The sequence below is a fragment of the Rhipicephalus microplus genome, unplaced genomic scaffold (assembly GCF_043290135.1).
Source record: "Rhipicephalus microplus isolate Deutch F79 unplaced genomic scaffold, USDA_Rmic scaffold_123, whole genome shotgun sequence".
Lineage (NCBI taxonomy): Eukaryota > Metazoa > Arthropoda > Arachnida > Ixodida > Ixodidae > Rhipicephalus > Rhipicephalus microplus.
Window position 1 is genome coordinate 513,989 of NW_027464695.1, and position 142,687 is coordinate 656,675.

Consider the following 142,687-nt stretch of genomic DNA (forward strand, 5'->3'; position numbering starts at 1 on the left):
AACCTTGTCAAAGTAATCGGTCATCATGGTACAATATCTCAGCTAATTCTAAGAAGTAGAAACGGGCAGACAGTGAAGGTGTTAGCATGCGAGTGCAGGTGAGGGTAAATAAGCCAGCTTAGTCTAATTCACGACCTCATTATAATCATTTCAAGCATCCTGAACATGATCATCACCATTTTGTTGTATTTATTCACTCGACCTATCGGTCATATGACCTGTGTGATGCCAGACAGGCATAGAGACTGGCAGACGCTTGACTTACAGGTCCGCTGCTGAAAAGTAGGTTAGCAATACAGGTGTTGTCTCTTGCTCACCATAACGGGTCCCTGATGTCCCCCGAGTGAAGGTGTAGGCAAAGGCGTGCCCACGGCCACCACCTGCTGTCGAGGAGCGTCGTGGGGGTCGCACCCGGGACCTCCGAGGAAGGGACCCAGGTTGGGGCCCTGCTGTGGGAGAGGTACAGGAGAAGAGCCGCCCTGACCTGTGGACCCTGGCCTCTCAGAGGAGCCGTCGCCCCGCGGATGCGGAGACGCCGACGCCTTGGGGAATGTGGCGTTTAGCACCTGAAAGGGAGCAAGATGACATTGACTAAGCCTTGGGCGGTAAGTAAGCACTGTGACAATCTAACTGTTTGGTGCGAGATTCACCCCCAAAACTGAGAATCAAACATGTCGATCAACTCTGCAAGTCGGCCATGACCATTGGAGTACAGCACTCGGGAACTAAAAGGCGGCGTAATTTATCTCTTTTTTTTTTTAGTAATATAATAGCTGCCGCGTACAATTGCTCGTGATAACCATGTCATTCTGTCGCGAGTATAACTGCTGAAAAATTTGCTGCGTTTCCAAGTTACCAGGATGCAAAAATAATGCACTACATTACTCATTATAGCAAAAATTATTCAAGTCACTGCAATTTTCTTACTGTCAAGTTTGGTCTGCACATTGCTTTAAATGCATGTTGACCTTACAAGTCATTCACTTCAGGGTCCAAACTTCCCGGTCAGGACTGCATGGGCTGAACAAACTCACTGTTAATGTGTAGTGGGGTGGCAGGGAGCCCTTGCACATGGCTGTGATGAAGGCATCCCGGGGCGTCGACATCTGAAGCTGGCCGCACAGGCTGGCGTACGCTTGCATCGTCTTTAAGATCTCCTCCGTGGCCGCTTCATCAGTGCTGCAATCATTTCAAACACAACATCGAAATATAATGACTAGAAGCTTTGCAATGGCAACAAAAAAAATTATCAGGTTTGAAACGGCAAAAAAGACTCACGCGAGAACAACGGAAAGACGACTGCTTGTCTTGCTATAGTCCTCCGTTAAGTTATGCACTCATGTTTGCAAGTTGCATGAATCAACTCATCCAATCAGCCATTTGGTCTCAAGTGACACGTAAAGTTGTATGTGAACATGTGAGAACAACAACGTTCAAACAGTTTATCAATTACTGATGATGCCGTCATTTCGGAATGTACCAAGAACGGCAGAATAGATTCTACTGTTGAAGAAAAAAGCCCTGTTTAGAATATTTGATACAACTGCTGCTCTCAAAATATGTACACCCAGTCAAATGACGTTACATGAGAGACAAAAAAATGGTTAACACTAACGCTTCATCGCTGTCTTCCACAAGTTCTTAGCACTGCAAAAGTGCTCTAAGATTAGGCTTGTGTGAATATTCGGATGCTTCGAATAATCGAACGAATATCTTTGTATTTGAATTCACTTTGATTCGAATTTAAATTGTTGAAAATTTCGAAGTATTCGAAATGAATGAATAGGTTTTATTGAGCCGCATATAACCACTTTTGCAAAGGTTGTTTCACTGCAGTAAAAAAGGGCTAAGCCGTGAAAGCACCTATTCAGGTGTACATTATTAACTCGCACGTAATCTTTTGTAAAGGTGATTAAATGAACATATTACCTTTGCACCGATTCATAATTTTCAAAGTTCTTATGCTGGCTTATTTTCTCAAAGTATGGTAAATTTTAAAACATGACATAGTTTACAGGTTAACATTTGCATTCTACCGAAAGTCAAAACCAGCTACTATTGAAAGTCGTTTTTACTTTTCTTGAACCAAAAAGAATAGCATTTGCACAGGCCTTAGTTCAATTTTTAAAAAAATTATTGTGTGGGTTATTTGGTAATCAAGACAAATATACCAATTTTTCTTTATATTATGTGGTATATACAATTCGAATTCGACTTGAAATTATTCTGCCAGAATTTCGCTTCAACCTTCGAACAAGCCTATTTAAGATGACAAGTTGGATATATCATCATTTCAAATTGAAACTTAATATATTCAATCAATATTCAGGCTCACAGGCAGTACTGCCTATGAGCCAAGGCTAAAGCTTATGAGCATATTTGGTGCACCATACGACCAGTCATTGCTCTCGCTTGTCATGACCGATACTATTAACAATATTTTCTGTCGATTTAGCATCATACGACATATGCCGTGTGTAAGACTTTTGTCTCGATAAGCATTTGGTGAGGCACCCAGCCGCTATGAAAGGCGAACAATGACCACCTGGCATCGAGGAGGAGTGAGAGGGCTGCCAGCAGCCCACACCAAGAGGAGGACACCAGCTGACGGTGCAGGCGCAGGTTGGCGGCAGAGTCGTTCGCCATGACACCCTTGGACTGGTTCACCACGGTGGCGATGCTCTGCACAACGTCCAGGAGGCACACGTATCCCAGGGACACCCCGTAGCCCTCGGCGACCACGGGAGGCTCCACACGATCCAGCATCTCCATGCTGAGGAACGCGTCAGAGAGCGAGACATTCCCTTTCAGAGGAAACTGGACCCATTGCCGCGAGCCAGTGGCTATGGAATCACAATAGAACCTCGTAGGTACGTTCTCATTCCGTACGATGTCCCCGGTGCCAGCGCTTGCGATGTCATCATCAAGCGAAACTGTGCGATGTTCCCGTGAATCTGGATACACTCGAACTTCAATCTAACAAAGTTGCATTGTACGCAAAAATAAGTTCGTTATATCCAAAAACTTGTTATGAAGTTGATTTTTTACACTATATTGCAAGACTATTTTGTATTTACATTGTTGTAACTGATATTTCGTTATATCTATGTTTGTTATATCGACGTCAGAGTAGTATGTTTTCCCACACAGTACCAGTGCTGTTCCTGCGTGCGTTTTTTTTTTTTTTTTATAAACATATGCATGCGGCTCTATAGTGCACATTGAAACTGACATGGTCTTATTCATTGTATTTTCTCTCTGAAACACCACCTCCATTTCAGGCTGGCATCAGGCAACTACTACAGGATGTTGCGTTATAGATAGAACTAATGGAGATGCACACTTCAGACTTAACTGAGAAGGTGTATGCAATACAAATGCCAGAGAAAACACCCCCAGCAAACGGCATATGTCTTGTATTTACATCGCTCCATCTTATCTCGATTTGGCACTGGCAAATTATGTTCTTGGTGGAAATAAAAGCAGTGCAAACACAGGGACAAAAGAAATTAACAACACGAGCATTACTGTCCCCATGTTTATACTGGTTTCCTTCCCGCCATGAACCCAATTTAACTAGCCCGATTTGCAGTCTCAATTGTGCTCTGTGACACCAGGAGCTGCTCTCATATTTCTCTGCGACGGCAGTCATTTCCTTCCATGAATGTCATCATCTCGTCAGGTGGGAAGTGGTACCAAATGCCGACTTTCGCCACAGCAGACTTTTCTAATAGCAATCGGCACACACCAGACCAACGGGGAGACGAAACTTCGACGCGCACTCACTATGTGGCCTTGCAGATGCCGGGAGTGGCAACGTGCGGAAGCAGGGGCATCCAGACGCCGCGGTACAGAAAGGCCGCCTGGGGCGGCTGGGCCATCGAGGACGCGTTGCCGCTTCCAGGTGCGCTGGAGGGGAGTGGTACTGCAGGGGGTGGCACGTTACCACTGGAGCCACCGCCCCCTCCGCCGTGATGATAATGGTGGTGGCACGGGGCACTCACGAAGAGTGCTTGCACGTACGCACCCAAGGCGTTGACCATGTCCTGGAAGATCTTGGTGCTGTGGTCCTTCATGTCGTAGCTCTCGACAAAGCTCCTGCAGGAATGAGGCCAAAAGGGAAAGCATGCTGCAGCCGCTGACAATATTAAAAAGTTCAGTGCAAGCTCTAATCAACCCTTATACATTCAACACCTACACAGTAACCCTGACACAGTCAACACCTGCGGAAAGGGCTGAATGGGTTCCGAAACATCGGGTCCATCTAAATGCTAGGGTCAGCGTTGTTTCAGCACCTAGACAGTGTCACCCACTAAACTGTGTGGGAATTGAGGCTAGCCCGCTGCCTTTGCGCGGGCTTTGCCGCCTTTTCTGCCGTTCTCATGTCCCGACATGTCTGCCCTCCTTTGCTGTCTGCCGTGGTGGGAGAGCGGAGTGACGTTTAACTCCCTCACCCGGAAGCGGATGTTGACTGTGGCGCCGCGCGCGGAGACCCCCGAGAGGTTTTTGCTCGCTGCGTCAGGAGCGGTCAGAGTACTCTCCGGGACAGCAAACGGTGAGCCACGCGATCTTTCATGTCCGTCGTCTCCCGTCGCTCGGCGGCTCGTCGGACTTCGCTGACGGCGCCTCGCGCCCGAGGCGAACGCTCACCTTTTGTTGCCCCACTGCGTACTCACGGCCGAAGGGCGGTACGGTGTCCTAGTGCGTGGCCTCGCTACGCCGACCCGTCTTCCTTCGAAGCCAACGCGAGCGCCTTTGCCCTCGCTCGAGCAACCAGGCCTTTGTTCCGGTGTCTCCGTGGATCACCTTTACCGCGGAGACGTGCTCGTGGCACCCTGTGTAGTACTTTGTGCCCGTGGCGTGGATAAGCCTACTTGCTTTCCCGCCGCGCCTTTTTGCAACGGGCTGTACTGCGTTTGGTGTTGCCACAATAAAGTGTTGCGACTTGAGCAGTATCGTGTTTCCCGCCACGGCGAAGGTTAACGCGTGCCCTGCGGCTCGCTAAGACCGGACCCACGCTGGTGGCCGTACTCCTTCGGGATACGTGTACACCACACTGGCGCCCAACGCGGTATCAAAAGCTCTAGCTTTCGACTGCTCTTAGCGAGTCAGTTCGCCTGCGCGATTCGGGCTCGTCGCAACATGTCTGCTTCGTGGCATGCCGCGTTGCACAAAGAGGCCACCGCCTCTATCGACGGGCGCCCTTTGGCGCTCGCCTGTGTCGTCACCCCTTTTTGTGGTGTATGCACTCCTACGTGGTAGCTGACGCGCTATCTCGTGCCCCCTGTTGTCTGCCGAGAACCTGGATTTCGGTGCGACAGCCGCTCGCGGTGCCTTAGCACATGCAAGCGTCGGGGGCGAAACAGCAGCTTCGCCGCCATTCCGCGAGAAGGGTGAGTCCCCATGCGGACAAACCTTGGCTGCTAACCAGGTAAGCGGCGCACCGCGAAGCGGCCGAGCGGGGGAGCTTTCCGAAGGCCACGAGGCCGAGAGCGAACCCGTAACGCCGACTCACGCGGCGGTTGCTGCGGTCCTGGGTGGGCGCGATACCAGACTCCCCCATTTGGGAGAATGGGAATTGCTTTCGGCAGCGAAGAGCTACTGAAGGCTCAGCAAAGTGATCCGTTTCGAGTCTCGGAGGGACGGAGCGCCGTATACGCTGCTTGCTCTGCGGCGGGCGCCGTTAAACCGTCTTGACGAGGCCCGGAGCGCCGTTACGCTGCTTGTTCTGCGGCGGGCGCGATTAGGGGGCTGAAACAGCGTGTGTCGCTGAGTCCCCGGCGGATTCATTTTGCTGGACCATGACGGGCTCCTGCTGAAGTCTATAGCCACTGACAACGAGTCCATAGACCCGTTTAAGGTGGTTATGCCCAAAAGTCTGAGAGCCGCACTATTGCGATCCTCTCACGACGAACCCATGGCCGGTCACCTGAGTGGCTCGAAAGGTTTTGCAAAACTGAGCCATGTTGTGACCTGGCCCGGCACGAAGCGTGGCTTTTATCGCTATTCCGTGCCTGTCACGTCTGACAAACGGTTGAGCCAAGGGTTGGAAAGCCGCCCGGTCTTATGAACCGATTGTCAGTGAGCGTCCGTGGCGCGTACTAGCTGAAAGATCCCCCTTGGGAAAACTCAGCCGTGCCCACATCGCAGACCTGAATCCCTTTGTCACGGTCTGACGAGCTCGCGCCAGTGCCCTGCGGCACTTCGCGCAAGCAACGGGCACACCCGGAGCGACGGACCGCATTCGGACCCCGCACCGGTATAATCTGAGGAAGCGGTCACCTTTGTGATTTCGCGCCGGACGGCGGACTTCTCCGCAACCGAAGGCCCTCAGTTTACTGTCTAGCCTCAGTATAGGTTAGCTTCTTTACGGCCTTTTCTCGTAAAGAAGTTGACCCCGCCCTGTCTGCTGCCAGTGTTTCTTTTTTTTAAGTGTTCATGTGTATTTTATATTTCTTTTGTCTAATATTAAGTGTTATTTGTGTTTTATGTTTTTTTTGCCATATGTTGAGTGTCATTTTGCTCTGTGTTTACTTTTTTTTCCCGTGTTCGTTTCGTCTACCGCGAAGGGAGCTGTGTGTGACCTTGAGTGACGGTGCTTGCCGGGAGGGAAAGAGACGAAGGACGCTTTGCGCCTACGCTCGCGCAGCCGTCGGCGGTGTGTGTGCGTGTGTAAGAGCGTGACGCTTCAGTGCGAGCCCGCGAAGAGTGCGTCATGGCTTCCCCCCCATCGACGCGGGCACTGGAGGTGCTGGGGGGCATTGACACACTGACGTCAGACCATCTGGCTGTGCTCTGCTCTCGGCTGTCGCCGAAGAAGCCGTGCTGCCTTTCCCACCATAGCTCCTGCGCGAGGCCAGCTGAAAGCAGCTATATGCTGCCGGCCAACGCCAGGGCGCCTCGCAGCCAATTCGGGTTCGGCCTCCCTGACCACTGGAGAGGCCCGGCTTCCCGCAACGTCCAAGCTCCGTCATCGAGCCAGAAATGCGGGGCCTCCGAACAACAACCGAAGCGGCTTTCGTCGGACTCGCGGCTTATCAAGAGCAGCAACAAGCCATCAGTGAGCCCCCTCCTGTACCTCTGACCTCGCCTCGGGCATCGCACCCAGCGGACACTGTCACGCCCTTCCGCCCCTCCGCGAAGTGGACGCTATCCCGCTTCGGCACCACGAACACTAGTGCCACTTTTCTGTGCTCCCTTCCGCAGTTATTGGTATAGTGTCGTGTGTTTATTGTATTATTTATGTTTTTGTTTCTCCTTTGTAATCATTTTTTTAGCAGCAGTAGCAGGGCTGGACTGAGGTTAGCTGTCGCTCATAGCAGTGTCATTTTAACTGCATGGGTGACGTCCGGCTGCCTTTTGCAGACCGGTAAAGGGCAAATTTAGGAGAGGGGGATGTGGGAATTGAGGCTAGCCCGCTGCCTTTGCGCGGGCTTTGCCGCCTTTTCTGCCGTTCTCATGTCCCGACATGTCTGCCCTCCTTTGCTGTCTGTCGTGGTGGGAGAGCGGAGTGACGTTTAACTCCCTCACCCGGAAGCGGATGTTGACTGTGGCGCCGCGCGCGGGGACCCCCGAGAGGTTTTTGCGCGCTGCGTCGGGAGCGGTCAGAGTACTCTCCGGGACAGCAAACGGTGAGCCACGCGATCTTTTCCGTCCATCGACTCCCGTCGCTCGGGGGCTCGTCGGACTTCGCTGACAGCGCCTCGCGCCCGAGGCGAACGCTCACCTTTTGTTGCCCCACTGCATACTCACGGCCGAAGGGCGGTACGGTGTCCTAGTGCGTGGCCTAACTGCGCCGACCCGTCTCCCTTCGAAGCCAACGCGAGCGCCTTTGCCCTCGCTCGAGCAACCGGGCCTTTGTTCCGGTGTCTCCGTGGATCCCCTTTACCGCGGAGACGTGCTTGTGGCACCCCTGTGTAGTACTTTGTGCCCGTGGCGTGGATAAGCCTACTTGCTTTCTCGCCGCGCCTTTTTGCAACGGGCTGTACTGCGTTTGGTGTTGCCACAATAAAGTGTTGCGACTTGAGCAGTATCGTGTTTCCCGCCACGGCGACGGTTAACGCGTGCCCTGCGGCTCGCTAAGACCGGACCCACGCTGGTGGCCGTACTCTTATGGGATACGTGTACACCACAACTGCTACTCTTGCCCTCTGTGCTTCAAACGAAATTCTAAAGAGATATTGATCGGCATCACAGAATACAATGGTATCCACCGGGATGTCACGGTATAAACAAACAGAACTGACACCGACAGACATTGAACACAAATCGTAACCACTGTTACAAGATGCCACGGGGTGAAAAAACAAAACTGACACCGACAGACACTGTACACAGATCGTAACCACTGTTACAAACTCTGAGGACACAGACATTCATGTAAGGCAATTCATGTACCCCCTCCTCTGTAACTTATTTACACTAACAAGAGTAGTCTCCGGCTTTCAACTATGCACCTTTGCATCAGTCAGATTCTGGAGTCTATCCATTCCAAATCCCATCTCCACATCACATTTCAATTTCCCTTTACAAAAGCAAACATTTATAAACAAAAGTACTGTTAGACATTTTTTTATGAATGGGGGAAGGGTTCTATATCCTTTAATGTATGTTCGTATGTGTGTTGGTATATATGCACCTATCTATGCACACACAAAACTTAAAATATTTAGGAAGTTCAAACCCTACAAACTCCCCTTCCTAGGCTATGCCACTGTCCGTGAAATTAGCATGATGTTTTATTTTACATATGTAACGTAAAGACAAATCTTGTTTCCTAGGTTTAAGCTGTCAATCACAGTAAAAAAACTGCTTTCAACTGCACTTGTAATAAAAAAATGGTGCGAGTCGGCAGAGCGCTTACTTGAGAAGTTCGGGCTGCGAGCACAGCTTGTGCAAGACCTCCAAAGCTAGTGTGCGTTGCCAGTTTGGCTTTTCGTGGTCTAGGAACTTGACAACCAGTGAGAGAAAGATTTCGCACTCGGTCACCTGCAAGCAGAAGACCAAACAAGAAGCTGACAAGTAGCACATATCATGGGACGGATAAAGAAGTCTTGTAACACTTTTTCAAGTAGTGATCATCGAATGACTTCATGAAGAAAGTTAAAATTTTCATGAAACAACTGCGACAAACTTTTTTAGAAGTTTTCAAGTATGAGCAATGTTATGGGGATTCGCCGCACATCATGACCTTGAGAACTTTGTTCCACACCTTAGCCCATTGATAATAACCAATGGTCATTAAGACTGGGCTAAGAGTGGGACTAGATTCCAAGAGAAGGCAAGCGCACAAGCGTAAGGCACGAAGTTAGGTGAACAGATGAGATCAAGAAAACAAACGAATCTCTACGAGGGAGGCAGGGAAAAAGGAAACATCCGTTGTGTTATGATTATTTTCGACTACGAGGGGGGAGGGGCAGAGAGGGGCAGGAGAAAACTGTGGGAGCTACTGCCCCCTCATTCCCCCACGCTGCCGCTGTTTCACAAGCATGCACCCAATGTCCAAGACATTGCAGTCAAAACAAACCACAAACCACCATTCAGTTGTTACACATGCCACCCACGCCCTCATTTTCATTAATGATATGGTTCCCTTTCCTGTAAGTGCAGCCACCATGAATATTTTGTTGATTACGTACCAAAACCAAAACTTTCATCGCCCACGACTACCGAAAAAGCAACAAACGCTGATTAGGCTTAGCCTGCGGGTTGGCGTGTTGTTGCAAGCAATTGGTTGAAGACAATTTGAAGGTCAGGTGTGAAAAAGATCGCACTCAAGCACTGATCCACGAGCAGCACGCACGATACGAAAGGCAACGACAACTGCGAGAAAACTCCGAAGCAATGGAAGGCTTATGCTAATGATGATGTGCCCATACATTTATCAGAGGTGGCTAGCACAAAAACAAAAAGGGAGAGAAAGAAATAGAGCAAGAAAGGAATGAAAGAGGAAGAGAAAAACAGAGAGAGAGAGAAAGAGAGAGAGAAACTTAGAAATACAAATAAATCATGTTCAGAGAGTCATGGGACGCCCGACGAAAGTGCCAACTCTCGAGGAGGAAGCTACACGTGTTGGTCGACGTGGAGTACGAGTGGCAAAGGGCCTATGCTTCATCGTGCCAAACTTTGCACAACTTAATGCAAACTGCTTACATTTTTTTTTTTCCTTTCTCCTCGCTCTGCCCTTCATTAATTCACTCCCAAGTCCCGTCGTCTTTCATCACAGCCTCATCGCTCTTTCTATTCAGCGGCGCATCTTTTTTGAGAATTGCACCCGCTACTGCGTTTGTCAGAAAGATTTTCTAGCAAACGCGTTATAATCGGCCATTCACTTTGAGGGACTGCACAATAAGCAGTATGCTTATACAAGGGTTTCTATGGGAGGGTGAACGAGATTTAAAAAAAAGACTGCGTCATAACAAGCCATGCACTATAAGTGGTTACATTGTAAGCGGTCTGAACTGTACAGTAATAATCATAAGTATGACAATACCATTCTCAAGGAGTAATTTATCCATCTAAACTGATCTAATGTGGCTCTTTAGCATGTAACACAACAAAAATCAAATACGGCCTCGCCATAATGTGAAAGGCAGCTCACCAGGGTCCCGTAAAATCGGTGAATGAGGACGGAGACGACTCGCACCAGACGCATGGAGATGGGAAAGAAGGGCCGGTCGGGTGCCTGCCGGGCATTGGGCGAGAACAACTTGATGACCAGGGGACAAACACGCTCCTTGAGCAGAAATCGGAACTCCGGGTGTCGCAGGAACGCTTCCGGAAACGACGCCAGGATGGATTCGACCAGCTCCAGGCCCAGCGTGCGGGTCATCTCGGTCAGACCCACCAGCCACAGCGGCTGGTCGGCATTCACCATCTGCACCAGGTCCTGGTGACGGAGAAGAGAGCGAAAACAGAGTCGGAAGCTATGACAATCGACCGATAGCCAACACGTTCATCTCAAACATTCTATTTGAAGTGGAAGCACACGATGCCAAGTGACGAGCGGCAATTTGTTGTCGGCACCAACACGAGCGATGCAAAAAATAACCATCATATGATAGCATCATCTAATAACATCATTGTGACATCACAGTAACGTCACAGTAACGTCACAAAATGTGACACCACATGATGTCGTCACCATGTGGCATTGTCACTTGGTCATAGGTGGGCCGATTCCGGAAGCAAGTGGGGTACGGAAAACTTGCATTGGCTTCAATATTGTGGGCAGTGCAAAACCACACTACGTGCAGAAATATTTTCGGTGCCGGGGAAATAAATACAATCCAGTGAGAAGAAAAGGATGAAAACTACTATCTCCTTTGAGTCATCGTAGGTGAATGCATAAGGAACCCTGTGAGTTCTTTTTCTCAACCCTACGTGGAACTCTGTTCATCACCCCTCTACGCTTGTTGCATGCACACGCACGTATTGTTCCCCTCCTTCACCAGCACACTTGCGTCATCTCGTAATCCTTAAAATGAGTGTAGTTAATTGTGCACTTTGTCTTCTGTGAACCCCAACCTGCCCGAGCTCTTGGACCACTTAAACCGTCACTCTTTCCTTGCAAAGCCAATCCTCAAAATATCTATTTAAGTTGTGGTGTTTCCATGAGAAATGAAACTTCCTCGCTACCACCTTACTAACTACCAAATTACCTATACGAACCTGATCGGCCCACCACGAACAATGGCTGGCTGGCTGGCTTTGACAATTTGCACCACTTCCGGGCGAAGGAAAAGAAAAAGTGGGCAAGATTTCAAGCCGCAATGATCGACCACAGCCCGACTGTTCATTTGGAGTGTACCTTTTTTTTTTTTTTTTTTCACAACACTTTGTGAAACTCTGTTCATCACTGCTCTACACTTGTTGCACACGTGCACACCCAGTGTTCTCGCAGGTGAGCTGAACAATGTATACTGTACACTGTTGTTCCCAATATACTCTATAAAGAATTTTCTTTTGATTACGTTAATCCGTTTCTGTTTGAAACACCATTGTAACTGTACAGCATATTTTGTGCACCGCTCCCGTTCAAATTAAAAAGGTCTGCAAAATATTGAAAACAATAATTATATTCAATGTGTGTGTGCTATATCTATGAGAAGCACACCCTGCCTGAGCTTACGAACCATTTACATGGTCCCTCTTTACTTACAAAGCGAATTCTGAAAATACGCTCTTCTGCCATAGTGTATGTGAAAAGCAGCTTTATTTGGTTAATAATTTAGTTACTTATCCATACATCTGTATTAAGTTTTATCGTAATAGCACTCATATGAACAGTCTGGGCTGAATTTTGCCGTCGTAGTCGTCGCCGCCATAATTCACATATATGTATGTATATACAAATACGTGGAAGGATGCGCTAACCTTCTCTTTCTGCGGAGCGAACATCACTTTTTCGGTCGGGGTCGTCTGCACGTGCGCTTACCTCGTGAGCGAACAAGGAAGGGGGGGGGGGGGGGCACTTACATTTGCCGCGCTATCGCGGCTTGTGCCCCCACAGCAGGAGGGAGCTTCTACGGGCTGCGCTCTCAACTAGAAAAAAACGGTGCCAAAAGTATACATGAAGTGGCAGTTTCCTCTTACCCCAGCATTTTGTAGAGTTACGTGAGATCGGATCTAAATGAGTTGACTGCCAGCCTCACTTCGTATAACATTGCAATTTGTCACTGTGTCCGCACCTTAGGAAGCTTGGTTACTTAGCAGGCGCATGTTTACTACAATTACATTGCTCCTACAAATGCTGGCCTTGCTTCGTAAAAACATTCGAATATGTTGCTATTGCATTCATTGCTTTGCCCTTTTGGCAAAACTGTGACTTCTTTCAATAAAGCGCTACGCACTAGGTCATTCAAGAGGGAAGAGGGTAGCGTGCTAATAAACACAATACAACAGCGACAATGTGACTGCAATGGAATGCATCATTCTTATCCAAATAAAGAGAAAGACTTGTCTTACTTGGAACAGAAGAAAGGCATCCGCTGCACATGGTTGCAAGGACTTTGGAGGGCAACGGCTACCAGTCTTCAGTTCTTCCAAGTTGACTTCCTCCGTTTTCACCACTGCAAGATCACAGCATAAAAAACCTTGGGTCACGTCATGCTCAGTGTGTTTTCTGAATGCTGAAAAAAAAAGAAGAAATTCTACAGAGCTAAGGATTACAATCTTGAGAAGCACATTATGTGACATCAAAAGATTCTTATCTAAGTTAAACCCATGATTCTTATCTAAGCTAAACTCATGAAAAACAAATATGGGTAACCTAAGTTGATTGATTGATTGTACCAACTAAAATTTCAAGATCAAATCAATGAGCCCCAATTCCGAAATTTGTGGAGAGCAAGTACCATGAGTAACCAAAACTGATTGATTGATTGATTGTACCAGCTAAATTTTCAAGATCAGATCAATGAGCCTCAATTCTGAAATTTGCAGAATACAAGTAACCAAAGTTGGTTGGTTGGTTGGTTGGTTGTTTGATTGATTGATTGACTGATTAATTAATCGATCGATCCATCAATCGATCGAGTGTGCCAACTACAATTTCGGGCAATCAATGCATGATGTTACCAGGATATTCACTGACCATCTGCCAATGCTGCATCTTCGGCCTGGACACGCTCGAAAACAGCGGAGACCAATTGGCGGACGGTCGCCGATGCAGTGTTGTTGGTGGTGCTGTTCTTAGTGAAGTGCAACCTAAAGCACAGCACGATGGCCTGGACGAAGTAAGTACAAGAAACAGAAAACTCAGGCATTCAGTTTATGGCAACACGCGTGGGATGAGCATTCAAGTTTTACAGATCACTAAAAGTGTCATCCAGATGAGCATTCATGTTTTACAGATAGCTGAAAGTGTCATCCAGCCCCACTGTGGTGGTCTAGTGGCTAAGGTACTCGGCTGCTGACCCGCAGGTCACGAGATCGAATTCTGGCTGTGGCAGCTGCATTTTCAATAGAGGCGAAAATGTTGTAGGCTCGTGTGCTCAGATTTGGGTGCACGTTAAAGAACCCCAGGTGGTCAAAATTTCCGGAGCCCTCCACTACGGCGTCTCTCATAATTATATCGTGGTTTTAGGACGTAAACCCCACATATCAATCAAAAGTGTCATCCAGCGCATTGGCAGTGAGAGGTTTGTGGTACTTTCAAACTGTAAATACAGAGTGTTACTACAGTGGAAGGTGAAACCAGATTTTACGAATTATCTGATTTCACAAACAAATCTGGATTCCTATCGCAGTTGCCCGTAGGCTTAACGCTTTCACAAACTCGAAATAACCACACAAACCTCGCTGTCAAACCTGACTTAATCAAGCATACAGGAAAAAAATATGCACAAGAAAAGAAGGTTTTAAAAGTTTATCATGTCTACACAATCTGGCAGTGTGCTGCCAGCGTAGGAGGGGTGCAATCGACACAGCGGAAGCATTCTCGTTTCGGTTCTTATGAAACTAAACACCGAACTGCGCAGAACAACAGAATGCACATTTCTTTCCGGACTTTGGGCCTGTTTCACCAGACGGGGAGAGCATGCATTAACTCTAACCTGCTCACTATTTAAGCACGCAGGTGAGTTAATAGCAAATACGCTGACGTGGTAGCTTTTGCAACTTGATGCAACATAATTTTAAACCTGGAAGGATCGACAAATGCCATTCTCAATCATGAAAGTTCCCGATTTAACAAACTCATTTGTGGGATTTCGTTAAATCAAGGTTCAATAATGTTTTCCCACAACTAGAAATAAAACTGCGAAATCGATGAAGTGGTAATAGTCTTGAAGTCTATTATAAGTGAACATGACTTAACTAGTGCTTGGTTTCACTTTAAAATTACAACATTTGCCCTCAAAACAAATAAGTAGACGTGTATCCAGTCAGTCTTTCTAATTAATTGCAGAGACAAGTGGTTCTCCGAGAAAGTAACTAATAAATCTCTAACAAGTGCCCTCTAAAAGGTCAAACCATGTTATATGTACTTCACAAGCAATAACTTTAGAATCTGTTCACACCTACATAAAAGAGGCATTTTGAAAAGCCGTAAAGGTTCAGCGCACTTGTTGGAAACTATGCGAAATGATTCTTTTACAGGAAACCTCCTGCTACAAGACACAACACAAACGTGCGTCTAGAAACACTGCTTGCCATTGGCACAAGAGAAATGCGCCCACCTTCATTGCCTAATGATTACAGAAGCTGTCACAACAGGAGACCATGACTGTTACAAGCTGCCACTCTAGCGTCGCCAGCGCGAAGTCGGCGACGGGAATGACAGCAGGTTGGTTCGTTCCGTACGCAAGCAGAGACAGTGAAGAGATCAGAGACGTGAGAAAACAAAACAACTTTACTCTAGTAATATTGCAGCACACGGAATCTAATACAACACTTCAATACAACTAACAAAATACATCAACACTTGATACAACTAAAGAAATATATAACAGAAACAATAGATCAGCTTACGAGAGAGAACTATTACAAACTACACAAACTAACAACAATAGAACTACGGATGAGAAAGTTCGAAGATATAAACAGGTGAAGGCATACGTGTGATGACCGGCAGCATTGTGTCCCCGACGATCAGATGCGAGAAGTCGAAGAGAGTTCTGGCACGACTGCGATGTCGGCGGTGTTGCAACGCTGGTGGCTCCGGGAGGCTAGTGCTTGCAGGTGACTTCGAGCAGGTTGAGCTAACTCGAGGCGAAGTCCCGATGTCTACGTTGCAGACGTTAATATCGCGTCACAACTAGACGAACGGCTAAGTTTAGGTGGCCAGCCGATACAGAGCCACACTAAAAACTTCTAGAAGAGATGCTTGTTGATCTGTTTCTACACCATCTTGGTCAGCGACTAGTCTGCCTAGCAGGGCAAAATCCTGCGCTTAAATCCCCCTCGTGTCTCCTCGCTCTCTTCCTTGGGGACAAGAGACCTCTACATGGGTCCAATCATGTGCGTTTAGTTGACGGAAACTCCACCCCAAAAATATTTTGACCCCACTCCTTTTTAATTGAGAGAGGGCCCGCAACTAGCGAGAGTGACAACCTGTCGGGTTGTTGTCATACGGCTTGGCCACCAGAGCGTTTCCCACGCTTTTCCCCGTGGGAACGGTGAAACGTTTGGCTCCCAGCCGGTGTGTCTCGTAGTCTAATCCTTGTTCGGGGTATACCGCGGCCTTCTACGACCTTGCAGACGCCGCCACAGTTACAAAGGGATTAACCGTCGGCGGCGACGTTCTAAGAAGAGCACCCCATTTTGCACTTCTCGGCTCCCTTTCATGCGCCGCCGTTTCTCACGGTCAGTCGGGGAGTACGGCGCCCGTTAATTGCCGTGACGCGGTGTCGCCAAAAATGGCCGTCCGTGACATTGCCCCCCACTTTCAGAATGTTATTCATAACATTTGTTGACACGGAGGGGAATTTTTCGACAACAAGGAACAAAACACCACCAATAAGGGAGACATGAGGGCTGTCCCTCTCATACACAACATAAATAGGCAGAGTGCATCAAAGTACCAACAAAAGGAAAAACAAACAATCGTTAGAGTACCAGCTTCAGTTACACGCAACAATATCAATGCGCCATACAAACAAGAAGAGAAAATAGCCGTGTACGGCAGCCATCAATACAGAATACACTGCACGAATGTATACTACGAAACAAAACGGAACAGATGCACTCCTCTACTGTAGTGCAATCCTTCAATGTGCATTACAGCAAGTAAAAACAACCAACGCACCACGCAATAAGAAAATAACTTAAAATACACTTCTTATACAATGAAATACGTACATACAAACAGAAAACAACCGACGGAAGGAAAAAAAACATGCTCATAGACCTCAAGTCTCAATGCGCGCAACGACAACTGTACCGGGTCACGCCAATCTTAATCAATTTACGAGATCATTCGGTTTATGCTAACATCTTCCTCAAAAGCTCATTCATGCCACATCCCCATGGCAGTGGAGGCATACGATGCCACACTAAACCTTTGAAACAACTAGAAAAATGACACATTTTCTCGGTTTTTACCTTAGGCAAATTTTCGCACTCATGATTAAACTAATTCGAGGCTACTTTCAGCCTTTGGCTCGGCGGTTTCCCTTCTGAACAACTTACACCGCATCACGTAACTTGCAAAAATTATGACTGAAGTCTGCATCTGCAAAGCAACCATACTTAGCACGCACGTGCAACAATTCTTCAAACTGACCACCCCCTTTTCTCAATTAGATTCGCTTGAATCGCACACGATGGGGTTGCGTTCCCGGCGGCTTTCGAGCACGCCAGAGGTTACAAAAAGCACGAACGCCAGGCTGTGTCCTGCTGTCACGCCTCATTCTGAATTTCGGTCGGCTCCCCTCAGAAATGTGCAAGGGACGCCAGAAACAGGGGGGAAGCCTGGGTAATAATGTCTTTGTGGTCGCCCCCACGCAGTACTTAGCCGTTGTGCCTTTTCGACTTTGAACCTTCGGGCAAGGCCGCTTTCCCGAAGTCGTCGAAATGAACCGCGCGTTTCGTTCGGGTGACGCACCTCCTTTTCCCCCTCTACACCTGGCTCGCCGCTTGTGCCCCCATGAACGCCACCATTGACGTTTCTTGAAACGGATTAACGGCCTAGCCTTTCGTCTCTGTCGGGACGGAGTGGGACCAGCCCTAGGCTCACGCAGTGTGGTACGCTTCCTCTTCTTTCATTTTCGGCGATGTTTGCGTACCTCCTTTCCCTCCATGTCATCATCATGTCGCTTCGCGACCTCAAAAGTTGGGAAGCTCGTTGGAGCTGGTGCTAGGTCTTCCCTCCCGATGACGCTTATTGAACTCTGCATCACGATGGACTGTAGGGCCAAATTAGCTTTGTCAACATTGATGAAGCCATTAACTGGGCCCTCTCCGACGGCATCGCTGCATTCCTGAACCGTCGTGTCCTCGCTCTGATTCGCCACTGTGCTAATCATGCCTACATTTGACGATGTCGAAACGTACTCTTGAGGCACGAAGGAGGTTTCCAGCATCTTGCTGGGCCCATTAGGGCTGCTGGCACTCTTCTCATCCATGCAAGAAGCGTCTTTCGACATTGTCTCTACCTCCAAACCGGCCAAGGCCTTGTTCTCAGCATACTCTACCTTGATGCATTCTAGAATACGCGGGCACTTTTCTGGCACGATCTCTGGTTCTAGCACTTCCTGCCACACTTTAACGTTCATCGCTTTCCGACGCGCCTCGCTTTCAGACTGTTGTCTTTCTGTTTCGCGCTTTCTTTCAGACTCTTGTCTGAGCTGCTCTTCTTTTGTCCAGACAGACGTTCCGAATATCCGGAGCATCTCTGCCTTAACTACCTCGTTGTTCGCGTTCTGCTGACTGAGTCGCGCAACAGCTTCATTTGCCTCGCAAGGCAGAACCGTGAGTAGCCCTTGACACCATGTGTCTCGCTCAAATGACAGTTTCTCGCCGGCATCGCCGTGCTCACTGCTGGATCGGCTAACCCTGCTACCCTCACTGAGGCGAATCTTTAATTGCAGTAACTGCACTTCCCGTTCTCCGGCTTCCCTTGCCGCTTCACTTGCCGCTTCTCGTTCTTTCGCCCTTTCTTTGCGCTCTCTTTCCTTTTTTTCGCGTTCTCTCTCCCTTTCTTTTTCCTCTCGGGCCAGTGCCCGCTTTTCTCTGGCCTGCGCCTGTTCCTGCTGCTCCTTAATCCATTGTCTCAGTTCGGCGCCCTCGAGGCCTAACTGTTTACCGTACGCGATCCACTTATCAAAATCCCTACACTCCATACTGCAAACTGTCACTATAATGCCACTATAAAAACAGCGCAATTATTGCAGGATGCAACCGCTTCAACTGTGCGGCTCTATCACCACGCTGTCCACACGGTTCTCGTTCACCCCTCACTGTCTTACTCTTGTACGGAACGTCCTGTCTCGCGGCCGCCAGTTTTGTTACAAGCTGCCACTCTAGCGTCGCCAGCGCGAAGTCGGCGACGGGAATGACAGCAGGTTGGTTCGTTCCGTACGCAAGCAGAGACAGTGAAGAGATCAGAGACGTGAGAAAACAAAACAACTTTACTCTAGTAATATTGCAGCACACGGAATCTAATACAACACTTCAATACAACTAACAAAATACATCAACACTTGATACAACTAAGGAAATATATAACAGAAACAATAGATCAGCTTACGAGAGAGAACTATTACAAACTACACAAACTAACAACAATAGAACTACGGATGAGAAAGTTCGAAGATATAAACAGGTGAAGGCATACGTGTGATGACCGGCAGCGTTGTGTCCCCGACGATCGGATGCGAGAAGTCGAAGAGAGTTCTGGCACGACTGCGATGTCGGCGGTGTTGCAACGCTGGTGGCTCCGGGAGGCTAGTGCTTGCAAGTGACTTCGAGCAGGTTGAGCTAACTCGAGGCGAAGTCCCGATGTCTACGTTGCAGACGTTAATATCGCGTCACAACTAGACGAACGGCTAAGTTTAGGTGGCCAGCCGATACAGAGCCACACTAAAAACTTCTAGAAGAGATGCTTGTTGATCTGTTTCTACACCATCTTGGTCAGCGACTAGTCTGCCTAGCAGGGCAAAATCCTGCGCTTAAATCCCCCTCGTGTCTCCTTGCTCTCTTCCTTGGGGACAAGAGACCTCTACATGGGTCCAATCATGTGCGTTTAGTTGACGGAAACTCCGCCCCAAAAATATTTTGACCCCACCCCTTTTTAATTGAGAGAGGGCCCGCAACTAGCGAGAGTGACAACCTGTCGGGTTGTTGTCATACGGCTTGGCCACCAGAGCGTTTCCCACGCTTTTCCCCGTGGGATTGGTCAAACGTTTGGCTCCCAGCCGGTGTGTCTCGTAGTCTAATCCTTGTTCGGGGTATACCGCGGCCTTCTACGACCTTGCAGACGCCGCCACAGTTACAAAAGGATTAACCGTCCGCGGCGACGTTCTAAGAAGAGCACCCCATTTTGCACTTCTCGGCTCCCTTTCATGCGCCGCCGTTTCTCACGGTCAGTCGGGGAGTACGGCGCCCGTTAATTGCCGTGACGTGGTGTCGCCAAAAATGGCCGTCCGTGACAATGACTTATCCCAACACTGTCATCATCAGTAGCAACTGCATCACCAGCCTATTCTACACTCGAACCTGGATATAACAAAATATCGGTTTGAGTGTAGAGCTATAGGGCTAGGAATACACATTTAAAACGAATTTCCAGATATAACGAACTCATTTTCGTGTGAGATGCAACTTTGTTACAATGAGGTCCGAGTGTATGCCCACGAAAGGATGAAGGCCTTTTCCAATGATCTACAACTTACCCCGTCTTGCGCATGCAAGACGGGGTAAGACGGGGTCTGATTTCATCATCATCAGGCACACAAATTTGTTGTTACCCAAAAGCAAGCCACACGGCAGGGCATTGGCAGTGCTGAGCATCAGTCGTGGACAACAATGTCCAAAAACGGTTTGTAAGAAAGCTCTGTCTCAATGCAGTAACAAAACATGCCACGCAACTTTAACCACACTAATGCTGATACAACTAAGGCCTCACCTTGGCTAGTGCGTCACCCTGTACGACTGTGTTGGCCGTGAGCAAGAGTGTGACAGTCTGCAGGAGTTTCAGTTCCTCGATCCCGCTCTCCATGAGATTCCAGAGGCAGGTGATGATGTTCACAGCTGCCGTCTGTAAAAGGGTTGCCACTTGAGACCACAACAGCCTTTAAAAACTACAGCAGAACCTCGTCCATACATACTTCAAGAACAAGCCCCGCCGCGGTGGTCTAGTGGCTAAGCTACTCGGCTGCTGACTCGCAGGTCACGGGATCGAATCCCGGCTGCGGCGGCTGCATTTCTGATGGAGGCAGAAATGTTGCAGGCCCGTGTGCTCAGATTTGGGCGCACGTTAAAGAACCCCAGGTGGTTGAAGTTTCCGGAGACCTCTACTACAGCGCCTCTCATAATCATATGGTGGTTTTGGGACGTTGCACCCCACATATCATTATCATCATTATTTAAAAACAAGGAAAAAAAAGCATACCATCCCGGAAAATATACAATCGGAATTCACTTTTAAAGCCTTGCCTAGATTCACTTGATAATGATATTTCGAATGCTGAAAACCAAGAAATCATACAAAACAGGAATGTTTCAACGAGGTTTCGTTGTAGATCACGGAAGAACAATAAACAAGCTGAAAAAAACACATGAACGCATGACAAAGAGATCACACTTTGCACGAATCAAAACCATAATAATAATGGGGGTTTAACGTCCCAAAACCAATACACGTAGGCTTGTGCGAATAGCCAATTTTAGGTTCGAAGCTAATAGTGTATTTGGTCAAATAACTAGCAATAGAATTCTAATGGTATATATATCACATATTATAAAGAAAATGGACATATTTGTGATGACCGAACTAACCTGCACACTACTTTATTAAAATTGAAGAAAGGCTTGTGTTAAAGCCATTCTTTTTGCATTGAAGAAAGTGAAAACAATTTTTAATAGTAGCAGGATTTGACTTTCGGTAGAACACAAGTGATGCCTGTAAAATACATCAAGTTTTAAAAAGTGTTAAAATGTGCATTTTAAATTAGCTTTTAAACTTGTAAAGTAAAGCAATGTGAGAACAGTATGTTCATTTAACCTTGAAGTAGGGTTTCGCGGCAGTGCGAATTTTTACTGGGTGCATGTTTCCACGTCTCGGCACCACTTTCCCACAGTGAAACCACTTTTACAAAAGGTTACATGCAAACTACATACCCTTAAACAAGTGCTTTCATGGCATAGCACAACTCCACTGCAGTGAAACCACCTTTACAAGATGTTACATTCACATTAATATGCATCTATTCGTTCCGTCTCGAATACTTCAATATCTTAAATAATTTAAATTTTCTGCATTGTTGGTTCGAATATTCAAATAATTCGAATATCGGCGCAAGTTTAAACACATTGTTGAGAGGGACACTGTAGCGGAAAGCTCCGGAAATTTCGAACACCTGCTGGTGTTCCTTACTGACATTGCACAGTACACAAGTCTCTAGCGATTCAGTTCCACTTAAATCCCGATCAATGGTTCCAGGATTCGAACCCACGACCTTCTGTTCAGCAGTCGAGCGCCGCAACTGCTACAGCACCACGGCTCACAGAGCATGGAACAACTACAAGGCACGCGGGTTCTCAAAAGTGCCCCTAAATCCCGATACACGGGCACTTTGACATTCCGCCTCCACGTGGGCACCATAGCCGCCCATTCACCACTGCAGTTCTTGCAATGTTATCTCTTTAATTAATACCCCAGATGTTATGGCACAGTCTATAACCACTACTTTCATTCAGTTAGATTTCCTTGGTATCAAACATCCCAATTCACAAGACTCAACTCACCAATGAGACTGCTTCAAAAGTGATCAATTTCTGGATGGCAGACAGGCAGATCTGAACAATTTTCGGGTTCCTCGTATCACAGCCAAGGAAGAAGGGCTCCAAGATCTCCGGGCTCTCGGAAAGCAGGGCTGCACGAAATTCAGTGGAAATGTAGCAGTAAATGAAAAACTCATTCCCATTACCTTTGACTATGCCTAGTTACTTTCAATTACTTTGACAGCAAATGCTACCCAATGTTAAGGAACACTAAGGAGTTATGCAAGTGCATACGGTACAATTCACAGAAACTCGAATATTTTACTGTCCTTCAGCGTTCCTCCAAATGCTAATGCATTAAAAGACTCAACAGTTTCGACACTTATATCAACAAATACGTCCACAATGAACAGCTACATTAGTGAAATTGAGAGTTCATCGCAGATAACTCTGGCAACATTAGTTGGAGAGATCAGTGTTTCTGGTTCCATTCTTAGATAGTTTTAATAAAAAAACTATTATTGTCACTGAACAAGAACAATTGGTTGCATTTAAAGGCACTACTGTTTTTATATATATCGTAAAACCATAGTCAAAGAAAACAGATACTCATAAAGGCAACTAAATTTGTTAAAATTACATTTAGAATTATATTATTCATGAAGACTGAATAGGCAATAGCCTTTCCCACAGACGACGGCCAAATTCATGTGTGTGAGGTGTGCATCATGCTATCATTTAAGCTAGAAGAGTGGTCGTAGCGTAATTGATGGTACCGTGTACTTGACACTATCTGTAAAAAGCAACCATATACGACGATCTATACATTGTCCACTTGAGATACATGCAATTAACTAAGCTAATGATACAGATGACTCGTTGTGACAAAGTTATGAATTTCACTTTCACATCACTGTTTTCACTAGCAACTGTTCAAAGTTCTATCTTGTGTCAATCCTTCCAGACTTCATAGTCATGACAGTCACTGAAAATTTAATGACAGCTCAGGTATACCCTGAAGCTCGGTTGAAAGGCTGCGTGATCACATACCAAGCCTGAGGTCATGGTGCTTGGATGCCGCATTCCGAACTTTGATGATTCCAGACTCCGCCGCCTGTAAAAGAAACCAGTTTTGCAGGTAAATGGCTTGCTGATGAGAACGAGGTAAAACTTTAAAATTTATATGTAGCTGAAATATTGGATTTGAACTGAACAAAGAAAATGCTACTGCTATTATTACAGATGTTGGTTGGTGCTGGTGTGCCATTTGCATATGGCGTGCCATTCATCAGCCACGCTATCAAACAGTGAAGCAATGCATAAATTGTGTCAGCACTAGATACAGCAATTGGTGCAATGCGTCGCCACTTGGTATCATTGCAGCACGCAACCCAGTCTATCCCTAGTGCATACGTTTGCGCAATTTCTTTTCTCTTTGTGCATGCGTCTTAGAAATCTGGGTGTTCTCTATTTTTCAACAAAAATGCAGACGCGTTGTCAAGCTAGCGGGGCCCATGCATTTGGAGCAGAATAGAAACGCAACCTGCATCTCAACGAGCGAGCCTGCACACAAGACATCCTAGAGGTTGTTCTATTCCCTCCATCGACAGGCATGCATGGCACAATGGCAACAGCAATTAAAGGAGTACTCAGACGAATTTTAAATATTTTCAGGTCATTGCTCCAAATAAAAACATGGGTGTCGAGAACCCTAAAGAGAGTGTCAATAGAGCTTGACACATCGACTACATTTTTAATACTGCTACTTTAAAACAGCAATGTTCGACTCAGTGTAAAGGGAGCGGTTTCACAGTGACGAGTCCACACAAGCCTTGTGCCGCAGGTACACTGCAGCTCACAAAATACAAGCAACAGCTCACGGTTTCCTGCCACTCACACGCCGTTCACGTAAACGACGACTAGCGAATTGTCATCCAAAGACTACAACAGTGATGACTGCGATGTAGGCTGCGAGCAGGACACAGATTTTGCAAACCCAGCGAAGTGTGTTCACTTGTCATGATAATGTTCATTGCGGTGGGGTTGGCTTGGAGATGCTGGGAGACGAAAACTTTGAAATCAAATTAAAATATTTTATACGTGCAGCCTGGCTCTGGTATGGGGAGAGCGTTTATAGTGTACACCATGGAAATGAAAAATGTCTCTTTTGTGATACCTAAAATTGTGTCAGTACTACTTTCTCCTTTAAATATGGCTCTAGGCCGCTAGTCGAGACAGACATGAGGAATAATTCACACACTGCACAGAGCTTACTTCCTTATATCTAGTCTCCACTACCACATTAAGTATTACAAGGTTATAGCAACATCAGGTCTCAGTGGTCAAGGCCATACATTTGAAACCTGCACAAACCTTGCTTTGCTGTTTGTGTTGTTTTCTTTCTTTGTTTTTTCTATGTTAGGCGTTTCTGTTTTCACAGAAGGAATGCTCAATAAAGCTTTTTTCTGCCCTTTTCTCTCATAACAGCGTTACTAATGCTGGCACGCTAACGACCGACTATCCTGTTTGATTGGCACATCAAATAACAGTGGAAGGCACGCTATTACCTCCTTCAAGGGCGGGTGCTTCTTCTTCGCCTCATTGGAGAGCAGCCGCAGATCATTTTGCAGGTTTTCTAGAAGGCGTTTCTCCGCCAGACTTCGCTCGCCCATCGCCATGGCCCCGTTCTTCTCAACCAAGGCTGCCCCTGGGCCGACTGCATCAACAATTAAAGAGGTTCTCAACTAGCACTGACACGAAATTTCGTAAGGAAGATCACATCTGATACAGAATCATGTGGACGCACGGCTGTCATGGTGAATAGGGGAAAATGCAGCCGGTAATGAAGAAAGTTTCAAATGGCGAACTTGAAGGTAGTTAAAGAAGTAACATTGAAGCGCAGTGAAAGCCGCAAGCATGGACGTCAGTCATCAATAACCTGATTGCCAACGAAACGTGTCATTTTTATACATGAACTTTCGAAAATTCCAGTGTTATCAATGAGGTTCATGTTAGCTTGCAAAATAAACTTTACTAATCATGACATGGACGCAATTTTACCAGCATGCTCTAAAATAATACAGAAGTTTTCCTAACATTGTGGCACGTCCTGCAGCGAGAGGTGGTTACAGTTTGTGCGGGTGAAGCCTGATCACATCAGTATAACAAAATGAACAAGTGTGGCAATACCAAAGGTAAATACAAGCTATAACATGTTTAACTTCTGAAGTCTGTCATGCACAATCGAGTGAAAAAAAAATCAGCACCTTTAGATATCTTTATTAACTCGGCTGTAATGTAAACAACCAATAACCAGCTATGCCATGAGTTTGTGTTGACTGCCATGCTGCTTGCGCGTACTCTCTCACAGTCGTGGTGCACACTGCTACGCACGGCACTGTTTTGTGTGGTCAAGTGGCAAAGTGTACTTATAAAACACAAACCTGGTCCTGCCTCCATCAGTCCTCCCTGAAAGTGACACTGCAACTGGGCTCTCTAAAAAACATCCCTATATAATAAAACGTAGTGCACTCAAGCAGACAGTTATTCGAGCTGACAGGTGAGGTTTCCAGCCATGATGAGTGGGTCATTAGCTACTTGCTGCCACAGAAAAAAAAAAAGATACGAAATTTTTGTGTCGGCACTGTCTTAAAGCAGTAAACTAATCACAGAAGCCAAGCCAAGGAGCTTTTACCCTAAATGCACTAAGTAAAGGTCGAGCCACGTCAGCCCATAAATTTCAAGATGCCATTTATTACACTTGTGCATTGTCTCTAAGACGTTCTGTGACAAATCATTGACCCCATACCTTTATTAAGGTTGCAAAACATTTGTACACTTCTGCAACACACAGAACAGAACACTACCTGAAAAACTATTAAAAAAAAGTGAAATTTTGGTATGTGTTACCTTCGTGACCGTTTGACGGATTCTCTTTTACAACAGTGAACTTTGACATATAGTACTAAATTCAATTCAAGGAAGTTAGCCAATGGAGATTCTTTTTTAAAAATAATGTCAGCACGAGAATTAACAAACGAAAAATAGAGTAGTGGCTCCTTTGTCTGCTCCGGAAAACGTAGAAACTTCAAACGAAGCCGTCTTCACTCTGCCGTATGTAGCAGATGTGCTGCTGACAGATTACTAGACACGACTTTTCTAATTTCCTATCATTGCATTCTCACTTGACTGCCGATAAGCCTTTTATGCACTGGACATTCTTCTCACTCTACCTTTTTTCCCCCCATCATCTCATGATTACTGCATCAATAGTTAGGTACCACTATCGAAAAACATCTGTTTGTATCGTACCAGCCCCAACTTGCATTCGTGATGTGACTAAATGCATATAATTCCACGTAGAACAAATTCACATTACACTATAGTAGCGTATCAGTAACATTTAGGAGGAAAGAAACCTGGTGTTGGCAGGTCAAGCAATGCACAAAACAAATAAGTGGTGGAAAAGAAACGAGCATTTAGTGGTGGCAAACCTACGGGTGTTGAGCCTCTGACTGGATACAGCCGACACAAAACACACAAAGTTGAACATTGCTTCAAGAGACCGTTGTCATACAGTGGACATACGCAAAAATTTTAATAGTGACACGAATTTCCCATTGTAACACTGAAAAGGAGCACAAGCTAAGTGGAGCAGAAAATAATAGCGCTGTAGATAGAGTTCTAGGTAACACAATAGAGTTGTAGATAACAAAAACAGCTTTGATCAAGATAAGCAGAGCTAGTTTATTGCCTTGAAGGACACCTAGTAAGACATGCTAGGTACAAAGGACAAAGTTTACAGCAGGTAAATGAATGCTTACAATTTACCTAGTTTATTATTATTGTTGTTGTTATTACTATTGTATAAACCCCATGGGAAATTGTTTCTTGGCAACTTGCTCACATCACGATGCCCTCATGTGCAAAGGCATCCAAGCTTGAACGACACAAATCTGTACAGCGGGCGAGTGCTACAGAATTGTCAAGTTCTACTGAATATATCTGCATTGGTATCAGCTGTTCAATTAAACACTCGTATTTCCGAAACTGGAAGCAACACTCGCCGGCTTCGATGGCAGTTATTAATAGGCAAGCTGTAGCTGGGTAACTTAAATCTGACACTCGAAAACTTGACGCAGTGCCTTGCCCGGCCGTCACATTGTCAAGGGCGTCGAATGTAAGAATCGATGAAACTGCCGCTGCCTTCGAATTGGATCGTAAAGCGTGCAGCGTTCATCAATCTTTGTAAATGAAAAATGTTTCACGTACGCAGATCAACGCCGAAACCTTGAAACCGGAGTGGATGAGTCATGAATGTACTTTTTTTTTCACTGTGCAAGCCGCTAATGAAGTGCTAAATTCTTATGAAAGCTTAATGAGAACGGATCCGATACGAGAGCTAGAACAACGATACAGTCGGGCGCTGCCGACTTTCGAAAAGCACGGTGGATCATCTGGAGGCGCTGATAGCGGCGTTATCAAAAACACGCCCCTTTTCTACGGTTCGACACGTTTGCAAAGCCACGGCGTGCGAATCCGAGAAAAACCAAAACCACCGCTCTCGGTCGGTCGGTCACACTGCACCGAAGTTCGTAAATCGCAGCAATTTTTTTTTTCAATAGTTTCGGCGAAAATTAGCGCCCGACAACAAGAAAGGAGGTCGTTTTATTTCGCAGGGCGATGCGCGGCCGTGCACTAGCGAAGATGCGCTGCCACACGGGGCAAGGAGGATCGGCTGTCGTCTCACCTGTTCCTTGAAGTTTACACAGCCGGCGGCAAAGCCCACGTACGCCGGAAAACGCAGCTTTTGATAGCGATCGGGCCGATCTTTGGACCACGATGCAATGTACACCTGCGCCACGTTCAGCGGACAGGTAGCAGCGCCTAGGACAGATTACAACACCGGAACTGCAGGCCAGTTCAGAGCAAGACGAAACCGAAGTTCGCTGCAATAAGGCCTCCGGGCTATAAGCAGTGCCAACGCGCAGACAGCGCTACGATCAAACGCACGCTCGCACTGATCAGCACTTTATAGAGCGGAAAAAAGTTCATGTACGGCTGGCGTGGCGGTCCAGTAACGTGTATTCACTCTTGTGTGTCTTTCGCTAACGAGATTAACGTAAGACAGGTGTAATTACCTTGACCGCTCAACTAGGAACTGGTCGTCAATCACGTTGGGCGTTCCCGCATTGCTTGTAGACTTCAGTGCTTAATCCGCGCACACTAAGGTGCACTCATCCAGCGATCGACGAGCATCGGTGCGCAGTGCATTTAAAAGGTCAATCAGGAAAGCAAAAAAAACCGGCGGGCACTCAGATCAGCGTAGCTGCAGGCATTATTTACAAAATCCAGTTGGCACCTCTGTGCACGGCGAACATGCGCTCGGAATGCCGCCATGCGGGGGCCTTAAAAAACTAAAACTTTTCAAACACGGCAGCTGTGACGTGCATAAAAATTTTTTTTTTTTGCATAAAAGCATAGCATATGACACCTGTAATAAACGTAGTATCAAAGACTTTGAGATAACAGTCACTTAAGATGTGTTGGGCAATTTTTTATCTGGCACGAATAATGAAACGAATAAAGTTACACCTGCGCTCGTCTTTCTGTAAATTAGAGGCCAAGTAAATTTTCAGTGGGCATAATTAGATTATTTTTGCTTCAGTTACACGTGCAAACACTGGTGAAAGCAACGTTTAGAGATACTTTTCAGCTTCGGAACTCTCCGCTTCGCCTTCGGGGAGCAGGCGACAGGCTGCAGATCCCGCCACCGCGGCGCTGCAATCCAACTTTGCGCCAAGCAAACGAGGGTCGTCTGCTACAGCTAGCCGCAGCGTAGCCGGTGAGCAGCGTTTACACAACAATGCGAATTCTTTGTTTGGGAACGAGGTGTATAACGTAAAGCCCAGATGTGTGTGCGGCGTCTTTCCTGGCCATTGGTAAAAATAATAGCTCGCATAAGCGCGGTGCTAGGCGAGCATTTGTCGATTAAAGAGCCGCATTGCCACCCGGTAACTTCTTGTTCTTTCCAGGTAGTAAAAACAAAATTTAGAGCCAAATTGTATCAGTCACGTCTCACAGAAGCAATGGTAAAAGCCGTGGCTCATCTCGCTCAAGCTTAGTCGTTTAGAAGCTACTTTTGTGAGGCTTAGCGCAGGGATCTTCGGCCTTGTGCACATTAACTTTGCGCAGCCATAAGCACCTCGGCGGGCCGTACCCTAAAGGAAGTTGAAAGCAAGCCATTGCTGTAAGGCACTAGCCACGTTTCAAAACCTACTGAAACAGCTCTACTTTTCTTTATTTCGAAAAACACGCGTCTGCCGACGCTATTTCTCTGTTCAGCTACTATATGAACCAGTGCACTTTTTTTCTCCTGAAGTATTCAGGTTTATGGGTGTGTATGAGTGGATAATACTTGGGATCATTAAAAAGGCAAATTTTGTAAAAATCGGGAAACATAAGTGCATTGACAGAACACTTGTCACTGTCGCACATTAGTAAAGAGCGCTAGAATTTCAAACAAGCGCATCGTTGAATTGCTGCAGCGATTCGGCCTTGTGAGCAGCAAACAAAGCATTAGCCGATCTGTTGTGTACCTATACCGATTCGGTGATTTTGCTTGTTGCGTGATGAATGTACGATGGACACTTTAGGTAAATCTTCAACTAGATCAACGAGAGTCACTGGGGATGCAGTCTTCAATTTTATTGATTTTTTTCACTCAGCCGGCATACTTCGTTTTTTCTGTTCTCTATCAGTGCGGTAGCACAGATCAAGCGTTTCCTTGATTCGCTGGTTGCAATTTTCACCTTGTTCTTGGTTGTTCTTGCCATTCAGTTTTTTTTTTTTTTTTTTTTGAAGCTGGGGGGGGGGGGGGCGTTCTCTTTAAATAAACGACACAAGACACACATACCTCTATTAACACCAGTCGTATGTCCATACAGCCCTTGTAAATATTTCTTAGCAACGCGATCCTTTCTCTGTGCCAGTAGGTATATTTCTTGAATTCTGCATTGTAGAAACTATTACCGGACATTTTTCTGCCTATAAAGAACCGCCGAACTCTAGTTTGTAGGGAAGTTGAAGCACACTTTTTTTTTTTCAATCGCTCAGAAAAGCCGGAGTCCTCCGAAGGAGCGGGTGCCTGTTGCCGGAATTCTTCTGGTAGATCGCAAGGCAGCAACAGTTGGTTGTGGTACAGGTACCCTTTCTCTTGCGGCTTCATGACAAGTGCAATGGGAGGTTCGGAAACAAGGAACTGCATCACTCCTCAATGCCTATGAACTTAAGGTCGATTTCGACTTTTTTCGTTTATGATATGCTTATATGTCTTGACGATGTCGCTTTCTTGAAAGCGAACATTGTTCATTGCGGGTCTTTCCCAAAATTTCCCATGGATCTTTCCCACTTCTGCAGTAACAGCTGGGCGGATGGCGGAGAGAAGTGGCATTTCTCGGTGCTTTTCCTGTACTCGCTGGTGCGCCTGGGTACAAAAAAAAAATGTTATGATGTCCGGAAGGTTTGAACTACGGCGAACTGGATAGCAGCAACAGTAGAATCAACCTCGGGAGACGCAGTACATGCACACAAGCTCGGTGTGCCTACATGCATGGTCGTGTCCGCATTGTCAACAATCGGAGAGCTTTCTACGTCGTTCAACCTGTATTCGTTACTGTAGCCGTCTAATTGTCTTCAGAAGACTTTGGAAGCATGCCACGTGTGCAGAAAGCGACGTGACACACACAAAGAGGGAAAAAAAAACAAGAAGTGTGACCCAACACCGTCACGGAATGCACGAAACTGGAGTACAGTGGCTACTGGAGACAGCGGAGAGCAGCCGATTACTTGGCGCCACCATTTCTTCCTCCGTGCTTGGTGCAAAGCTAAGATCCCTCCATAATTTTGAAGGTAGCGACATTAAGGTGTCGACTGCAGCGCCCCCGCACTACCTTGGAGCAAATCACGCCCGCCTCGAAACAAGGAGTTCGGAATCTCTCAAATAAAAATTATTCAGCACCACAAACGAACATGAAATGCTACGAGACGACCTGTAAGCTGTGCCGAAACTACTCTATTACAGAACACCTACTAGTAATCACCAAAACTAGTGTCTAGAAAAATACATTTTCTATTTCTAGTATGTTTCTAGACTTTGTACCGAAACTGCCGAAAAACGTCACAACGTCTCACAGGTAAGCCAAAGTTGCGTATTTTAGCCACACTTTAGGACTAAATAATTAAAAAAAACAATTAATTTTGAGTCAAAAATCAATTCAATGCGTATTATTACATGTTTGTTATTATTTTTGACTGAGTTGTCCGGTACAACAACATAGGCTGTTAAATAACCCAGATCAAGCCAAGCCAAATCCACATACCGATGTTTCGTATTTTTTACGAATGCTGTAACCTCTGAAATGCGCTGCTGTTTACAAGATACTCGTTTTTGTCTGGCAGTTCGTTTTCAATGAGTAGCGGACCAGTAGCGTTCGCTGCAAGTCGCCTACGGCTCAGTCTCCGAAATCGCTCATGCTGCGCGCCGAGCATCGACCTGCTGCTTGCGCGTCGTCGTCAGTCGCTAATACGCAAGACCAGCAACAGCGCTCGTGCCGGTAGCATGTCAGACGCGCACCTTCCAAACTGCCCGCCCATGACTGCAATCGTGGTCACCAAGAAGAACCTGCCTTCCTTCTCCGAGAAGAGAGTGGCCCCGCCACCGTCGCCGCTGACCGTCCACGATGAAGCGCTGCGCCAAGAGTCGAGCCCGGTTCCTTCGAGCACCGCCGTCGAGTCCGCTCTCCGCTCCGCTCTCGGCATAGGGAATTCCGAGCCCGGCGGCGCGAGCCCCACTGCGTCAACAGCAGTTCCTGAGCTCGATGCCAACGTTTCCACGCAGGACCCCGCCATACTGGACTGGAGCCTGTGCAACCCGGACGCGGAAGACAGAGTCGCCGAACCCGAACCCATGCCGACGAAGACCGATTCTACTCGCATACGGCGCTTGCATCACAGTGGCGAAAACGAAGGCGAGTCCACTAGCAAGACAGGCAGAGCCGAAAGTTCTCATACGGACCGCTCCACTCTGTCGACCGCTCCGCTGTCCGCTCTGCGCAACACGAATGAAGCCGAAACCGACAGTGCTCTGGAGCAGTCGTCGACGTCCGCCGCTGTAAGGCGTCCCTTCTGACTCGAGACTCGTTACACTTTAGTGATCATTCCTTCCCTTTATTCGGGTGTTATTTATGTATAAACGATCGCCGCCGCCCCTTGTTCGGGCGTTAATGTTTATCTCCAATCGAACAACATCTCTTTTGGGTATTATTTAAGTGTTACTGGTACGTGTTGTCTAATAAAAGTGAGTGCCGATGGTTGTTTCCCTGTCTGCAGACGCAAGTCGGTGACGACTACGACGCGGGGGCGAACTCGGCGCCCACGCCTACTAAACAGCGCCGCCGTCGGCGAAAACGTCAGAAGAGTGCAAAGATAAAGTCGGCAGGCGTGTGTCTCTCAGATGGCGGCTGTAGTTCGGACGAAAACGGCGCGGTCACTGGTGACGAGCGTGACGGAGAAGGCGTGGATGCTGCCGGGTGGATTTCAGAGCTTCCGGCCGGTTTGATTTCATCGGCCGAAGATGACGACGACGACCCTGTCTACAGTCTCAAACCGCTGTTTACAGGTTGGTTAGAAGTGAGAAAAACAAGTTAGATTATTGCCTAGGTTACTGGAAGCTTGCCGAAGAACTTACTCTCTTTCTTTCTATTTTTTTTCATTAAAGGCAAACATGGGTCGTCGTCGTCATCTAAGAAGTCAAAGCCCAGTAAGGATAAGCGGCCGAACTACTTTGTGGCAATCCAAGTGGATGACGTAAATGTGAGAGCCACTTTTTCTACGATTTACTGCTGCATTGTGACATCAAAAAGATGGGAGAGAGAAACACTAACAGAAGGAACACGGGCAGTGTTCTCTTAGCGCCTAATGGTAAATTTGATTGATTGATTGATATGTGGGGTTTTAATGTCCCAAAACCACCATATGATTATGAGAGACACCGTAGTGAAGGGCTCCGGAAATTTCGACCACTTGGGGTTTTTTAACATGCACCAAATCTAAGCACACGGGCCTACATTTCCGCCTTCATCGGAAATGCAGCCGCTGCAGCCAAGAATCAATCCCCCGACCTGCGGGTCAGCAGCCGAGTACCTTAGCCACTAGGCCACCGCCGCGGGGCTGCTTAATGGAAAAGAGCGTGAAATAATGTGGGACAATATGGAGATAGTCCCTTGGTATTTCGCACTCTTTTCTATCGTCATGTATTACCAACTCAACCAACAGTCTGCCTCTCAATACCGTGATGCACTTCTCAGAAACTTCTGTTAGTTGTGCTTACTTTAACGTGGGTATATGTTCTTATTGGCACTGCACTTGCACCCTTATTGACATGGTAACATCCTCTTCAGACCCAAAGACAGCTTAAAAAAGCAATCAATCATTTTCCAATATACTAATGGAAGAATGTTTGCACAAATATACCCACACCTTTCTGTTTAGATCTTGAATCACAGATCAGAGCAGTTGTAGTACATCATCTGATTGCTGACACCCCGAGTCATTCTTTTTGTCTCCTGCCACTGTCTTTTTTGATACCCCACGTCCTGAAACGTTCCTGAACCTGGGGGTGTTGTGGAGCACAAAAGTCTCTTAAGCGCTGAAAGGGTGCTCAGTCTCTGTAACCATTACCTACAAAAATGAAGAGCGTTTGCAAGGTTCACAGCGGTGCGAAAGAGGATACAGAATATACACTTTATGCCCAAAATAATGTTTATGTAAGTGTTCAGCTTGCACGACACATGGTGAGTCACGTTCTCATTGCCCAGCAGCAGCGTCTTTAAAGGGACGAGTGTTGAAGATTGGGCGAGTCGGTTCATCGTACTTGAACTGGTATAGCGCATTACGGGGAGTTGGAAGTTAGCGCTCTGTCCTCTTGTGTCGGTCTGCTCGGCCGTTTCTTCTTCCCCGTAATGCGCTATACCAGTTCAAGTACTTTAAAGGTACACTGTGGTTACATTGATAAATTATACTTTGAAAACTCCAGTGTCATTAATTTCACCACCACAGCCTTATTCGGTTGAGATAATCCATGTCAAAAGTATCACTTCGAAATTTTCCTCCGAAATCTTTCATGGTGACGTCACAGATTTCAAAGTGTTTTTTTCATATTTTATCCACATTAGCTCAACAAAATTGCTTGAAACTGTATGTTAAGTCTCTAGCATCCCCATAAGACAATGCACTTCACTGTAGTCCATCAGGAACTAAGCGGGCCCTAGTTGACACTGTCCGAACCCCCAACGATGTGCGCCAGCCCTTGAAGAAGGCGTGGCCACCCATATTGTCTTTCTGAGCCTTTTCTCCCTTGTTGTGGGTGCTACGGAGAACAGCGCCTCGAGCGGCAAGAAAGGGAAGTACACAATAGGGCGCATCCCCGCGACGGAGACTGCTGAGAAGAGGCTGGTCAGCAATCTACGTACCCACAGCATGTATCGATACCAAGTGTCTTCTCAAAGCTAGTGTGGTGTTGTTGGCACGGTGAAAGGGTAATTTACTTCTTTGAGAAAATTTCTTTTATTCCCAAGTGTCCCTAAGTGTCCTGTCTGGCGCTTCTACGAGCGTATGACTTTTTTTCCATAAAACTTGCAGTGTCTCAACAAACTTCCTGAACGAAATATTAACGAGAGCACAATTTCACCAGGTCCACAAAGCAGCAAAGAAAGTCCAGGACCACATGCGTACCCAGGAACCCAATATCGCAGGAGCGCTCGTCGGCATACCTACCTTGCATATCACCCTCCTTGTGCTTCGAGTGAACGATGGAGACGACTCACTACAGCGGTATATACCTATTTGAGGTTATCTATGCTTTCGTGCTGTGGCATCGAATAGCTAACGTAATTTCAGTCGTCACTTGGTGTTTAAATGTAGCTTTCATTAAAGTTGTTCAAGCAGCAGCATTTCCTAATTATGTGCACGTGTTCAAGAAACACTACAAGCGCTACTTAATGTAACTTTTAGGCAAAGTTAGATAAAGGGTTTTATGAAGTTTGGTTGAATACATACAATGCAGTCAACATACGAATGTCAGCTCAACATAACAAGACAACAAAAAGGTTATTCTGTGCGGGTGCACAAGTTACATTCATCATAATGAAACAAAAGTATAGTGTGTCACCAGATGTACTCGAAGGAGCCAAGTTCAGAGCAACAAAACTGCACATTAGTGAGGAATAAAAACACGGTGAGACTGGCTATGTAATAAGATTCATGTCTCAAATTTCAAGTGCAGATAATTCAACTTTATTTAGTTCATTTAAAAAAAGTCTTACTCCTAAGGTGCATTCCAGTGTGAGAATAGAAGTGCAAAATGCTTCCATGATACGAGTGAACATGGACACCAGACAAAGAGGCGAGACAACTGCTAGCAGTGGTCCTGTTCTTTCTCTGGAGTTCTTGTGCGTGTTCGCTAGTAATATGGAAGTGTTCAGTCAATACCAACATACCCAGTTAAGTTCTTTAAATAAGCAGTAGGGGAGTCGTGCAGATTACCGAGAGCAAGGTTCCTCGATCTGGCACTGTATTGCGGCGTTAATTATGTAACGTCTGGACGCGGTCAACTCCTGGTGATGCCATGATTACAGAAACACCAGTGAAATCTCTGCAAGAGTTGCGTAGGAAACGAAACGTTCTTGGTAAGGTAGAAATCAAGAGCTCTTGACACGAGATCCCTTTTAAACGCAGGCAAGCCCCGTCAGTTTATTTCAGGGAATGCAGCTTTCATTTAGAGAAACTATTTGATCACTTTCAGAGCCAAGGACTCGCTGAGCCGTAGTCACCAGGCTGTAAAAGATGGCCTTGAAGCCGCTCCCCTTGTGCTGCAATTCCAGGGGCTCGACCACTTTCAAAAAGAAGTCAGTACATCCATTTGTGACTTAGGTATAACATTTGTGTTTCGATGCTCCAAGCACACTGCTAGTCAAAATCACGACAGAAAAGAAAGAAGACGTACAGTTGGTGTGACATGTCCAAAGGCATGTACACAGGCTGGGTAGCCACACACCTCCACCAATTATCTGAAGAGCATCAAGTCCACCCCATAGATTTATTTATTTGCTCCTGTTCCACCGTTGTTTAGCTCGCAGAGTTGTGGCCATGCAGTTTTTTGGCAGTAATGGACACCAAAAACCCGTGATCTTTCAATCCAAGAACTGTCCACCCCTCACCTTTACACCTGGAAAGCAGGAACTGTCGGCAGGCCACTGTGAACAGTAGATCAACACTTCGTTTTAATTTTTTCATCCATTACAAAGCTTGTTATTTTTCAAAATTGGCCAATGAGGGAAAGAGGGTGCTTCGATAAAGCTTTTCTTAAAAGCCAGGAGCATTTCCAGAATTTTTTTCGAGGAGGTCTTTCTTTGCTTTATAGATTTTCACGCATGTGTTTGTTTGTGCATGTTACATGTACGAAATGTAAAAATCGCATAAGGGGTTTGAACACCTCTCCCAACCCCCCTTCTCCCCTATGGCTATGCTACCACAAGGAGTGTGTTTCTAAAAATTCTCATTGAGGTATTATGTAGTAGTAAACAGATGACAGTGTGAAACTGTTTGGTCGTGTCATATGTGATTTCCCAAAAAGAGGATTTAAGCAATGACTACATGATAATAACAGCATAGGTACTAGATAGGACGACTAGGAAGAACACAGAACACAGTGCTGACCTCAACTAACCAACCTCGGTAACTAATTGTTACTGATGATTATGTACTGACACACCATAGCAATATTTTATTAAGAGTTAGCATAATACAAAGAATGGCATAGAAGCCTTGTGGTCATCAAATGCATCCTCTGATGTTCTTGAATGTTTTCGTAAGTTTGAAACATCGCTATTGAAGGTCCTGTATGTGAAAGCAATCGGCGAAGACTCGGTGTCCCGGCTCAAGGCCATCGCTCAAGTTTGCCGTGAAGAGTTCGAAAAAGCAAACTTAGATTTGTCGGGAAACAAGGCATTTGCGCCACATCTCACACTGGCGAAACTGAGCAAGCAAAGCAGGAGAAAAAGCGTACGTAGTGCAATTTTATATTTTTCCAAAGCTGCCCTCAGGGAATTCTCGCAACCAGGTGGCTTATTTCTTTTCTCTATGCTCGTTTGCGGTTTCTAGGGGATAAAGAAAATCCAAGACGAATGGTACGCAGCGTTCAAGGATGAGACGTTTGGGACGCAGAAAGTGAACAGCCTTCAGCTTCTGAGTATGTCCAAGCCTAAAGAAGCAAAAGGCTACTACTACTGTAGCCTGGAGCACACATTTGGTAAGATTGGCCATCCGCTTGACATGCATAGATTGGCTCTTGGACGCAACCGCCATTATTTCCCTTTCCAGTTACATAATTAAAAATGTTCTTGTCTCGGTGCTTTTACAGTGTAACAGACGTAACTTTATGAAGTATATTGAACATACCAAGAGTACTGTGTCAGATGAGACTTTATCCTAATGATTAGATATGAATAATGATGAAAATTTATCCTCATTCTTGCATGAGCCGTCCATGGTATCCGAGCAGTAGTTCAACAGAATTCGACAGCGGAATTAGACAAATGGAATAACTGGGCACAAGTTATTCCGGGTAACTCAGGGACTTCCGCTTCCTCCTCGCTTCCATGTTTGCTCCGGCAGCGCAGATTGTGTTCCAATCGTGGATTGATAGGCCTTGCTTTGCGCCAGAGTCGAGCGCTCGCTCACAGAGTCCATCCATCGGCTGCTCCAACTCTGCCATTTCAATGCAACATTAATTCCATTTAGCCCTGTACTGTTTCAGAATTGTGTTATCTAACAAACACACGTCCATATGCCCTATATATATGCTGTATTTGTAGCCCGAATCAGAACATTAATAACATTGGCGTTTTGTTGTTACACAGGCAACTTTTCAAGGGACCAGGAAAGCGGCGACCACAGTGAATGCTGCGCACCAGCACCGTCAAAAGCTTCGCAACGCAAGATTGACCAGAAACTACTTCAAATAGATGCTGCAAAGCAAGAGGTTAAACGTACAATATCAACTTTGACGAACGCAAAGCTTCAGCAGCTATCCGAACTGAAGCAGGAACCTGCTGAAGCAGAGCTTGAAGTGTCTGATGGGAACCTCACCATAGTGCCTGAAGATGAAATCTCTACGTAGTAGAATGGCATTTTATTTGCATTTCTCTAATTTTAAGCACACAACAAAACACCATGACAACAGGGGCATCCTCCAGCAAATGTTCCTGGCATTGAAAAGATGTGTTATATTAAAAAAAAGGGCAAAGCAACATAAAGCGACATTTTAATGAAGGTTGTGAATAGCTTATTTCAAGTTGTGTGTTACTTCTACCCGAGTATCCTAAGAAATATAAGTTGTGAGACTAAGGTTCTGCTAATAGTGGTCCTTCATGTCCCGTCAATCAAAACTGAAAAACTCAAGAAATTTTCATCCAATAGAAGCATTATATTTAAATAGTCATATCGATTTTATAAACACAATTACAGTTTGTACTTAGCATTTCTAATCTGTGATGACGGCTGATGGAGCATCACCTGACTCCGATCGCACTGTTCCAGCATCAGCTGAATTCATCCACTATTTATTTTGTTTATGACAATGCTTTTGTGGACATAATTCTCAAATGTCCCAATATGTAATTTGTAAAAATGGATTCACCGAACTTCGTGTAAGCAATGCAGCGTTTCAGTGAAATTTTCAATCAATGTACCCCTCCACCTAAGAGAAAAAGCTCGTTGACCACGGCAAGCATGCTAATCCAGTTGAATGTAATGATAATTTTATAAATTCATGAACTATAGCATGGATCGCTTTGTATTACTCCACTTTGTTGATATTCTTTTATTCTATACAGTGGAAAACTTCTTGCTGATCCTAAGATGATATAATTGTGTAGATGCGCCAGCGAATCACGTTCGACGATTTTATGATGTCTTAGCGGACGCTGGCTCTTTTTGTTAACGGTGGTCTGGCATAAACCGTATTCGCTTGTGACAGTAGGTTGGGTAAACGTATGAAAACTTTTATTTTTAATAAAAGAACATGTTAATGCAGCAAGTCGTCATCACAAACAGTTCTCTGGTAAACTACCAAAGCTATTGCCACGTTGTTGGCGAACTAACTCCGTTCTGTAACAACTCAGATATTTTTTTAAACTTTAGAATCAAGAATGTATCCTGTTGTAGGCCCGTGTGCTCAGATTTGGGTGCACGTTAAAGAATCCCAGGTGGTCGAAATTTCTGCAGTCCTCCACTAAGGCGTCTCTCACAATCATATGGTGGTCGGGACGTTAAAATTTACATATAAATCATGTCAATCAACAATGTTTCCGCGTTGTTTCGATGTGCGCAGAGTATCGGTTTTCCCGCCAAATCCTCCGATTCTTGTTCGGTAGAACAGGCAAAACATTTGCATAAGATTACTGGCCCAGGACACATCGTGGTATATTGCCATTTTGAAAGCATTATTTTTTTTTGGGGCGGGGGGGGGGGGGGGGGGGGCGGGGTGGCGGCCAGCAGACACTATGCTTACCTATACTAGGTCACTCTATCCATACAGGCCGTTGAGGAAAATTACCCTTTGAAAGTAACACTAAAAACGTATGTCGCCACAAGTGGAGACCTGAAAGGCCAAGAAGTAGTGATGGAGAAATATGGTAGACAGTGCTAACCAAGGCGCAGAGAATCGTGACGAAGCGCTGGCTTGGAGTTCCCGCCACAGTTCTCGCATTATACTTCACTCCATCACCGTGACGTCATACAGGTGAGAGGCACAGCGTAAACAGTTCATGAATAAATAAGGATAACTAACTGTGTCACAAGCAAACTTATCACATTTTAAAGCAATATTTTAAATAAGTTGTTGCTTAAACCAGTCAAAATAGTGACACTTTTTATCACGTGACTAATTGCGTGTTTCGCGCGAAATTCAAAAACAAACGGAGCCAACGAGAGAAATGAATATTGAGTGGCATCTCTCTAATTGAGATGCTTTACCTGTCTTAACGCTTTGAAGTTTAAAACCTCTTCGCAGTGGCTTAGTCTTCAGCTTTATGTCAGCCGAGGGAGCCGTTAGTCTTCGTGTGCATGCAAATATGTTCATACCACAGGCTGAGAGAAGGATGGGGGGGGGGGGGGGTGTTATAGAGAGCCCTGCCCCCCTCCGGATTGCATCATGGGGGGGGGGGGGGCATAAGCTCCCCAGTGCGAGACCGGGATATTTTAGTGTTAAATTTTGGCTTAGCCACTTGTTGAACGCCTACGGATTGTTACATGTCCTATCTTGCAGCCATTTCACGGGAGACTGTTTATGCCGGCTCGTTTTCTTTTCAGGCTTTTAAAGTTTGGATCATGGGGCAAGTCTGGCGCTGGGGTCGCATTGAGAGTGAAATCACGGGATGACGAAAACTGGTGTTTGTGCGGCTTTTGCGCCAAATAGGTACGGGATGATGCACGCGTGCGCATCAAGGAAATGATTTTTTTTTTAGAGAGAGAGAGGGAGAGAATTGTGAAAGGGCAAGTCGCGCGAATCGCCCTCTGCGGGAATATGATGTCACACCTGTCCCGTTATTAGGGAGGCGATCGCCGGGCTAATTCCAAGAGCCGAAGTATCGGCCCCCCGAACCGCACCACGAAAGCGTGGACAATTTAGAAGTGGTCCTTATTGGTGCGCCAGCGGACGCCGGCTGTGGCCCAAAGAACAAGACAGAGCCGAGAGTTGATAAACAAACAAAATTATATTCTCATTAACGGCAGATCAAAACACAATACACACGTATGCACACTCCACAATAGTTACATACAATACGTCACCAAACAAACAATGTACTACACAGTACAATCAACCACACTTGAAACAACGGACACAGACAACAATACGCACCACAATGCAGTCGCATGCATTGAACAACCAAGACTCTTAAAGACCAAAGAGATATAAAACCTATTCAGTCCAAAGTCCTTGGAACAAAAGTCTGAATGATACTCTTCCGAGAATCACTCACTCAAAGTCCAGCGTTGTTGTCGTTCCGCAGCTCTCGAAGTTCTCTCCCAGGAAACCTCCCGTCTTCAATTGGCCACTCTTCCAACTTCAACTTCTTCGCCGGAACCCGTCGGCTTCACACACGCAGCTGTTGCCCGCGTCTTCGCTCGATAGCGGTAAACCCACGCTCTTGCCTGTAGCTCGAGCCGTCCCTACGGACCACAAACTTCGCCGACTACACGGCGGACTCTCTACGCACTCTGGCGCTCACTTCCGTCTCCTCCTGTTCTGTCACTACGGGCAGAACCTTCGCCGACTCCACGGCGGAATTCCTACGCGCTCTGGCGTTAACTTCCGTCACCACCTGTTCTGTCGTCTCGGCCGCTCGATTAAATACCTTCCGCGCCACTTTCCAGAATTTTCTCGTCCTTTCGTCGGCGCGATACGCGGCGAAAGCTGGGAAGAGGGCGAGACAGTTGGAATGCCCTCTCCGGCCGGTGAGTCAACTCGGTATGGCCCCGCCCACTTCTTTCTGGAAAAATCGCGGGCTTGCTGGGCCGCCGATGTGGGGTGAGGAGGTTCGTCTGCGAAGCCGTGCTTCTGCGGGGAGAGCGCGCGCCCGGGAGCCCTGGATGTTTGCTTTCTTTTTTTTTTTCTTTTTACCTCGCGGCGTTTCTGCTGCCCGTTGTCGCAAGTATTTGGCGGCGCGCTCTTGTGTAGCGCTCGTTCTGTGACACTGCCCCCCCACTTTAAGAATATTATCTCATAATATTCAAAACCACACAAACGAGCGCGAACAGTCACCACACATTCTCACAGACTGTAACACAATCCGTCGCTCATGACACTTCACATTCACAATATATCACTCAACACAATCGTACATTGTAGTTCAATTCCACAACACATGAAATATAGCCACAGGTACATGTCTACAACACTTCATCACACATTCTAAACAATACAACCGTACAAAGTTCTGTCTATCCAACAATTATACAACACTATACATCACACCATCGCACAGAACACTGACTCACTCGACATACACTTGAGACACAGGATAACAAGGACCTTAACCCAACATATGTCACTCAGCCCTGCCGAACACATTCTGATTCCACCTCAGCACCTATCTTGAGTACTTCGAACAGCGCTTGCGCCCCCTTTTGCGGTGCTCGCTCGATCTCTTCTTGTGCTTCCACGTTCCTTTTCGGCGAGCCCTTTCCAACGACGATATCTGAGGCGTCGTCTCAGCCATCGTTGTCTCTTCCGACACCGTTAACGCGTCATTACATTCGACGGGTCCTGTCTGTTTATTTTCCCGTTTGATCATGCCTCTACATTTTGCCCGGCTGGCCAGCTCCGTCTCCTTTACACTGTCGGTCGGTTGAAGTTGTGCCGACGTAAGTCCGGTTGCTCGGCCCGTGAACTTATTCGACACGATCGTCTTCTCCTTCGCTGTCTCTTGCGCCGCAGCTTCCCCTTGGGCTCTAGTGAGATCCGTCACGGGATGCTCCTCCACTGTATCTCGCGGCCGCTGTGTTGGCGAGGACTCCATCTTCGGGTCTTCTTCCAAACATTCTGGATCACTTGGCCCTCGCGCCCCGTCGATGTTTCCGATGACAAGGTCATACAGGGGGGTCGTCATGCATAACGCAGTAACCTTCCCGCTGAAGTACGGGGTTTCAACCTCAATTTCTGCTTCGGGAAGCATCCGGACCGTACGGTCAATTAGGCAAACCGGTTTCGTTCTGCCTGTCAACTCTCTTTCCCGTACCAAATTTTTCCTCACGATAACCGTGGAGCTACCGGTGTCTCTTAGAACCGTAATCTTCTTGCCTGCAATCTTTCCAGGAAGTGTTGGCATTCCCTTCGTAACACCGGTTGGCTGTTTTGACATTACAGCCCCCACAATAGGAATTTTCTCCCCATTCTTCAACTCTACGAATCCATCAGTGACGGCATTATTATCAGATTTCGGTGCTGCTTGCACACAGGATACCTGGTGAGTTTGACTCACTCCGTTCCGACATGTATCTGCTTTGTGCCCAGTCTGACCACACTTAAAACATTTCACTACCGTAGGGCTCGTAAAGATCGTTCGACAGTTTTTCGCGCGATGACCCACTCGGTTACACAGAAAACATCGCTGAATGCTCTCTGGTGCACGCTTCTTTTCTTCGGGAACCAATTTCTTCGAATCATCGGGACACTCCTTCTTGACCTTGGCCAAATTAGTGCCGCCTTGCGCTTCCAAAAATTGATCAGCTAATTCAAGCATGTCTTCAAGTGACTTAGCTCTCCTCTCTTTCAAGTACAGCGACAGGCTTGGGTGGCAACTAGTAAGAAATTGTTCTCTAATTAGGAGCTCTCTAAGCTCCTCGTACTCCTGTGCTGTCCCTGAAAGTTCAATCCATCTGTCGAAATAATGGCAAAGTCGGGCGGCATACTGCGTAGCCGTTTCACCATCAGCTGGCTTTCCTGTCCGAAATCTGTCCCGGAATCCTTCCACAGTGAATCTAAATCGCTTCAACAAAGCAGCTTTCACCTTTGCATAGTTGGCCGCATCGGTCGGCGTCAGCCTACCGTACACACTGAGCGCTTCACCACTCAAGCAGGTACTCAAAGCAGTTGCCCATTGCTGTTCCGGCCAATTCTGGCTCCTCGCAATCGTCTCAAATCTGTGGAGGTACGCGTCTAGGTCGTCCTTCCTTTCATCAAACGCTACGAGCAGCTTGCTTGGGTTCAAGCGGAAGCCGTGATCTTCCCGTTCGCTGCTTTCAACTCTAGTTTGGACGGGAGTTTCGTTTCGCTGTTGCAAACGGAGCCGCTCGAGTTCAATTTCGTGCTGCCGCTGCCGTTCCCTTTCAGCCATCTCCGCTTCTCTTTCTTCTCTCGCCCTTTCGGCTGCCAACTTCTCTCTCTCCAGCTCCAACTTCAATTGCTGCTCTCTTTCTTCCTTCAGCTGTCGCTCTTTTGCCTCTCTTTCTTCTTTCAGCTGTCGCTCCTTTGCTTCTCTTTCTTCTCTCGCCCTTTCAGCGGCCAGCCTTTCTCTCTCCAACTCAGCTGCTTTTTCTTCCTTGGCCCTCTCTGCCGCCAACCTCTCTCTCTCCAACTCAGCTTCTTTTTCCGCTTTGGCTCTTTCGACCGCCAACCTCTCTCGTTCCAACTCAGCTGCTTTTTCTTCTTTGGCTCTCTCTTTTTTTTTCTTTTTCCTTCTGGGTGACCCACTTCCGTAATTCGGCGCCAGAAAGACCCATCTTTTCACCAAGAGCAATTAACTTTTCGAGATCCATTGTGTCTCGCAAATAAAACCTTGCCGTGTGCAAAAAATATCTGCCTAAATCGGTCTATCGGAACACTCCCCTGCGCTCGTTAACGAGAACACTGAACAACACACAAAATCGTTCCGATAGCCCTATCAACAACTCGAGGCTCTTTCTCACTACTTTGGACACACTGTGCACCAAAAGGTCCTGTCGCGGACGCCAGATTAATTGTCACACCTGTCCCGTTATTAGGGAGGCGATCGCCGGGCTAATTCCAAGAGCCGAAGTATCGGCCCCCCGAACCGCACCACGAAAGCGTGGACAATTTAGAAGTGGTCCTTATTGGTGCGCCAGCGGACGCCGGCTGTGGCCCAAAGAACAAGACAGAGCCGAGAGTTGATAAACAAACAAAATTATATTCTCATTAACGGCAGATCAAAACACAATACACACGTATGCACACTCCACAATAGTTACATACAATACGTCACCAAACAAACAATGTACTACACAGTACAATCAACCACACTTGAAACAACGGACACAGACAACAATACGCACCACAATGCAGTCGCATGCATTGAACAACCAAGACTCTTAAAGACCAAAGAGATATAAAACCTATTCAGTCCAAAGTCCTTGGAACAAAAGTCTGAATGATACTCTTCCGAGAATCACTCACTCAAAGTCCAGCGTTGTTGTCGTTCCGCAGCTCTCGAAGTTCTCTCCCAGGAAACCTCCCGTCTTCAATTGGCCACTCTTCCAACTTCAACTTCTTCGCCGGAACCCGTCGGCTTCACACACGCAGCTGTTGCCCGCGTCTTCGCTCGATAGCGGTAAACCCACGCTCTTGCCTGTAGCTCGAGCCGTCCCTACGGACCACAAACTTCGCCGACTACACGGCGGACTCTCTACGCACTCTGGCGCTCACTTCCGTCTCCTCCTGTTCTGTCACTACGGGCAGAACCTTCGCCGACTCCACGGCGGAATTCCTACGCGCTCTGGCGTTAACTTCCGTCACCACCTGTTCTGTCGTCTCGGCCGCTCGATTAAATACCTTCCGCGCCACTTTCCAGAATTTTCTCGTCCTTTCGTCGGCGCGATACGCGGCGAAAGCTGGGAAGAGGGCGAGACAGTTGGAATGCCCTCTCCGGCCGGTGAGTCAACTCGGTATGGCCCCGCCCACTTCTTTCTGGAAAAATCGCGGGCTTGCTGGGCCGCCGATGTGGGGTGAGGAGGTTCGTCTGCGAAGCCGTGCTTCTGCGGGGAGAGCGCGCGCCCGGGAGCCCTGGATGTTTGCTTTCTTTTTTTTTTCTTTTTACCTCGCGGCGTTTCTGCTGCCCGTTGTCGCAAGTATTTGGCGGCGCGCTCTTGTGTAGCGCTCGTTCTGTGACATATGAAAACTCAAATATTTCATTGGGTATGGTGTTGCACGTCACCCTCGCCCTCCAAGTGCTTAGCACTTCGTTTACCCAAACCTCCGATAAGCTAAGCGAGTAGCTAACGCGATAAAAAAAAAAAAAAAATTCTGGTCCGAGTGGTGAACTGTGGCCGTTTGCGTGGCAAACGGATGTTCTATACCACACAGCTGCCCACCTGCTGATGAATGCAGTGAAAATAACTTTCTCTGCTTGGAAATGCAGTGAACATAAGGTTCGCCCTTTACAAACACACGCCTCTCGTATACAGGCTTCACAATACAACATGTAATGCCGCGGTAATATTGATTGCTACAAGCGTACATTGCCGCTGGGCGTCAGATCATGTGATTATCGTAACGACCTCGTGGCTTGAAGCCGGTCATCCATATTACGAAGGGCATGCACACACGTTACTGCGCGTATTCTTTAAACACCGCGTAGTGGGTTCATGGTAAGTCCGAAAACATTTTCGCGCGCATGATTGGTCGTGGTTTAAAGCGTGCTACCGATTACGCAGAATGCAGGCATATGCGAAAGCTCCAATGGCACAAGCCTATTTGAACTTTATCGATTGTGGTAATCCACAATTTAAAACTTATCGAGTGACATCATACACACAAAAAAGTATATATATATATATATATATATATATATATATATATATATATATATATATATATATATATATATATATATATATATATATATATATATATATATATATATATATATATATATATATGCAATAAGTGGTTGAAGTGCGCACTAGGGACTGGATGTTGCTATCGCGTTCAACTCTTGAAGGCGATGGCTAAGGATCCCCAATTTTAGGGACGAAGCTCCTTATGGTCTAGGGCAGTTCATCCCTCCAGCGTATCCAGCACAGCATATCCACTGATAGATAGATAGATAGATAGATAGATAGATAGATAGATAGATAGATAGATAGATAGATAGATAGATAGATAGATAGATAGATAGATAGATAGATAGATAGATAGATAGATAGATAGATAGATAGATAGATAGATAGATAGACAGACAGGTCCTTCGCTCCTCTCATCACCATTCACTCCGTGGATATGCTGTAATTTTTTTGTTTTAATCATTTCTTCCGATAGCGGTTACGTACACCGGCGACAGCGCGACCTCGGCTACTGTTGTGGTCTCATAACAGCTTTCGTGGTTAAAAGCGGAGTAAACTGGGCGCATTTGTTTGTTCCCCAACAATAATTGTCGTATGGCTCGTTGTAGCGTTTCCTTTTTTTCAAAACTCTACACATTCCTGTCACGAATGTTATGTCACGTTTATAACACGAGTATGCTATTCGTGATTAGGAAGAGCCGGGCGCGTAACAATAATGCAAGTAACTTAGAAGTGTGGCAGTTTGGGCTAGTTGGTATGACATGACGATAGTTATAGCGCGAGAACAAAACGACGTACAGAAACAAGAAGGACACGAGCGCTCGTGTCCTTCTTGTCTCTTTGTCGTCGTTCTGTTCTCGCGCTATAACTATCGTAATAATGCAAGGAAAGGCATACGAGATATCTGACGACAATTATTGTGGGACAAAAAAATACATTTTCAATCGCGTTATCATTTTTTTTTTCAGTAATGTAGTGACCGTGATTATAAGCACGCTCGCTGCAAGGGCGATTTTTTTTAGGGGAAGGGGGGGAGGAGGGTAACTTTTGTTCTTGAGAACTTCGCCTGAACGCTGGAACTGCACTCTCCGGTGTGTTCCATCTCGATGCGGCGCCATGTACCAATAACAAAAATGTTTTTTGAAATAGCACTCGCTCCGTTAAAGTGTCGGGGTCTAACGCCCCAAAACGACCAGGCGATTACGAAAGACGCCGTTGTGGCGGTCCCCGGAAATTTCGAACACCCGGGGTTGCATAACGTGCACCCAAATTTAAGCGCACGGGCCTCGATCATTTTCGCCAACATCGAAAAATGCGACCAGCGCAGCCGGGATTCGATCCCGCGACCTGCCAGTAAGCAGCCGAGTGCCTCTAGACCATTGCTGCGGGTAAACCCACGCTTCAGCATAGGTTTTTACGACCACGCATGCTATGCTTTACCGGGGCTCTTTCAAACGTGCGGAATCTGCAAACGTCGTCAGTGCATGCAACTCGCCGTTGCAGTGTTCTACACTAGTGTATTGACCTCCTTTCACTTCATTCCGGTTTAATTTCGCTACGTTCAATGCTGATTATCATTTCCACGTCGCGACAAAGCTCTGCAACGCTATGAAGTAAATGTCGGGAAAAACCGGCACACGTGTACATGGATCCGGCTAACGGGCTCGCTTGCGGCTGTTTCTCTTCTCATTTTTTTGTCGCACAGCCTAATTGATCTCATTTAATTCGGGGCTGACACGCTGTGTGGCCTCAGCTGTGACAGGAAGGAACACGTCGATTAGCCGCATGCAGCTTTTGCAGACACGTGTGACAGGCAACACAGGAGGGTGATCGTGCATCTGTGTATATGTATATACTGGGTTCCTGCGTAAAACATGGCGCGACGCTGCAGCTGTTGACGCACGTCTGTGTCGTTTGCTGTTCGCTGCTCGCAATGCGTACCGTGACATTCGCGTAAAGGCACGCAGTTCACCGTATAGATATGGTTTAACTAAGGGGCACGTTTAGTACCGACGCGAGCAGACAAATCTTTCGAGCGTCCACTGTTCAGCGAGTGGAGTTCGAAAAGTGTCCGCGCGGACGTCTACGTCACCGCGCTCTTGAGCCGCTGCTAGCAGAAACGCGAAGTGCCGTGACCGCATTGTACGCCTGCAGGGATTTGGCTCTCTCAAGTCGGGATATCTGCTGAAGCCGATGCACCGTTACTTTCAGAACTGTCGCGATCTGTAGTGAAACATAGTCGCCATACAAGCAAGCGGGAACTTCATTGTTGTCCGACGACCCGACTACTGCCGTGAAGCTAAAAAGATCCGGCACGGTGGATTTCTGTCGCAAAACGTCACCGTGATTCCAAGACGAAGGAGTACACCGCCAACGGTTACAGATCGGTGCAGTATCCCAAGCAAGCGTGACAGTTTGGAGTTCCGCTACAAGACGTCGACATAATTCATAGTAGCACGGACTACGAGACTACTGCGAGTTGCGGAGGCCATCTCGTAATCTAGCATGATTTCCACTGCGAGATGTCGCTGTTGTGGTGAGTCAACTGTACCAGCTGCTAGGTTTTAAATAGGCGCGCGATTTCATAATCCGGGCAGGTTGTATATCCGTTACAGTAGTTCGTTGCCGTCCCAGCCACTGAGTATAGTCAGCCGTTGGGGTGAAAAAGTGTTCGTCATGCTTGTGTATCGCATGTGTCGCCATCATATCGCTCTTTTCTTGTTTGAGCGCACTTGACAGCTTTCTGCCATCAAGTCAGTCAGGCAGATTGGCGCACCGTTTGCAGTTATTCCGTTCAGCTAAACTTAACGCTGACGTGCAGAACTCCCGTTGCAAGCTGAGTGGTCATACTTGGATCGTGTTTATACCTCGAGTGCGTGCTTCTATAGAGTGATGTCAACGCAGTTGTTCAGTTCGCTTTCTATAGCGCTGGTGTGCTTCTGGCAAGCTGTTGCGATGGGATCTGCGACCACGTGCAACCCGAGTGAGTGTCGCTCGCGCGAAAACTGCGCCTGCATCAGCACGCAGCCCCCGGGAAACCTCAACGCCAGCGTCATGCCCCAGTTCGTCATGCTCACGTTCGATGACGCAATAAACGAAGGAAACATGGCCTTCTATCGCCAGCTACTGGACCCGGGAAAGCGCCGCAATCGAGCCAACGGCTGCAACATGGCCGCCACGTTCTTCGTGTCTGCAGGCTACACTGACTACTCACTCGTGCACGAGCTACACAGCGTGGGCAGCGAGATCGCCATCCACTCCATCACGTGAGTGCGCCACATGCGTGTTAAGGTCATTAGTACTCATTACACAAGGTTGCTTCCGTTTATGACATTGGCGGCGTCATGTTAGAGTTCTAGCATTGGTTCTGGCGTTTTCCCCCTTACCCTCGTGAGGAGTAGCAGGCTAGAAACCCGCTTTCCAGGCCGACCTCTCCTCCCCCCCCCCCCCCCATTTCTCATTAAACACCTTCTTCGTCTTCTCGGTGCGCGCAGGTTTGTCCAATAAAAGAACGCTTCCCCTCCACCCCCACCCCCCTTTTCCCAGAGGTGAATCCTGAAAGGATGCGGTAAGGGCGATCGTCCTCCGAAATACAGTCAGCACCCCCTCCCCCTCTCTTTAGTGCTTGCCCTCCACCTGCTATCACCAATTAGGACAAATGAGTGGGATCACTTTGAGCACACATTAACAGTATTTAAGCTAAGACAGAGTTTTTGTGCTATACTAAGAACAAAGAAGTAATTACCACGCCTCTTCTCCGGTGTTTCTTCAAGTGAGCGCCCCTCCCCCTTAAAATGAGTGACTGGATCCACCCCTTTCCTCTCCCCCTAGTTGCTTAAGAGGGGGCGCTATAAGTCTATCCCATATACTATGAAATAACAGCGGAGGGGTGGCTGCCATGAATCCAGCCTCCCCCCACCCCCCTATCAAGGACACCCCTGCGCACGTCCATGGCCATAACACCGCACTTTTGAACAATGACGGTACAGGTCTGACCGATAAAAGGTATAGGGCAGGCTTGGCTTCCTCTTAAGAACATAAAAGGCTTGGTTGCCTCGGCGAACTTCCATGAATGCTGAATGCGCAGGCACCGAAACAATCTGACCTACTGGCGCACACTAGACGTTGCCGGCTGGAAGGATGAGTTTGTGGGCGACCGCGACCTCCTGCGGGACTACGCGGCGATCTCTGAGAGGGACATGATTGGTGCGAGGGCACCGTTCCTGGAGATCGGCAACGGAGAAGCGTACGACATGCTGCTACAGAACGGATTCGTCTACGACTCTTCCATCTGCATTGAGTGAGTCCCGACCGTACATTCGTATAATGACATTGGGTTGATTCGTTTGGGGCAGGTGCGTAGCCAGATTTCTTTTTTTTTTTGGGGGGGGGGGGACTTTTATGATTTCGAGCAGCAGGTCTTCTTGAAGTGGTCATCTTTGCTCTCTATGCCAGGGTGAAAAAAAAATAGGGGGGGGGGGGAAGGGATGGGCCAGACTTGCCACCCCTTTGGCTACACCCCTGGTTTGGACGCAGGGTACTTTCGAATTCATCAATGCTGGATCGCCAACGATTGTGACACGTCTAAGAAGGCATGTCTAGAGTTTAATCTGGCTGTATTAATCAAAGTGTAACGATGGTTCTGTTGAGATTGATAAATTGTTCTTCCAAAATTTTAGTGTGGCTAATTGATTTTATTGATAGAGAAGAAAATCAAGGTCATTTGTTTTCATGTTTCATTTCATCATCTTTCATTTTTATACGATTTGGTGCCGACATTTCCGCGCGCTATGTCACGGATTTCGAAAGGTATCTTTCGTACTTTCGATGCGCTGACTCAACAAAATCGCCTAAAACTTCCTATGTTAGGTTCCCCTTCAAAGAGCGATGCATTTTTATTTTTGCCAATTACCAGCCACGCAGGACTAGAGGTAAAGGGGGCTCGACTGCTGACACGAAAGGCGGCCGCATTTTCGATGGATTCGAAAATGGTTGAGGCACGTGTACTTAGATTTAGGTAAGGTTAAAGAACCCCGGGTGATCGAACTTTCCGGAGCCCTCCAAACAACGCCGTCCCTCGCAGTTTTATAGCGTAGTTTTATAACGTTAAAGACCAGTACTTATTAGTATTATTACCGTTAAGGAGCAACGTAGGCCCTTTATTAGACGCCGTCAAAATCTATGCCGTCGCAGAATTTGGTTTGGATATTTTATTGTGACGCCGCCACCCGCGTTTCCTTTTTAAGCGTTTTCTGATCCTTGTCGTGGCGAGCGTGGCGATTTTGTCATTGTGAAAGAGTTCTACACCAATATGAGAAAAATCGTTTATCTCTCCATTGTTTCTTTTAAATGCCGCCGTTGTACGCCACTGTATAGATCAGTGGTGACCGGCTGCTGATCCGAACTTCGCGGGTTCGATCTCGGATTTCAATTTCGGCGAAATGGTACAGGCCGATGTACTGTGCGATGTCAGTGAACGATGTGGTAGTTTGGGGACATAAAACTCAAGATAGTTTTATTAAAGTGCCGCCGTTAAATATTCCTCACTACTGCGTAATCTGACAGTGTCCAGAATATCATGCTGTGCTACCGCCATATATATTGCCACGGATATTTTGATCACAATGCTGGTGAAAAAACGAATCGTGGCCGGTGGGAATCGAAGCCGAAACCTACGCATTACTCTATCAGTGCTCTAAATTGAGCTTCGGTGCTTTTTTTTTCTTTATCACTTTTATAAACATAGAACATGAAGATCAACGTACACACAAATGTATATATCAGTGATTCATGAACAACCATGCATAGAAAGTTTGCATATTGATCACAACATTAAGGATAGTGACACAGTCTGGTGGTTCAGGCTGGGCTCTGAAAAGCTCGATCGTTAACTCGAACAACGCTATTTAGAAAGTTTTCTTTAGAAGATTTAACGTGAACATCTGTGCTGTGCAGTTGCAATCTCGTTTTCCACAAACTCTTGAAACCCACAATCATTATGATGTCCTTCGTCCTCTTTCTTGCATTTTCGGTCCACGTTAGCTTCTTTACACGACAGTTCTAGATACGAAGCAGCTTAAGCTCGGGGCTGCGTCCGTCCCTCGGCGACCGTCCGCTCCCCCCACTGCGCATGCGTCAACTTTCTCCCCTCTCCTCGCGCTCACGCGAAGAAGTGGCAAAGCGCTGCTACGGTGGCCAGCGCTGCCTCCGCTTCGTTTCTCCTCTCCCGTTTATCTCTCCGCCAATGCTGTGCTCGAATTTCTGCGCTCGCTCGCTTCGTTGTGCTTTCCTAGTAGCGTTGGGTGTTCACTTAGTGGCACACAAACGGCAATATACACAAATTGAAAGGATTTAACATAAGCGGTACACAACATATACACAACTCCACACACAAATGAAACATACACGGAAACATATAAATGGGAATAACAAATGGAAACAGCAGTAGACATCACGCTTCTTCGCATCGTTCCCTTTAGTAGGAGATGGCGTAATTTTTTGCTGACAGCAGCAGTTCATAAAGGCGCCACGACGCCCAATTTTCTATCATAATCTATGCAATATGTGGTTTAATCCTTGTGCGTTCGCAAGCCAGTGGTTGTAATTTTAGCGCAGTTGGTCGTATATTTGAATATTTTTATCAACAAGCTAGCGGCCTGACAGTCGGTAAATACGGGCGTACACGCAATGACGTAAAGCTGCTCACTTTGTGACTGACTCCGGCGAAGGATTTTTTACTGAGGTCAGCTGCACGTAAAATTTCAATTTTCCCCAGCTTGGCACTGAACTTGAGTGATCTCAGTGCAGCAGGAAAACTATCGGTAGAAGAGAATGGCTACGCTTTACGCGGGATATGACGCGTTACACTAATTGAAGTCTAAGGTTGTACGGCATCACAGACGAATGAAAGTCTAAGGGTTTTTAAATCCGCTTATTCTTGTTATTGTTCACCTATTAACTCTGGCGCGCACCCACTTATATGTTCGCTTTTTTTTTCTTCTTTTATTTATCTGAACTATATGCTAATGAGTTTGTGCATAAAATTTCTATTTCTAAACATTTTGAGAACATCAACAGATTCATTTATATGGCAAAGCACCGCCAGTTTAATGACCAATCCGCCATGGCAGATCGCGCCAGTTTATTATGGTCAACCAACCACTCGCCATGGCAGTATTGGCGTTTCCCGGCGAGGAGAGGGGTCTATATCCGGTGACCTATAGGGCTAATTTCGCCCCGAAATATTCTGTTACAGTACGTTTTTTCATAGGTATGCAGGCACAGTAGACACTCTACTTATATTTTTTCTCTGAAAACCGTGAAACGTTGGGTGACGGGGTCGAATGTGCAGCTACGTGAACAAGACCGACAAGCTGCCTTTCTTTCCGTACACGCTGGACTACGGCCTCGGGGTGGACTGCACGGTCCCGTCGTGTCCTGACCGCGGTCACCGTGGCCTTTGGCTGGTGCCGCTCAACAGCTACTACATGACAACCGCCTCGGCTGGCGACGGGTCCCGTACGATCGTTAGCAGTTGCGCCATGCCGGACACGTGCTCCCCGAAGCCAACCACGGACGCCGAGACGCTGGATTTCCTCAGGTGCGTGTGACATGGGCTGGGGGTACAAAAAGACGCAGATAGGGTGCTCTACAGCTGGCTATGGTCGACGCACTTGAGGTGGTTGATCTTGGTGGCCGGTTTCTTCGATGGATTAGGGTCCCTTACGCAATCGCCTAAGACGATGGCGATCATGAAGCCCAGGGGAATGGCAAAACGCACCACGGAGGATCGGCCACGAAACGTGCTGCAGTAGAGTTTGTGAAAAAAATATTATAAAAAACGATTTAAAAATAGAGATCGAAAAGAGGGAGAGGGATATGCGAAAAAGATTATCTATAGGGAAGCATATGTATTTGGGATAATTCGTGTTTCGTGTTGATCACCGAGCAAATGTCAGTGTTTATAATCTATCTATCTATCTATCTATCTATCTATCTATCTATCTATCTATCTCTCTGTCTGTCTGTCTGTCTGTCTGTCTGTCTGTCTGTCTGTCTGTCTGTCTGTCTGTCTGTCTGTCTATCTATCTATCTATCTATCTATCTATCTATCTATCTATCTATCTATCTATCTATCTATCTATCTATCTGTCTGTCTGTCTATCTATCTATCTATCTATCTATCTATCTATCTATCTATCTATCTATCTATCTATCTATCTATCTATCTGTCTATCTGTCTGTCTGTCTGTCTGTCTGTCTGTCTGTCTGTCTGTCTATCTATCTATCTATCTATCTATCTATCTATCTATCTATCTATCTATCTATCTATCTATCTATCTATCTATCTATCTATCTATCTATCTATCTATCTATCTATCTATCTATCTATCTATCTATCTATCTGTCTGTCTGTCTGTCTGTCTGTCTGTCTGTCTGTCTGTCTGTCTGTCTGTCTGTCTGTCTGTCTGTCTGTCTGTCTGTCTGTCTGTCTGTCTGTCTGTCTGTCTGTCTGTCTGTCTGTCTGTCTGTCCGTCCGTCCGTCCATCCACGCTACATATATCCATAGCCTCGGGTAGGCTATGGCCGAGCTTTGGGCCACTGCTAATTTTTTTTTTCCAATTTCACGCAGGTCCAACTTCGAGCGCTACTACCACAGCAACAGGGCTCCGTTTCCTGTTTTCATCCACGAAACCTGGCTTTGGACTCCGGGTCGAAGGCAGGGTTACCTGTCCTTCGTCGACTGGCTACTCACGCTGGACGACGTCTTCATTGTCACCGTGGCCGAAGTGGTGCGCTTCATGAAAGACCCCAAGCCCATCGGCGAGTACGTTCAGGTCGACTGCTCGAAGGCGTTGGAGTTCAAGCGCTGTCCGGAAGTCCACGCTTGCTCGTTTCCGGACTCGCCCATCAAGGAGGCCCGGCACCTCGTCGGCTGCAGACCGTGTCCTCAGAGATACCCGTGGTTGTGGGACGTCGTGCGAACGGTGAAGCATGACGTCTCGTACGAAGTATCTGAGAAGCGGAACTTCTGCGCCGGCTGCGTTATTCTGATCTGCTTGGCAATCATCGTCTGTCTCGCTTATTTCTCTGCGAAGCCGCTCGCACGTGGTAACAAGACGCACACTTTGTAATATTCCATTGTCGCTTTCCTGCTCCAGTAGAGTTATCGTTTGTGTCGATCGATCTCTGGATTATCGTGTAAGCGAATAAATACGAGACGGTTACCACAAAGCATTGATTTGCACGCAGACTTGTTACATTTTGCGTACTGATGAGTATACGTGCGAGCGGGATGACCGTATGTCCCTTCTGTATCTCTGGAAAGGAGATAGGCGCTATGACACCCTAAAGATCGCCAGGTCTCAAACTTATGGGCGTTATCAGGGTTCCCCTACAAGGGGCCGGGGGGGGGGGGAAGGGGGGGGCAAAGGTTTGGCGCAACGCCCCTTAGGCGATGTGCAGGGCACCCTTTGCCCCCCTATCCCTCCCTCCGTGCACACGCCTATACGCTCATATTCAGCTCAGCCTTCAAGAGGACACGAAATGAGACAGCGAAGTGCTTTGATAACACTGATAACGTTAATTTTAACAGTATTGGTTCAATGATAACGAAAAAAAACGAAAATCAATGCAACATATTTCGAAATTTCTGGTCGAAAATCTCAATGGACGACTTACCAGATTTCGGAGTATTTTTTTTTTGTATTTTGGCGACGCTTGCTCGACGCTGAAGCTCCTTCATTATATGGTCCCCTCAGAGGATAATGTACTTCATTTTTTTAACAGATTAGAAATTACGAGGAACTTCATAGAAGACGCCAAAATCGGACGACACAGCATTTCGTGCACGCGAGCACCAAAACACTTATGCCATGGGTGTTTTGAAACGCCAAAATACCCATGCATGGGTGTTTTGGTTTGTCAATACGCCTTTATTGTAGGTTGTTAGTTACAGACACGCAATGTACCCCCAAGGATGTAAAACGGTTTACGGTGAATGCGACACTGTCGTCACCCGCATTTTCATTGTTCACATTCCTCTCACTTCCCAAGCGTCTTCTCGCAGCTGTAGTTCTGCTTTTCGTATCCCGAAAAAAAGTAGTTCACTAATGCGAGAAAACAATTTTTTCCTTCAGCTTACGGGACACCCTGGCACACTTGCTTCTTGCATGCCAGTGTATTGCCAGACGTAATCTGCAACAACACACGACTGATAATGAAGCAGGATGGACGAACAAAGACCTAACCGAAACGTGGGAGGCGAAGCTCGCCCTCGAGGCCCTGGAAGACCAACAAAAACTCGTCGCCAGGGCCAAGAGGGCAGTAGAAGCCAGATGGTTCCTGGACTGTGCACGTCATCCTGGTTGTTGTCACTCGTACGAAATACATCGCATGTTGAGAAGTCATATATACCACACAAGCGAGTCGTTGTCCGTGATCTTCACCATCATCATCGTCATCATCATCATCGTTACCCTGCAGCGTTATCGTCACCGTCATGTTGCATAATGAGTATAAGTTGCATCTGTTGTGCCATAGTGGCAGGAGGAGAGTGTTTGGTCTGGGACGTACTTTTTCTTCATCGTCAGAGGCGGCTTCGGCGCGCGCCAACGTCGGACAACGGACAAGCCTCGACATTGTAATATTGAAGGTCACTGTTTGTGATTGCACCATTTGAAACGGGTGGAGAGTGAGACACCATCAATCGGCCGATGTTATGCAATATGTAGCGTATGACACTGTGCTACGGAACACACAGTCATTAAAGGGACACTATAGAGTGAAAGCATGAATTAGTTTAAACGGATAACCTATTCTTTCAAACTATATATACTGCCGTTGTGTTTACTGTCGTAGGTTTGTTAATAAAAATAACAGAAAGATAAAAGCCGCATTTTTTTTAAATATCGCACTTGAATCTGCGCGCGTGTCTGGACGTCAGAGGCATTTTATATAATTCAGAGCTTTACTTTGCATATTTTGACCACCATGCATGAAGAAACTTTGCTTTAAACTTGGCACGGAATAATGCTCTGGCCCCCTCGGGAGACAATGCGCTTCATTTTTTTTAACCGAATATAGGCTACTCAAGCCCGAGCGGATACTGTCAAAATTTATGACGTCACAGAGGTTTGGTACCGGAACTTCAAGGTGGCGTCGCCACCGGCACTTTTTCACGTGTTTCTTTTTTTTCTCTCGCTCACCGGTTTTCTTCTCCAGGGAACAGCTGTGCTTTCCGTATTGTGAAAAACTAATTACTAATACGAGGAAAATATTTTTTCCTTTGTAGTGCGTACACAGAATAAATTGATAACCCCTTCTTCTTACGTATCCGCTCGCACCGACCATCGTCAAAAAGTTGGCATTCCCACATGCCACACCAACCATTTTTACAATTCATTCATCCCCCGTACGTCAGCAAGTTGGAATCACCTTCCCCGATCTGTAGTCGAGATGTCTAATACCTCTATGTTTAAGGCTGCTATAACTAACCTGTCACCATAATTTTTAGGAATATAGTATTTCCATTTTCAGTAGACCTGTTAAGCTTTGTAGTTCTTTAATACCTGTTTTTGTTCTTATAATGTGCATTATTTCTTGTTGGTTTCCTTCACTGATCTATGTAACCACTAATTTTCCGCTTTTTCATTATGTTGTGTAACCCACTCCCCTCTGTAATGCCCTCGGGCCCTGAGGGTATTGAAAAAAAATAAAAAATAAAATAAAAACTATTGAGATATTGCATCGAAGTGGATCAACATATTTGCACAGCGCTAGAGTAGGAGTAGTTACGACTTAACTACAAAAGAAGAGACAAGGACAAAAAAAGCACTGTCTCTTCTTCTGTAGTTACGTCGTACTCGTAGTCTTGCGCTGTGCAAATATGTTGATTCCCAATCCCCAACTAGCCCAAGCATCTGTCTAATCAAAGTGGACCCATGGGTCCACAGTTACGATTGGTGGCTACGATTGCACCAAATTGGCCCCTTTGCGACTACTTCTGGCGACAAGTACTTGAGGTTGTTACGACGTGGCTACTTTCTGGCAATATTTTTTTTCCGTTTTGGCACACTTAGTAACCATTTGTTATTGATCATACATAAAATACTGGGAAAGCTAAACGGCTAGCATTTGATACCAAGTCGATTAACTGGGCTAGTTGCTGCATGTCGAATTGGATAGCAGCCAGCGGGAAACAGGAAGCAAGGAAGAAAACGACGGGGCAGGCTGCTACTTCAAAAAAATAATCAGGTCATTTTACAATTTTCTTCTTTTTTTGTTTTTAAGACTTCTCGATTGGTTTCAGATCTTCAATTATATTCTATTTTATATTTGTATTGTTAATTGCGTTATTCATTGATACATCTAGCGTCTTGAGTGAGCAAAATTTAAACTTTGATTGGCCAAGAACTAGCTTGGCCGAACCCCCCAGAGATGGGATGTGTTTAAACCACATGCGCGCTATATGTGTACGCTCTGAAGACAGTATATTGCGCACAGGTGTTTTGCACCCGCTTTTCGAATAGGGACGATGGCGAGCCTTGACGGAGCCTCGCTCCTAAAATGACAGGTAGGGGAATGTGGAAGCCTGCGATGAAAAAAAGAGAGAGAGAGAGAGAGAGAGAGAGAGATGTGACTATAAGAGGGAAAAGAAGAGAAAAGTGAGCTCCGTAACTGTCTGCATCAGGGTGCGACACCTCAACAGTAGCTCACGGGGGATGGTGGTGAGGAGGGATTAAAAGGATAGGAATAAAGGTGTAGAGAGAGAGAGAAACAGTATGCTGTGCCAGAGAGCGAGCGCGACGACATATCGAGGGGATAGGAGAGACAGGAAAGATGGAAACACGGTCACAGGAGTCTGAGGACGGGGCACTGCTTGCGAGAGCTCTTGTCGGCGTCAGTAGATGGCGTAGAGCAAGTACAGTCGGTCAGAGCTACACTGTCGTCGAAGGTCGTCGGCGTCAGGAGATGACGTAGGGCCAGCCCAGTCGTCCAGAGCTACGCTGACGTCGGAGATCGCGAGGGCACAACCGGTCGATACGGAAACCAGCGTAAACAGGGGATGTGTGCTGGAGCCAGCGTTTCGACATGTGGACTGGTCTTTTTTCAAGGCTAAGCTGGAACTGTTCCAGCCACCTATGACACTGCAGGAAGATTGCAGGAGCGCTTAAAGACAAAGAAAAAAGAAAAAAATAATAATGTGACGTTTTGGTGGTGAAAGGGACATTTCCGAAAATGGGGTCTGCAAGTGTACATTCGATATGGATGGAGACGGAGAAAGATTAAGAAGCACTAGCAAGCACTCTTAATGGAAAAGAAAAAAAACGCGAGAAAACGCGGACAGTAACATATACGCCGGTTCACATCGGTATGTGTACGCTAAAAACGAAGCGAAATGACAACATTAATGGTCACTTTCTCGGGAAAAAGAAAAAAAAATGATATATGCATGCCAGCACCGTTATAGATTCGCCGCACTGCAGAAAGAAAAAGCAGGCAAAGCACGGCCCGCGTTCCAACGTAGACAAAAGAAAAAATAAATGTATGTCAATCAACTCAACGTGAAAGCTGTGTGGGAAGTGCGGAGCAGAGGGTTCACCTGCCTATCGGCGGCGCTGGCAAGCAATCACGTGCAGGTGTTCCAGACGTGCAGCCTACTCGGCCTCCGTAGCGGGAAAGGGAAACCTGTAGTGCAGCAGTGCCCTCTCTCATCCCCTTGCCACTATACCACATACAGCTCTGCTATGCGTTATCCTACTCTCTCGATCCTCTCTCACCTCCTCACCCTCACTTGCCTTTCCTCCTCCTTGCTATACTGTATGATACAATGTGCTATATTGCGAGCTTGGTAAGACATCTTCGGTAGATTTCCTCGTAGTGCGCATTCAAGACAAGACATGTTCAGGAATAATAATAATAATAATAATAATAATAATAATAATAATAATAATAATAATAATAATAATAATAATAATAATAATAATAATAATAATAATAATTTTATTTACACCAATACAAAGTTGATAGAGGGGATGAGAATAAAAGCGACCATCCCCTTGTCTAAGTGGCGGCAAGAGAACACAACAGCTGACAAAAATACACAGCATTGTCAAAAGTAGGAATTATGTAGCTTTCAAACGCACTTGTAAAAAAACACAGTGCAATAAATATATCTCTAAATATATAAACCACAAATGCACTGAACACAAAATTAACGCGCAGTGGTGGTTGCACTTCCTTCTTTTTAGTTTTTGTTTATTCTTTTTTCCCCTTAATTTTAGCCACGAAGTTTGAAGGAAATGTTTTAAATGCCAGGGGTGTTAATTAGATATTGGCGAAGTTGGGAAAGGGCGATATCTGCCACTTTAATACCTGAGTAATCATCATCATCATCATCATCATCGTCGTCGTCGTCGTCGTCGTCATCATCAGCCTGACTACGCCTATTGCAGGACAAAGGCCTCTCCCTTGTTCCACCACTCAACTCGGCCCTAAGCTTGCTGCTGCCACTTTATACTCGCAAACTTCCTAATCTTATCAGCCCACCTTCCTTTCTCCCCTTCACCCGCGCTTGGCTTCTCTAGGAATCCAGTCTTTGATCCTTTATGACCAACGGTTATCTTGCCTTCGAGCTATGTGCCCCGCCTATCATCATTTCTCCTTCTTTATTTCGACAATGATGTATTTAACACCCGTTTGTTTTCTAATACACTCTTCCCTCTTCTTGTCGCTTAGGGTTACATCTATCATTTTCCTTTTCATTGCTCACTGCGTCGTCCTCAACTTAAGTTGTAATCCTCCACGTTTACGCACCGTATGTATAGGTAACGGTAAGATGCAGCTGTTATATATACCTTCCTCTTGAGTGACACAATATGTTTAATTGTAACGGTAGCTGTAACTGCAGCTGTTGTCCATAGGAAGCTCCTGCACCAGGAAGCATCCATGGTCGTTGGTGACGGTCTCAGTATTTTGGTTGACAACGTTTCATGGAAGCTATATATGTGATAGTGGATAAACATTTTTATTTGTTGTTGTTGTTGTTGTTGTTGTTGTTGTTGTTGTTGTTGTTGTTGTTGTTGTTGTTGTCATAATGGCGTAAAAGCCTGTAAATGTATAGGTCCAAAACAATGATAATTTGGTTTTCGTTGAACAAGTCGGCTCTTGTACGTCTGTAAGGAACGTTGTAAATTAGATGGGGGATTTTATCATGGAGAAATGAACTTTTTCTTAGATTAGTTTTCTCGAACAGACACACATGGAGCCATGTGTGTTCATGTTTGCCTCGATTTGTCCTGCTTTTATGCGCACAACAAAGAAGCCAAGCGACGACATAAGATGACAGGAGACGACGGCACATGACAGATGACGTAAGCCGCGATATGACACTCATTGAGACGACAGCCTTGGTCCCTAAAGTGCACCGCACTTCGTAACTCCACCACGAATCTCGTTTGGGAGTTATCGGCGTGATGCACAAACTCCGGGCTCGAAAACACCAATGCCCTCGGGTTAACAACGAAACTGGGCCAGCTGTTGGCGACGGGGGGGTTCGTACTCCTTGCGCAGTCTTGTGTACGGGACATGGATTTCGCCGTGCATGCACTGCCACTTACAGATGCACGCAAAAAGAATGTTTCGGATATATCGCGTTCGGAGTTCACACGTGGCAGCAGTTGTCAAAATGTCACCACCATCGCAAAAAAAAATACTGCCAGACTTCACCGTGGCTTGTCGAGACCGCCTCGGAAACCCGCAACAGCACCTGCGTAGTCTCTGTTCGGTCGGCAGCTTGCTGACGCGAACGATTTCCTTTAGAACTGCTGTTGCAAGCAGCTGGACCATTGCGGTTCCAAGGGCGGCCACACAGCGAACTCTCAGCAAACCGTCGTTACAATCTGCACTTCGGATTGCCCGGACTACAACACAGGCTACAACCGTTAGTGATTGTTTACAGACAAGTGTAATACCAAGGCGAGTGTGCGGTCTCGAGACAAGATTGTTACGCAGTTTCTAGGACCATATGGTAAGCACGTAGAAGATTGGATCTCTGTTTCATCACGTCACCTCGTTCCGAAGACAGCAGTCTACTGCGAAATGACAGTGGCCATTTCGTGACGCTGATTGATTTATTGATATTTGGGGTTTACAAACCCCAAATACGTTATAACGTCCCAACACCACCTTATAATTATGAGAGACGCTGTAGTCGAGGGCTCCGGATATTTCGACCACCTGGGGTTTTTTAACGTGCGCCCAAATCTGAGCACACGGGCCTACAACATTTCCGCCTGCATCGGAAATGCGATTGATTGATTGATTAATTGATTGATATGTGGGGTTTAACGTCCCAAAACCACTATATGATTATGAGAGACGCCGTAGTGGAGGGCTCCGGAAATTTAGACCACCTGGGGTTCTTTAACGTGCACCCAAATCTGAGCACACGGGCCTACAACATTTCCGCCTCCATCGGAAATGCAGCCGCCGCAGCCGGGATTCGAACCCGCGCCCTGCGGGTCAGCAGCCGAGTACCTTAGCCACTAGACCACCGCGGCGGGGCATCGGAAATGCGAAAATGCGGAAATGCAGCCGCCGCAGCCGGTATTCAATCCCGCGACCTGAGGGTCACTAGCCGAGTACCTTAGCCACTAGACCACTGCGGCGGGGCATTTTATGACGCTTATCTTCCTGTTCAGCTTGACTGAATAACGATAACTATAACTCAGAAAAAAAAACTATGTTGTCTGTGTTGATATATGCTGTCGAGTATCGTCGCGTAATTGTGAGAATCTGAGTTTAATAATTCTAACAATATCGTATAAGGACAATGTTTTTTTTTTAACTTGCAGGCACATTTATTTCCCTGTGACCCGAACCTAATTGAACACCACCGAGCCACATAGCACATGGGAACTGATCAAACCTGTCTCTTACTTTTTTCTAGTCTGGCACTGATTGATAGTTGTACATCGGCATGACAAGGTACGCATCGGGCCACCTCTTTATCACACTGCACATCATGAAAAGCTTCTTGACCGAATCTATCGCCACCACGTGCGACCCGAGCGAGTGTCGCTCGCGCGATAACTGCGCCTGCATGAGCATGAAGCCCCCGGAAAACCTGAACGTGAGCGATATGCCCCAGTTCGTCATGCTCACGTTCGATGACGCAATCAACGAGCAGAACATGGGCTTCTACCGCCACCTGCTGGAACCGGGGAAACGCCGGAACAGAGCCAACGGGTGCAACGTGGCCGCCACGTTCTTCGTGTCGGCAAACCACCCCATGGGCCACACTGACTACTCCTTCGTGCACGAGTTACACAGCGTGGGCAGTGAGATCGCTATCCACTCCATCACGTGAGTTTGCCACTGCGCATTATCAGCATATATTCTTATACGAGTCAGGCCGTGGCCAGGATTTTTTGTTCAGGTGAAGGGGAAGTGTTGATAGTATTAAAAAACGCATATTTCGTTATTTGACTTCGATATAACAGCCCCCTGCATCCAAATCTTTTTTTCTGAAGGGGGGAGGCCAGGCCCATAAGGGCACCCCTCCCCCCCTGGCTATGGGCCCGCTATGAGAACGAAGGGTTTCTTCATCATGGATGGCTGACCTCAAAAGTAAGCAGCAGCACCTACCACACACGCCATATTGGTCGAGTCCAAAGGAAAACAAGCTTTGCAATAATGAAAACCAAGCGATAAGGTGACTATCACTGCTAGACTTGCAGGCACTGTGCTCTCCTCTTGCGACGTATTCGCAAACCACTGTAGTAAATCATTGACAATTTGAGCAATGGTCTGACCACACGTACGCGTCGCAGCGGGTGGCTTTATGACGCAACGTCGCGTCCTCTCCCTATTTAGAGAGAGGGTGTGACAGCGCAACAGAAAGTCATGAAAGTCTGACGCTGCGACGCGTACGTGTGGTCAGGCCCAACGCCTCCTCTAGAAAGATGCCTGAGGAATGGCTCGCGCTCCCAGTGGAGTTGGCCTGCCTTCAGTTTTGAGCAAGCGCCGCACGGTGGCGCTCGTGACCGACACTGTCGGTCACGAGAAGAAACTGCCGAACACTTGATAATGTTCTGTAAAGGGCTTCACCCTATAGTTCAGGATGATGGCGCAGAGTTTTTCAAAGCACTGGGATTTAGGGACAGCGAGGGCAAAATAGACTTTAAGCAGGTAGACCTAACTAGAAGGAGGTTATCTGATTGGTGGCTAAATTCAAGGCACGAGTGAAAATTAAACCCTTCACAGCGAAGTACGAATCCTCAGCTTCATTAGTTAAAGGAAAAAAAAAGATAAATGTAATGGTTAGTTCACTAAGTATTACGGCTAGGTGGCGTTAGCCGCCGCCCGATCTAAAGGGTACAGCCACATCCATCCATTCATCCATCCATCGTCATTACGGCGGTGGGCGTACCAGCTAAGCGTTTTTCACCTGCGGCTCATAGGGGCGCGTCAGTCGAGAGTTGTTCGAGACCTGCAACTGTGCATTACTGTTTCGGAGGCTATGCAAAGTGTTGCGTTGTTGCACCGTCCGCCACAGGAGACGCTAGCTACCGACAACATTCTAAAATGAAAGAGAGAAAGGGTGTGACAGCTGTTTTCCTTCCCATGCGGCAGGCATCTAAATAGAGGAGGCGTTGTCAGGCCTTAACTGGTGGGCGTTCTGTGCCTTAACCCCATCTTCCATTCACCAGCTGACTCGGCAACGGACTCCCACGAATGGCGAATGCGCAGGCATCGAGACAACCTGACCTACTGGCGAACCTTGGACGTCGCCGGCTGGGAGGCCGAGTTTGCGGGCGCGCGCGACCTCCTGCGGGACTACGCGCTGATTCCCCACGAGGACATGGCAGGTGCGAGGGCGCCCTACCTGGAATCCGGAAACGGATCAGCGTACACAATGATGCGACAGAACGGATTCCTCTACGACTCATCCGTCTGCATCGAGTGAGTGTAGCGGCACGGAATTTAGAAGCGCCTAGGCCCAATGTTAACGGTACGAGGCGTAAATGTTTATCATCGGAAGCAGAAGAAGTCTGAAAGAACTTCCGAACAAGTTCATTCAGCGAATATATAGAGATAATAAAGAGGCGAGAAATTATGCACAAAGACGAAAAAAATATAAAATTAAAATCACAACCCGTTATCCTCTGTGAAGATACAGGAGAATCGAAGTTGTGTAGCTTACGATACAGGCATGACACTGTTCTTTAATGAAATGTGCACAAAGGTGTCTCATGTATTCTCCTTTGACATTTTTTCATCTCGATTCCCTTGGTGTGGATGTTGCAGCGCGAATGTTTTTTTACTAGTTTTGTTCATTTCTACAAACTGCCTGCAGCTACCATTCGAAGGGGCCTGTCATCTCAAGTTGTTTATTGTAGTAGCTTTTCGTGACAGCTACTCACTTTTTTTAAAGACAAATAAGCATTAAACTTAATGATATTGTTAGTGGACCGGTGCCAAGTAGTAACGTTTGACCGATTTCTGTGGCATGCCCACACATGCTGCTGTTCCGGGACGGAAATAATTGACGTCATTTTTGTCACGGAAATGACCTCATATATGCCTTGATGGATCCCGGCTTGAAACACTCTGGTATTAAAAATTATACTGCGTGCAGAATACTATTTTTCATATATATATATATATATATATATATATATATATATATATATATATATATATATATATATATATATATATATATATATATATATATATATGTGTGTGTGTGTGTGTGTGTGTGTGTGTCATTGAGGTTGTCCTGTCTAAGTATCTTCTCTTGTGCATGTATATTTTAAATTAGCGCTCCTAAAATAAATGCGAGTTGCAGCAACCCACTACATGTGTCCACTTTAACCGCTTGTAGCGGCTTTTGGGGCTATATTGCCACGCGCACTTATTCATTTTTGTGTCTCGCGCACAAAAGCTTTTACCACTTCGTGGCGCTGCAGGGCGCACCGTGGAGTTTGGGACTCCTCCTCATTTATTTTAGACTACATCAATAAGTCTGAGCGCATCACGCGAGCGCTTGAATTCATTTTAGCGCTAACTTGTTTACCAGAAATCGCGTGGGAAATTTCTACGAATTGCGCATAAAAAAAAAACAACGCCTTCAGCCAACAATCAGACTACCAAAGCATTGATTCATTGATATGTGGGGTTTAACGTCCCAAACCCACCGTTTGGTTATGAGAGACGCCGTAGTGAAGGGCTCCGGGAATTTCAACCACCTAGGGTTCATTAAGGTGCACCCAAATCTGTCCTACCGATGTGATCGCCGCTATCAGTGTAGAGCGTACACTTTGAATTAACATTCTGAGAAGTTTTTCCAATAAATAGTTTAATCCTTATGAGTGAGTGAGTGAGTGAGTGATTATAACCTCATTAGAGAGGTGGCCGCCGCCTCACCTGGCTATCCCCACGCGGCTATATACTGACAAGTCTAGCCTAACGTCCCTGTCGTGGACGCATTTTACGGCCAGGATTCGGTCTTCTGTGGTGGAACACCCAGAAGACAATATGACGGCTTTTGCTTTGGTGACAGCGCCGCATTTCGTAACCAAATGCACAGGTACATCAGCACGACGCCGGACGGGCTGCCTTTCTTTCCGTACACACTGGACTACGGCCTGGGGGTGGGCTGCGCTGTTCCGTCTTGTCTCGGTGGCACTCACCATGGCCTCTGGCTGGTTCCGCTCAACAGCTACTACATGACGACGACCTCGGCTGGCGACGGGTCTCGGGCGATCGTCAGCAACTGCTGCATGCCGGACACGTGCACTCCGGTGCCCAACACGGAGGCCGAGATGTTAGATTTCCTCAGGTTTGTGCGCAGTTGCACGATGGGAAAACATGGTTAACGCCTGGGTCAGTTGGCGAGTAACGCTGAAAGAATGGACCAGCCAAATGGACGAATGACAAAGAAGCGATGGGACACGCACTGGACCTCGACTATACGAGATGATCGAGTTCACAACACTGTAGGGATCTTGGAGATTCAGAGACTGCGAATGTCTCTCCAAATACTGGCCCGCATGCTATAGCGTCAGGTGATCCCCTCTGTCACGGTAGCCGTCAACGGACAGTTTGCCTGATGCTAAATCATTTGGAGACATTTATTTAGCAATGCATCACCTTTCGAGACGAGATGAAAAGGTAGTGCTCCTTTAAAAGTCTGACTGTTTGAAGAACAATCTCTTCGGCTTGAAGAACAATTTTTAAGTGCGTAGCATTTGAAAGCGGTTTGTAGTCCACCCATAGATCTCGTGAAGGTGACAGGTCCACTTTTAAATTCAAGTGGTCAATACAGGCCGAAAACCAGGCTAGCAATCCTCAAAACCGGGAACAATAAACGAACAAGGTGTATAATAACCTAATGAACGCGAATAACCAAGAAATAATTGCAAGAATTCACTTAAAATCTCCAAGCACTCTTCGCAAATATTTGGCTGACCGCACGCGACACGCAAGAGAGGGCGCCACCGCACTATTGTTCCTCCCACCGGCGCCTTCGTCGCCAGATTTGACGAGAAAAACGACCAGACAGAAATCGCTGCAGACGACGCTTACTTCAATAGCCGTAGCAAGCAGGAAGCCGAAAAGGCGCAGTAAGAACTAAATGCTTGACCCCACTTATACCCTTTGCAGCGCATCGGCGCGTGTATTTATGACGGGCGCGCATGCAGCCTCGCGTAGCCTCCAAGAGTGAAGGAGGATAAGGGGTATCGAGGTTGCTCCTTTAGAGAAGTAACTAACTTGACACACCCATTGCACCATTTTGGGAGTAACTGCGATTGAGCCACCACGCTCTCGCCGTTACTCCTTTAAGAGAGCAACAGTTTGCAAAAGAAAAATGAGGTTTTTGGTTGGCTTACCCAGCCTTTCGAAGTGCGTGCTGGCATTTGATTAGATGTACAATCGATGTGCAAGCATCCTATTCAGGAATGAATTTTGGAAAATGTGCAGCAAACACATGTGAAAGGAAACACCGTGTGAAAGGAAACAGGCTTGTGTAGTTACTGACGACTCGTTTACACACGGCGCGAACATTTCCGCAGTTACACTTAAAGAACGGGGGCTTTACTCCACGAGGAGCAAAGTGCCCGTGTCGTGTGCAATATTTTGCGCGCATTCCGTCTTTGGGTAGATCAAAAGGCCGCCTTCGGGGGTTAACTGCGCAGTTCCTCTTCAAAAATTTTAGAGTGTACCACGAGATGACGCGTCGCAACGGATGCGTGGGGTCAGGCCGTAGCGTGCACGCCGAGTTTTTCAATCTCCCAAACAACATTGTGCTCGTGCCGGTGGAAACCCTACATACTTACCTCAAATACCGACGGTTTGCTGAACGGAGGAGGGGGGACTCCAGGGATGGGAATCATTGAGTTTCCGTGCTGTGGCACTTTCTTCGGGTTTCACAGCAATGAAGCTGCATTCATCGCAAATTCAAAAGTACAATTGCTACTCAAGCTTTTTTTTTTTTTTGCGACGTTATCTTGCGCTATACGTTTCGCGACATCTCGTACGCTCGACTATGACATACGTACGGCTTTTTTTTTTATATGCCCGATAAGCTGTGAAACATTAAAGCATAGGCGGAGAGAATACGTGGAGAGGGGGTGGGTCGGCTTATTTCCGGACTGCATCATAAAAAACAGAACCCCCCCCCCCCCCCCCCCCCCCCCATGATTCTGGCCCGGGATACTATTTTAAAGAGCTTGGCTTAGGCTCTCATCCACCGCCAATGGACTGTTTGCCCTCCTGTCTTGCAGCCATTTCGCAGGGGACTGTTTATGCCCGTTTCTTTTCCGTTCAGTGTTTTAGAATTCGAATCACGGGGCAGTCACAAAGTAGGACATGCGGTGCCGTAATCCCATTGAGAATGAAATTACAGGATGACACAAATTGTGGCATTTGTACGGCTTTTGTGCCAGATAAGTACGGAATGCATGCGTACGCGTAAAAAAAAAAAAGCCTTTCTTTATGGCTTTACAGAGTGTCACTGCTATCTTTCGCCGGAGTTTAAAAATATGCCAACTCATGTAATTACGAATTGACCAAATGCATGCTGCTGACCACTGCCTGGACATAGTCAAATTATTTTTTTGTGTTAAAGATTGTTCAATTAGATCTGTTTACTTAACTAACTTTTGAAGAAATGAAGACGGATAAAAAATTCAACAAGAAAGTTGTAGATCGGTTTGCAAAACGTTTGATTGAACAGTTTTGAACTTTATAACTGTCAAGTATTAGTGTTTTCCTGCTAATTAAACATTCCCACGAAACACAGGAAAATACCACGTGACAAACCCGCTCGCGCCAGTGCGCACGATGATTCTATAGTGCTTCCTGACGTTTCGCGTACGAACGATACCCTTCCTTCGCACCTGTTCATGACAGCGATAAACAGTCACAGCGGTTGTCTTTTTTTGTGGCTGATAGCAAAACGTGTTCATCGTAAAGCCACAACCGTCGTTGCGGCCCTGTCGGGACATCGCATTGGGGCAAATGCCATGGCACTCTACTCAAGAGGAGATAGCAGCGCCTAGTCAAAAAGTGCCAAATCGCGACTGTATTAACGCTTAGGGCTGCCATTCCGCGTGTTCTATAAAGAATAAAGCGGTGGGGAGGAGATAACGCTTGTAGAAAGGGCAGTGAAGGCGAGAAAGAAACGACTGCCTCGTCTTTGAACTCCATGGTTCAAAGAGACTTCAAGTGAAATCTTGGAGCATTCGGCTATGGACGCATAGATTGGTGATATTTTTTATTTATCATTTTATTTACAAAATACTGCAGGCCATGTGGCCCATGCAGGAGGGGCAGGGTACAACATAAATGCATCTACAAAGCACAATTGAATATCATAAACAAGTCGGGTAATGATAAAAAACAACCGTCTAAATAAAATATAATTAGGAAATAGTGAAGAAGTAATTCTGTATTGATTCAGTCGAGTCCAGATGATCAATAGGTATTAGGTTCCATTCTTCTACGGTGCGGAGAAAAAAAAAGAAACTTAAAGAGTTTAGATCTGGCAGCATAAGGGGAGAGTGTGAGGGGATGGGAATGACGGGCTTTCTTAGTCTCAGAAAGGGGGTTACGCAAGGACTGGCATCTATAAAAAATTTACGACTTAACAAAGAATGGAGGAACTTCAGTCGGGATATTTTGCGCCTCATTTGAAGTGTGTGAAAACCGTTAGAACGTATAAGATCCGTTACAGAATCCCCACGGCAGTATTTAGAAAAAATGAATCGCATGGCTTTTCTCTGTATTCTTTTAAGACAATTACTATTGGTTTTGGTGAAATGATCCCAAATAATGGAGGCGTATTCTAACTTGAATCTGATAAAAGTTGTATAGGCTAAAGTTTTCACGTCATGGGATGCATGTTTAAGCTTGTGTCGAAGTAGACATAATTTTCTGAAAGCTGAAGAGGCGGTGTTAGAAATATGGGTGCTCCAGTTGAGGTTGTTAGTAATGGTAATTCCAAGATATTTGTACTCCTTAACTTCAATCAATGGGTTTTGGCCAATGGAGCATGAAAACATCAGGGGTACTGTTTCTTTAGTTATACGCAGGAGCACAGACTTAGAAGAATTTAGCTTCATGCCTTATTTATTGCGCCACTTAAAGATACTGTTTAAGGCTGCACTAAGCAAGAATTGGTCTTCAACACTATTGATTTCGTTAAAAATAACGCAGTCGTCTGCGAAAAGACGAATATTTACTGGGGCTTGTATGACATCTGTTATGTCGTTGCAATAAATAAGGAATAATAGTGGTCCAAGTACAATACCCTGAGGGACCCCTGAGGATACCGGGAAGGAGTCAGATTGTTGTCCGTCAATGATAACACAATGTTTCCGATGCATTAAATAAGCAGATAACCATGATAGGATGAAGCCAGGAAAACCAAGGAACTGTAATTGCAGATATCCTTGAACAGCTGCTGTTGATTTGTTTTTTTTTATTTAAATTTACACTTCCACGCATGCAGGTCCAACTTCGAGCGCTACTACCACAGCAACAGGGCTCCGTTTCCTGTTTTCATCCACGAAACCTGGCTTTGGACTCCGGGTCGAAGGCAGGGTTACCTGTCCTTCGTCGACTGGCTACTCACGTTGGACGACGTCTTCATCATCTCCGTGGCCGAAGTGGTGCGCTTCATGAAAGACCCCAAGCCCATCGGCGAGTACGTTCAGGTCGACTGCTCGAAGGCGTCGGAGTTCAAGCGCTGTCCGGAAGTCCACACGTGCTCGTTTCCGGACTCGCCCATCAAGGAGGCCCGGTACCTCGTCGGCTGCAGACCGTGTCCTCAGAGATACCCGTGGTTGCGGAATGTCGTGCAAACGGTAAAGCACGACGTCTCGTACGAGATAGCTGAGAAGCAGAACTTCTGCGCCGGCTGCGTTATTCTCATCTGCTTGGCAATCATCGTCTGTCTCGCTTATTTCTCTGCGAAGCCGCTCGCACGCCGTAGCAAGACGCACACTTTGTAGCGCTTTCCTTTTTACGAAGTCGAGATTTTTTTTTTTGGGGTGGAATCCCGCTTGGCCTGGGAATGACATGAACGAAGAATAACAGAGCGCTGACCAAAGTGTCTAGAATATACATTCTTGCCCCGCCGTGGTGGTCTAGTGGCTAAGGTACTCGGCTGCTGACCCGCAGGGCGCGGGTTCGAATCCCGGCTGTGGCGGCTGCATTTCAGATGGAGGCGGAAATGTTGTAGGCCCGAGTGCTCAAATTTGGGTGCACGTTAAAGAACCCCAGGTGGTCGAAATTTCCGGAGCCCTCCACTACGGCGTCTCTCATAATCATATGGTGGTTTTGGGACGTTAAACCCCACATATCAATCAATATATATTCTTAAATGACCTTTCGGCTTCCACGCGGGAGCCTTGTTCACAACGGGGCATGGCAACAAGTTGTAATCACATGCTTGGGGCAAGACACCATTACCGGCGGAAGATTACCACACTTCTTATCTAGCGTGTGCGCAGTGGTTTGAATGAACAAAGATTCTAGATGAAGGCAGTTCTTTTTGTTCAAACTTCTTTTGCGTTTTCTTGTTCCAGGAGATTTCTTGTTTGTGCCGATTGATGTCTGGATTATAGCTTTGCGCCCGGTTGGCCACTATAAGGACGGCCAAGGTTCACCGCATGATGATGATGATGATGATTAAAGGCCTCCCCTTTGAATCGGGGTGACGGCATGCGCCATCTAGCCAACCACACCTAGCTTCCTCTGGTAGTCGAGCCTGAGAGAAAGCATACTTTCCCTAGGATGAAATATTATTTTTTTTTTCGAAAAGAAGCGATGACGGTGTTCTTACCGTGGCCTGCCTTTGGTCCCCGTTCCGCGGGAGTCAAAAGTGGCCCGTAGACAGTTCATGGTACCTGAAAACGCAGCATCACAGGCACTCGGCTGCCAGTATACTGTATTGTTACGTCACTGTTGCAAGTACGAAAACGACACTTGTGTATGGCTGGGTGATGAGTGCATGCCGAAATTCACCCCGCCGCGGTGGTCTAGTGGCTGAGGTACTCGGCTGCTGACCTGCAGGTCGCGGGATCGAATCCAGGCTACGGCGGCTGCTTTTCCAATGGAGGCGGAAATGTTGTGCAGCATCACAGGCACTCGGCCGCCAGTATACTGTATTGTTACGTCACTGTTGCAAGTATGAAACCGGAACTTGTGTATGGCTGGGTGATGAGTGCATGCCAAAATTCTCCCCGCCGCGGTGGTCTAGTGGCTGAGGTGCTCGGCTGCTGACCCGCAGGTCGCGGGATCGAATCCAGGCTGCGGCGGCTGCAGTTCCGATGTAGGCGGAAACGTTGTAGGCCCGTGTGCTCAGATTTGGGCGCACGTTAAAGAACCCCAGGTGGTCAAAATTTCCGGAGCCCTCCACTTCGGCGTCTCTCATAATCATATGGTGGTTTTGGGACGTTAAACACCACAAATCAGGAATGAAGAAACGTGCCTGATGATGAGGCATGACATATCGGTAATAACAATAGTGCATGCGTGAGCGAATCGTCGATTAACTTGGATAAAGTTGAAACCGAGTACCTCTACAGTTATCTTTGACGCAGACCTGCAGGTGTGACAGATTGTTATGTTCGCATATTGCATGGGCATGTGCAGGTAAGCTTTAGTGCCTTCTTTTTTTTTCCGCCGTTGTGCGCACCTTCAGTTGTTTTAGGTGTCCAGACTTCCTTCTAGTAAGAATGAATACGTACCAACTAAAGCTCCGCTCTCCGTTATTCTAGAGTGCACTAGAAGATAAGAGTGCCCGGAACGGCCGCACCAATGCTCAGAAAGTGAAGCACAAACAGGGTCAATTCGTTCGTGGCGCTGTGGCACTGTGGTCTGCAATGTGACGTAAGGCCCCACCAAAGTGGCTCCCTGGTAGAATGTCCGCTTCCCACTTAAAAGGTCCGGGTTCGAAGCGCAACCCCAGATGGTCCATTTTTATTCGTAGTTTCACTTGTTATAGCTCTATTGGTTTGCCTTTTTTTTTTCTAGATCTAGCTTCAGTTACAACATATTGCTACAACACTAGATTGTTGCGTTGACTGCTTTGATATTGCTTTCTTTTCAGACGACTTGGACTCGGTTGCTTGTTAAAGCTGCGCTCAAAACCAGTTATTAATCAATGTTAAAATAAACGAATTTTTGTGAAATAATATGATCCTTCACTATTTAACCAGCCGCACAGTGGTTGTTTTGGAAACACACTGTAAAAATTCTGAGGTGTCGTGTTCAGGATGCCATGAGGTTGTTGAAGAGTACGGGCGACAGGACTGGTTTAGTGCCATTCTATTACCATGGTATGAGGAAGTCCTGAGGTTGCTGCTGTGATAAGCGGCGTGCGTGTTTGAATAGGCCGCGACACGAAGACGGTGAACACGCGTGGTGTCGTATGCACCATCCAATCTCCTTCGTTTTGATCACATTTCACACAGGTAAAGTTTCATTGGCAGAACAGGTGGTGTTCACCTCAGAAAGGAGGGATTATAAGGCTGCGCTGTCGAGTCCCTTCACTGAACTTTCACCTTCCCAGATCAGGTGTGGCCCGGTCGCCGTTATGCCTTAGCAGCTGTGATGAGAGTGAATCTCTGGAGCCCTTCTTCTTGATTTGCCGAAGATTTAATATACAAAGGAAAAGACTATTAGAAGAACCCGTACAAAAATTGGGCTTATATTTGTCGCTTATTCCACAGATTTTTTTTCCATCTGGCGAAATCTTATTCGGTATTAGCCACAGGAGCCTTTTCAATGCTGTATCGAGTTTTTTTACGACAGTCTAAAAGAATTGAATGATAGGGGTTGCTTAATTCAGATGTTTTGTGTACAAACGTGTTTTATTTTGTGTGTGTGTTTTTTCATGTTATTTCTTTACAAGTTTTTTTTGAATCCTTACAAAGTTTGAATTATTACTTGTAATGACTAGCGAATTCATTTTCAACCATTTTCATCGATATGTGAAATAGTTCAATAAGAAAACCACCCGATTCATGGCCTATACCCCAAAGTTGGCGGCGTCAATATAATGAGGATCCATCCAGCCAACCATTTCATGGCCGATCCCGCACGGTAGATTGCGCTAGTTTTCTGAGGGTCAACCAACCTACCAACAATAGAAAAGAGATCCAATGGTCAACGACCACGAAGTTCCGACATGTCAAATCAGGAGTGGACAAGTGTGCCCGAGTGCAGGCAAAGCCAGGGCTGGAGAACAGCAGAGAGTTTGAGAAGAACGATACGAACGGAAAGGGGTTACCGGACCGGGCGCTGAAGATGGGCTGTCGGCCCATCTTGCTCAAAACGCTCAAAACTTGCTCAAAATGGCGTGTTCATTTAATGAGCAGCTGTTCGTAAAATAGATTCGTGTATAAGTCGCAGTTCCCGTTTTATTTCAATAACGAAACTGAAACTTTAATGCGCTACTAGGCGGCGCTACCAATCTGCTCGCCTCGTCCAATCCCAAGCCTCCCGAGTCTTGACAACTGTCATAGACGCCAGTGACGAGTTAGCGCGGCGGCTCGTATAAAATCGTTGTCAACTTCGGACCGTTCGCACCTTTCGTGATATATCCTGCGCATTGCATTCGTGCTCGACAAACGCACCGACGATGGAGACCGCAGGTGAAGTCCCCACATCTGAGCGTTCGCGCAACGCGTGTCAATCTCGCGCTGTCCACCGACTGGCTTTATGCGCGAAAAACTTCCTAAGCCTACCGCTACAATGTAAACGCTTTGTTTTCGTGAGCTAGCTCGGTAGTGCGACAGCTGCTCGTGAATATTCGAATGTCAACCGTTCGGCGCCCGTCAGATGAGCGCTCAAAGTCGTGTTTTGTTTCTTTGCCTTAGCACACGTAGATATTTCGTAGCTTTTTGGCTGTGCGAGGAGGTTTTTGTGCGTGTGAAAGTGAAATCAAACAACGGAGGGAGTGGCGGGCGGCATGGCCTCTGTGGCGGGAGATATATTTTCGGACCGTTACTTTATGAAAAATACTAAGTGAAGCTCCAACGAAAGCCTTGCAGCGTTTGTTAGTGTTTGAATTTTCGTTCCATTGTGTGCTTTTTCCGAATTTCGCTCCGCTTCGAGAATTGAAAAGCCTCGCTCGAAAGGCTTTTGCATTCAGTGTTTCGATTGTTCACTCCCGAACGCTGCCTGGCGTTTCGCGCCGTTTTCGAGTGTTGCCCACTTGACGCTTGCATCTGTTGCTTTCGGTTTTGCGATATTATCCCGTGTTATCGCTCACAGCGCGTTCCCACAACCGTTTTTTCCCCCCTTTTGTTTCAGATATCAAGGCTGTTGGTGGCGCCGGCGACTCCTCCGAACGTGAGCTTGTTACAACACGCTTTTTTGATTTCTCCATCTTTTTTTATTGTTATTTTTTTTGTGGCCTTGCTGGTTCTTGCGTCAAGTGCTGTGCAACACCTCTGACATCGCCGATGCAACTGAGTGGATTGGTGCAACCGTTTCTTTGTGTGCGGTAGACTTAATGACTAATACTCTCAGTGGGTAATGTGAGCTAGCCTTTTGTTCACAAGTGAGAGTTTTACGGCCATCGAACACATCAGATGAGTCACCGTCACATGCTCTGTTGTTGATATTCCTGGCGTATTTCGCTCTCCAAATATCGCGCAGCTGTTGAGCACATGCCCCGCATCTGCGCTTGTCGCCGCTGCGTTGCAACAGTTGCAGTGTGCTTCCGTGTTATCTGCGATTTGTCAGCTAACGTCGCTTTCGTTTCTCTTTTTTTTTTGTCGTTTTTGACTCATCCTGCATACTCTTGGTTTTGGAAGTTATTCAGCTCAAGAGTTCTGGACATTTATTTGTGTCGGGTGCTCGGTGCGCAGAGTTAGTTTCTAAATGACATTTGAATGCTACCCATCCATCCAGTGAAAGAATCGCATCTGACTGCTAGTGCAGCATGATTTCTTATTTTTTTTCACCTAGCATCCTGCTAGTATTTTACACCGTTTGTAGCTTTGTGCTACTAAAGAGATGGTGCATACATTTTTAATACAAAGAGCCACCCGACTTAAATGCAGGCATGAATGCGAAGCCAGGTTTGTTGAAAATCTTTTCCCCCTGCATTGGGCATCATTAGCGGCTAGGTGTTGCATTTGGGGCGAACCGGTACCATGCATTACTGTGACTGCCAGCTAGATTGTTTCAAACAGAGTATAAGTGTTAGAATGTGGACATGCTGTGCATTTGAATGGCTTTTACACGACAGCGTAGGTGGAATCTCGACATGAAAATGCGTTCTTCTGCACAATTTCACTAACTGGAGGCCTGATGGTGTAACATCGCAACCTATCGAAGAGTGGGGAAGTTGGATTTGAGCGTTGTCTGGGAGAGCATTGAACTGTGTCAGTGCCTTTCCACAGAGGGAGTCACATTTTTTTTTTTGTTATGTAAAGAAGCATAGCGGTGCCAGCGTGGAAGATGTCGATGTTTGTGTGGCTTGTGCTTGCCAAGGATTCTAAAAAAATGTTTGTAGGGGAACTCGCTTGTTGCACTTTCATGTACAAGATCTAGCTTTCTATAGGAAGCTCTTCCAGTGGCTGCATGCACTCAAAAAGTCTGCAGTTGTGGCCTTGAAGAAGACTGGTCGGCTTGTTATGATTTTAGTGACACCTGCTTTTCGAGAGTTTTTTGCTTCTTCAAATATTTTGTAGTTGTTTAATGGGGCGTGTGGGGTTAAAAGCACATTTCTATTTAGAAAAAAAAAAAATGTGCATTTTCACTTTTGAGTTCTTTTGGGTGGAATTTTCTTTAAAGAACATGCTCGCCAAGTTTGGTTGTCAACTCTACTGTAGAAAGGAATTTTAAAGGGGTCGTGAATCGCTCGCTCGAAAGAGACAATGCGAAGCCACCGGCGCCCAAACGCGCTAACTAGGTGATGTCATCATAAGTAATGCTTTGCCTATCGAGGAACATGGTACTCTTCGATACTTGCGAGTGCCTGCAACTGGGACGCTCATCAGCGTCCTTGTGGGACGCGGATCGCGTATGGCAGACGCCGATGAGTGCCACTTGCGCTTGCTCGATATGCCATAGAGTTCCGCGTTCCTCGATAGGCAAAGTGCCTATGCGGTTCCACTCGGGCTGATGATACAGTTGGCGCATGTGGCTGCCGATGGTGCCGCATTGTCGTTGTAAAGCGGCCGTTTCACGACCCCTTTAAATTACAGTTATGAGGGTGGAGCGAAACTGCTGGGGAAAGCATTTTTAAAATGCCCCTGTCAAGGCGTGCCTGCAAACTGGGCAAAAGCTGAATGAGAAGTAAGTGCCTATGCTAGAATACTTGTTTTTTTGTGCTTATTTGTCACAGAATACCTATTGAAGGTACATCAGAGGACAATTAAATTGAATACGTACATTTTAAGTTATGTACCAGCAGCAGAGTCGTCGTATAAAACGAACTGAATCTCAAATTGGTGTAAATGTATTGCACGATTGTCTGCTGCTGCTTTTGTGCACATCCCGGCATACTCCTGCTGTGATTGCACTCCACACAGTTTATATGTTTGTTTTTCTAGGAGTTCATTGCTATTCTCTGCATGGCTCATTCTGGGATCATCACACGTTGTACGCCAAATTCACAGCTCAATATGTGCGAAAAATTCAAGACGATTGCTTAAAATTATCACAGAAAAGTGTCTTATGTATGAGAAAGGCGGTATTCATGTAGGAGGTCACTCTGATAAATTTTTTTTACCATTGAAATAAATGGCTCATGAAATCTTTAAACTAATTCTTCTTGGTTCACATTCTGGGGAAGAAGACGAGCCTCTTAAGTAAAATATCACTGAAGTGCTTCGCCAAACTCTGTTGACAAGGTTGTCTTAAGACTGAAATTTGTCAGGAACAAGACGAGGAACCTTTGATATACCTAAATAGTTTCAAATGCAAAACAAAATGTATTAGTCTGACATGCAGTGACAAGGGAAAAAATAGTGTTCACTTCTAGAACTATAACATTTTTACAGAAACATCATAAAAATTGTTTTTACCTTATTCGTCCAGTGCGGGTGGATTTAGAAAGGTTTCTCGCATGCTGCAATTGCATTCTCTCTTCTGTCGTCCCTTGTGGTGGCTGCATTTTCGATGGAGGCGAAAATGTTGAGGCCACTGTGCTCAGATTTGGGTGCGTGTTAAATAACCCCAGGTGGTCGCAATTTCCGAAGCCCTCTACTACTGTGTATCTCATAATCAAATGGTGGTTTTGGGACGTTAAACCCCACAGATCATTTTCTCGTCCCTACGAAAGCATTGGAAGCTGCGGGAGGGATGGCAGGGCCACAGAAAAATGTCTCGTGCGCCTCCTGATTTTGAGCACGTTTTTCTTTTTTTTTCTTCTTGAGTGCGCGGCTTCTTTAGTGTGATCACGTGCAGATAAGTAGCGGCCTCCTGCAATGATCTCTGTAACGAGTGAACGCGTTATGTTCAAATCAGCCAATGGCTGATAGATGGGCTAGCTACGTGCGATTTCTGGGCATATTCTTTGATTTGTTGAGAGAAGAGAAAGCAATTTTTAGCTGACTTTGATAATTTGTGAATTCCAGGCCACGTGCTGCGCTGTAATATGTGGCTCGTGTGTTGTCGAGAGCCTCTGCTACCGATCGGCAGCGCTTTCTGATCGTGCTCGAAAAGTGTTGCAGGGCCCCTTTAAATGACTTGTGCACATTCATTGTTTTTGAAATAATTTTTCTGTTTTTATGCTGGGGTGCTGAAAATTGGAATATGTTGTAATATCAAGATGAGTCATCCCTGAAGTTCATCAAAATTAATGCAGCAGTTCACAAGCTTACACTTAGCGTTACATCCCCCCTTACGCCTTAAGTACAGCCTAGTTCCCCCCCCCCCCCGCCTTGGAGGTCTAGTCGCTCGGGCACTCTGCTGCTGGCCTGCAAATCGAGGGATTGAATCCTGGGTGTGGCAGCCACATTTTCGATGGAGGCGAAAATGCTTGAGGCCCATGTGCTTAGGTTTTGGTGCACATCAAAGAACCACTGGTGGTTGAAATTTCCGGAGCCCTCCTCTACGGTGTCTCTCATAATAGTAGGCTGGTTTTGGGACGTTAAACCCCAACAACCTTGTTGAAGGGCCACTCACCAGGCCCCATACCAAATTTTAGTTAGACCGTGGTAGTTGTTACGTGTCCGATGAGGAAGATTTTGCCACAATTTTTTTTCAATCGGTTCATTACGAGCTGGGAAACTGTTTTATTGAAGCGGCGCAAAACGAGGATTGAGAGGAGGCGAGTTCGACACCCTTGCTGCTCCTCCGCGTAAACTTCCCTTCACAAGCGAAATCCCTTGCCTACCCTCTCTGGCATCCGACCAAGAGGTCACGTGCACATGACGTGACCGAACAAGCCCAACCCCTGTGCTTGTGAGCGTCGTTTTTTTTTTTTTTTTTTTTTTTGAGCAGCGTTGTTTTGAGGTCAACTGCCTGTTTCTGCGGGACGGTTTGAAAAACTGACTTAGACGCGGTAGAAGGGATGAGCACAATGAGTGTGCGTATGCGTAGGAGCTGTCCACGGCTGTCGTCTGCTCGATGCACTAACCGCGTGCACACGAACGCATGCAAAACGCCGGCACATCAACCCCGCATCTCTTTGCAATTCAAGGGGAAAAAAAAAAATGCTCTCATTCTCTTATTGCGTCTCATTATTTATCTAGAGATTTATTAATATCTTCAACTAACAAATTCATGAACACGCATGTCCTGGTAAATAATTTTTGCCATGTCACGTGCCACTGTTGGCAACGTCGGAGCATAATCGTCTACGTAGAGGACCAACACCACTGCTTTCCCCGTGTATGTAGGGCCATTCATAGGCGCACGTGCTCTCATTCGCTAAGGCGCGCGCCCGCAAAAGGAAGGGGGAGCAGCGTTCAGCTTCGAATTTGACCCGTTTCCGCGGCGCGTAGCGTTGCAAATTTTGGCGGACGTGATCAAGACTGCTTAATCTGCATTGCGCTTGTCGGCTCAAAATTGTCAAACCAGGTGAGTGGCCCTTTGAATGGAGTTGAATTGCATAGGCATAAGAGCAGTGGTAGCCATCATCTGGTTCATGTGTGCATGATCGAACAGGATTAGAAGGCATAACACCTGAACTTTCTTTTTTTTAAGCGCATGCATCTAAATGAGACAAACATATAAAAGGCAAATGCAGCTGACAGCCAGCACAATTGATAACGATACACTTAAAACTTGCAGTTCAGTACAGACAACAAACATGAAATGTGAAAACACATTTGTGTGAAATAGTTTCAATAAATTAATTAAAACACGTTCGAGTTCATATCCATGTTAAAAAGTATCAGCATTGTCACAAAAGGTGTTAGTTTGAAAAAAAGAAAAAGTGGGATTTAGCACATAAATAGTAAAAACTGACTTCAAGTGAATGTATTCGGTTAAAGCAAGTTCAGGTGTGACCATCCTAATTGTGAAAAGATAGCACGTTTTGTATGGCATTTTTCAATTACTCAAGGATGCAATCTCCCTATAATTATGAGTATTAGTATGATTGCTGACATGTAAATATTGGTAATCATTTGGAGCTTTGTATGATGTTTCTGTGGCTCGAAGAAACAAAAACAGATTAGTTTTTTTTTTCAACATAACGATCTCTTGCTTTAAGAGTCTTCCTAATTTCCAAGTTCCCATCTTGGAATGTACCCAGTAGCATTTGCAGCACCTGTTGAACGATTGACAAACGTGCAAATATTCACGTGGAATTTGTCAGTGTTCTCACTCTGGAAAGCTTTAACACGTTGCTTTTTACTATAATAGTAATGAGTGCTCATGAGTTCGATAATGTTGGGTGTTTGTATATAACCTGTCTTATTTTCTAAGAGTACGCCTCTCTTTTTTAAGAGTTCTCCCAACTTGTGATTTCATGCTTCAAAAGCAATGTTTTGCTCCTCCTAAAGCTACCCGGAATTTTCTTTTAGATGTTGCACCCATGGTAACTTATTACTCTTCAAGTTATCCCTAGCTACTGCGGTTGAGGCATACTCTCAAAGTTAGCCAGCAGGCAAACATTTCTCAGTCAGGCATGTAGTTTTATTTTTGTCGGACTGTTTTGAGGTGTGTGTGTGTGTGTGTGTGTGTGTGTGTGTGTGTGTGTGTGTGTGTGTGTGTGTGTGTGTGTGTGTGTGTGTGTGTGTGTGTGTGTGTGTGTGTGTGTGTGTGTGTGTGTGTGTGTGTGTGTAATGTACGGGAGTTGTAAATGAAACAGTACAATGAAAAAAATTCTGTAGTCCGAGCACACTGAACCCTTTTGCACCTTTTAGATGTAAGCCAGAGATTGATCGGTACACCCCAAGAGTGTTTGACGGTCACCACTATTCACGTGCAATAGAAAGAAAAATGGTAGGTGTAACCTTAAAAGACAAGAAGAGAGCAAAGTGGATTAGGGAACAAACTGCGGTTAAGGATATCGTAGTTGAAATCAAGAAGAGGAAATGGACATGGGCTGGGCATGTAGTGCGTAGACAGGATAACCGCTGGTCATTACGTGTAACTGGATTCCCAAAGAGGGCAAATGGGTTAGGGGGAGACAGTAGGTTAGGTGGGCAGGTGAGATTAAGAAGTTTGCGGGTATAAATCGGCAGCAGCAAGCACAGGACAGAGTTAACTGGCGGAACATGGGAGAGGCCTTTGTCCTGCAATGGACGTAGTCAGGCTGATGATGACTATACACGTGCACCAGTGGTGCTGTTTGGGAGGTGCGGCTAGCCATTGATGTTAAACATTGTGTGCATGATCTCTAAATGGTGTACAAATACTTCTGCACATTCCTTTTCACTCTAACCTGAAATGGTGCTGCCCTTCTGTAACATCACCAACACTTGTCTTTAGACCTGTAGCACCGTTAGAAATTTGGTCGAAAAAAAAAAAAAAAAGAAAGCAAAGTTGGAGGTCCCCGTCTTTCTTTGCATTTGTTGACGCTCTCGCTTCTCCATTTCCTGTATTGTTTCTTAATAGGGTGAAAACCTAAATGCCTCAAGAAATATTAAAAGTGAATGTTGGCACAGACACGGGTGATGCGAAAGAAATCATGCAATGTCAGCCCAAGACATTGTCATGATGTTGCCCTTCAACTCAAATTGGTGACATATCGCGTGAAGACATTATCACTTTGTTGTTTGATAATCGGTAGACTGATCTTGGAGCCAGTTCAAGACCGTGCTAGGTGCAGAATGCCTTCGTAGGTGAGAATAGCCATACAATCTACTGGGAAAGAAAACATTGCTTTTGCCTTGTAGACCCTGCACGTTTTATGCCGTTTCAAGTTTACAGATGAACATGAATCAGCCTGCCCATATAGAATTATCGTTGCCACAGAGGACCACCAGTTTTGTTTTATGTTGGCACTGCTGAAAATGAAGCAACTCTTTTTTTACTTAAATAACCTGTGCGTGCACTTGGGTTTTCATCTAGACGCACTGCATTACCCCCCCCCCCCCTTTTTTTGCAATATTTTTTGTTGTAAATTATATCTGGGGTAGCACGATTGGTCCACATTTGAGAAGTGCTGAGAAATCGTTGCAACAAGGTATTTTGCCGAAACCAGCGTTTCAACGAGTGAACTTGTCTTTGTTAAGATGCTGCCTCGACGGGTTCTTTCAGTGGTTGCAAAACAGTAGAAGCCTGTATACTGTTCGATGTCGGTGCATGTCAAAAAACACCCAATAGTTAGAATTCCTGTAGCTCTCTGCTACAGCGTAATCATTGTAGTCATTGTAAAACCCAAATAATTATTATTACTACTACCATTATTATTATTACTCTTAAATTACTATCAAGTACACTTGTCGAAACTATCAGTTTCTGACCACTTCAAGCTACCATTTCCCCTTGACATAGTGTCGTTTTGGATTTTCCACCAATTTCAGAAGAACCTTGTACTCCTGTGATTTGTGGCAGCTTGAGTGCACATTGAGCGAGTGTTCTTACGCTCACGATGTGTCATTTTGGCGGTTCGCTGCTACACGAGAAAGTAAAGTGTACTTTGGAAATGGTGGCAGTGGCAATTGACGGATTTGTAGCACAACATATTTTTGTTATTTTGGCACCTGTGTCTCATCGTCAGACCACGTTGTCTTCGTAAAAGTAGCGTCAGTGGTACACGCCATCAGAAATGGCTAAAGAACGAGTCACCTACACATGTGCAAGTGTGCCTGGAAGTAAACACGACCGACGCAGCCATTGCACAGCACGTGTTGCCGCATTCCCCTAGAGGACGTTGCCGCAACCTGTTCGATGGTGAACGCTGCGAGGATTTTCACTCTATGACTTACTTTAATACATAGCTATATTCCTTATAATGAAAACAATGGTTTAAAAATGGTGTGAGCGCCGCTTTAGGCAAGATCGTATTTCTGTACTACCACTGGTACTGAGGGTACACACTTTGTCGCAGTGAAGTGGGGTTGGAGAACACGCTTTCCGGCAAGTGTTCTTTGCAGCGAGGGACACTAAACTTTCACCTGTGACAGTGCGCAAAGGACACTCGCAGCGAAGTGTACTCGCCCAAAGTACACTGAAGTCATGTGTGACGGGTATTAAATGCTACGAAAGTACACCTGCTGCTTCTTGCACAGCTGGGGACTGCTTACGTGAAGCACTCGGCCTGTGAATAAAAAAATAAAACGGGCTTTGCAGTGTTGGACACTTGGGCTTCAATTTTTTTCATTTGTGCACTAAGGATCGGGGGGAAAATGGGAAACCTCAATTCTTTAGCTTCCGTTGAGCACAAGGGACAATTGATGCTGAGCAAAACGGGGAGCACCTTAATTTTCATCGAAGTGTAAGGATTGATTTACAATGAGTCGAACCTGCAGTAAGCTTGCAAGTTATTGCAGCCAGAAAAAAAAAAAAATTGCTTTTTTGCACTTTGAAGTCTCTTTTGAATTAAGGGTGTTATTTCATGCTATTTATTGATTTAATATTTTGCTGCATTGGTCTGTTTCTTCATGTGGTTACACTTTGTCTCCATCAATAGACAAGTTACCATGTGGTGAAACGCTTGGTAGAAACCTTGCATCCCTTCATTAAAAGCCTTGACAAATTTCGTTTTGTTATTTTGAACCGTTCTGATGCACCGCCAGTACAATAGAGGCTTGCATGGCAAAAAACGCTGTTTTTGACTCGCACAGTTTTCATTGCCATAAAATAACAATTCAGACTGAACAATACCAGCTGTCGTTGCAAAACCGTGAACATAAGCTTTCTAATTCTTATAAACCTTATTAGTGCATTAAACATAGTTCGTTGGCAAACAATGACTAAAATGAGGCGCGGTGTTCAACTTGAGCGCTAACCACGAACGCAGTAGTCGGGTAACAATAGTAAAAAAAGAGTACCTGTTTTTGTTCACTATCCTGTTTGGGTTGCAGTATTGTATCCTGTTTGGGTTGCAGTATTGTATGCATGCCAAACAAGAAGATGAGTGACAGCTTATCGTTGTACTACTTTGTATTTGCTAATTGCGTGCAATGAACTGACCTTGTCAACACTTGGAAAGGGGGTGGGGGAAATGACTGAAAAGAAAAATGAGGTGCCGTGTTTTGTGCAGCGATTATTTGGTGTCATTACGACACTTACCACGTGACCTTCAAAAATGAATGTCTACGTATTATTTGCCTTTAAATGTGCATGTGTTCCAGCTTGTTGCTACGCCTTCATCTATGCTGCCAGCGCTCTTTCGTTAGTGTTTTTCTGTGTCCTCGTTTTTCGCGCTCTTTAGCATAGTATCATTTGTCGTCGGTTGCATTTTTAATCCACATATGAAGTCCTTGATGCACTGGCACAGCCAGGAAGGGAGTGCCGGTGGGGGGTAATGTTTTAGGCTCTGTTACAGTTACTGTATATGCTCCCTACGGAAGCGGTAGCTTATACAGGGACACTTACCCTCCCCACCGAAATCGGCATGTGTGTCTATACACACACACACACACACACGCATTTGCAAACCCGCTCACGAACATATATAAAGGCTGCTTGAATACCTACCACCTCGTTCCAGGAAGAAAAGAAAAATAAAAAGGTCATTGATATGGTATACCTAACACCACGGCTTACGTTTTAGCTCATTTCACTAACTGCTTTTCAGATATTCATGTAGTGTTGGGACGATAAACTCGATAGTCATGTGCCCCGCCGCGGTGGTCTAGTGGCTAAGGTACTCGGCTGCTGACCCGCAGGTCGCGGGTTCGAAACCCGGCTGCGGCGGCTGCGTTTCCGATGGAGGCGGAAATGTTGTAGGCCCGTGTGCTCAGATTTGGGTGCGCGTTAAAGAACCCCAGGCGGTCGAAATTTCCGGAGCCCTCCGCTACGGCGTCTCTCGTAATCATATGGTGGTTTTGGGACGTTAAACCCCACATACCAACCAACCGATAGTCACGTGATTTTGAAATGTTAAACCCCCGACAGTTCTGTTAGATTTGCGGTCGTGACATTTACTTTCAAGTTCTCACAATCTTATTTTGCGCACATATCGGGCATTTGGAAATGGTTTTTCATTTTATTTGTATCTTTGTTGTATGCATTTCGTAATTCTATGCATGTATACCCATCGTGGACCTCGATTCTGCTGCTGTAGTTAATATTGCAAAAAAAAGACGATATGGGAGAGAGTGGATGCGGCTGCCCGCGATTGGACGTACATCCGTCGGCCGAGTTGATGGGGCAAGGGGGTGGAGAAGGGTAGGAGTGTATGGACGTCGATTCCGCGTAGCGGTTACGACATCCAGATGGACGGCTTGCCCGCCTGGCCTGCCGAGTGGCCTCTCTCTCTCTCCTCCACTCGTTAGGTTAATTAACTCCGCCCCTCGCGGCTTACAACCGCTGTCCGGCTGGAGTGATGGCGCCATCGCCTCTTTTTTTTTCAACCTTCCCACAAATGGCGCCTCGGCCGTCCACGTTTGTTGTTGTCCGCTCGGCGCTTTAGCGGCTAACGGTAACACCCTCTCTCCCCTCCTCTTCACCCTTTCGCTCCAGTCGCGGGGTGAACGAAACCATTGGGGATAACGAAGGTGCTAGAACCACCCGTCCCGCCGCAGGTACTCGCGTGCGCGAACCCCCGGAGGTTTTGCTTGTGTTGGTGGATGCGTTGTGCTTACGAAGGGTATTTCGTAAACGTCTGTTCCTTTTTTTTCTCGACTGCTGGAGTTGAGATAATTTGTTAGAGGCCGTTAACTTAGTACCGCATGTACTCCCATCCCAATTCCAGCGTGTACTTTTTTTTTCGTACAACTGCACCCAAATATGTCTTGCGTTTTCTTTTTTTTTTTCTGATGGAGTACTTCTTCTATTCAATTAATTCAGGATGCACTAGTAAATCAGTGTCTGTTATCAAACCGCAAATTACGTGTTTTTTTATTATTCGAAACCGGTTTTTTTTTTTCATCACAGTCACATTGACTTTTCAGCTTCAGGTAAACCTAATCAACCGTACCGCAAGTTTTCCTGTTCCACATATTAAGGCCGCGGGATCGAATCTCTGCCGAGGCGGCAGTGTTTTTGACGGAGGCGAAAGTTTTCTTCGAGGCCAGTGTACTTGGATTTCTGTGCTCCTCCATCAAACTGACACGGGAATCACGAATACCCAATAGAGACAGTAGCTAGTATATTTACCGCATTTACAAGCAAGCAATTGTGCCTTTGAATTGCCGCCAGAATCTCGCGTCACACATCAGCCTCATCGCCTCTTGCGGCGGGCTCGTGCACCATGCCTCGTAACATTATTGAGGTTTAGGGGTGCAAAACCCCATAAATTATTGGGAAGTTTTAGAATAGCGCACCGCGAGCCCTTGCGGTGCGGCCACTGCGCATGCGTCGTACGCGAACCGCTGTTAGCGCTCTCGGCCCGCCCGCAAAAACTTCGAAATAGCGTGCGGTCATCGCGGCCAGCGAAGTGCTGTGGTGTCGAGGCTATGCGTAGTTTCCGTGCATTTGAATTCGCGGTGCAGTAAAGTCCCTAGATTGTTCCATAAGAGGGGCATACGTTGGTCTAAAACTCGTATGGGGCCCGTAGCGCCTCCTTATTGACTCGTTATTGACTATTTGCAAGAGTTGCCCCATGTTGAACAAGCGCAGTATCATCTGTCCCGACGGCAACACTTGTGGTTATCCAACCCGGTGCACTGCGGTCGGCTATCTGCTGTAATGAGAGGGACATTGTATAGCCTATAAATCATGATTCAGTGACGTTTTGGAATATAATCCGAAGACGTCTTACAAGCCTTTACGGGAGTCTTGTTCACATTTGAATTGAGATCCTCGACTTCACTGGTAAACAAAGCTTCCCGTCAGGGGAGCCGAAACGTCTTTTTCCGTTCTTTTGTTCCCGGTACACTTTTTTTTTTTTACATTTTACGTTACTTGACTTCCCGACCAGACGGGTCTCTGTCGAAGCCTCGATTTCAGCACGAAAGCAACAACCGGTTCCTTCTGACGGATATCGTATTTTTCGAAAATTGCGCGGCGGCTGTCGCAGGTGGCAGCACCTTGCAACTAACGCCGCTCCCTACCGCCAGGCGTTGCGCTGACGCTGCTGGCGTCCGTGATTCCCCAATCCCGACTGACCCTCCGATCTCCCTTCTTTCCCCTCCGCGAAGCCAGCGTCGAGCCCGAATCCCAAGGGTGAAGCAGCAGCGTCTGCGCGGAGTTGGTCGGCGTCGATTTCGGAGATTGGCAGAGCGAGGCACGGCACGGCGGTGTGGCACAGACTTTGTCAAGGGCGCGGTTTCGAAGCTCGTCGAAAGGGGGGACCGTTTTTAAAACTCCAGTCGCCAGCCGGCTTGGTGTTTCCACTTTGCAACGCATCCTTTTCGGGAGTTCGCGATTTTCACGGCTAGCTTCGAGCTAACTCTATTTGAGCGAGACCTTTTTAGTCGACAAATAAGATTCTAGAGAGCAGACTCCGTCCGCGCAGCGTTCTGCACTGTACGCTCTACCTCTTCTGCTCGGTCGCGGCTAATCCAACCTGCATCGGTGAGTCATTTCCAGCTCGCGGAGTTCGGCCTATCCCGCTACGTCCGGCGCCTCTTTTCTGGCGAGCATCAGTCGAAGAGTTGATAATTTAGGGACTCCTCCATACGCGGCACGACACTTTTGGGCAGTGTCCCTAACGGCCAGTTGATAAGCGGGATACGTGCTTACTGGTTATCGCTGCACGGTTTAGGAAACGACGACGACGGCGTCTTCTTCGTTGCACCGATTTAGCCGACTTCAAAGCTCGTTCGTTTGACGAGGACGACGTGTAGACCTGCGTGTAGACGCGCGTCTGGCTGCGGTCGGTGCGTTTGGAAACCCTCCTAACAAAAAACCTCGCCACGGTCTCGAACAGAGCTTCGCGATGGTGATCTTCGGCTCTCCGACCACTATCGTAAGCGAGCTGGTGAAGGAGGCTCTGCTGCGCTGCTTTTGCAACACGTGCAGGAGCGCACCCACCCTCGGTGAGTCATACCACCACAGGGCTTCTTCTTCATCCTATTTACTTCCTTACATTTGCACGAGTGTCGCATTGTAGAACGGGATCTGTACTATCGAGTGCCCTTGAATGTGAGGCATGTGTCTGCTTTGTGTCTTGCTACGCTTGGCACGTTTCTTTGTGTTCCTAGCAACCCCCCCCCCCCCCCCCATCACCACCCTTCTTCCATCTTTCTCTCCGCTGGAGAAAACTTCGCCTGCTTGTTGTTTCTCTCGCTCCGTCGCCCGTCTTCTTAGCCGTCTCGCTTCCTTAAAAGGCAAGAGGAGCGCATGCTGGGATTGCCCACTCCGTCTGGAAGGAAGCAAGAGCAAATGTGGGGTTTGGCATCGTCTGGGCGTGGCACTTTCTCGGCGGTGTTTTCTGGGGCGCTTTGCCTCCTCGCCTCGTCTTTTGGGCCCCCTTTTTTCTTTTTTTTTAAATTCGCGCTGGCCGATTTATTATGTAGCATAGGTGTCTTCCTAATACGGTGCAGTTGTTTTACTTTTTGTTAGGCGCTCGAAAGAGTTGTCTGTTTTGGTGTAGCGCCCAACTACGAATCGAATTGGGTTGTACCAAAAAAGAAAGAAAAGCACTGGGTATATTTTCTGCGGTCTTATTCCGAGTGCAAAAAACCGTTCTTTCCTACAAACAGGTTTGGGGGGGTCAGCTTTCCGTATGGGAAGTTGGCAGTTCTAAAACCTCTTCGAGTCGTCGGTAATACCGTGCGCCGCGTTATCAGTTGCCTGTACTGTTTCGGTCTCAGTTATTGTAGTCAATTAATTGCTCATTGCGTTCTATTGGGAACTGTACAGTGCGGTGTACTATTAACGAGACCACGTTAGGGCGATATTAATAGCCCTGCACAGTACTGCCCGTTTTTGAAATACATTGTGTTGTAGCAACCGTGTACTGAACGCGTAACGGTAAAAGGAAACGCAGGAGAGTAGATAATTGTAGCCATTATTATTTACAGTGGGAATGTATATGACGATAGCAAAAAACAAAAATTTTTCCGTCCCATGTGCGCGAAATCTCGTAGCACGGCGTATGTTTTCACGTTAAAGAACTCCAGGTGGTCGAAATTCCCGGATCCCTCCACTACGGCGCCTCTCATAATCATATGGTGGTTTCGGGACGTTAAACCCCACATATCAATCAATCACGGCGTATGTTCCACAAAAGCTCGCCACATCCCAATACTAACCACTGGTGCCCTAACTGTGAAGGAAAACACGCGGGTGGCAAACGCCAATGGGAATTTCTGGGCAAGACGTCACCGGTAACTGAAGAAAACTTCAGTGAACCCTCAGGGTTAACCCACTTTGATATTAAAGGAACACTGCAGGGAAAAAAAAAACAATTTCGCAGTCCCCAAAACGCCACTCTTACCTCGATGCAGCGCTTATATTTAGAAGGCATCTTCTGGGCACTATTTAGTTTCTAATGGATAAAAAGGAAGTACGTTGCAATCTGCGAGTGCCATAGACCTATCGTACGAAGTTTCGAAAATTTTCATCGAGCCAAAGTCGCGAAATAAGCATAATACTTTTTCATGAAACTTCAGCCTTGATCTGTTTAATTGATAATAAGCTTAGTGGTGAAAGTTTATCCGTCTAAGTCAGGTTATTATTGCTCTTTAGCGGCTGCCTTTAACACCGAGGCAGCACGCTTTTTTCGCTGGTTAGCCACCTGTACTGAGTACATAAATGGGGATTCCTTTCTATTTTTAGCTAGTTGTAGACCCTTTCTGCACACCTGTGCAGTGCCGCTGACGTCACTCGTCGCAAAAGTGCCTGGAAAGGCTAAAAAAACGCCGCCCTTCCCATTAATAATGAACCGCGCTGTAGTGCGTGTGCCCAGCGCTATACTCCCTTGTTGTTAGATTCGTGGCGCGTTGTCAGGTGGAGGGTTACTACCTGGAACGAATGTTAGCGTGACAAAAAAACGAGGACGAAAACGGAAGAGGTGAGGGTTACTCTTTGTTGACAGAGAACCACCTGCAACACCGATGCGTTCGGTTTTTTTTTTTACTTTTTTGTTATTAGTTGGTCTGGCGAACTTGGCCGCGAACCATGCACGCAGGTCGGGTAAACACGCGCGCCGCTGGTATACGTGTGTATCGTGTATGTCTGCCCCGTGACCGTTTTCAGACTCGCGGTCAGCGTTTCACCCCCACACTTCCTTATCTCCCCAATCGAATGCCAACTGCTTTGCCTTTCTTTTGTTTTTGTCGAAAATAGTGAAGTGCCTCACGGCCTCTTCCGTAATCTCTGCGTCGTTATCGCAGCTTAGCGACTTCGCCTCCCTTAGGCCTTTAGTTGTTTTGGTGGACATTGTTTTGAACACTTTGGTATCGATCAAGCGTCTAGAGCGAAACTAAACGGCCTGCGTGTAACTTATATCACTCACGTGCCGGTCATGTACAGTTCTGAGCGTCGTATAGGTGTGCGACCTTTTTACAATGAATTTGCGCATGTAACGAACTATTTTTGCGAAGTCCCAGCCATCGTGGCAACCTTGTTGTCAATAATCTCAGTTCAATTCATTCTTATTCTAAACGCCTCTTTTATTTTTGCACCAAGGGGCACCAGACACATAAAAAAATAATTGTAATGGACTATACACATGCAGAGCCAACTTAAGAATAGTTACAAGCCTCACTATCATTGCGGCCAGATAATGTGTGCAGTATAGGTGACAGCCCCGCCGCGGAGGTCTAGTGGCTAAGGTACTCGACTGCTGACCCGCAGGTCGCGGGATCAACTCCCGGCGGCGGCGGCTGCATTTCCGATGGAGGCGGAAATGTTGTAGGCCCGTGTACTCAGATTTGGGTGCACGTTAAAGAACCCCAGGTGGTCAAAATTTCCGGAGCCCTCCACTACGGCGTCTCTCATAATCAAATAGTGGTTTTGGGACGTTAAACCCCACAAATCAATCAATCAGTATAGGTGACACACTCAATCGAATTTCCTCGTTTTGATGACGTCAGGCACTAATTGCGTTGCTTCGGATGAAGACACGTTCCTTATACACTGGTTTGTGGTCGCCAACTTCGAAATGCGCGTAAATATAGCGAGCTTTCCAAACATCACTGTTAATAATATCTAAGGGATAAAGGTGCCCCAAAACCACGAGGGACGCCGCAGTGGCGGGCTGCGGAAATTTCGCGACCGTCGGGTGTTTAACCTGCGCTGACCACTCTGGCGTTTCGCCTCCATCGCCGCGGCCGAGAGTCAGCGGCCGAGCATCGTGAGCGCTTTCTTGAAATGAACCTTCCTAATCTGCCCCCGCCGTACAGTGATTAGTGTCCGTCTGCTAACTCGTAAGGTCTCGGCTTCGATACCGTCTGCTGCAGCGGTCACGTTTCCGTGTATATTAGGCGAATTGTTGGAGGTCCCCCCAACTACGTGGTGTCGGAGTGCGTTCACGAAATTGACAAAATTATTCTGGATCCCCCCCCCCCCCCCCCCTACCCGCTACATTGTGTCTGACTATCAACGTCGCGATTTTGGCTCGAGAAAAAAAAAAAACCCAGCTATCATTATCACAATCGTTCAGTTTTTGTGTCGGCGTTCGTGCCGTGATCGGCCCTCTTTTTTTTTCTCCCCCGTCCTTGTCTGTCTTCTTAGGCCGTGGTTTTGGGGCGTTAGACCTACCCCGACAATTATTACCAGTTTTAGGGCCGTTTTTGCCCTTTGAAACTCCTCGAAGCTTCGTTCCGGAGTTCGCAACTTTGATCTCTCTCGCGTATTGTTTGCTGCTGCTGTAGTAACTCACGAATAGGCCGTGCGCAATGCGCGTCTTAGTCTCCCAGACTTCGGTAGCGCAGGAACCTTGGTACAAATGCACGCTGTCGTTTTCTGCCGCCCGGCGTGCGAGAGCATTCGACGACTTCCAACGGCTGCACACGAAGCAGTCGTTACAGTGCCGTGGAAGTAGTGGTAGATTTTGGCGGGAGGGGAGCTAAGCTCCGCAGTCCTTTCTTCGATGTGAATGACCTCGTTACACTTCTTTCTTATTTTCTCTTTTTCTTCCCTCTTTGTCTTAGTCTTTATTTTTTTTTACTCTTTCGCTTTGTCCGACCCCTTATGATTCTGTAATGGCCAAGTGTTGCATTTATGTTACAGCTTCTGACCCCCCCCTCCCCCCCACCTTTTCCTCTGTCCTATTCACTGAACCCTTGGTCTCCCACGCAAAAAGTGTCTCAACGTTGTAACGCCCCTTGCTGGCCGGTTTTTCCAGCCACCCCCAGACTTCCTAGATGTCTTGCAACGACTTCCAGAAAAAGGGGGAAAAAAAAAAACGCCGTCTGCGAAAGGTCCGTGTCCGAAATTCGCGTCTAGCTTAGCCATCACCTACGTGCAGTGTCCGACGTGGGACGTTTGAACGGAAATTGTGCCGTCGGGTTCTGTTCGTTTCGTTTCGGGCTCTCTTGTGCTTTTCTTAACCCGTCGCTATGGTCTAGTTATGTTGTTTGACTGCTCGCCCGAAGATCTCTGGATCTAATCCCGGCTGCATTTGGATGGAAATGAAATTCCATAGGCCCGCGTACTTTGATGTAGGTGCGCGTTAACAAACGCCAGGTGTGGTCGAAATTTCGCGCAGCCCTCTCCACTGCGGTGCCCTTTTTAATCATGTCGTGGCTTTGGGACGTGAAACTGCATGACGATTGTTATTGTCTTTTCTTTCGTCCCGAGTCTCGCGGGAACCGAAGTTTGCATGCAATGTGGCAGTTGGTGTATCCATCGGAAAGGCCATATTGATCCGGATCGAAGCACGGCTTACGCGTTCTTTTTTAACGCCGGACACATTCTTTTTTTACAAGTTCTTTTTGTGCTTTGTCATCCTAATCGTTTATGTCCACCGCAGCACGCAGGCATCAATCCGAGCGATATCCAATTACCTCTGTCGCGTGTCAGCCGAGCGTATAATATTCCTCGGAATTCGGTAATTTATTATGCGCCGACGCCAACTGTGCCTTCCCCTGACGGTTCCCTCGGGCAGTGTACGTGTAGCATAAAGCACCTAATACGTCGACCTGCTGAGCTCGAGGGTGCGGGTACGGTTCCAGCGCCATCGATACCACCGCCGAAAAATTTTCCACCCTGCGCACACCTATGCGAACACGCTGATTAGCATGCTTTAAAGTGAGGTCGAGTCTAAGGATCTCGTAATGCAAATGCTTCGGCTTTTTGGCTTCGTGGCGCCACTTTCCTTCAGTTTTACTTCAGTTTTCGTCCGTCGAAACGCTGATGCCAACTGAGAACATGTTGGTTATATCCAAAATGTTTCATTGCGCCAACAGGGCAGTGACTAAAAAGCAAGAGACTATGCATTTCGCGCTGTGTGTGTCATCGTCGTCGTCGTCTCTCTTTAGTGCCGGCTTTGTTTGCGCAGTTCAGCACTTCGAATCACGAACCAGCACGCACCCTTGTCAGCCGTTGTGATTTTGGTTAGGTTGTTTCAGTGTTGCGTTTTACTGGACCAGCGCCTCGTGTAGACGAGGCGCCGGCTGGACTTGTAAATCTCAACATTACCGCAGAAGTGTGGCAGCTTGGGCTAGTTGGTATGGCATGACGATAGTTATAGCGCGAGAACAAAACGATGACATGGAGACAAGGACACGGACACGAGCGCTCGTGTCCTTGTCTCTGTGTCGTTGTTTTGTTCTCACGCTATAACTATCGTCATTACCGCAGAGTCATTTAAGTCTACAGACTGCACTAGCTGTTTTGCCTAGACCGTTTGAACATAGGTTCCAGTTGCATTCATGCTTAGTAGAGTTTCTTCTACGGTAGAAGTCCCGTTCGGGAATGGCCTTATTGAAGCGTCACCTTGAACCTCGCGTATTCGTCGGTTGCGTTAATAAATTCACGGATTCGCTTTCTTTCGGCGCTGTAGCTGTTATGCGAAACGTGCGTAGTGTACGTGTATAGGGAAGGGCACCTTCGTATCGGCGTTATGGATCGGGCTTGGTTTTTTCTGATGTCGGGAACTGGAGCTGGCCTTCTTGCCGCTGCTTTTACACAGGTACAGGTCCGCTGCGGCGTGCACGTAGTCGTATTCCTCTCCCCTCTCTCTTTCCTCCATATTGTTACCCTTCCCCGGCGAGACAATGGAGGGGCTGTGTGGGGCCTTTGGGACAATCGAATTTATTGATTCCCCCCTCCTTTCCTCCCCCTCTGCGCACAAGCTGGCTGCCCCCGACGACCGTGCACGCTTTTTTGTCGTTACTTCGGGCCACTCGCGGAGCTGTTTTCTTTTTTTCGTTCTTTTTGCCCGACTTTTTTCGCGTGTGTGTCCCATCAAAGGCGACCCCTGTCCTGCCGTTCGTTGCACGATGACCTTGAGCTTGCACACCCTCCCCCCCCCCCTCCTTCCTTCGCCACCATTTTCCTTTGCTGTGTTGGCTGATTGTCTGTGTGTAAGCGTCTTCAAATGTTCTCGAGTAGTCTGTCCTAACATGCTATTCAACAAGTTAATGTGGTTGCAGTGAATATGCATTAGTGCGTAATTTCAGCTTCTTCTTAGCGCAGTAAACTAACAAGGCACGAAACGAATGTGACACACTCGCATTAGTTTCGTCAGTAAAGTTTTTTTTTCTTATCACTAAGCAGTCGTCGAGCACGAACATGCACATTGCGAATGCGTACCTTCTTGAAATCGATAGTTTCTCGCTCAGGCTGTGTGTGTCGCCCGCATTGACTATCGCGGACGTGTCGTTTCGCTTAACTCGCTGAGCAAGAAACTTCGTGTGCTTCGATAATTATGAACTTTTTGATTGAGCGTCGGTGTCTCCGGTGCCCCCCCTCTCTCTCTGTCTCTCTTCCTCCTCCTCTTTGCTGCTTGCTAAGACCGCAACAAGAGTCAGCCAATGATTCTGAAGCCTCTGGTGAGGACGCGGCCTCCTCGACGGACTGGCATGCTCATGGGTGAGTATGGACAACCTTACGGAATGCGTCTTATATGGACACCGAGTAGAGAACCGATTTTTCCCCTATTGGGGAACTATACACTCTATATCAACGACACCACGCTTTTCCGTGAGAAGATACTCGGTGAGCGAGGAAGCGCGCAAGATGGAAAAATGCTGCTGGCGATGCCACTTTGAAGCTCCCGCAATAACCGCCGTGACGTCACGCATCTTAATGGCATCTGCTAGAACTTGCGTAGTTTCGAATGGGTAAAAACGATGTAGATAGCCGTTTGAGAGGGCCAGTGTGTTTCTTAACGTACGAAGTTTTCGAAAATTTGGTTGAGCCAAAGTGGCCCAAACAGGTAATTGTACACTTTGAAATCCGTGACGTCAGGTGCGAAGATTTTGGCGCGAAATTTACGATGGACTTTACCCTTGGTTTTCTCTTCTATTAATAGGCCAGCGATGGTGAAATTAATCACATACGAGCTTTCGGGGTACTATTTTTTCGGTCTAAACTGATTCGCTGTTTCGATTTAGTGTCCCTTTAAAGGGGCACTAAAGAGAAAAATGATTTTTCGCGTATCAGTAAAGTTTTCCAACCCCGCATACGTCACTCTTACTTCTACGCGATGCTTGGTAAGCGAGAAAACGCGCGAAAATAAAATACAGGTGGAGACGCCACCTTAAAGACTCCCGCACCGATCACTGTGACGTCATATACTTCGAAGGCGTCTACCGGGTCCTACGTAGCTTCCAATTGATAAAAATGGAGTGCATTGTCGTCTGTTGTTGCCATAGACCTATCATACGATGGTTCAGAAACTTTGATCGAGTCCATGTCTCGAAAATATCGAGAATACATTTTGAAAATTTTGATGTCACGCACGTAGATTTCTGGCGCGAAATTCAAAAATAGAACTTGCGCCTTGATTTTCCCCGCTAGTAGTGAACTTATGATAGTGAAGCCTATGCCATTATAGTGCTCAGACTGCCGTTTGTCAATCTAAACCGTCATTGTACCTCTCGAGTGTCCCTTAAGCTTTGTATCTGTGTAGATGCACGGTACTGCACCATCTAACATGCGCATGAAAATTGTTGTACGAATGCATTCGGCATTTCCTGGCCCTGCCATTTTGACTTGGCGACCTTGGCATTGAAAACTGAGACATTATTCGTGCAACGTCCCGTGATTGGGAAATAAAATTGTGTATTGTGGACGATGCGGCATCCTCGATTGAAGTCAAATCTAGTCCTACTGAACATGGACAGAGCGCGCAGTGTTATGAAGTTCGTTGCCATGCTGCATCAGTGAGAAACGGCGCGAGAGAATACATTCCTGCGTTGTCTTCTCCGGAATTCGACATAGTCGGGCGCTGGCTGTTACGCAAAGCCGCCACGATGCTATCGCGGTATTGCAACATCGTGGCCAATATATTGGCGTTGGCAGTGGCTGAGTGTGACCATTTCTTGCACTGTCATGCGCTATTGCCTGCTCTAGTAAATTTTTGCCGGATATCCTTACTACAGGATGACGGTTGAATGCGTCGGCGTAGCCAGGAAGAGAGGGGGGGGGGGGAATTCAAACTTCGAAAATTTTCAGTTGTGCATGCCTAACCTACACTACACACGCGAACGCGCGTGCAAACATACGTAAAAGGTGGTTGAACCTTCCCCGAAAAAAAAAAAAAAAAAGATCGAGCTACGCCCCTAGTTAGGTTAACCAATTGGGTTCGGTTCTTATTTGTGGTAGGGCAGTGCTACACAGGTACACAAGAAACGAGAATGAATACAGCGCATGACCTGTCGTAGCGTTCTTTGTGGTTAATGCTGCCCTGCCGTTATTGTGCACCTTTATTACGTTGTTGCGTAGCACAATGATCGTGGAGGCCATTTGTCCGCCGCGTAGGCCATCTGCCCTGTGCCGGGGGACCCTGCGACTCGAGCGTAAACTGGCCTCCGAGAGTACGGACATATGGGCCAGTTCGTTCAATACATTCATGCATTGAATGAGAATATAGCGTTGATAACGCAGGCACCAAGTACAGGACGTGCTACACTGTGATAGCTTGCGCTGTTCTTGTTATGAGTACAACATTTCAGACGTAAAAATTGTTTGTAGCGCACGTCCTGTCCTCTTCGTTGATCTCAGTGTTGTCAGTGCTGTGGCTTCATTGAATGTTAACTGACTCTTTGGGGTGCTGCCCTATCGTCAGCCTGAAGTCGCAGGTTCGATCTCGAACGCGGCGTTCTTATTTTGACAAGGGTGAAATCGTATAGTCTCCTGTACTGTGCGATGTCGCAGCACGCTTAGAGAACGCCGCCAGGTGGCTAAATTATCCAGAGCACTCCATGGACTGCGGCGCCTTTTCACAGCCCGAGTCGCCGTGGAACGTTAACGCCGTAAAACCAACCAAGCAGCCAACCTTTCGCTAACGTCGTACTGCGGTGTCCTGCGGGCGTGCAACCTTCAAGGGGGTGTTGGGTGATGCACGGTTCTTTTTTTGTTTGTTTGTTTCCGCGCATTTCTTCTGGCCACGCGGGTAGCATGGGGGGGGGGGGGGGGGTGAGTGCACGCGTTAGGGTGTTGCTATGTGGGACAGCGTCGGTAGCAGGCGTGTTGTCATTTACTCGTGATGCGTGCGGCATTGACATCGCAGTTGCAGCATGTTTTTCATTTTATTCCTGAATGCGGCCGCTTGGTCATCATCGTCTGAGCTCATTGCGGGAGAGGAGGATGCGTCGGGCTGCATCGCATGACTCACCCGCTCAGTGTGGATGGAGAGCGGGAAAAGAGGGGAGGGGAATCATCCGAAACGGCGCGTGCATCGGGTGATGAGAACTTCTTTAATTTTTTTTTTCCTTTTTTTTCTCTCCTTCGAATCTTTCTTGGTTGTTACGCGAACCACCCCTCTTGTCGGTGTGCGTGCTTGATTATTTTATTTCTTTGCTTGTTTTGCGTTTTAGAAAACGAAAAAAAAACGCGTCGTTGTTGTCGACGAAATCGTTCGCGGGGCATTTTCTTTATTTCTTCGTACTTGGTTAGTCATCTCGAGTGTTCTCGTGTTTACTGTGCAAAACGTCTGACTATAGTAAAGCAATGCAACAACTAGTGCATTCTCGCTGCCAAGCTTAAGAAACAAAAGAAAAACGATATATATTTTACAGTTCTGGCTTGCCTCGTATGCGACTCTTTTAAGAGGCAGCAGGAAGGTGAACTCCACCTTTTTTTTTTTTTTTGGAGATAGTACTTCTCTTCTGAGAGTCGCGTGACCCGCAAGAGAGTTAACACGTGCTTCTTTAAAAAAAGTTTTCTATTGTTTTCCCCAGAGTGCTCGAAAATTCGCGCTCCTTCGGGCCGGCAGGCGGTGCTCGGCACTGTAAATTCTTTCGTTCCGAGTCTTCGTGTCGACTGCTCGCGTTGTAGGCCCGTGTGCTCAGATTTGGGTGCACGTTGAAGAACCCCAGGTGGTCTAAATTTCCGGAGCCCTCCACTACGGCGTCTCTCATAATCATATGGTGGTTTTGGGACGTTAAACCCCACATATCAATCAATCAATCAATCAATCAATCGACTGCTCGCGTGTCCACACCCCCCAGTGACGCGACGGGCTTGCGTCAAATCCGAGGGTCTGGACCGCCGCCATCACGTGACGAAACGTGGCCACCTGTCACAGTCCGAAACGGTGGTGAAGCGCTTAACGGTGCTCGGCTTGCTTGCTGACCCTGAAAGTCGCGGGCCCGGGACGGGACGCGGCGATCGTATTTTGATGGGAGGTAACACGCCGGAGGCTCATGTTACTGGGCGATGTCCGTTGCAAGGTAAAAGAAAAAAAAAATCCCAGGTGGTCGAAATTTTCCGGAGTCCTCCAGGACTATACGGCGTCTCTCGTAATAATGTCTTAGTTTTCTCGTGTAAAATTAGATATTATTGTTGTTGTTGTCGTCGTCATCGCCACAATAATTGGCTTGCAAAAGTGGTTGGCGCCACGAGGCGCGAAAAAGGAAGGTGACATTATGGAGTGGAGCCGCCGCATTATTTCAACCCTTCGCTAATCCGTCATTTCCTTGTTCTAATTTCACCGCTGAAATAAATTTCCGGAGCCCTCCACTACGGCGTCTCTCATGATCAAATAGTGGTTTTGGGACGTTAAACCCCACAAATCAATCAATTTTACCGCTGAAATAGCATCGCTCTCGGATTGTGCGGAACCGCGACGCGTCATCGGTTCCTTGCATGAGAAAACTCGAGGGAGTTGGTTTTTTTTTTTTTTATCAAAATACGGCGTATACTGCGTCGAAGTTACGCTTCTGTGCTTTGTTGGGATATCGCGGCGTTTCATTTCTGGCTTTATCGAACGATGCCGCGGTAGCGGACTTTCCATACCGGGCACTCGGTTTGCCGAAAAAAGCGGCGCTCTATATTAAGCGCAACCTTTGCGCGTAGGTGCACACTTCGGCCGCCGCCCCGCCCGCCCGCTTCGGACAGAGTCGGTATAGAAAAAGGTACGAAACAACTGTGGGCCTAATGTGGGCCGCGAACATTTCTCCGACGGTCCGCGGCTTCACATGAAATGAACTTCTGAGACTTTCGCTGCTAAATGGTATTTCTCGCCTACTCGGCTTAATAACGCTTCGTTTGGGAGAGCTACAGACACGGTACTAGGCTCGAGTTTTTTTTTTTTTTTTTTTTTTTGAGGCATCTCATGAGGTCACTACAGTGGCGGATCCAGATGGGGAGGGGGGATGCGACCGTCTCCCTCTCCCAGAGCCTGTGTCTGCCCCCACCCCCTATCTTCTGTGCCGGTCGTCCACCTCCTATCGTTGATTGGGACACATAAGTGGGACCAGTGTGGGCACAAATTAACAGTATTTGTGGCGATTTCCGGGATGGTAGTAACTACTGCAAATGATATCCAGGACCCTCTCTCTCTCTCTCTCTCTCTCTCCTGTTTTACTTCAAGCGTCTGCCCCACCTTTTCCTCCAAGATGAGTGGCTGGATCTTCCCCTGTGTCTCTGTGTGTGTGTGAACATCACCGTGGAACGAAAATTCTACTAAAGAATTTTAATCGTGCTGATTGGCGTCTTACTCGAAACCCACGCCAAATTCCATTCGGGTATGACCCATATATGAGGTAAGGAAAAGGCAACCTGTCGAATGTCATCTATCGGCGATATCTTTGTTCGCTCACGGACACAAACGACACCGACACCGGAATTTTTGCTTGTTAACGCTGTTAACGCGACCCGATCGGCGTAGCCAGTGGGGCGGTATGCTGGATGGTTCAACCACCACTACCACCCTAAATATTTTTGACGTTGTATGCGTACGTTTTTTTTACACTCGTAAATGCCAACACACGAATATATAATGTGGGGATCCCCCGCCCCAACAGCACGAATTTCAGTCTACGCCCACGGCAGGCCAGGACTGTACGGTACTCGCCGTTCACAAATCGGGGAGGGTTACCCTCAGGTGCCTGCTCTCTCGCACAGAAGCACAACCGCGCCTCATTGTTATTTTGAGCCGCGTAGCGATAACGCACACGCGTTTCCACTGTTTCGGGTGCACTATCCGTGCGGCCACCGTGATGGTTCTTCGGCAGCAGTCGATGAGAGCATGACGCATCAACCCCCCCCCCCCCCCCCCCCCCGAGTATTTACCTCGCCACCACTCTTGCCCCCACCAGACACATTTCCTGCGTTTTTTTTTTTTTGTAAAGAAGACAAAGCGCAACTACCGCGTACCGTCTCGCCAACCCCCATTTCACTCGCAACTTCCCGCGATTTTTGTTTTTAGTAAAAGAAATGTGAACAAGATAAGCGAACTACCGCGCCGCAGCACTGTGTTGTAGAGTCGTGCGAATCGCGCGCGCGCGCGCGCTGGGCTTATTACCGCCGGGCGCCCGGCGCATCTACCGTCGCCGCCGCCGCCTCTCTTGGCGCCGACGTCTGGCCGGCGACGTCCCGACGGCGCCGGGATGAGTCACACCACGGTGCCGGCCGTGGTGGTACGGAGCCCGACCGGACCGCGGTCGTCGACTTGGATCGATTGTGTGGCGACGAGGCTCTGTCGGGGCCCAGACACTCACGCTCCCCCCCGACTATACCAGTGCCACCCTCCTCCTCCCCTCTAAGAGTTCTGCGGAAACACGGTGGACTGCCGCAATGGTCGGAGGGTTGGGTGTTGACAGTCACACTCGCCTACCACCCCCCCTTTTCTCTCCCCCCCCCCCCCTCTGCCATCTGTGATCGTCGGAGGGTCAGTGTTTGGGCCACGGGTTCCTTTTTGGAAGCTTGCCTCCACTTCCGGGCCCTCCGAGAGGACCGTTCTATTCTTGTTTTTCGTTTATGCGAAATCGTCTGTCCCTGCGCAGATGTTGTGACAGTGGTGGAGCGTTGTTTGGTCAGGAGCGATGAACGTGCTGGCATGCTTTTTTTTTTTCCTTTAGTTGGTGGGACATTATCGAAGTTGAAAAATGAAAGAGCAAGGGCTCATTTCTTAATTTAGAAACATATTAATCCGACGTATAATAAAGCCAAAGTAGGCTTGGGGGTCAGTATTTGCAATGTAAATGAAAATAGTGTGAAATTTACTAGAGCCTATTACAAGTCCTGTGTGTGTGTTTTCTTGTATTCATTTTTTGTGTAGTTTAACATAGCAGGGGTTATTCTAGATATTCCCATTCCATAGACTTGATAACTTGCTTGCTTGCCTTATGGTTCAGCGGGGCAAAGCAAAATAGTCTAGGCCGTATGTATTCACACATATTCTTAAGAAATCGTTAAAAGTCCGCGAAGGAAGTCTGGTTAGTAGGAGCCCTTTCTGGGGCCTTTGTAGCTCTCTGCTCCTGCTTCTTCTTTCTTCGATAAAAGCAAATAAAATTCAAGTTCATTGCTCATTTGTTCTTTTAAGGTCCACCTGTGAAGAACCACTTTATTGAGCCAGGCATAGGCTAAATCACATTGATATGTAAAGAGAATGAAGAGTTATTCACTTCTCATGATCATATTTTTGAACTGCTCTAAATCATGTTCGAAACATCTGTAGCACATTTTCATAACCAAGAGGCTATATTCTGAGTTGTACAGTGCCAAATAATGCTGTCTTCGTGCCCTGTATGAGTCGGTGTGTATAGAATCGCATTGTATAGTATTGCGGTGTCAGAGGTGGTCACAGCACGGTGTGCACTGGAGCTCGGTTGAAGACCTGCACTTCTGAACAAATAGTATTGCAATGTATAGTGAATGAGGATTTATGAAGATAACCACAAACTTTTATGTCTTATTGAAAAAAAAAATTGCCTTGTGAAATTACATCTTGCCTTTTTATTTGACATTAAAATTGACCAGTTTTTTAGATTGCTTCCGTTAAAGAAAAGGCGGTTTTAAAGTTCCAAGGCCATGGAGCTTGCTTAAACTTGTTCATAGTTGATGTAGTTGGGTGAAATTTTCTGCCTGCAAAAGCAGCATTCATTGTGCGATTGGTGGTTTAGCAGGCTTTGAGAACTCGTTCGTGTATAGAGAACATTTTTTTATGTCTATTGAAAATTTAGATGACCGTAGTGTGAAAAAACTCGTTCTCATTGCAAACAGGGGATTCGTTTGTAGTTCAGTAACGGAAACACCACAGATGGGTCTATTTTCTGGGCTTACGCTGGAGCCATGCCTTTCTGTGGGGGTCAGTTTAAAGGGCTCTGTAGCTTCAATGAGCAAATCGAAGGTAAGGTTTCACTCCATGAAATGAAGTATTTGTTCATTTTGTGCGAGGCGACTATCTTGCAATGTGGTCCCTGTGTTCGCATCTTATCAGTGGCATTGCAAGTCAGTCTTTCTAATACACGCTTAGGAGCATGGAAACATTGGCAGTAGGGCAAGTGGAAGTTGTGTTTTTCCATGGAACACGAAACCTCAATTTTCTGATGCAAGATGCATTGTCTTGACATGCCAATCTTTGTGCTGTTGCGGCGTTACAGCGACGGAGGTGCGCTGCAAAGAGCAGAGCAAGGGTGGTCTCAAGTATGAGCTGGTGCTGGCCGACCCCTGCATGGACTCGCCGCTGCGCAAGCCCAGCACCAGTCCGCCCAAGAGCATCTCTGCCGAGGACATCGAAAAAAAGCTCAAGGAAGCTGAGGAGAGACGCCTGGTGAGAATGAGTGCTTGTTCTCTGGCATCTGGAGCAGCTGTAGCAGAGCAACGCCTTTTGCATCAAATCTATCCCATCGTCACGGGCAGCTAAGTGTAGTAGGGATGTAGTGTGCAGCTTGCTTCATTCTGGAAAGTAGAAATGTAAAAATTGTCAAGTAAGATTGTTAGTGCAGCCCTGAAAAAGGTAGAAAGTACATTTTGGGGGCACCAGTGTATGTGGGTTGAAGGAAGATGCATAATCTCCCAATGCAATGGCTTATTCCCTGGAAAAACTTGCATTTATAACATAGACAGTAGTGCCACAGGTTATCAATCTAGCAAACTCTTGCCTTCGAAACTTTCACCTTCCTTTTGTCCTTTCTCGGTGACGCAAAGGTGTCTTGCGAGGTCGAATACATGCATGTCGAACTTGCAGCGGTGCCTAAAAAAACGTTACGCCAGCCATATGCATGAATGCCAGCTCTCCCAAATTCTTTTCATGAAGTTCACGCATTGAAGCTTAGTCATCTTAATTTTACCAAAGACACATAGGGTAGGATATTAGAAAAATGCAATTCCATTTGATGGAAGCTTTTCATGAACAAGCGAATCCCAGTCCGGGTCCACTAAAGGCGCAATTCTACCGACATTCTAGTTGTCTCGTGATGTCAAGGTTTAGAGATGGCTCTTGCTACGGGAGTATTTATACAGACGAATTCCTGAAACAATTGACATCAGTGGCACCCAAGTGTATGAGTATGTTACTGAGATATAAAAACAGTTTGTTGCACTCGTCGGCATTCATTTTCTCATGTGCCTGCATGCGCATTTTTCTGAGCATTCCACGATGCTTTTATTTGCACATCTAAAATGTTAAATTTCACACAGGTGCTGCTCAATACCGGTACTCATTGAAACACGGACTTAAGTGTTGTTCGCAGTTCCGTTGGCCTTTATTATATGTGGCCAAGGATGTAATAAGGGACTTCATAGAAATGTCTGCCTAGAACATGTGGCGTTTTTTTTTTTTTTTTTCAGTATGTTTTGTTCATAATTGCAAATTTTGTGGCCCCTGTCTAGTCCTTGGAGGCGATGAAGCTGAACCAGCTGAACGAGAAGATGAGTCGGCTGGCTGAGGTGAACCAGAAGAAGGAAGGCCTCACCGCAGAGTTCCAGGAGAGCATTCGGCAAAACTACGAGAAGAAGATCGAGGCCTTCAAGGAGAACCGTGAGGCGCACATCAAGTCCATCCAGGACAAGCAGCGCGAGCATGTGAGCATTGGGCCTTTCTTTCTTTTGAAGCAAAGCCTCTGTTCCTCTCCGCATTGGAGAGATCGTTGTTTGGCCAAGTGAACTGTCTCTGCTTCAGAGTGTAGGTAATTAATTTATAGGTAAGGATAGGTGGTTAATGCAACAAGTCTCGCACTAGTTCAACGTTGGACACAATCCAACAGACAACTATGATGGGGAAAGTATAGTGGACGTCAATTGTCTTTGACTGTGGTGTATGTAGTCATTGTGACTCTAATTGAAAGTAATTCAAGTGTACGAAAAATCACCCTTTCCTTCGGCGGCATCTAGATGCACAACCTTCAAGTTATCATCTGATACTCTACCAGTTGAGATACGATGGAAAGTGCTTCCCCGTTCACTTTGGTGGACACATGCAAAACCTGGCAGTGTTGGTCAACGCCTCTCAAGTCATGACGGCGAGTGTGGAACACTCTTCCTGTGGCTGATAGTCTTGCTTTCGAGATCCAATTGCATGGATATACCCGGTGGTGTACGGAAGAACGACCGGCACCCAGCTCAATTAGTGGAGTACTGGACGTGTTATTCAAGGGTTGCAGCTTCGGTCTTTGCCAGTGGCAAGTTGTCTCTTCTTCAGCTTTAACTTTTTCAAGTTTGTGGTGTAATTACTTCAAACATCTCCAGTACTTTTCTTGGTTTGGTTGTATGTTGATGATAATGACAGCATTAATGCAGTTTTTAACACGGTTGGCTGATCACAGATCCACACCTATAACTGCTCACTGGGCAGACATAACCTTGTACACCTTGAATTGTTCTCAGTTCCTTCGTGCAGTATAGATTTGTCTGCTAGTCATTGGTGAGCTTGGTGCTGCACAAAGCCATTTCGTGCCACGTAGCTCCTGCAGATAGTTGTAGGAACTGCCAGAGTGTGCCCATTGTTTGTTCTTTGTGCAGGTGAGCCGAGTGGAGGAGGTGCGCAAGTCGTTGGATGCACAAACACAGGAGATGCTGGCCAGCATTCAGAAGAAGATAGAGAATGCCAACGAGGCGCGCGAGGCTCAGATCGCAGCGCTCCAGGAGCGCCTGAGGAACCACGTGAGTTGTGGCCTGCTTTTTTTTTGCACCTCTCTGCCAAGCTTGAGATCACTGGTGGGTTCAGCTTTGTTTAATTAACAGCCGAATGTCGTGTCGGCGTGTTTACAGTGCACACTGGTTCTTACTCTGAATGTCCACCTTGTCTCCATGTTATAAGAGATATGTTAAAAGTAATGAAGGTGTGCTGGCAGGCCAGCCAGCACACAAGAATCTCTGTGATACTAAGTCGGTGGATACGAATTTCGGTCTCGTACAAATTTGTTAAGTTTCCTGGCTTAATATCATTGTATCTTATGGGCCAAAATTTGGATGGTGGTGGTGCAAAACATTTATTGACACTATTTATGAGTGAGAAAGATAGGGGGCCTGACTCTGTGTAAACTCTAGAAGTCCCTAGTCTGGGACGCCTGGGACTTTCGCAGCACCTTTCTGCATTGTGACGGGGAATACAAACTTGGCACCGAAACCATCAAGTGACTTTCAAAAGCAGCAGCCTGCTCCGGAAACTCCAAAAATACATGCGCCTCCAGCTTCACCAAGCCAAACCGACACTGCTTGCCACAACTGCAGTGGACAAAACCATCGAACACATGATCATAAATAGCAGTGATTTATTTTTTGAAGATACTCGCATTTGCAGCAAAGGCTCCACATGAAACCACGGTTGCTGCGACGCTATGTTTAGCGATGACGACGAAACTGATGCAAGTGCCTGTGCGTCCAACACTCAAGACAAAGTGACGCTGCTTTCCGCAACCAGTGCAGACAAAACTATGGCGTATGCGATCATGGTTTGCGACATTGCTTTGAAGGCATGTGCACAGTGCAACAAAGGCATGTGCTCAGCTTGTGCACATGCCTTGGCGCACAACCTGTGTGTGCAACCAGCACATACAGGTTGTGCACGATTCCCAACGCACAACCGTTAGCTTCAGTCACTGCGCACGAAACCGCAGGAGGGATGGAGGGTATCGCAACTACGCAGCTCTAAAGGTACGCCGCCAACAGTGATATAATCGAAGACAATACAGTCGAACCCTGCTACGACAAAACTGACGGGGCGCGGAAAAAATTGCATAGAAGGGAAAATTTCGTTGTAGTGAAATTGAAAAAAATGTCTGCTGCTTCTTATTCTTTCCCAGCAGCGTCGCGACGCGATTCTCACCCATGCATAGCGAGGCCATGGTGAAAAGCACGCTGAAACGCCCAAACCCGCTTTCGTGAACGAACAAGACAGTTGCATTAACACGTTAATACCAGCAGCTGCCACAAGTATCCGACAACACCGCGATGGAGGCATTAGAAACTTTTGCATTATTCTATGCCATTATTATCATCCATCACTCCTGGCTAGCTGACTTTGTTGATAATGTTGATGAGCCACTCTGATTAGTTACCACACTTGTGAATTAGAGATTGTGAATTAGTTCGATATGTGAAAAAGGAATGAAAAAGCGCACTTTCCAGTTGGCGCAGCGTTCGATATAACCGAAGGTGGGTGAGAATGCCGTTCCATATAAACGTGCGAATTTCTATACTTTTACAAAGGAAATTCAAGTGGATAACTTGCAAGTTCAATATACCCGAAAATTCTATATATGTGGGTTCGATATAAGTGTTTAACAGAAGATTCTGTGATTATATTTGTTGGTTCTCCTAACTTCGCAACACACAATTACATGAAAATCTTTTTGGCGTTTTCATGGCCTGCATTGTCTTCACTTCTCAATACAACCAAGGTTGCGACTTATTGGCATGTTCCAAAATTTTGATACTGACAAAAAGTGCTACCCCAACCTTCAACATAAACAAAGAACTGAAATTGTACCACTGTGCCATAGTGTCTTTCATATGTGTGCTGCGGGAGTGCAAAACAACCAGATTTGTAGTCGGGGTGCATAAAATCATCGTAGACTCATTTGGTGTCCACTTACCGGTAAGCTCGAATTTCTTTTCTTCAACCGCTTTCGCCACTGGTTTGCAGGACAAGCACATCGCAGATGTGCGGAAGCAGCTGGATGAACAGGTGGACGAGAAGCGCGAGAAGATCCAGAAAAAGCTTGACACTGCCCAGGAGAACCGTGCTGCCATCTACCGTGAGCTGCAGATGAAGCTTCAGGAGAAGGTCTGTAGTGGCGGGGGTAACTCTGCACCCCTCCTCTGATTTCTGGCACTTTTGCTGTTGCATGACGGTGTTGCAAAATTGTAACAGCACTTCGCACCATCATAGTGACGGTCAAAACGGGATGCTGTGTCATGTGGAAGTACCACTCACTCTATTGCGGATTGTCTCTTGCACTGGCAATGCAAATGCCGTCCGGGTTTGCTCTACCGTAGTGCAAGGCATGACCTTTTATTGTGTCTGGGAAAAAATTTGAGCTTTGGAAGTAATTCTAGTGGCGACTTTTCTTTGGCATTTTTTTTTTTTATTCCTGCTGGACACAAAGTGACAAAAGGCCAGCTAGGCGTGGAAAAGTGCATTCAATTTTTAAGCAGTATCTCGGTGTGGTATATCGCACTGACCCAGGTGGCACATTGACCTTTGCTCTCTGGATACCCATCTGCTGAATGTCGTTTTTATTTATCTATAAAGTACTTCAGACAAAAACTTCAAGCAGGGTGAGCAAAATGCACAAGTACAGTTGAAACCCGCAATAACGAAATCTCACGAATATGAAATCCCCGTGGCAACGAAATGTTTCCGAATGCCCGGCGAATGTTCATAGAAGCCCATGTATTAGGTATCTCGCGACAACGAAGTGTTTTTAGACAGCGATCCCGCATTAACGAATTTTCTACCACAGTGCGGGCCTTATTTTACCCTCCCGCCAAAGGTTAACTGTCGAAAATATGCTCGTATGCGTGTTATGCGCACTAAAAATTTATAAACGTCTGCTTTTGCCGTGCTAGCGTGGGTACCGCCATTTTTGTTTATTTAAGGGGGACGCGGCTTTGGGATCGCGAAAAATGGCAAAAAAATAGATTTTTTGAAAATCCAGTTTTCAGTTTCTGAAACCCTTTTTCTATCCGATTCCAAAATATCTACACTTAAAACCGTGCAGAAGTGCTTCGGAAAATTCATTTCACCCACCTAGGTAGCGGAACGTTTTCTGGAAATCGCGAGAAAACAGATTTTCAAAAAATTATGGCTTCGCGATGGCGGGGCCGGGAGCAGGCTTCTTGGGCTCATCGGAAAGAGCATTTCTCAGTGTTTAACTTTCCCGCCTCAGCTGGTTCCTTCCTTTAAAAACAAGTGCACAAAAAGCAAATGTTTGAAGGTCGTTTCGTGGCCTTTGATTGGCTGTGGCCGCCATGTTGCCTCAGCTGGCCTCGCCATTGGCCCAATGCTCGCTCCGGGAGATCGTCCTCTGCTGCTTGTGCGTCGCGAGGACATGGCTCTCGAAAATTGCTACTTCGTGACATGTTCACGGCTTGATGATCACTTAAAATATAATTACGCTTTAGTTAGAAGCAGTTGGCGGATGCGCGATCAGGTTACTACAAGCGCGGCGCGTCATTGGAGTTGTCTTTAGCCTTTACTCCGCCGACAGCGAGACTGCGGGCAGGAACAACGCGCCAGCGCACTCGTGGCAACGTGCTTCGTCGCAAGCAACGAAGCTGTAAGCGGTGGTACGGTCAGATTACTATGAGTGGCCGCACCGGATGGATGATAAGATTACTGCAAGCGAGCAAGCGGTCTACGAGCACGGCGCGTCATCGGAGTTGGCTTTAGTCCTAACTCCACTGACAGCGACACTGCGGGCAGGAACAACGCGGTAGCGCATCCAAAACAACCCGCGGGTTGTTTTGGATGCGCTTGACATCTTTCGCTCCTTCTTCGGCGCGCATGACGACGACGTAGCAATGGACCACTTTTTCTAGTGCGAAGGGAGAGGTTTGAAGTTGTTGCATGGCAAGGGTCGGCAAAGTAAGTTGACCGATTTCTAGCAATAAATTTTTGTTCTGCTGGCCGTATCACTGTTTTTATGTCTTATACTCGCGGCAACGAAATTCTCGCGAAAAAGAAATTTTTCGGTTTCCCCGGCGATTTCGTTATTGTGGGTTTCGACTGTAACTGAAAACATAGTTGTAAAGTGTTTTTTTAACAAATGTTGTTGGTTGTAAAAATGGTGGTTACGACTTGAAAAAAACAACAATCGGACAACTTGGTCATTAAATACAATTCTAATGAAGTCGTAAAATAACAGTACTTGCACAAATGGTCACGGCCATTAAGGGAATGCTTCCAATCAGCTATAGCTTTTGGGAAAAAGAGTAGCGAAAAGTGTCAGTCCTTGCGTAGATTAGCATTAGGGAATGAGTATAGTAGTGCAGTCTCTGCTTAAGGGGGGATGCTACACCTTCCAAAAACTCTTTTATTTTTGCGAGTACCTCAGTCAAATTTGGAGAGCTTATGTAGATTTTACTGCTGATTTCAAAAATCGAATTCTTTTTTTGCTGTGACAATTAGTTTTAAAGATATAATGAACTGCGACTTTTTCAATTAAGGCCTAATTAGCTAATTAACTGTAACTTGGATATTGATGTGCAACCTATAGAACCAATTCGGTATGTTCACAGTGTGCAATAAAGTATAAATCATTGTTCTGGGCTATTTCGAAGCAAAGTTGTGGGATGTTGAATATGACATGAAAAATTTCCCCATCTACACTTGAAACAAAAGATCCATTTAGAGAATTTTCTCCAAAAATTATTACAATAAAACTTACTTTACGACACATCCCCTGCATTTATCTTCGAAACAAAAAAGAAATCGTAATGATAACCCAGATAGAACAAGAGATATTGCTCCGGCATAATGGGAAGCACATGAAAATTGTCGTTTTGAGAAATCGAGAAAAAACGTGGGCACACATTTTTATTGCAGAAGATGCAACAAGACAACCTCAAAACGCACCAGAAGCATAGTCTGAATGCATTCTGTGCTCATGCCTCCTCTTCACTAGCTTCCGGAGTTCCAATGAGGCTGTTTTTTTCTTGTTGGAGACAATGCTGCGACGGTGGTCTTTTTCTCTCGCTCTCCTGGCACCAGTACTTGTCGCATTCATGTCCATTTCACCTAAGATTGCCGTTGCAGAATTCAAATTGCCCGTGTTGAAGCGCAGCACTACTTCTGCAACAGCTGCTTCAACAGCGAACAGGGACGCATGGTGCTCCTTGGGGGCCAAACTCCAGATTACCGAATGTAGGCTCTCGTTGGAGTTCTGCGTTTTGCCGCGTTCGCACCTCTGAAGCAGGGCTCTTTCCGAAAGCCGGGTATAAACCGGTAGTAATGCCTCTGCCACGCCTTTCGGTAGATTGTAGGCATGCCTGGGGTCGGGCTCACCCTTTGCTTTTGCGGCATTGTGCCGACACCATGAAGTTTCACCAGCTGGGCACAGACTGTGGTCCGAGCATTCATCAGTGGAGGTGACGTGGCGGTATGTGGCCATCACAGCCTTTTGCATCTCGCCCACGTCACCTTCATGCGATTTCAGAGCCCGGCCATTATATGTGCTCAGCCTGGTGATCAGCTCACCTGTGAGCCTGCCTTTCCCACCAAGGCCTCTTTTCCCATCGCACTTTTGTTTCTGCACCAGGTTTCTCAATGCGGTGCCCATCCGTTTCTGTACATGATTAATACAGTCTTCCTTCTGCACGTCAATGTAACCATACACCTTGGCGTCTTGTATGGCGCAAAATGTCCTAGAGTCTCCATCAGACAGCATAGTTGTGTAGCGCAGGCCATGGCGTTCAAGCGACCTCTGAAATAGAATTAGAGCCGCCTCCACTTCCATTTGCCCCGCTTTGCTGTTCGTATTTTTTTGGCATTTGTGGTTAGCCTTCCATTCTTGATAGCCCTCACTACTAGGCTTTGGGCCCACCTCGCAGCCTAGGCAAAAGTTGGAAAGAACGACGTAGTCCAACACGTAGCCACTAAATAATTCGATAACTGTGCCCACGCCGATGTGGGAAGAATGGCCTCGCGTCTTCCACGTGCCGTCGTAGCTAACGGCAATATTGCCCCGGTGGCCGAAGCACAAGTCATCATAAATTGTTCTAACCTTTTCCGCACATTCGCTCATAGCGGACTCAGCCGCTCGCGTTGCAGCGGGTGCCAGCGTGTTCTTCAAATGCCGCTGAAACGTCTTGTGGTGCATACCGCGGTGTGAGATGCCCATTGTTGCGAAAATATCGTTCATTTTCGTTTGGCCGTTGCCGGTAGCCACCATCGCCCTCGAAGCGAGAAGATTTACTTCAAACGGATTGCACGTTTTCGTGCCGTTCGCGCGGGGCGAAGTCCATTCATTCGCGATCTCGCCGCACCTTTCACACTGCACTAGCACTTTCACGGCAAGTCCGTAGTCCCGATCCCCTCTGACGATCGTAGCCGGTCCGTGGCAGGCTTTGCAACACAAGGCACCCATTATCGCGTTTAGGATATCTAGATGCATAAGCAGATAAGGAGCAGTGTGGTCCGAGTCCTGTGCGGTTGCCTCGCTACAACTCGCAGTGAAAAAGTCAATTTTCCGTGCAGTTGCTGGCGCCGATGAAAGCCAGTCGAGCGTCGCTTTCTCCCGGGCATGATTTTCTTCAACTTCGGCGTTTGTCACCCCCTTGGCGTCGATTCGTAGTCGTCCGGAGTTCGCTTCACCGTCATCGTCGTCGGAGGCAACGCGCTCGGTCGCACCATCGCTGAACGGCCGCGGAGCGTCGACACATCGTTCGTCGGAGTCAACCAAGGGCTCTGATGACTTCGTAGACTTTCTCCCACGACCTTTGCGTTTCCTGCGACCAAATGCGTGCACGGTCCGATACTTTTTTGTGTTTCCAGGCATGGCGATACGATCAGAAGCTTCAGAGTGCTCTGCCGATTTCGAGGCGTCACAGCGGTAACCCTTTCAAAATGGCGTCGGGTCGCGTATGCAGGCGCAAGCCGCGAGCTTCCAGCCAACCGGAAAGCGCCATTTCAGTCACGTGCGCCGTTTAGCCAATGGCAGTGAGCGCGGCTCTTCATCTTTGAGGCCCCGTTTTTCGAGCCGGGGAAACGCTCAATGTTGCTTACTGAATAAAAAAAAACAGCTGAAAACGCGTTCTTTCAAACAAGACCAAAATGGCGCCGATCGAGCGCGTAGTTCCCGCGTATCGTAGAGCCGAAACCTGCGCTATTCGCCCTCAATTTAAAGGGCAGGACGCCCGTTTTCGGTTTTTTAAAGTTGAATAACGATAAAAGTTGATGGTATTCGGCTATGAAATTTTGTAAATAGGTGCGCAATGATGTCGGGAACGCGAAAAGAAGGTCCGCGAAAACTCGATTTTTTGGCTGATTTTCGGTCCCGAAGTGCCGCGTCCCCCCTTAATAAGGGGAAGACGTGCGCTGCGGTGTTTAAGGATAGCCTATGGTTCACTATGTCGGAAAGAAGCTCTAGTAAACTATCTTTTGCCGGGTTTGTAATAATGCAATACCATTTGCAGTTAGTAGTGCAGGGAGGGAAGTTGAGGTGAGGAAGTTGTGCTCGAGTTTGCAACGAATACATTGCTGCGAGAATTTTTTTGAATAGTGCCGTAATAGGAGTTACACGCGTTTATCGAAACGCGATGATCGCTTCTTTCCCTCTTTTCAATGCTACCCTCTTCCAAAACCGCTTGGCCCCTCCTCGCCGAGTCAGCTGAGTTCCCCTCATCTCGCATGGCATACGTCACCGCTGATGCGCTGTTCGAGACAGCGTCTACTTCCGGTTGCTGCGATCCGCCTCTCCAACAACCCAGCTCGTTGTCAACTGTGTTGTGTGTGCCATCTGGATGCACTGATCGTTGACTAACCGCTGTTGCTGTTGTGTTGGCCCATGCCGCTACGAATCGTGCCGGTATGGACGCTGTGTTGCGTTACGGGCCGCAGATGCCGATTCGCTATCGGCAACATGACCAAAAACAGCAAGGTGCGCGTGAACAGCTTTTTGCAAATTGACCGGAAGTCGTCGGTTGTTGTTCGGCCAATCGCAAGCATTGAAAGTGGCAACGTCATTGAGTTTCACTGGTGATGTCATGCATGTCAGTGGCGGAAATGGCAGGGACCGGCAAGGAGAAATTGTGGGACTCCTGCTACCTGTAGCGCTGCGGCGTGTGGCATCGTTGATCGCGGGGGCATTCTGCACGCGATGCGCTTGTTTACTTGAAATGTTTAGAAAAATATTGGAGGGTGTGTATGGGCCCTTTAGTTTTTGTGTTGAGATGCCACTCAAGTTTTGGCCTAATTGGGGAAAATGGGACAGTGGAAAGGCAGTCTTGAGCTTGTGGCGGAAAAGGCATAATTTCCGCAAAGCGGCAGAGCAAGTGTTTATGTGTAAATTCCAGGGCAAGGTACTTGTTAACGTTAGGGCTAAGTATTTATAAGAAGGTACTTTAGGCAAAGGTGTTTCAGCTTAATTGTATGTGTAGTCGAAGGGGACTTTCTTGCGCATTAGAGGGAAATACACCAGATACACAACTTTTATTTGCATTTAAGTAGACGCTGGTCTTGAAATGCCTTATTATTTGAGATACTGTAATGAAATTGGGTGTGTATATGTATTACTTTCTCCTATTTTCAAAAATATATTTAGTTTTAATGTAGACCTACTAGTTATCACACTGAGAGCATAAGTGAAGTCTAATTGAGTGATTTCTTATGAGTCGTTAAGGCCCTTTCCCTGAATATTTTTAGGTTCTGTTTAGGATGCGGCTGTAGCCAGAGACCTGCCATGTGGAGCTATGCTATTTATATTGTAACTGAGCTACATCATATATTCTCATTTGCATCAATGCTCCGCAATTTTGAAATTTATTTAGCTCGGATTATTCTTCATAACATTTCATATGTCCCTCTTAGCTACGAAAAAATAGGCTAGCTCCGCAGTCTTGTTTCACAAGAACATGGTGAGAAGTTCCGTAACGCTGGTCAGGTTGGCAAAAATTGTGAAGCTGAGAAAATCTCATTCGAAGTTTTGACATGTACTGCAAAATTTTCTATAAGTAACTTTTGCCACAAATTCTACACACATGTTCCCCATGTGTTCTCCTGCAAAAAAAAAAAAACCAAGATGTACCTTATTACGCCCTTGGAATCATTCCTAAAAACTTTTTCCAATGTGGAAAGCATTATCAGAATCTCATCATGATAAGCTGTTAAGAGGTTCTGGAAAAGCTGTGGGGTATGCAGCTCAAACGACTAGCTGTTAGGCAGCATGCTGCCCGAAGTAAGAGGTTGCTGTGTTCTGGGCCCTCAAGGGACCATGAAAATGTCCGGAAAATCGGTTATCTGTCCAGAATAACGAATTTCCACAAAAATGCCTCTTTTTATACGTATTTTTTTGCTGACACAAAGGGTCACAGCTGTAGTACTAAATTCTCGCGATCTTGTAAATCCGTCGTTTAGATATTTAAAAAAAAAAAACGATGTGGCCGGTGCCACCTCAGTAGTCAACAAGTTGGCCCAAAAAAGTATCCTATTTTTCTTTTGCGCAGCATTCTGCTTGCCCGCGGCAATGTCGGCCTCAATTTCAGCTATGCGTGTCATCAGTACTCGCGTCAACTTCCAATCTTGTTGGCTGTGTAGGCGTTGCCGAAAATCGGAAGACTCCAAGGAGGTCGAACTTTCGGGTAGCGACTTTCCCGACAAAACGGTCTTCATTTGCATCGATTTCTCAACTCGCTGCGCTTGCTTCGCCGTTGAGTAGTACGCAGCATAAATCCGTAGTGTATTGCTCGTCGAACTTGGTCCCACGGCGTTGTCAGTAGACGGCGTCGTTAAAGTTTCTGGCGGATCCAGGGGGTCCGGTCGCGACTGCAGCTAGCTGCCGAAGGGCACTTGTGGCCGGCGCCATCTTGTTCCAAGGCAGCTTTTTACGGCTTCCGAAAGCTCGTCGCGTCGATGGTTTCAGGCGAGAATCTCCAGGCATCTCGATCGCGGTGAAAAAGTACCGGCGCAAAGCGCAAACACAGTGCGCCGAGAAACACACATGATCGCAAGAGCAGACTTACACAAACGGACAGCCACTGTGGCGAACACAACACAAAGGAAAAAAAAAAAATGATGACGCATCGGTCATCCCAGCCAATGAGACTCGAAGATACCAGAAAGCAGACAGGTCTTTGGGACTGAAAAATGACAAAAATTCTTTTTTTTAATTGACCTAGTGTTTGGTTGCTGCAAGTATTTTTCTATTTCTCTGCAAATTTTCACACACCAGGAAGTGGTAATTTTTTTGTAATTTCATTCTAACTATCCAGATTCTTGGTGCTGATAACATGCAGAACCTGCAAAAAAAAATGGGGAACTGACTTCGAGGCTTCTTTATTATTTGCCGGCACCTGTGTTAGCTCTGCTACGAATTTATGAGCACCTTTATGAAGATTGCAAAACATGCACACCTTGATTGTTGCTTTTTGAAGCTGTGTTTTCAGTTTTTTTTTTTTCATTTTTCTCAAAAAAGTAAGTTTACGACAGTTCAATTTAGAGGCCTCAATATTTCTGCAGCTAGGGCTGGTACATTTTTTTTTTTTTTGCAGTGGAACACAATTCCAAGTGCTTTTGAAAATGGATAGTTCATTTTGCTGTAAAGTAACCAAGAAAGGCCTAAAAACAAAACTCTTGCATATTTTCAATCTACAGTCATTAGTCTACCTTGGCATATCTTGATTATCACTTTTAATTAAGCACTTTTCTTCTATGGCTGCCTTAAACAATAGGAGGTGAAACTATCTCAGCAATAAGATGAGTTACAGGAAATATAAGATGAGTTACAGAAAATATAATTAAATTTTTGAATTCAGCAGAAAAAACTGCATCATCCTGTGCAGTTTGATCAAGATCACTGAAGAAATAAACATTATGTCTAAGACCAGTCTGCCGCCTTAAAGGGATGGTCGACCCTATTTTTACGGCGGTGCATTTTTTTGTTTCTTTGTTGCATTGAAGTTGAACTGCTGTGCAGACTTGTCAGCTGTGTTCACGATTGCGTTCTTTTCAGGAGAAGCATGCCGAGGAGGTGCGCCAGAACAAGAACCAGACCGCCGAGTCTCCCACTCGGGAAGGTGTCGTCGAGACCGCTGTGTCTGGCTAGATCCCCAAAGGCTACGTTTAGTTGCAACCTAGTTTCTCACCGTTCATTTTTCGTTTTCCCGTTAAGTTAAGTTACAGGTTGTAGTTTGTTCTTGCGAGGTCTCGTACCACCATATACGCGTAAGCGAACGCTTTAAAACCAATTATTTCGGCCTCTCTCACCACGGGCGTTCTGTCCTTCCCGTGCATTTTTCGTTGATTGCGTTTTTTTTTTAACTCTGGTTGTGCCTACATGCAAGCATTTTAGATAATTGCTGCACAGTCCAGGCTCGGACTTGCCCAGGCTTGTTGTCACTGCCTTACCTGTGTTTATTGTCGCCTCGTTTATACAGCAAGCGTCGCGTATATACGCCCAAGATATACTTGTAATGTTATATATCCTTACTTATGCAGTCATTCCTTTTTTATTCATTCGTTTTGCTATTCCCAGAGCACAAAGTTGAAAGTAGGAACTTTCAAAGGAAATGGCGTGCATTTCTTTTTAATGTCAAGCATTTTTTTTTTACTTGTCGTTCGTCGAGAAGTGGCGATTGCTGGTGCAGCTTTAACGATTGCCAGGCTTGTAAAAGGCACTGCTGTGCGTATGTGTAAGATGAGTGTGTTTCCAAGCTTGAATCCGAGCTTTCTTTAAGATAGCCTCAGGTATGTTTTGTCACGCAGGGTGTGTATAGAACAAAAAAAGGCAAGAAGTGTTTGCATCACGTTTTGCAAGCTTTGTAACAGGACTTCAGTCCGTTGCTTTGGGCCTTGCACTGATTTCAGCGTATCTCCCATCACTATCTGTGACAGCCTCGTGTGCCATATACTATCTCATAGCCTGCCTTGTTGCCTTAAGTACCGTGAACTGGACCAAGCATGCTTTCTCGGCAGGGTCTCAGCCGGCGCATTTTCGCGAAAGACACTATGCCTTTTTAAGTTCCAGTCACTTCCATGAGTTTGCTACACATTCTGCTCGTCGTCAAAGCTGTGAAGAATTGAACGTGATCGGAGAAGCAAGCCCCTTTCAGAGATATTCTGACCAGGTTATCCAGACGTAGTAGTGTGTGCAAGTATGAAAAACGGTGCATGTAGATGTAAACATATATATAGTGTAGCATTCATCTCTCAAGTTAACTTCACCAAAGAATGTACCACTATTTGACTAATGTAAAATATACTTTTTATTAGCCATATATCCAAGGAGTCTTGGGGGTGCCTCCCATATCTTTATGGGGCAGCTGTATTTTTCTGGCTCGCCTTTATGACAGAGCTTGCGAATTTACGTAAACTTCTAGCAGATCTAAGGTATTGGAGCTATATTTGCTCAGGTTGTCTTGGTGAAACAACTTGGACTCTGCTTAACTATCTCATAACTATTTAGTAGATGTTCAGGTGTTGAGTCGACCGTCGACCCTTCTTGGGCTGTCGCGCTGGCAATGTTGTAAAAGTGACTGTTCTGTGTCGGTAACTGCGAGGAAACCAAAAAGGTAGAACAACTTTTCCAGAGTGGATGCCGTGTGTGGTCATTTTTACGAAGGCTGTAAAAAAAAAAACTGCCTTGTGATAACTGGTGTTTCCCAACAAACAGTGGTGTTTGTCCCTTCGTGTGTAAACTGCTCTAGCTGTTGTATCTATCCCTCAATGAACATTTGCTTATCCCTTCGTTTTCCATTTGAATTTCGTTCTGTACACAGCAATGCCCTGTATCTGAAGGTCTGTAAATGTCTCGTGCATCTTTCTCCTCCCTTCACCCGTGTGTATTCCTGCCCTGTGAAGTCATATAGTCATTTTTTTTTTTTGCTCACTGTCCTTGCGACTTGGCACTTGTGTATTACTTTTGCGAGTTATCAATAAACCGATGAGTTCGACCTTCTGTGTCCAGTGTACTTATTCTTGACCACAGAAGCCATACTGTCCACTTCACACGAAAGTGACTGTCGGCGGAACCGTGAACGCGAACGATGCAGAAAGTCGCGAAATTTCGGAATAACCAGCCTGATGTCGCGTTACAGATCGTCGAAATATGACGTCATAACATTACGTCGCATGGTCAAATCTGGTAAGATTTCGTGAGGCAGTGCAAAACCAGGTTGCAAGTTTTAGGGGAGGGGGGTACAGTGACTGGAATCGTGGCGTTCACCTTTTGCTGGGCTTCGACGAATGTGTGAGGCACCTTGTGGGTATCACACGGTGCACTTTCTGTGATTTGCACTGCTTTTTTTTATGTATTCCGAAAGCTCAACCGGTATGTTGTGGCTTCATTAACATCAGTCAAATGATAGCCTGAAAGAGCTCTATTCGCTGAAATTCCGGCGGCGGCGTGAGCGAAAAATCGAGAACAATACGAATTAAATGGTAATAGAATCCTGGGTCAGGGTGGGTACCGAACCAGGGTCGCTTCATCAGGGTGAGGATCGAAGCCGGGTCATTTGCAATGGCAAGCAGATGTTCTGCCGCACGCATCTGCTTGTGTAGACCTTTTTCTGCTTGGAAATGCAGTGAAAGTAGCTTTCATGTTTTAAAAACACACTCGTCCTGTATGCATGCTTCACAATGTAACATAAAATATTGCAGCAATAATGGGTGGTACAAGCGCTCATTGCCAGCGGGAGTCGGAACATGTGATTATCAAAAGGATTTCGTGGTTTAAAGCCGGTAACCCACTACAAAAAGGCACACACGATGCTGCGCCCGTTTCTTTAATGTCACGTAATGGGTTCGTGGCACGTTCGAAAAGGTTTCATGCACTCGGTGTTTGAAGTACGCACTAGGAACCGTTTTAGCCAGTCGCCGCCTGGCGGCGTTCAACTCCTGAAAACGATGCTTCCGCCCCCCCCCCCCCTTTTTTTATTTTTAATGCGTGGCTACCTTTTAGAGTGTTCGCGTACATGTGGCCCCTTTCCGCGGTAATTGCAGCTCACGATGCTCATATCGGCCAATGGGCGTGGACTTTGCGAGTTCACCGCAACATCTTGTTGGGAGAAGAGTGAACGACTTCTAACCGACTTTGAGAATTGTAATTTCCAGGCCACGGACGGCGCTATGTTCGAATCGCGTGTCCTCGGGGACACCCAAGAGAAACAATAGTTTAGATGCATGCAGTGTACTTCGAGAATTCAAACGTCGGTTAATTTTGTCAGAACAAATGTTTCATTTTTAAATTTCGCGCGAAATCTTCATGGTTGGCGTCACGGCTACTTCGAGAACTCAAACGTCGGTTAATTTTGTCAAAACAAATGTTTCATTTTTTTTTTTAATTTCGCGCGAAATCTGCATGGTTGGCGTCACAGCTTTCAAAGTGTATCTGTCGTATTACGGCGACATTGGTTGAACGACATCTCCTCTCGAGCCTATGGCTACTCAGATGAGAATGTCAGATTTGGGTGCACGTTAAAGAACCCCAGGTGGTCTAAATTTCCGGAGCCCTCCACTACGGCGTCTCTCATAATCATAGAGTGGTTTTGGGACGTTAAACCCCACATATCAATCAATCAGATGAGAATGTTCTTCATCCTTACCAATTAGCAACTACGTTAATAGCAGATGCCATCAAAATATGACATGGCACGTGGTGCAGATATTTCAAAATGGCGCCATCACCCCTTTTCACACATTTTTTTTTTCGCTAACCAAGCGTCATCTCGCGGCAAGCGTGCTGATTTTGGAATTTTGAAAGAGCAATTATTGATGTGAAAAATCATTCTCTTTATGTCCTGCGAAACTGCAAAGTGGTTTCAGTATGTTGCACTGCAGATAGTTTTCGGACAACCCCTAAGGCCAAAAGATAATTTTTGACGCAAGATAGTTTTACAGTAGGTTTCATAGCTATGACGTGTGTCCCCAAGACGATAGCGTTAGACGCATACGCTGTGATGACAAACGTTGCAGTTGGCGTGCTTACAGCCATTTGCTCGCAGCAAGGCCTCGTTATGAGTATTTATAAGCATGACAGAAATATAGAATAAAATACTTAGCGCAATGAATGAAGCGATCAAATGTATATGTACACTTCTCAATAGGCGAGCCAATAAAACAGCTTTCGGAAGAGCGACTTTTCGTGCGACTCTGTGACCGTCTTCTTGGCCATCTGCAAGAAGACGCACACGGACACGAGTGTGGCGCCCGTGAAGCTGTACTTGTCGGGAATGTTGCCGAACAGTATGAGTTCCACGGCGAACATGAACACCACGTCCATGGCGGCGATCACCACCGACACGGGTCCGGCGTTCTCCATCTGGAGCGCCTTGATGAGCACCAGCTGTTCCAGGAAGCTGAGCACCGTGAAGGACGTGAAGATGACGCGTCCCAGACCGCAGCGGGGCAGCACGTACGGCTCGGTCGGCGACAGCAGGACGCATTCGGCGACCCCGACGAAACCGTACATGAAGAGCGTCACCGAGTGGTGCTCGTGACGCACCGTGCGGCTGATGAGGAACTTGGCGGCGCCGAAGATGGTCGACAGGAGGGCGAACACGAGGCCCTTGTACTTGTCGGCGTCCGGCTTGTCCTCCCGGGAACCCGAGGTCTGCATGAAGGGCAGGGGGATCTTTGCGGACATCATGAGGCCGGCCATGGTCAGGATCAGTATGAGGGTGTCCGCCACGCCGCACGGTTCGTTGAGGAAGACGCGGGCCAGTGCCGTCACGAAGACGGGAAGGCTGGCGAGGATCACGGCCACGTCGGACAGCGGGATCAGCTTCATCGACCAGAAGCGGAAGTAGAGGCCCGCTAGGCCCACCGTTGCCCGGAGGACCAGGTGGACCCTGTTTGAAGGATGGCCCATCGGATGGTGGCCGCTGTGGATGACCAAAGGCAAGGAGAAGACGAATATGCCGGCGAGTCGCATGGCCGTCAGCTGGAGGGTGGGCACGTCGTAGAGGATTTTGATGAGCACCGAGATGACGCCGACGAGGGCGCTGTTGAGCGTCGCGTAGAACATGCCCTGGAAGAAGTTGACGTTCTTCTCAAAGAGGCGCACGGCCGACTCCGTGGGCTGGGCACGCCTGCAGGACGGCGGTCGCGGTACCTCGTCGTGGTCCACCTCGGGTTCCGTGAGGGCGGACCACGAGCTGTGAGACTCCGGAGGTCGGCGCCTGTGGAGGGTGCGGATGGCTCGTCGCAGGCTGAGTGTCTCGGAGTTCGGCTGAGGCTCCGCCATTTTTGTTCTACCGGTCGGCTTAGCGGTTTCACCGGAGACAGGTGGCCGTCCTGTCGAGTCGGGGTGCAGTCCCACGCTGTCGTCCCGCGAGAAAAGAAGAAACACGAAGTGATTAGGCCTGCAAGCATTTCGTAACCTGTACAGCACCCCCCGATCATTGAGACGGAAAAAGTAAAAGGGCTTGTGTTATGGAATGGTTTCGGTATCGATTACGAAACCTGATTTCTTGCCTCCTGAGAGCGCATTGCCCTTGTGTACAAGCCATCGTCAATAAATTTGGTCATACGCTCGGCACTTGGCCGCGTCCATTTTGTATGCATCGGGTGCCGCCGTCCCAGCGTACTCGGTTACTTTGTTCCTTCGGCATCCTAAGCGGCCGCGCCCACTTCACAAAGCACAGGTGAAATAATCCGAGATTTCTGAACAAACATTAAAACTTTTCTATTTGCTATTTTGAAGGTTAATTAAGCAATTTTTATTGGAAGTTACTCTTAGCCACAAGCATTTTACTCTCCTAACGAAAAATTTCGACGTTTCAGAACAATTGCTAGAACTTCGCTATCGAACATACTTTCGCTATGGTTTTCTAATGAAACTGAAGCAAGCAATCTGTTAATTACACAGCTGAGCAGATCATAAAAAAATATCCCGTCCTGCTGCGTGCGGAATTATGATTCGCTTCGTAATACTATAAGCGCAGGGTAGCAGAAACACCTTGTATAATCGTAAAATAATCGATTGTAAAACCGGACTACGAACGACCGAGAAATGTCGTTAGTAAATCCCACTTACAGAAACGACTGGCTTCGAGCTCCTCGTTTCTTCTTCTGCTTCTTCGCCCATCGGTCATGGCCCTCGTGAAAATGTCTCGCGCTCTCATGATTTCGTTTTTGTTTTTAACTTTTCATTATCATGAACTTTGTCGCGTGCAATACACGTGTAATTACAAGAATACGACGCCTTGGCCTAGAACTGCTTATTATGGAGCGTTGCCTTGCCGGCCAAAGTGCACTTGGCGGCCAAAAGGCCCTTAGACATTTCTATCTCTCGATCTATCCAGTTACACCTGGGTGCTCTCGTGGCCGTCTCCTTTACTTGGTACGAACGAAAATTAGCATATGAAGACATTAGCGTGTGACACACTGGAACAGATCATGAAATTAATATCGTGTCACGCCTGTCGGCTACATAACGAAACCCTTTCCCTATAGGTCAAGTGTAGCACATACCCACCTACCACGGCCCACAGGGTGCGGGTATGGGCCACACACGACAGTCTGTATCAGGTGTCGCCAACCTTTTCAGGCAGAGAGCCAAATTGCATAAAGCCGACACAGCGTGGGGCCGGACGGCCAATCGAGAGGGGCATGTAGGAAGGATGGGTGGGGGGGGGGGGGGGGCATTGCAGGCAAAAAAAAAAAACAGCGAATTGACGATAATTTACAAAATTGGATTAGAAATCACGCTTCTCATCAGCACGCATGCCATAATCTTGCAATCAAACATAGGTAACAAGCGAAAATGCCGTTCTAGGTTAAAACTGGCATGTCTTTTTTTTTTTTCACATAGGAAGTGATAAATGCAGGGTGGAGGGTTTTTATGCTGCCCTCGGCAATATTATGCGGCCCTCGGCACGATGACGTCAGCATAATATTGTTACGGGAGAATAACTTTACTTTATAAAACGAGGAATAAACTCGGTGGTGGACAAGATGGCGCCCAGTTGGCTCACAGATCTGACAACATCGTCCTCCTCTTTGTCTTCTTCGTCGTTCTCATCCTACCGTTACATGATTTCCCCGGCGGCTGGAGCACCGACCCGGTGCTAATCAGGAGGCACTGGAGTAATACGGTTTGAGTCGCGTAACATGCACTACGTCAGTGTGAGGGTGAAGGATGGCGGGGTCCGTAGGGGTGATTTCGTATGTGACGTCAGTTACTTGGCGTAAGATACGGTAGGGACCTGAATAGCGTGGGAGTAACTTCTCCGAAAGTCCAACGCGGCGCGAGGGGAACCATAACAGAACGAGATCTCCGGGTGTGAAGTGGACGTCACGATGGCGGGCGTCGTATACGCTCTTCTGATTGTCCTGGGAGTCCAGTAAGCGTCGTCGAGCAACTTGGCGTGCCGCTTGGGCCTTCATTATTGCATCACGAGCGTACTGAGACTTGTCATTTAGTCCGGCCGGCAGGAGGGTGTCGAAAGGTAGCGCAGGGTCACGGCCGAACAACAGAAAAAAAGGAGAGAAGCCAGCGGTGTCGTGTCTGGAAGAATTGTACGCGAATGTTACAAACGGTAACGTAGTGTCCCAGTCGCGGTGATCGGCGGAGACATACATGGAGAGCATGTCGGTGAGAGTGCGATTGAGGCGCTCCGTTAGACCATTTGTTTGTGGATGGTAAGCAGTCGAGAGCTTGTGTTTAGTGGCGCAGGAGCGGAGGAGGTCATCAACCACTTTGGAAAGGAAGTAGCTGCCTCGGTCGGTAAGGAGTTGTCGAGGGGCGCCATGATGTAAGATGACGTCCTCCAAAAGGAAATCGGCCACGTCAGTTGCACAGCTGGTTGGAAGGGCCCGTGTGATCGCGTATCGGGTAGCATAATCGGTTGCTACTGCAATCCACCGATTACCCGCAGCTGACGTAGGAAAAGGGCCAAGCAGGTCCACGCCAACACGGTAGAATGGGTCTTGTGGGATGTGCAGTGGCTGAAGACGTCCGGCCGGAGGGGCATTTGGTTTTTTCCGTCGTTGACAAGGGTCGCAGGCTGCAATATAACGGCAGACGTCGCGGTACATGCCAGGCCAGAAGAAGCGCCGGCGAACTCTGTCGTAGGTCCGTGACACGCCGAGGTGACCCGCTGTAGGTGCATCATGAAGCTGGGCGAGAACAGTGTGACGCAATTGAATGGGAACGACGAGTAGTCTTTCGGGGCCGTCAGGACGCATATTGCAACGGTACAATACACCATCATGTATTTCAAACATTCGAAGGGAAGGGTCGGGCCTCACCGATGTGAGCCTTCGGATAATACCGTCCAAGAAAGTATCTCGTCGCTGCTCGATTCCAATGTCATGAAACGCGGATAGAGAGAAAACGTCGATAGGAAGGGTGGTTTTAGAGGAGTCGCCGTCTGGAGGGTCGACAGGATACCGGGACAAGCAGTCCGCATCTTGATGCAGGCGGCCGGTTTTATACAGGACTGAGTAATCAAATTCTTGAAGGCGCAGCGCCCAACGGCCAAGACGGCCTGAAGGGTCTTTAAGGGACGAAAGCCAGCACAAGGCGTGGTGATCTGTGATTACTGTGAATGGCCGGCCGTACAAATAGGGACGAAATTTACCGACTGCCCAAACAAGTGCCAAACATTCCCGTTCGGTTATTGAATATTTTCTTTCAGCAGGCGAAAGAAGGCGGCTGGCATAAGCAACAACACGGTCTCGTCCTTGTTGTTTCTGGGCGAGGACTGCACCGATGCCATAGCCACTTGCGTCTGTACGAACTTCTGTTGGAGATGAAATATCAAAGTGGGCGAGGATAGGCGGAGACGTAAGCAGACACACTAGATTTTGAAACGCATCTGCTTGCTCAGGGCCCCAGATGAAGCCAGCGTCTTTTTTGAGAAGTTGAGTGAGAGGGCGTGCTACGTCGGCGAAGTTTTTAACAAAGCGGCGGAAGTAAGAACAGAGGCCAACGAAACTGCGAACGTCTTTGGTACAGGTTGGTACAGGGAAATCTCTTACTGCGCGTATTTTATCTTGATCAGGGCGAACCCCCACGGAATCAACGAGGTGTCCGAGGACAGAAATTTCACGACGGCCGAAGTGGCACTTTGCCGAATTGAGTTGCAGGCCCGCCTTACGAAAGACAGATAAGATTTTCGATAGCCTTTCAAGGTGCGTCGCAAAAGAAGGCGAAAAAACGATAACGTCGTCCAGGTAGCACAGGCAGATGGACCACTTGAAGCCGTGCAACAGAGCGTCCATCATACGTTCGAATGTGGCGGGCGCATTACATAAACCGAATGGCATCACTTTAAACTCGTAAAGGCCGTCGGGAGTGATAAACGCCGTCTTCTCACGGTCCATGTCATCAACGGCAATCTGCCAGTACCCAGAGCGGAGGTCAATGGAGGAAAAATATTTTGCGCCGTGAAGGCAATCCAGGGCGTCGTCTATGCGTGGTAAAGGGTAGACGTCCTTCTTCGTTATTTTGTTTAAATGGCGATAATCAACGCAAAATCTCCAGCTGTTGTCCTTCTTCTTTACAAGTACAACAGGGGACGCCCAGGGACTGCATGAAGGCTCGATGATATTCCGAGAAAGCATTTTGTCGACCTCCTGTTGGATGATGCGCCGCTCTGCATGGGAAACACGGTAGGGTCTCCGATGGATGGGACTCGTATCGCCTGTATCAATCCGGTGCTTAACAACGGACGTCTGGCCGAGTGGGCGGTCGCCAAGGTCGAAGATGTCCCAAAAAGATGCAAGCAGGGAACGCAGGTCGTTAGCTTGTTCTTTCGGCAAGTCGGGGGCAATCATCTTGGTTAACACACTTTGGTCTGATGGAGGAGTAGACGAAGTTTTTTCGGCACTCGGGATGCTGTCATAACTTAGAGTGCAAATATGGCACTCTGCCGCCGGCACGATCTCGGCTAGAGATATACCACGAGGGAGGACTTGTGTACATAGTGAAAAATTCACTAAGGGTAGGCAGGATGCATTGGCCGTAATAGTGATGACGGTGTGAGGAAACGCAACGTTGTGCGAAAGCAGGACGTCAACATTGGGGGACACAATATAAACACCGTCTGGGACAGGTGGAACAGGGGAGACGCCTATGTAAGCTACTGTTCGTTGAGGGAGACGCAGGTGTTCTGTAGAACAAAGCCGACTTGGAGGGCAACTTGGAGGATCAACAACATTAGGTAGAGCGAGTTGCACTATACCGGCAGAGCAGTCTATCAAGGCCGAATGTTCAGACAAAAAGTCTTGGCCCAAAATTATGTCATTAGGGCAGTGTTCTAAAACATAAAACAGAACTGATGTGTGGTGTCCGGCGACGCTGACGCGAGCTGAGCACACACCAATTACGGCGACTTTTCCACCATCGGCCGTTCGGACCACAGGAGTTGGGCCAGGAGTAAGGACTTTCTTCAGCCGTGCTCTAAGGTCAGCGTTCATGATAGACACGTGTGCGCCAGTGTCAATGAGGGCTGTAGTAGGTACACCGTCGACGTCAACATTGATAAGGTTCTGATGTGCGGGCAAGGTCAGTAGAGGATTTTGGGATCGGGTCGGTATTGCAGCATCACCTCCAAGAGCTGCTCCCGTCAGTTTTCCGGAGGTGAACGCCGGAACGAGCTTGGGGACGGCGATCGGCGAGATGGGGGCGAGCGGGAGAAACGGCGTTGTGGCGAAGGGGAGCGGCTGGATCGGGGGCGCGAGGAATTCTCAGGCGTTAGCGGCTCTGTTTTCGGTGATGAGCGTGAATTCCAGACAGGTGGGCGATGGGGCGGAGGGTGAGGCCACGGAGCAGAGCTGGACCAAGCACGGCAGTGACGCGAAATGTGGCCTATACGACCGCAATTGAAGCATATCGGCCGGTCGTCTGGGGTGCGCCATACCGCCGGGTCGCGATAATGTGGGCTGGCAGAAAAACGTCGGTTGGGCGGAACAGTCACGGGTGGATTTGGTGTGGCGTAGTCTGGACGATGAATGGAGCAGACGTTTAAGCCGGCGTTGGCCAGTTCTTGCCTCACGACGGTCTGTATGAGAGAGACGGTGGCGTGATAGCTTTCGGAGTTGGGGGAGGCTGACACGAGTGGAGCTGCGGCTTCTATTTCCCGACGGACAATACGGACAACGTCACCGGGACTTTCCGTAGAAGGCAGGCGAGGGTCTTCGCATGTGGATGTTGCAGCCGTGTTTGGAAGCCGGGCAAACTGGTGGAGAACACGGCGGCTCTTCGCTTCTTCAAAGCGCCGGCATTCAGAAATAATGTCGTGGACCGTAGATGAATTCTTGAACACAAGAAGGTGAAAGGCGTCATCTGCTATGCCCTTAATAATATGGCCAACCTTATCGGCTTCGGACATCTGCGAGTCTACCTTGCGGCACAAAGCGAGCACGTCCTGAATGTACGTGAGGTATGATTCGGTGCACGTCTGAACTCGACGTGCGAGCTCGTTTTGGGCGGCGCGTTGACTTCCCACAGGCCTGCCAAATAGCTCCCGGAGCTTTTGCTTGCATAACTCCCAGCTAGTCAGTTCTTCCTCGTGCGTCTCGTACCAGACCTTTGCGGTACCTCTGAGATAAAAAATCACGTTGGCCAGCATGAGCGTTGGATCCCATCGCATACGTACACCCACTCGTTCGTATGACTTCAGCCAGGCTTCTACGTCAATGCCATCAGTGCCAGAAAAGGTACCTGGATCTCTCGGGGGCTCCAAGATGAGGGTTGATGGTCCAGTTGGAGAAAGCACGGACGTAGTTGGAGAAGGCACGGTAGTCGGGGAAGGGTCGGCATTGTTGACTGCAGTCGCCATGGGGGAGACCACTAGGCGCCCGCTACGAAGCTCCGTTTTGCGTGAAGTGAGTACCCCGCACCTCCCACCAATGATGTTTCGGGAGAATAACTTTACTTTATAAAACGAGGAATAAACTCGGTGGTGGACAAGATGGCGCCCAGTTGGCTCACAGATCTGACAACATCGTCCTCCTCTTTGTCTTCTTCGTCGTTCTCATCCTACCGTTACAATATTGGCGAGGCCCACAGGTTGCCGACCCTCGGTCAATATCAGCCCAGCAGCGGCGAGAATAGACTTTGTAAATGTTTGCAGATTACCATCAAGGAGTTCGTGTCGTAGAAAATCTCTTTAGACGTAAGGAACATTGAAGCCGCGGTTCCAGCGGGAATCGAATCCAGGCATTCTGCGTAGCAGTCGCGTGTCCAACCATATAGATTCACACCAGTACATGAAAGTGCAGCAGAAGTCTGCCTCGTTAGAGAACAGTGACTACATATAATGTGCTCGGCTGCCGACCCGAAGGTAGAGGGTTCGATCCCAGTCGTGACGGTCGCATTTTGATGCAAGCGAAACGGCAGATGTCCGTGTACAGTTCCATGTCAGTGCACGTTAAAGAACACCACATGGTCAAAATTTCCGGAGCCCCTCACTACGGCGCCTCTCATAAGCATATCGTAGTTTTGGAACGTAAAACCCCAGATATTATTATTATTATTATTATTATTATTATTATTATTATTATTATTATTATTATTATTATTATTATTATTATTATTATTATTATTATTATTATTATTATTATTATTATTATTATTATTATTATTATTATTATTTTTATTATTATTATTATTATTATTATTAGGAAGTGCTACAGAAAATACCATATGCAGTAGTAATATGGGTGCAACGTGAATTGCTGTTGGGAGGTCTGGCTAACTGCATTGATAACAACGTAACAAGCATTATACTAATCTGCTTATATGATGCAGCAAGCTATGGTCAAGCGTTGGCCGAGCTTATAGACTCCGCAAACCGCCATTCGTGATGCGTAAAAAATCCCTGATGCGCAACCTCATCGCGCCGTAGAGTTCACTTAGTTTTTGAGAAAACTAACGCGCGTGCTTTAAAACGTGTGTAACGATGTTACGTCGGATCGTGAGGTAAGTACCCTCAGGTGCCAGTGAACCTAATGTGCCCTGTAAGCCCTCGCTATGCCCACAACTACTCATCTACACAAAGCCGTCGATCAAGCTCGCAACGCCTGACCTAAAAAAAATATTAAGCAGCATAGGTAATTCCTTCTCATATGCATCACACGAAGTAGATTCCCATAATGGTTGGTATATATGCCGGCATTTTCCCACTTCAGTTCTCATAACATGGTAACATACTACCGCGACATCTTGCCTGCATTTAAACAACGCGCCTATCACCGCGCGCCCGATGGATGGATGGATGGATGGATGGATGTACCCTTTAGATCGGGCGGTGGCTAGCGCTACCAAGCCGTAATACTTAATGAACCAGAAACTAGATTTATATTTTTTTTCCTTTTAATAGTGAGGTTGAGGATTCGTACTTTGCAGTGAAGGGTTTAATTTTCACTCGTGCCTTGACTTTAGCCACCAATCAGATAACCTCCTTCAATTCTACCCGCTTAAAGTCTATTTTGCCCTCCCGGTCCCTAAACCCCAGTGCTTTGAAAAACTGCGCCATCATCCTGAACTATAGGGTGAAGCCCTTTACAAAACATTATCAAGTGTTCGGCAGTTTCTTCTTCCTCTCCGCACGCGCATGCCCAGAAACATGCATGAGCGCCGTCTAGTGTTGCGCAGAGACGACGATGACGGCACGAGCATCCAGCTGGCCACGCGTTCGGGACTTCTCTTGAAGAGGAAGAGGAAGGCGGACATCTTTGGTGTTCGGCTGTCACGTTCTGCGGCCATAGTCCCTTTGAGTTGTGGGCACTTGCGTAGGTGTTGGTGCCAGTGTGCCAGCGGAGGCTGCACGTATCGCACTGGTGCCTGAGCGGCCGGTACACTGCCGTTAGCCATAGCAGCGGAACCGATGTGACGTCCGCTGCGGAGATCCAGCTCCGACTTCCGTAGAGACGTACCCAGCACTTCCACCAAAATGATACGCGTGCAGTTGAAGTTGCATGCGCTCTCAGGCAAGTGCGATATAATCGGTTCTGAGCCCGAGACACTTCAACCTCTTCTATGGCTAGAAGCGTCCTCTAGTCGACACTGGCACCAACACCTACGTAACAATATGAAGGTACGGATGTCGCGTGTAGAGTTCCTGTAGATGGCGAGTGCCGGTAGATAACCAGTGGTATAGAAGTATGAAAAATGGATCCTAATACATACATCGGTCTCACATTGGATACTCTGCACATGACAGTATGGAGAGGACAATTGACATGGTACAGGAGGGGGAAGAGCAGGAGTTCGTAATAATTTTCATTGGGTGCGATTTAACTCAGGGCATCGTCATGTACACAGGAAAAAAATGCACTAAGGAAACGGCTGCAAGCACTTCTAGTCGCATTCGTAAAATGCAGGCACATTCCCTTCACGAAGTTTTTGGCTGATCCTCGCATCTCTCTTGCACATGGAAAAGATGGCCCACTTTACACCCGTTATTGTTTTGAATCCCTTAAAAACTCTTTAATGTCCATATGGTGAAAGTTGGCTCATCCCGTGGCTGTTGTGACCTTGATAGATTGACCCAGAAACACACATGCTAAGGCATCTGATGCACTAAGGTAGCCAGCATGTCCATTCACGTTAAGCTTTAACACGTTTCTCGTCTCTTTTCTGTGCTGCATGCGGCTATTTAGAGAGATAACTTAGAGGGAAAGCGAGGAACGAAGGGGACGGCGTGTAGGGTAGTTAACCGAGCTTTGACTTGGTTGACCACACCCTTTTCCGTTCGTTTATTTCAGTTTGGTTGACTACCCTATACCTGGAATAGGGATATATGGCGACACGCGACATCACCTTCAAATACGTATGGAGCGCACTCACTTAGGAGTGCGCATATCAACGACACCGCATGTATTGAACGCGTTGTATTTATTTTGAGATCAGTCGCAACTCTCTGTACAAACGACGATCGACGAGAATGCCTCCTATGCGACGGCGGCCTCGCAAGGCACGTAAGGGTGCTCCCCCCCTCCTTCAGTCTTTGGCGGTGTGCTCAGTGACGTCACGACTGACGTCAGGACCGTGAACTTGGGTCATACACGTTCGTGTAGGCGTGGGGTGAAGCCTGCGAGTGAAGAGCAGAGGAGGAAGCCAGCATTAGGTCGAGCGAATCGTTAAAATGGCAGCGTTAGCGGCATAATTAGCGGATTTTTGAATTCGAACGTGTTATGTTCGACTACGTAGAGAAATGCGATCGTGTGGTTTGTTTGCCTGCGATTGGTCAATAGAGAGAAAATAATGCACATCAAAGCGGAATCAACTTAGATGTCACAAGAAGCAGCAGGACACCCCATCGCTGGTGAACTTGTGGTTTAGTAACAAGTTATGTAAGCACAACTGCAGCAACAACACTGAGTATATATTTCTCTTGTACATTTTAGAAGCAGTGCGATAGACCAAATCACAAACCGAAAGAAATGGAGGACAAGGCGTTGTCCTGTGGTCATCTTTGTCTTCTATTTTCGTTTTTTTTGATACTGCCTTAAAAATGAACCTTAACCAACTCGCGCAGTTTCTGACATCTTTTTACACTTCTAGTAAACACTAAGCACTGTGAAGTACCACCCAATTAATGACAAAGCCAATTTTTGCCTGTCCTTAATTGTCTTGCATTTCTTTCTTATACTCGAACTTTCGCGCTTTGAATGTACGACAACGCTACACTATGACAACTATAGGGGTTTCAAGTTCAGCTCAGCCTGGAGGGCACAGTCACAAAATTTACTCACTGAAGGGCTGGGGCAGTGGAGAAGGTTGGATCGAGGTGGGCAGCTTAAACGAAACGTCAGATAATGTTGTCATTTGAAAGGCGGGCTATTCTCGTGTCTCACATACGCATCATTTCTGAGGGTTCCTTGGCGTCGCGATTCGCGAAACATATCGATACCGAGCTCCCGAATGGCTGAAATACGGACGAAGATCTGCGAACCGAATGCCGTCGCCACATATACTCTATTCTGGCGGTGAGCGGTGTCGCCTTGGGCAACCATGTGCCACTATAGGAAGTCGTCCCTCGAGCTAAGTCGCGTGAAGTTTGGCTCAGCGAAGTTGGTTGATTGTGCCTATACGTCGTTGTGCTGCAGCACGGGAATCACAACGCCGGCGACGATTGGACCCAGCGTACGTGGCCGAAGAAGCGGCGGTCAATTGACGGTGACGGGCGGATCCCGAATACGCGCAAAGCTGGCCACTCTGAGAGTGTTGAAATCGCTGTCCTTGAATATATTGTGGAGGATGCTATGGCGACGGCTCGTTGGCTACTACTCGGCGCGGCGACGGTTCCTATGGCAACGGCGCGGCAGGTTTTTTAAGTGTGAATACACTTTATAAGCGACCCCAAACCATCCACCGCCGTCGGCGGCGTCCGCAGTCTTCTCTCTATCTTTAAAAGAAAGAGGACTTGGCGGGCCGCAGCGCGACGCTCTACCGAATAAGCCACGGACGCGACGCTGATATCGGTGTCAGTAACGCGCCTTATACCCCCTCCCCCTTCGCTCGCTCCTCCGCTCTCCTCGCTCACTGCAGCTGCGCGCGCACCCCTCTCTCTCGCGCGCCCGCCTTCTCTCTCAGTCTCCCGTCGAGAGCGGGTCGTGAGGGGGAGTAAAGTTAAAATCCGTTGGCATTCGCCAGTGAGTTAACGTAAACTCCCCCGTGTGATCAAATTGCGATTCCCAGGAACCATTACACCATAAAGGCACCATAGTGTGATTAATAAATGTAATAGTGCGAATTAATAAATACCCCTCATAGCATCACCCCGTGTATTCGCACTTAACCATGTTCACTCTCGGGGAAATGCTTAGGAGTTTTTTTTTGTTGTTGTTAACGGATGTTTTACTGCCAGCTTCACTGTTAAAGAAAGTATGGGACTATAGGACAGTCACATGCGGTTCGGGTCTCCAGCGAAGTGTCCGCAGGCAGTGTGTATGCGACCCCTGCACATACACACGGTATATATGTGCAGGAGCTGAAACCTGTGCAGAACACGCGTCGACCGATCAGCCAAGCGTTACATGTCTATACTCACGGCGCGTTGCGGGTTGGCGGTGTCCCAGGGCATGTCGTAGTTGTCGTCGAACACCCTGGGGTCGTGCACCCAGCGCGGGCTGTACGCACCGGACAGGGACGGTCTGCAGCGGAGGCTCGCCGCTGCTGCCTTGTTGCGACGCTCTGCGAACGAAGGTTTGACGAAACGGATAGCTGACAACCGGCCGTTTCTAGCACGAAACCGTTAGAAAACTCAATACTAGTATCTCACAATCGAAGACTTTCTGGTGGGAGAAAGACCGGGTGTCCTATTTGGAGGTTCGAACCCGAGACAATAATAATATTAAAAAAAATTAAAGACAATAATGATATTAAAAAAAGTACTAAAATTGCCGTGCCAGTGCCCCTTTAAGGAGCGTATGAATTACTTCAGTTGTATTCTCTGTCTCCGTAATATAATGAACTGTTTCTCGGGCTTTCTCAATTACAATGCCGATGATTTTAGTATGATTGTGGGCAAAAACCCTAGCACAATTGAAGAGAAGGCGTTGCAAGGATGCTTTGTTAAGTCTTGAATTGTGAATTTGCATCGTGGGTGACTCAATTGGCTAGCAGTTGGCAGCCAGTGTAATTGGTCACTGGTTGCCCGATGCTGGTGCTTCCACCGGGTGCGTGCCCCACCCCCTCCTCCCAGCTTGAATTTTTTTCCGCCAAGATATATAGAGCACGGAATCAGGCTTTATTTTTTATTTCGTTGCCATACAGCATCAAAACGTATCACGCAAATTTGCGCTGCTGCGTTTCCTTCGTGAAATCTAGGAGGGACCTGTGGTTCAGAGCGGAAATCCATCGCCGCAAGTCAGGCGTACTTAGTGTGCTGCAGTCCCGCACGCCGCAGATGGCGTCGACGAGCCGCTTGAAGCCCAGGACTTAACTACACGTTCTTGCCTGGCTCCCACATCAGGTCAAATATGCATATAACTGATGCACTTTCGAGAGCCGTGTTTGTGTGCATCTGCATTTCTGAACGAATGACCTTTCTCTGGCTCGCCGGCGTGAGGTTTTTCGTGAACTATGCCACCGCTAGATCAGAGATCGAAACTTGGGAGTCACAGAAGCTTCGCTTAATACACTAACACCCCCATAACATAGGCCACGTCGTGACACTTGGACTGAAATATGTGACCCGACGGTGGCCCTAAAGGCTGGTGCACACCGGCGACTAGCAGTGGTCGCGCGACCATTTGCGACTGGTCGCAAATAGTCGCGAACGGTCGCAAAGCGACTGTTTTGGCTTGTGGCTGCCTGACCGATTTTTTCAGTCGAACGACTGCGGTCGCAAAGCTGCTGGAACCAATCAGCGATGCTCAATTTTTGTTGTTTGTTTTTTTCATTGCGCTGGCGAGAACGGATAAAAACAAGAAATGCGGCGCGCTCGGTTTGCTCCGCTCACTCAGCTGGCGGCGATCAGCTGATCGGCGCCGGTCTCCAGAGTTCTCACTGATAACGAGATCCGGACGTGACTCTCCGGTATTGTGACTTCCGGTCGCTCGCATGCAGCCTCTGCCGGTGTGGACTTCAGTCGATTTTTGTTAGGCAGTCACGAATGGTCACGCGACCGCTGCTAGTCGCCGGTGTGCACCAGCCTTAACAATCCGAGAAACTACGCGCTACCCAAAGCTTGCTTTTCTGTAAAGCAACAAAGCGTGCACACAAAGCCAAACTTGATAGTTGAAAGAACCCGTGAAGCAAAAAAAAAAAAAATGCGCGTAGAGCTGTCTGCAAACTCTCAACAAACACTCAAGATTGCTGGAAGGTCTCACTTAATTCTCAAGAGTCTTTACTGATGTGTTTGTTTTATTTCACCCACCCCCCAACCACTATCTTGGCTTTATTGTGCGCATAGTCGTCTTACAGTGAAGCAAGCTTCGGGGAAAATGTGTGTCACAAAAACGAACTGCTGACTTCCCCCCTCTCTTTTTCCTTTAGTCATTGCTATTATTAGCGACGTAAAACAGGTTCTGGCGACAACTTATATGTGACCCTCAAAAGTGCGATGGTAACAAGCGTGTTTTTGTGAGCCGTATTTTGACAACCGATGCTCTCTCAATCACGGGCTTGTCGGCGATCAAACGTGTTCGATAGGCCAATACTGATTTTTTATCGAAGTCACTCATCACTTCTCGCTGACACATTTAACTGCTGCTTTGCAGGGGTGTATTTTGATTTTTTTTCGTACGTGGCTGTCTTTGTTCTCTGTAATAACAGAAGTGTTGCACTGCTGAGAACGCGGGGGAAAGTCCGATTCTCGGCGAGGAGGAAGGAAAAAACTTAGAAGTGAGCGTTGAGCATTGCTATCGAAAGAAAGAATGAGAAATAGTAGGTCAACCACGCACATGCCAGGCTTCGCTAGTCCCATTTTTTGAGAAAGAGGAAAGGCCCTAATCTTTCTTTTTTTATCGCATGCTATAGCTGGAAAAGCTATTGATCTAAATAGTTTTATGCGCTTATTATTCTTGACATACTACAATGAAACCTTGATTGATTGATTGATTGATTGATTCGACTCCTTCAGTCATTACTGGTATTGGCATGCAGACACACCAAGAGATTATTTCAAGCGGCGTAAGTACGTACATAAACGAGCCGTAAGAGATTGGAAAGCGCCTCACCTTGCGCGATGATGGCCCTCTTTACGCATGCCCAGGAAATGACGGCCGACAGGGTGACCAGAGTGACGCAGGCGATGATGACGATGAAGAAGTAGCTGCGCATGTAGAATGGACTCTCGGGTTGCTGGAGGTTTCCCGACAGGAGACGATTCGTGACTAGTCGCACAGGAGAAAGAAGAAGAAAGCACGCGAGAATGAGTTGTGACAATTCTCAACATGCGATGACGTACAGTGCTACAAAAAAAGAAAAAAAAATGGTCATCGTTCAACAAAGTGAATCCGTATTCCGCATGATAGCACCTTCTATCGTTTCTGCCGTAAGTGACTGTCTAATTACTTTCGCTCGGTCCACACTATCCCGCAGCAACCAGATGCAGATCCCGTGCCTCTACAAACTCCTAGAGTTACGTCCAGCGTTGAAGCCATCCGCTCCAGCCAGTGGCGTAGCCAGGGCGTGGAACGCCAGGCCAGTGCCCCCTATCTCCCCCCTCCCCCCGAAATTGTTTTCTCCATTGCATGCAAGACACAAAATGACACTTGACCTGCCAGCCTGGTCCTGGCACGAATTTCTCCTTGTATACGCCCCTGGCCCCACACCTTTTACGTTTGCACGGGTGCTGGGTGGCGGGGGTGGGGGGGGGGGTCGCCCGCTGTAGTCATTGAAGAGAGGGGGGCGCAAAATCTGCTCCATATATTGACCTAATAGGGTGACACGCTGCGATGAACCCCCTCTCCCTCGCACCCTGATGGGAACACTACCTAGCCTACGACCACGCCAGGTGTGCGGATGATGTCATTTGCAGTGACCGCTGCTAGGTCACCCTTTTATTGGCCATGGCAGTTGCGCTGCTCACCACCATCTTGACGCGATGTCAACTTTTTATCGCCTTGCTTCATACATTCATATCGCGAATAATCAATGTCGCGGAATATGCGCTAACGCGTAGAAACTGCGACTTGTTGAAGCAAAACAAGGGGGGGGGGGGGGAGTTAGAGTAGACGACACACTGAAACCTCCTTACAGCAAAAGGGGCGTTATTTCGAATAATAATAATAATAATAATAATAATAATAATAATAATAATAATAATAATAATAATAATAATAATAATAATAATAATAATAATAATAATAATAATAATAATATCCCCAGTTTTGCATTCCAGAACCATGATTTGATTGTTGGAGGCGCCGTTGTAGAGGGATCCGCAAATTTTGACCACGTGGTGTTCTTTAACGCGCAATGACGTCGCAGTGCGCGTTAAAGAATACCCGGGCCTCGACCGCCGCAACCGGGATCGCACCCTCGACCTCCGTGTCAGCAGCCGACCACAGAAGCCGCTGATCCACCGCGACGAACGTTATCGTGAGCGGACGAACGACATTCACTTCGCCTGTCACTCACATTTGAGCCTGGTCGACTCGGTGATCGGATTGGAGAAGGCGCCGCGCCCGTATCGGTTGTGCGCGGCCAGCCTGAAGCTGTACTTGACGCTGCTCTCCAGGTTGGAGACGGTGGCCACGTTCGTCGTCGACGGGAAGTGTTGCAACGACACCTCGTCCGTGTAGTCGCGTCTCGTCTCCAGCACGTACTCTGCGAGCGTATACGTCAGAAGAAGGTTTTATTTATTTATTTATCAGATACTGCCGGCTGCCTTTTGGGAGCCATGGCAGGAGTGGGTACATCACATTGCATCGTTTCAGTCGACAACCGAAATAAAAAAAATAAAGAAAAACAGAACAAATGCGCATATGTCTAATGATAACAACACATCCGGCCGAATGTGAACTCAAGACGCGAACATAAAAAACAAGCCCAACAGCATTTGCAATAACACACTGAGGTATGACACAGGAGCAATAACACATACAGGATCGAGTGATTGAACACCCGAAAAACGCTTACAACATTTCAGAACATGAGTGAAACGGCCAACGAACCAAATAAGCATGTGAACCGAAGGACAGCTTACGTCAACAGAAGAATACCGCGAAATAAATGGTTACCCGCCAAATAAAAGGTTAGAAGGGTGCAGCTTTAAGTGTTGCGTGGTCAAAAGTCTATAGCGTCAAACGGAGGTGTCATCCCGTAAGTGTCTCAAAGGCACTTACGGAGGACGGTGGCGTTGTGCGTTTCGGGTATCTTCCAGCTGAGAGTGACCATGGACTCCTCCGTTTTGACTAGATAAAGGGTTGGAGCTGGAGGTGGATCTGCGATTTAAACAGGGGTGGCAAGTATAAGTGATATTTGCTCAACACATCGGTAAAACTAGAATGCAGTCTGGCTTTATAGGCTGTCGTATTCATAACAATCATGACCATTGCTATTTCATTTCAGAGTGGCATGCTTTACGTAACCTTTCAGTCACCCAAACCTTGTGAGAGGTGATTACCTGAGCATTTTGTATAACATTTCATTTTTCCAACAGCATTATCACGTTAGGCCGCTAGGCAAACCTCTCTATGACTTATTAAAGAGTTGTTTCCTCCGTCTACCGTATTATTCACAGATTTCCTGATTTCATCTCACCATCTGAGTCATTTTAACGCGAAATTGCTTTATGCGGGAGTCCGCCACGGCTTCGCTGACATATTTTCGTCACGGAAATGACGTTGTAAAATGTATACTACGAGACTGCAAAAAAAAAAAAAACGAGAAGGAAAAGTTCCGCAGCGGGGCGTCGAACCAGCGACCACACGCTCCTCAGCGCTCGACGCTAAGCAACGTAAGCCTCAGAGCCTCCTTTTTCTACTAGTTAACGGCAAGCCATTTATACACACCATGTACCGCTGGTGGTCCTGGGAGCTCAGCAACTTCAGTGCGTTTTCGTCATCAGTAGCGAGATGACACGACGATGGCGCTGGGCGCGCGCGTTCTGAAACTCGCCGTGCCGCGCCACCGCGCCCGTCGCTATGCGCGTGCGCCTCCACACGGTCTTCGCGTGGTCAAAGTGCGTATACATGTGGAGTGGTGGTTCACTCGAGCACGCGCTTATCTCTGGATACGGGCGCTTTGTAGCTCTTTTGCTTCCACTGCAAGTTTGCTATGAAGTTACAGTAGTTGAAGAAAGCACAAACGTCACTTCGCTCGCTGCCGCGGCCGCGTTTGCGAAAAGAGCGCGCTGCTCACGCACAAAGTAAGAATTGTGACAGTTGTGCGCAGTCCTTTTGTGTATACCTGTGCGTTCATTTCGCGCGTCTTTTTTCCTCTTTGAGCAGCGTGCTTCAAGTGTCGAGCTGTGACAGTTGTTTGTCCACGCTCGTCCTGTGTGTGCTCATTTCGTGCGTGCTTTCTGTTTGAGGTGCGCGCTGCAACTTTTGGGTTGCTCGCCGTTCTTCGCGCGACATTACTGTTCCTTACTGTAGCATTCCTTCCTTCGCCCTTGTGGCGAAACATAGCACAATGAACACCCAACTGTCTGCGAGGACACGTTTTACTTGTACCAATGGCTAAAAACAGGGGATCGATACGTTTTTTTATAACATGTTTTTATAACAGGTAGTCCATGTAGTACGGATGAAACCGTACCACGCCCGCGAGTTATAAACACTTCGAACTTTTTCCTTATTATCCACAACAGCGTGGGCTTTTTTTTTTCGTTGACGTGATGATTTTTTTTTTTCATGGCCACCTCTAGCATCTCAGTCAGTCGACCAGGACGGTCGCTCTTGAAAGGGGGGAATTGACGCAAGGTAGGCTGGCAACTATAGTAGCCTGCCTCTGAGGAGGACAACGAAGTAGTTTTGGGTGCGCGTGCTCTGGTGCTCGCGTTTCTGGCCCTTGGGTTACGAAAGTAAACGCCCTATTTTCGGACCTGCATACCTGTGTCTTTGTGACAATATTACCAATAGGTGGTGCCTAGTGAAGCTCTGTGGAGGAGGTACCAGGCACGATAGTTCAGTGCATTCATATGTGCACATTATCACGCGCTAATTGACATAATTGCTGTTTGTCAAGTCAAGTGTTCACACTTGCCTCCCGAGAGCGTGGTGCACCTCAGCTCCCTGGTGGCCGGCCCGGAGCCGGCCGAGTTGAATGCCCTGACCACGAAGCTGTACACGGTGGCAGGTGCCATGCGGGTGAAGACTCGCCGCAGCACGTCGTCGGTGGCGCTGTCGAAGGGCACCATCTCGTACACGTACGGGGTGCCGTGGTCGGCCTGCTTCAGCCCCACGTAGAAGCCCTTGGCCGCACCGTTCCACTGCTCCTCTGGCGGGGACTGCACAGCCACATCGTAGTTTCTCAGGCAAAGTCAATTAAGTCAAATCAAGTTTATTACATATTTCACTTGGATTACATGGTTAGAATAGTAGGTACAAGAGGAAGTCCCAAAGATTCAGAGAAACTGACAGGGGGATTCCCTATGGTGATATGAAAGGGGGAATTACAAAAAAAGTACCGCAAGAAATGCAAATTTGTGAACAAGCTCATTGAGGTCTGAGTAAAAACAACAATGGTTAAGGTACTCTGCAACATGAAATGTGGGCATAGCTGTACGTATATTTCCATTTGGTGATCTATTGAGGCAAATTGCAGAGTACTCAATATTTTGTCGTTTTTTAAATTTCTTCTCATATTGGTCGTTTAATTTATTATTATTATTATTATTATTATTATTATTATTATTATTATTATTATTATTATTATTATTATTATTATTATTATTATTATTATTATTATTATTATTATTATTATTATTACATCACTGTTTTTTTTTTCTGTGCAGCCCTCGATGTTCAAATCGGAAAAGGGTGCCATTGAGCTTCTCTAAAAAAACAAAAAATACACTCAGACAAGCGTACAGAAGGAGCTTCAATAGCAATAGGCCG

At 47.0% G+C, this 142,687-nt stretch overlaps 6 protein-coding genes across 10 annotated transcripts in view; 3 read left to right on the top strand and 3 right to left on the bottom strand.

The window, feature by feature from the left end:
• LOC119163544 (Mon2 homolog, regulator of endosome-to-Golgi trafficking) overlaps positions 1 to 28,773 on the bottom strand; it is a 295,128-nt gene extending 266,355 nt beyond the window's left edge. For 2 of the 3 annotated variants that reach the window (XM_075885350.1, XM_075885348.1), the window contains exons 1-13: positions 28,524 to 28,773; positions 24,951 to 25,099; positions 23,434 to 23,497; positions 22,408 to 22,535; positions 20,567 to 20,698; positions 13,595 to 13,727; positions 12,967 to 13,070; positions 10,601 to 10,888; positions 8,864 to 8,988; positions 3,787 to 4,098; positions 2,546 to 2,773; positions 1,035 to 1,179; positions 318 to 566 (exon numbers count right to left, since the gene is read on the bottom strand). In XM_075885350.1, the coding sequence (XP_075741465.1) occupies positions 318 to 566; positions 1,035 to 1,179; positions 2,546 to 2,773; positions 3,787 to 4,098; positions 8,864 to 8,988; positions 10,601 to 10,888; positions 12,967 to 13,070; positions 13,595 to 13,727; positions 20,567 to 20,698; positions 22,408 to 22,535; positions 23,434 to 23,497; positions 24,951 to 25,061 (2,019 nt within the window). In that variant the 5' untranslated portion in view covers positions 25,062 to 25,099; positions 28,524 to 28,773. Of the gene's footprint in view, positions 1 to 317; positions 567 to 1,034; positions 1,180 to 2,545; positions 2,774 to 3,786; positions 4,099 to 8,863; positions 8,989 to 10,600; positions 10,889 to 12,966; positions 13,071 to 13,594; positions 13,728 to 20,566; positions 20,699 to 22,407; positions 22,536 to 23,433; positions 23,498 to 24,950; positions 25,100 to 28,132; positions 28,474 to 28,523 lie in introns of those variants that run through there. The other variant, XM_075885349.1, reaches the window with a different exon arrangement.
• Positions 28,774 to 31,726: 2,953 nt separating this feature from the next.
• On the top strand, positions 31,727 to 38,772 carry LOC142790721 (uncharacterized). Of its 2 annotated transcripts, XM_075885338.1 has the most exons (8): positions 31,727 to 32,554; positions 32,773 to 33,061; positions 33,161 to 33,255; positions 35,135 to 35,274; positions 36,245 to 36,347; positions 37,336 to 37,503; positions 37,603 to 37,750; positions 38,361 to 38,772. In XM_075885338.1, the coding sequence occupies exons 1-8, from the start codon at positions 31,853 to 31,855 to the stop codon at positions 38,618 to 38,620; spliced, it is 1,905 nt and encodes a 634-aa protein (XP_075741453.1). In that variant the 5' UTR covers positions 31,727 to 31,852; the 3' UTR covers positions 38,621 to 38,772. The 2 variants fall into 2 exon arrangements, with proteins under 2 accessions (XP_075741453.1, XP_075741454.1); XM_075885339.1 differs by lacking the exons at positions 35,135 to 35,274; positions 36,245 to 36,347 and having other exon boundaries at positions 31,728 to 32,554.
• Positions 38,773 to 47,841: 9,069 nt separating this feature from the next.
• LOC119163546 (uncharacterized) lies at positions 47,842 to 72,517 on the top strand. The gene is made up of 9 exons (XM_075885335.1): positions 47,842 to 50,066; positions 50,888 to 51,100; positions 54,152 to 54,400; positions 55,433 to 55,930; positions 56,745 to 56,796; positions 63,770 to 64,167; positions 65,554 to 65,766; positions 67,397 to 67,648; positions 71,822 to 72,517. Exons 1-9 carry the CDS (start codon positions 49,693 to 49,695, stop codon positions 72,321 to 72,323), a joined length of 2,751 nt encoding a protein of 916 aa, XP_075741450.1. The 5' UTR covers positions 47,842 to 49,692; the 3' UTR covers positions 72,324 to 72,517.
• Positions 72,518 to 75,824: 3,307 nt separating this feature from the next.
• On the top strand, positions 75,825 to 118,792 carry LOC142761622 (uncharacterized). 2 transcript variants are annotated; one of them, XM_075885345.1, is made up of 7 exons: positions 75,825 to 75,971; positions 76,633 to 76,671; positions 104,727 to 104,896; positions 105,958 to 106,149; positions 107,086 to 107,226; positions 109,211 to 109,351; positions 118,236 to 118,792. In XM_075885345.1, exons 1-7 carry the CDS (start codon positions 75,959 to 75,961, stop codon positions 118,326 to 118,328), a joined length of 789 nt encoding a protein of 262 aa, XP_075741460.1. In that variant the 5' UTR covers positions 75,825 to 75,958; the 3' UTR covers positions 118,329 to 118,792. The 2 variants fall into 2 exon arrangements, with proteins under 2 accessions (XP_075741460.1, XP_075741459.1); XM_075885344.1 differs by lacking the exons at positions 75,825 to 75,971; positions 76,633 to 76,671 and adding exons at positions 89,316 to 89,819; positions 96,688 to 96,765.
• A 3,392-nt stretch (positions 118,793 to 122,184) lies between these two features.
• Positions 122,185 to 124,320, bottom strand: LOC142790726 (solute carrier family 35 member G1-like). The gene is made up of 2 exons (XM_075885346.1): positions 124,257 to 124,320; positions 122,185 to 123,540 (listed from the first exon to the last, which is right to left on the bottom strand). The coding sequence occupies exon 2, from the start codon at positions 123,462 to 123,464 to the stop codon at positions 122,319 to 122,321; it is 1,146 nt and encodes a 381-aa protein (XP_075741461.1). The 5' UTR covers positions 123,465 to 123,540; positions 124,257 to 124,320; the 3' UTR covers positions 122,185 to 122,318.
• Positions 124,321 to 133,050: 8,730 nt separating this feature from the next.
• Positions 133,051 to 142,687, bottom strand: part of LOC119163550 (cell adhesion molecule Dscam1) — a gene marked incomplete at its 5' end in the record, with an annotated part of 26,235 nt that continues 16,598 nt past the window's right edge. The window contains 6 exons of the mRNA XM_075885336.1: positions 133,051 to 133,263; positions 135,226 to 135,368; positions 137,858 to 138,013; positions 139,263 to 139,451; positions 139,970 to 140,068; positions 141,834 to 142,077. Of these exons, the coding sequence (XP_075741451.1) occupies positions 133,213 to 133,263; positions 135,226 to 135,368; positions 137,858 to 138,013; positions 139,263 to 139,451; positions 139,970 to 140,068; positions 141,834 to 142,077 (882 nt within the window). The remainder of the gene's footprint in view (positions 133,264 to 135,225; positions 135,369 to 137,857; positions 138,014 to 139,262; positions 139,452 to 139,969; positions 140,069 to 141,833; positions 142,078 to 142,687) is intronic.

Coding starts and splice junctions, on each gene's coding strand:
- LOC142790721 (XM_075885338.1), top strand. CDS start 31,853: ATGAGTAGCGGACCAGTAGCGTTCGCTGCAAGTCGCCTACGGCTCAGT. Junction 33,256..35,134: donor TCCAAGTGGATGACGTAAAT/GTGAGAGCCACT, acceptor CAATTTCACCAG/GTCCACAAAGCAGCAAAGAA. Junction 37,504..37,602: donor AGCAAAGCAGGAGAAAAAGC/GTACGTAGTGCA, acceptor TGCGGTTTCTAG/GGGATAAAGAAAATCCAAGA.
- LOC119163546 (XM_075885335.1), top strand. CDS start 49,693: ATGTCAACGCAGTTGTTCAGTTCGCTTTCTATAGCGCTGGTGTGCTTC. Junction 50,067..50,887: donor ATCGCCATCCACTCCATCAC/GTGAGTGCGCCA, acceptor CTGAATGCGCAG/GCACCGAAACAATCTGACCT. Junction 54,401..55,432: donor GAGACGCTGGATTTCCTCAG/GTGCGTGTGACA, acceptor AATTTCACGCAG/GTCCAACTTCGAGCGCTACT.
- LOC142761622 (XM_075885344.1), top strand. CDS start 89,720: ATGGTGATCTTCGGCTCTCCGACCACTATCGTAAGCGAGCTGGTGAAG. Junction 106,150..107,085: donor AGGACAAGCAGCGCGAGCAT/GTGAGCATTGGG, acceptor TTCTTTGTGCAG/GTGAGCCGAGTGGAGGAGGT. Junction 107,227..109,210: donor AGGAGCGCCTGAGGAACCAC/GTGAGTTGTGGC, acceptor ACTGGTTTGCAG/GACAAGCACATCGCAGATGT.
- LOC142790726 (XM_075885346.1), bottom strand. CDS start 123,464: ATGGCGGAGCCTCAGCCGAACTCCGAGACACTCAGCCTGCGACGAGCC.